General features: G+C 43.6%; 2 protein-coding genes across 3 annotated transcripts; one reads left to right on the forward strand and one right to left on the reverse strand.

The window, feature by feature from the left end:
* Positions 1 to 38,577: 38,577 nt before the first annotated feature.
* Positions 38,578 to 55,050, reverse strand: cdnf (cerebral dopamine neurotrophic factor). Its single transcript, XM_068059581.1, has 4 exons — positions 54,882 to 55,050; positions 46,475 to 46,602; positions 43,806 to 43,947; positions 38,578 to 38,875 (listed from the first exon to the last, which is right to left on the reverse strand). The coding sequence occupies exons 1-4, from the start codon at positions 54,964 to 54,966 to the stop codon at positions 38,697 to 38,699; spliced, it is 534 nt and encodes a 177-aa protein (XP_067915682.1). The 5' UTR covers positions 54,967 to 55,050; the 3' UTR covers positions 38,578 to 38,696.
* A 131-nt stretch (positions 55,051 to 55,181) lies between these two features.
* Positions 55,182 to 97,933, forward strand: hspa14 (heat shock protein 14). 2 transcript variants are annotated; one of them, XM_068059582.1, is made up of 14 exons: positions 55,182 to 55,264; positions 62,229 to 62,309; positions 62,390 to 62,472; positions 67,522 to 67,570; positions 76,093 to 76,201; positions 82,138 to 82,228; positions 82,532 to 82,636; positions 87,384 to 87,545; positions 87,639 to 87,794; positions 89,381 to 89,483; positions 91,388 to 91,603; positions 92,189 to 92,362; positions 94,876 to 94,946; positions 97,126 to 97,933. In XM_068059582.1, the coding sequence occupies exons 1-14, from the start codon at positions 55,208 to 55,210 to the stop codon at positions 97,196 to 97,198; spliced, it is 1,530 nt and encodes a 509-aa protein (XP_067915683.1). In that variant the 5' UTR covers positions 55,182 to 55,207; the 3' UTR covers positions 97,199 to 97,933. The 2 variants fall into 2 exon arrangements, with proteins under 2 accessions (XP_067915683.1, XP_067915684.1); XM_068059583.1 differs by having other exon boundaries at positions 76,096 to 76,201.
* Positions 97,934 to 114,460: the final 16,527 nt, after the last annotated feature.

Genomic DNA, 114,460 nt, shown 5'->3' on the forward strand with positions numbered 1-114,460 from the left:
GACACGCACTTTGATTGCCTAGCAACAAACAACGGGGAGGATACGGACTGGAAGCTGATTACTTTCATCATGAAAACCTGACTTCCATAATTTGAGATTAATAAATATGGTAGCTAACAACTGTAATAATTAACATTAGGGACAAGCTCACGTAGTGTTGCAGATTTGAATATTTCCTGGCAAATATAATCTTACTGTTCCTTTTTAAATTTTATTTTCAATAACATTTTTTTCTATGTTTCTATTTCCCCCTTTCATCTCTAACTTGCTGATGTGCATCATAGCTAAGTGTAAGGTTCAAGAAGGCGGCTCACCACCACCTTCTCAAGGACAATTAGGGATGCTGAGCCTGACCAGTGACGTCTACATCCTGTGAATGAATAATAAAAAATAGCCATATCCTGTACTCCGCACACACAGGGACATTAGATAATAATCCCATCTGGAACGCCCGACTCATTTTCCCATGTCTCTAGATGACGGAAACCCAGTCAATTCATAGATCATACGACTGCCCAACAGAGGGCAGCTAGTTTAGTGCAGATTAATAGTGGACTTTCTGCACAGTATGGTCTAGTATTACACTAGAAAGTAATTTCACCAAAAGAGCCACCAGGAGACCTTTATATTTTGTATATAACATTTATCTTAACCAGTTTTTTTATACAGTAAATGGAATATATATAAGACTCTGGATGTACGGGGACTTTCTATACATAAAGAAAAAAGGAACTTGCATTTATATCATCACACCTCATCACACAACGGAGACATTCCAAAGGGCTTCACATGCAATGATCATTTTAAATTGCAATGGCTATTAAACAAATGAACAGAGCATCTTTATACAGCAAGGTCCCATAAACAACTGTGAGATGATTGCAAGGTTAATCTGTTTTTGGTAGAGGGCAGAATTTTGGCCAAGACAACTCCATGCTGTTCATCAGTGTCATGGGATTGTTAATATCCAACCAACCATCAGACTGGGCTCTGTTTAAGTTCTCAGACAAAAGGCAGTACCTTTCACAATGTAACGCTCCCATATTTGTTCACCAATGTCAATCTAAGCTACATATTCAAATCTTGGCGTGGGATTTGTATCCACAGCTTTCTGATTCACAGGCAAATGCACAATCAACTGCGACAAACCAATACTATTTCCCCCATCAAACACTCCCAGGACAGGTACAGCATGGGGTTAGATACAGAGTAAATCTCCCTCTACACTGTCCCCATCAAAAAAGAAAAAAAAAAACAATACTATTTACACTAACAAATAATCTTATACATTTAATCTATTTTGACAACATGATAGGAAGCAACCAGAGATAAATCCAGTGCAGACAGGTGTCTCTTGAGTTTGGGTGAGGGGACCTAGAAAAACCTGGAGAAATGTGTATAGGGATAGCAACAGAAAAGCCAGTGATTACCTGTGAATCACACAGATGACAGCAAGATTCAGTCTGTGGTTAGGTTTAATATTTATTCCGTTGTACCAAGCTGGAGCAAAATCTCTTGCAGAAAAAAGAACAAAAATATTACACACAAAACCTCCCTTGATGTTGCTTTCACCCTTTCCCATTTGATTCTGACAATTACCCAGCCTTAGAAATATTGTGAAGATAGTAATCCCAACTAGGAGGCTAGTTAATATAGCACTCAAATGTAATTATTTATTTTTTTGCATCCCCTGTCCCTTACCTTATCCAATTGGCAGTTCTTCATGCATCAGCCTACATTTTGCGTGTTTTGACCATAAAGAGTATCACTGCCAAACTCAATCTTGCCCTCACCGAACACCCACATACACACCTTCCAAAGGAGGCTAGAGATTGAGTTTTTTCCCTCTCCCAAGTTCATGAACATAGAAACCAATTACAGATCTCTATCAGCTGAGGTCAGCTCACATAGCACAGACTACAATCATACCTGGGATCTTCAGGTCTACATAGCTTAGTATCAACACCATGTGGTACATTTGTCTACGACGTCATCAGGAAGCTAGACTAATTACTTATTTGAAAACATCAGATGTTGGTATTTATCTCCAGAATAAGGCCATTGTGGGGGATTTTATTAGCTCAGCATTTGAGGTTTATCTGGAACTGATTGCACCAGTTATAATTGTCAGCAATGTACTTAGTCATTCTGCTGCTCTTTTTGGGTTTCAGCAGGAGATATCATGAAGACTAAAGATAAACATCATGAAATTTTAGAGAACCCAAGTATTTCATATTGAATTCTACAGTCAGGCAGTCTTCACTTTCATATAAAATGTGTCCCATTTATATTTCTGATTAGGCCACAATGTTCTATTATCAAACTAGCTTCAATGCCTAGGGACCAAGAACTAATATTCAAATACAGGAAGTTTCGATTTAAAACCAAAAAAGTACTGGGTGGAGCAGTGTGTTTGGCTGTGGCCTTTAACCTTTGGATCTGGGTTTGAATCTAACCCAGAACAATGAAATGAAAGTCTCTTGTCTGCTTTCTGTAGGGGTTTGGATTGAAAATTGTTTCAGTGACCTCAATGCAGTTCTTGATGTCCCAAAACCAGCATTAATTGACTCGAAATTGGCAATTTCACCCAGAATGGCTGGTATTGGAAATGGAAAAAGTCACATTGGTAGATGATAGTAGGGGGTACACTTCTGAGATTGGGGTTGAGGTATACTGTTGGGGTAGAAGGAGCTTTATTTGGCATCAAATTGTTTTAAAGCTACCATGAAGAGCTTGATATATCACAGACTACAGTGGTTCAAGAAGGTGGCTCACCGCCGCCTTCTCCAGTGCAATTAGGGATGGCAATAAATGCTGGCCTAGCCAGCGATACCCACATCCCATAAACAAATGGATAAAAAAATTAACACTGAATACCCAAAACTGAACACTCACTCTGATAAGCGGCACAGTGGCGCAGTGGTTAGCACTCACAGCTCCAGGGACCCGGGTTTGATTCTGGGTACTGCCTGTGCGGAGTTTGCAAGTTCTTCCTGTGACCGCGTGGGTTTTCGTCGGGTGCTCCCGTTTCCTCCCACAGCCAAAGACTTGCAGGTGATAGGTAAATTGGCCATTGTAAATTGCCCCTAGTATAGGTAGGTGGTAGGGAATATGGGATTACTGCAGGGTTAGTATAAATGGGTGGTTGTTGGTCGACACAGACTCAGTGGGCCTAAGGGCCTGATTTAGTGCTGTATCTCTATAAAAAAAAACGACAAAAGTACAAAACTGAAGATTTTGGAAATGAACAGCAGGTGGAAGGAATAAAAGAAGTTAATGTTTTGGGTGGGATCCTGTATGAGAACAGTCTCTGGTTAACCTACTCTTTAGCTGATCAACCACCGACTCAAGCCTGTGTGAAATGGTTACATTACTCTTACTCCAAAATGTCTTCATTGAAAATACATAGGAAACAATCCTGAGAGATAAACCATTGTTAAATCATGAGAAGAAGAAATTTCATACGAATGCTTTAAGTATTTATACGCTTGGATACCAAGCTATTATTCAAGGCTGTAAGCTTTTAGGGGGTTTTGCATCTTTATGCTGAGATAACAATTTTATTTTTTATGCTTCAATGGATCAAGCATTAATGTTTTATTAAGGATGTGTGGGAATCATGTAACATCCTAAGGAAACTAGCAGCTGTTGTATTTTTCTTTTAAATCGTGACCACATTAAAAGAACGTGACGGCGTCTCTGAGAAGCACACTCTAATTATTATTCTCTTGGTTGTAGATTTGCATCATAAAAGGTACTGCCTTGTGGTTCCAGAGGCTCATTAAAGTCAGATGAACGTAGCTGAACAATATCGAGTGTGGTGTGTTTCCCCAATGCTTCGGGGAAGATCTGCCCAAGCAAACACAGCAGCAAAGCCCCACATTCTATCTCTGGTTTGTACTGCGTTACTTAATCTCAGGCAGAGAATTATGGTAGCCTGAGACCGAGTGGGGAGGGGGAATCTCACGCCTTTTCGCTATTCAATGCTCCACACTGGAAATGCTGTGTATGAGGATAGCAGGTGCAGAGAGGAATGGCCTTGACTGTGAGACTCCAGCCCCTCCATGGAATAACCTGCTGATGTTCACTGGTCAGACTCCGACAGGAAAGATGGCCATTTCATAGAATCATAGAATGGTTATGGCACAGAGGAGGCCATTCAGTCCATCGTGTCCATGCTATGCCGTGCGATTTAGATGAGCCTGCTCCAAAGGCTCAGGAAGATCATAAGTAGTTAAGCCACAAAGACCAGGAGAGGTTTGATCTACAGGTCTGCACAGTGAGTATTTCTCACCATGTGTGTGGCAGGTGAAGAGAGGATCCAGCTCGGGTACAACATTCATTCAATTACTGTCAGAATCACACATCACTCATAGCCACCTAGGGAAGCTGCAGCCAGTCAATGCCCCTGATGGAAACGCACACTAGCAAGGGGTCAGCAGCTTCCAAACGTGTGGGTAAGGGGAGAGCAGGCGAGAAAATTGGTGAGAAAAGAGGAAAATAACTATCACAAAGAAATACATTTTGTGCAAGACCTGCACTCTTCCTCACTCTTTTCAGCGTAATACATATTTGCACCAACAGTTTTCAGTACTTTGGGGCATTTAAAAATAGTTCAAAGGCACTGGTTTATCTTTCGTTCTCACATTTGAAAAGGAATTGCACCTTAAAAGATGACTTGCAGTAGAACACCAATAGAATCTATGGCCTGAGTCACATGTTGTAAAGAAATCCAGCTCGATTTCATTTTTTCATGTTAGGCCCCCACCTGCCAAGAATGAGGCACATTAATTTTGTCATGAACTTTGATTTTAAACTGTTACTGGGGTGAAGAAAGGACTTGTTAAACAGATCAGCCGTGGCTGGAAAAGACATTTGCATATTAACAGATGGTGATTGGAAAGACAAAGGACCATTCCCTGACACTGGTCAACCAGGTGAAGCTATAACACAGAACTATCTGCGTAAGCAGTATGCAATAGACAGAGCTGAGTGATCCCATAACCAACGGATCAGATCTAAGCTCTGCAGTCCTGCCACATCCAGCCGTGAATGGTGGTGGACAATTAAACAGCTAACTGGAGGAGGTGGCTCCATAAATATCCCCATCCTTAATGATGGGGGAGCCCAGCACATCAGTGCGAAAGATAAGGCTGAAGCATTTGCAACAATCTTCAGCCAGAAGTGCCGAGTTGATGATCCATCTCAGCCTCCTCCTGAAGTCCCCAGCATCACAGATGCCAGACTTCAGCCAATTCGATTCACTCCGCGTGATATCAAGAAACGACTGAAGGCACTGGATACTGCAAAGGCTATGGGCCCTGACAATATTCTGGCAATAGTACTGAAGACCTGTGCTCCAGAACTTGCTGTGCCCCCAGCCAAGCTGTTCCAGTACAGCTTCAACACTGGCATCTACCCTGCAATGTGGAAAATTGCCCAGGTATGTCCTGTACACAAAAAGCAGGACAAGTCCAACCCGGCCAATTACCACCCCATCAGTCTACTCTCAATCATCAGCAATGTGATGGAAAGTGTCATCAACAGTGCCATCAAGTGGCACTTGCTTAGCAATAACCTGCTCAGTTTGGGTTCCACCAGGGCCACTCAGCTCCTGACCTCATTACAGCCTTGGTTCAAACATGGACAAAAGAGCTGAACTCAAGAAGTGAGGTGAGAGTGACTGCCCTTGACATCAAGGCAGCATTTGACCGAGTATGGCATCAAGGAGCCCTAGCAAAACTGGAGTCAATGGGAATCAGGGGAAAACCCTCCGCTGGCTGGAGTCATACCAGGCGCAAAGGAAGATGTTTGTGGTTGTTGGAGGTCAATCATCTGAGCTCCAGGAGATCACTGCAGGAGTTCCTCAGGTTAGTGTCCTAGGCCCAACCATCTTCAGCTGCTTCATCAATGACCTTCCTTCAATCATAAGGTCAGAAGTGGGGATGTTCGCTGATGATTGCACAATGTTCAGCACCATTCGTGACTCCTCAGATACTGAAGCAGTCCGTATAGAAATGCAGCAAGACCTGGACAATATCCAGGCTTGGGCTGATAAGTGGCAAGTAACATTCGCGCCACACAAGTGCCAGGAAATGACCATCTCCAACAAGAGAGAATCTAACCATCTCCCCTTGACATTCAATGGCATTACCCTCGCTGAATCCCCCACTATAAACATCTTAGGGGCTACCATTGACCAGAAACTGAACTGGAGTAGCCATATAAATACTGTGGCTACAAGAGCAGGTCAGAGGCTAGGAATCCTGAGGCGAGTAACTCACCTCCTGACTCCCCAAAGCCTGTCCACCATCTACAAGGAACAAGTCAGGAGTGTGATGGAACACTCTCCAGTTGCCTGGATGGGTGCAGCTCCAACAATACTCAAGAAGCTCGACACCACCCAGGACAAAGCAGCCTGCTTGATTGGCACCCCATCTACAAACATTCACTCCCTCCACCACCGACGCACAGTGGCAGCAGTGTGTACCATCTACAAGAGGCACTGCAGCAATGCACCAAGGCTCCTTAGACAGCACCTTCCAAACCCACGACCTCTACTAACAGAAGGACAAGGGCAGCAAATGCATGGGAACACCACCATCTACAGGTTCCCCTCCAAGTCACACACCATCCTGACTTGGAACTATAAAGCTGTGCCTTCATTGTTGCTGGGTCAAAATCCTGGAACTCCCTTCCTAATAGCACTGTGGGTGTACCTCCCCCAAATGGACTGCAGCGGTTCAAGAAGGCAGCTCACCACCATCTTCTCAAGGGCACTTAGGGATGGGCAATAAATGCTGGTCTGGCCAGCGACGCCCAAATCCCATGAATGAATTAAAAAAACACATTCAACCCACAATGGACCTTGATCACCAGGTATTGTGTGTAAGAGGAGCATTCCAGAGACTGCTACCAGAGGTCAGTTGACAGTAAGGAGGTAGTAACAAAAGCCTGTAAAGAACTAGATAATGAAGTCAGTGTGACTAAGGGGAAGAGCAGGCAGGGAGCAGATGATGAATATAAAGGGACTGGTGGTCTGAGGTGCATTTGTTTTAATGCAAGAAGTGTAGTAGGTAAGGCAGATGAACTTAGGGCTTGGATTAGTACCTGGGAGTATGATGTTATTGCTATTACTGAGACTTGGTTGAGGGAAGGGCATGATTGGCAACTAAATATCCCAGGATATCGATGCTTCAGGCGGGATAGAGAGGGAGGTAAAAGGGGTGGAGGAGTTGCATTACTGGTCAAAGAGGATATCACAGCTGTGCTGAAGGAGGGCACTATGGAGGACTCGAGCAGTGAGGCAATATGGACAGAACTCAGAAATAGGAAGGGTGCGGTAACAATGTTGGGGCTGTACTACAGGCCTCCCAACAGCAAGCGTGAGATAGAGGTACAAATATGTAAACAGATTATGGAAAGATGTAGGAGCAACAGGGTGGTGGTGATAGGAGAATTTAATTTTCCCAACATTGACTGGGATTCACTTAGTGTTAGAGGTCTAGATGGAGCAGAATTTGTAAGGAGCATCCAGGAGGGTTTTCTGGAGCAGTATGTAAATAGTCCAACTCGGGAAGGGGCCATACTGGACCTGGTGTTGGGGAATGAGCCTGGCCAGGTGGTTGAAGTTTCAGTAGGGGACTACTTTGGGAATAGTGATCACAATTCCGTAAGCTTTAAAATACTCATGGACAAAGACGAGAGTGGTCCTAAAGGAAGAGTGCTAAATTGGGGGAAGGCCAACTATACCAAAATTCGGCAGGAGCTGGGGAATGTAGATTGGGAGCAGCTGTTTGAAGGTAAATCCACATGTGATATGTGGGAGGCTTTTAAAGAGAGGTTGATTAGCGTGCAGGAGAGACATGTTCCTGTGAAAATGAGGGATAGAAATGGCAAGATTAGGGAACCATGGATGACAGGTGAAATTGTGAGACTAGCTAAGAGGAAAAAGGAAGCATACATAAGGTCTAGGCGGCTGATGAAAGACGAAGCTTTGAAAGAATATCGGGAATGTAGGACCAATCTGAAACGAGGAATTAAGAGGGCTAAAAGGGGTCATGAAATATCTTTAGCAAACAGGGTTAAAGAAAATCCCAAAGCCTTTTATTCATATATAAGGAGAAAGAGGGTAACTAGAGAAAGGATTGGCCCACTAAAGGACAAAGGAGGAATGTTATGCTTGGACTCAGAGAAAATGGGTGAGATTCTAAACGAGTACTTTGCATCAGTATTCACCGAGGAGAGGGACATGACGGATGTTGAGGTTAGGAACAGATGTTTGATTACTCTAGGTCAAGTCGGCATAAGGAGGGAGGAAGTGTTGGGTATTCTAAAGGGCATTAAGGTGGACAAGTCCCCAGGTCCGGATGGGATCTATCCCAGGTTAATGAGGGAAGCGAGAGATGAAATAGCTGGGGCCTTAACAGATATCTTTGCAGCATCCTTAAACACGGGTGAGGTCCCAGAGGACTGGAGAATTGCTAATGTTGTCCCCTTGTTTAAGAAGGGTAGCAGGGATAATCCAGGTAATTATAGACCGGTGAGCCTGACGTCAGTGGTAGGGAAGCTGCTGGAGAAGATACTGAGGGATAGGATCTATTCCCATTTGGAAGAAAATGGGCTTATCAGTGATAGGCAACATGGTTTTGTGCAGGGAAGGTCATGTCTTACCAACTTAATAGAATTCTTTGAGGAAGTGACAAAGTTGATTGATGAGGGAGGGCTGTCGATGTCATATACATGGACTTCAGTAAGGCGTTTGATAAGGTTCCCCATGGCAGGCTGATGGAGAAAGTGAAGGCGCATGGGGTCCAAGGTGTACTAGCTAGATGGATAAAGAACTGGCTGGGCAACAGGAGACAGAGAGTAGCAGTAGAAGGGAGTTTCTCAAAATGGAGACGTGTGACCAGTGGTGTTCCACAGGGATCCGTGCTGGGACCACTGTTGTTTGTGATATACATTAATGATTTGGAGGAAAGTATAGGTGGACTGATTAGCAAGTTTGCAGACGACACTAAGATTGGTGGAGTAGCAGATAGTGAAGGGGACTGTCAGAGAATACAGCAGAATATAGATAGATTGGAGAGTTGGGCAGAGAAATGGCAGATGGAGTTCAATCAGGGCAAATGCGAGGTGATGCATTTTGGAAGATCCAATTCAAGAGTGAACTATACAGTAAATGGAAAAGTCCTGGGGAAAATTGATGTCCAGAGAGATTTGGGTGTTCAGGTCCACTGTTCCCTGAAGGTGGCAACGCAGGTAAATAGAGTGGTCAAGAAGGCATACGGCATGCTTTCCTTCATCGGACGGGGTATTGAGTACAAGAGTTGGCAGGTCATGTTACAGTTGTATAGGACTTTGGTTCGGCCACATTTGGAATACTGCGTACAGTTCTGGTCGCCACATTATCAAAAGGATGTGGATGCTTTGGAGAGGGTGCAGAGGAGGTTCACCAGGATGTTGCCTGGTATGGAGGGCGCTAGCTATGAAGAGAGGTTGAGTAGATTAGGATTATTTTCACTAGAAAGACGGAGGTTGAGGGGGGACCTGATTGAGGTGTACAAAATCATGAGAGGTATAGACAGGGTGGATAGCAAGAGGCTTTTTCCCAGAGTGGGGGATTCAATTACTAGAGGACACGAGTTCAAAGTGAAAGGGGAAAAGTTTAGGGGGGATATGCGTGGAAAATTCTTTACGCAGAGGGTGGTGGGTGCCTGGAACGCGTTGCCAGCGGAGGTGGTAGATGCGGGCACGATGGCGTCTTTTAAGATGTATCTAGACAGATACATGAATGGGCAGGAAGAAAAGAGATACAGAACCTTAGAAAATAGGCGACATGTTTAGAGAGAGGATCTGGATCGGCGCAGGCTTGGAGGGCCGAAGGGCCTGTTCCTGTGCTGTAATTTTCTTTGTTCTTTGTTCGTTGTTCTTTGTTCTTTGTTCTTTGCTAAGGTGATGTAATCCAAGACGTGGTCAGACCAATTAGTCACATGACTAATCTGCTTGGCAACCTGGGTTTTCTGAATCGTACAAACAGTTTGAACTCAGAGAGTCTGTTTGTTCCTGGACGAGAAGGTCTCCCTCCTGTCTGCCTGCTCCTCTCTCTTTCTCTGAATCCTCTGAGCCTCTGAATCCACTGAGGACAGATGAACCCCAAAAGAGAAAAGTCTCCTACAGCGAACAAGGTTTAAGAAGAATACTGGGCCCAAATGAAAAGCAAGATCTTCCTACCCTCAAGGACTCTACAGTGAGCTTGAAGAACTGTAACAAAAGCTTTTCAGATATTGCCTCAAATTCTTCCGCTTTATTTTTCTTCTGCTCTGTTCTGTCTCTATTTGCATGTGTGTATCGCGTATGCATGCTAGCATGGACGCATCATGTATCCGTAGGCGTTAACCGAATTCGAGTTTAAGTTTAATAAATTTCAACTTTTCTTCTTTAAACCTGAGAAAGTCTGTTTGTGCTGGTTTCTTTGCCTTATAATTGGAAAGTGGTGAACAAGGATTCACCAAGGGGGAGCTAAAAACAGTGTGATTAAAATTAAACCCTGCAATAGTCAGACCAGATGAAGGCTGAAAGGGAACCCTAGACCTCTTTCTCAGCAGGTCGTAACACTACTGTAATCACATTATTGTCCCATACTCAATTGCAGTATGAATTGAATGAGACCCTCTGTAAGACATAGACAGAATCATATCCTTGAATGCTAAACCACAGGGAGTAGGCCGAGTTTGGTGTATAAATGCTGGCATGGACTGGTTGGGTTGAATGGCCTGTTTCTGTGCTGTATATTCTGTGTAACTCTATGTAATTCTACATAGTCCATCCATGTAGATCAGATGAAAGGTCTTCTCTTGCTGGCTTGTACAGATCTTTCCCAGTCATTGCGGAAGGTACAGCAGCCAGAATCAGAGGCACATACCAGTATTGGCTCAGATCGACTGGCATTCAAGAGCCTGGTCTAAGAGTTTACATGAGTAAACCCAACTCCTTTCACCCAGCAGCAGATTCAGTTCATTGCCGATCAATAAGTCTGTCACTTGGGTTGCGACCAGGTGAGAAAGGTGTCTAGGTGTCTGTTACTATCTTCACCTGGTCTTATTGTAACAGGGTTTAATTTTTAAACACACTGTGTTTTGAGCTCCCCCTTTTTGGTGAATCCTTGTTCACAGCTTTCCAATTATAAGGCAAAGAGATGAGCACATCAGTTTGCTTAGGTTTAAAGAAGAAAAGTAAAATTTATTAAACATACTTAAACTCTAATTCAGTTAATGCCTACGTATACACGCCATGCCTCACGCTAGCATGCATACGTGATACGCACATGCAAATAGAAACAGAAAAGAGAAGAAAAATAAAATGGAGAGGTTTGAGGCAATCTCTGAAGAGGTTTTTTTTTTACTGTGCTTCGAGCTCGCTGTAGTCCTTGATTGTAGGTAGTCTTGCTTTTCGTTGGGGCCCAGTATTCTTCTTAAACCTTGTTCACTGTAGGAGACTTTTCTCTCTTGGGGTTCATATGTCTTCAATGGTTTCCAAAGCTGGTGAGAGCGAGATGAGAGCAGACAGGAGAGAGGTCTTTTCAGTCGAGGAACAAACAGCTTTCTGAGTTCAAAATTCTGCGGCTAGATCAAATTTAAACAACCAACAGCCAGTCAGTCATGTGACTAAACCGGTCTGACCACTTCTTCTGTGTAGTGGGGAAGCAAGGACTGGGTCCCTTGTTCCAACACTGTCTGCCAGCATGCAAATGTCTTTCCAGTCAGGGGCTTGGCAATTCCTTGTGATAGGCCCTCTTTTCTTCCCAGCCACAATTTTAAGTTTTAATGTTCATGTGGCGAAATAATGTGTGCCTCAGTCCTGGCAGGTGCGGGGCCTGCATGACACCTGCATGAGGAAGATTTAGAGCATAAATGCCAGGAGTTTGTTCAGAGATGCCAACCTCCTGCAACCTGAACTAGAACAGAACAATGTGAAAATATCTTCAACAGCCTGTGCACAAGCTGCTGTTGTGGTGGCCTTGGTCTCCACTCCACAATGGAAGTGGTGCAGTTTCAATAGCATCAGGAACTTGAGCCAATTTTGAAGAATTGGCTCCTAAAAGGATTCTGCGACATAAATGTGACATCATTCAGGAAGTCATACAGTTTCTCCAGCATAAAATGAATTCGGACTCACACTGTATAGGACGTTGTTGTTAGCTGTAACTCTATTGGAGAAGCCACAATTTCTAGGTCTTGGTCAGTGTCATAAACAAAACCCGAGGTCAAACCTATGGCATGGCCCTCATTACAAGTCGTCTCTTCCCCCGTGTGGTGATGGCATCTAATATACAGGGAAAAACGTGACCAAGATAAATTATGATGCTGACTCTCTTTCCTCAATTGAAGGAGACAAGATAAGGCAACAAAAACCTCCAACACGCATCAACTGGGAAAAATTAAAAACCTTAAGAAAATGAATTCTATCTGTGGTGAAGTGAACCTTTTTTTTTGTCAGGACTGTGGAAAACAATTAAAAATATTTACAGACACATTTTGCTCTAAACTGTAGGTAGGATGGCATCAGAGACAACCTCTGCCAGTTAAATGTATGTATTTTGTTTTGTTCCTGAGGTTGAATTTAGTTGTCTCACATAATTAATTGTGTGAAGTGCTTTGACATTGTGATAAAGTAATATATAAATGCTGGCATTTTATAAATAATGAAAATATTGTCCAACAGTAGAAACTATAATCAAATTTCCTGACAATAAGGGTAATTGAATTATAAAACAGCCGCACCATTACCAGCGGGGTGCCTGCAAATATATTAAAGTAACTGCCTGGCACACTTGGTGTTGCAGCTGTGTATCTTCATTGCTTCCGTGGATACTGTCATTTCCTACTCTAACTGAGATTAATCATTGACTGGGCACCGCCTTCTCCACACATTCTACACTACTGGGTGCTGGCTGCTTGTACAATCAAAGAATTATATGATCCTGAAATGAAAGAACGAGACCAATGATAATTTGGCTCTGTTTTTAACTCCAGGGACAGGTTCACACATGCCTATTTTTATGCCAATTGTGTATCAAATGTGGTGAAAATTTGATTATGACACACCCACTACAGGAAACCAGTGAACCTGAAACAGCAGCTTGCCTTATTTCGTATCCTGCAATAACAACTTTTACACAATTAGTTGCTTGTCAATGGTAAGGTCAATTTCATTTAGTCAAAATTATCCAACAGTGATGTGTGTACTTACACTGATTAAAAGTAAGACTCCTGTCAATAGATTGATATGATAAAATCAAAGAATGTCTGAGTCAACCAGAATGATGGAGAAGCAGTTAGACCATTAACAAGCCAGTGCCAATCTTCAATCCATAACCATCAACTCCTTCCCTTACATTAGGTGCCCTGCACAAAACCCTGTTTGGAGGTTTCAAAGATGGCTAAAATATCCTCTAAGCCACCTGCACATTCAGCTCATAAAGTAAAAGCTGAGTACTGGAATGATGATGTAACCTCCTGTCAAATCAATGGATGAGACTCAGTTGTATTGGAGAAGAGGCTGACCCTGTTCACACATTTACAGCCCCGCATGTCGCATTGAAAGACAGGAGAGGCTTGTTTGATCAAGTAAAACCAAAAAACATGAGGGACCAAAAGTCCTTTAACCCTCGCCAACAGTGCTTCTGTGGTGCTGGTTGAGTGCAAGAAGCCCAATGGAGGCAGTGTTTCTAGCAGACAGTGGGAATGCCAGGCCTCTGCTCAGAATCTCACATCATCCCAATTTGTGCAGAGGGCCCCGAAGTGCTTCATCCATCCCAAACGTGGATAAAGAAGTCTGAGGAAATAAGGAATAAGGAAAATTTCTGGTGTGTATTTTTCATAGGCAGTAATTACCAAAACTAACAGTTAAGGCTGTCAAGACATCACTGCAGGAGTTCCTCAGGGTAGTGTCCTAGCCCCAATCAGCTTCAGCTGCTTCATCAATGACCTTCCCTCCAACATAAGGTCAAAATTAGGGCTGTTCACTGATGATTGCACAATGTTCAGCACCATTCGCAACTTCACAAATAGTGAAGCAGTCCATACCTGCATGCAGCAAGACCTGGACAATATTCAGGCTTGGGCTGATAAGTAGCAAGTAACATTTACATCAGACAAGTACCAGGCATTAACCATCTCCATCAAGAGAGAATCTAACCATCTCCCCATGATGTTCAATGGCATTACCATCACTGAATCCCCCACCGTCAACATCCTGGGGGTTATCAATGACCAGAAACTGAACTAAAGTAGCCATATAAATACTTTGGCTACAAGAACAGGTCAAAGGCTGGGAATTCTACAGCAAGTAACTCACCTCTTGATTCCCCAAAGCCTGTCCACAATCTCCCAGGCACAAGTCAGGAGTGTGATGGAATACTCTCCAATTGCCTGGATGACTGCAGGTCCAACAACACTCAAGAAGTTCAGCACAATCCAGAACAAAGCAGCCCGCTTGATTGGCACCCCATCCACCATCTTAAACATTCACTCCCTCCACCACTGACGCACAGTGGCAGCAGTGTGTACCATCTACAAGATGCACTGCAGCAACGCACCAAGGCTCCTTAGACAGCACCTTCCAAACCTGCAACCTCTACCACCTAGAAGGCCAAGGGCAGCAGATGCATGGGAACACCACCACCTGCAAGTTCCCCTCCAAGCAACACACTATCCTGACTTGGAACTATATCGCTGTTCCTTCATTGTCGCTGGGTCAAAATCCTGGAACTCCCTCCCTAATAGCACTGTAGGTGTACCCACACCACACAGACTACAGCGGCTCAAGAAGGTGACTCACCAGCACCTTCTCAATTAGGGATGAACAAGAAATGCTGGCCTAGCCAGTGAGGTTCACATCCGAAGAACGAATAAAAAAAAGCATGTAAACAGTACTACTTCCAGTAAAACCAAACTGCTAATGAAGCAATTTTCAGAGATTGATGAGATGATAGAAACAAGCTGCATGTAACACCTTCTTGGAAAGCTCACCGGTTTGATTAACTATCCAGTTTCCTTTCAAAAATCAAAAGTATTTAAAGATTCTGTAATAGGAACTTGAGTTAAAAAAGTAGCCTGCCATCACCATATACTGAAGTTTGAGTTGACGCATGCAATCTAGAAGTATGCTGCAGTGTTGGCTTCAGAACAGTGGTGTTACATTAACCTCCCAGCATCGCACTCTTTAGTTTAGTTTAGTTTAGAGATACAGCACTGAAACAGGCCCTTCGGCCCACCGTGTCTGTGCCGACTATCAACCACCCATTTATACTAATCCTACACTAATCCCATATTCCTACCACATCCCCACCTGTCCCTATATTTCCCTACCACCTACCTATACTAGTGGCAATTTATAATGACCAATTTACCTATCAACCTGCAAGTCTTTTGGCTTGTGGGAGGAAACTGGAGCACCCGGAGAAAACCCACGCAGACACAGGGAGAACTTGCAAACTCCACACAGGCAGTACCCAAAATTGAACCCGGGTCCCTGGAGCTGTGAGGCTGCGGTGCTAACCACTGCGCCACTGTGCTGCCCCACCTGCTCCGTGCCGTTCTCCATCAAGGAAACAAAAAGCAGTAGAACTAGTGAATCTGGTGACAGCTTTGAAAATCAATAAGAGAAACAATAGGTCTCTGGCTGTTCTGCAATAGGATGAGTTGCTTGTTTTATATTGCTAACTACAGCTGACAACGAAAGACGCATTCATTTCCCATGAACCAGAGGTAGCTTGTCTGTGAGGCACTGCATATCTTGAACATCTCACACGGCGCAGGGAGTCAATGTCATTGTTGGCACACAGATGTGCAGAACCACCTTTTATACTGCACATTTGTTTGCCATTGACAAACCTGAGCCACGACGTTGGATTATAGTCAGTGAAACTGTAAGGAAAGGGTTAATCAGACTGTCTTCGAATTTACTGATGTTATACTGCTATAGATTTCTCTTGATATTGTAGTTTCGTTAACCTTTAGCCTTTGCTTGTTAAACAGGGAAATATAAGTCAATTGAAAGTACTGCTGGGCTATTAAGACAGAGCTGACCCTGCACCAATGGTCAGTTTGAGGATGAAGTAATAAGGGGTTTAATTAAAGCCTGCCATTGAATCACTAAGTAATAGGGTGAAAAAAAAAATCTGGATACACATCATCCTTTTTAATTGGGGTTTCTGTAGAAGCAGAAGATTGACTGTTACAGAATGGTATCCAATCAAATACAGATTTATAATTAAAGTTTCACTTGTTGGGATAGCAATTATATGTCACAAGAATTAAACTATTGATAAGAAAGTAAGGGAGTTGTACCAGTCTAAGCAAAAAAGAAACAAAAACAGAAAATGCTGGAAATGCTCAGCAGGTCAGGCAGCATCCATGTAGAAGGAAACCGAGTTAACGTTTCAGGTCGATGTCCAGGTTTCATGCCAGCTCTCTGCAAGACCTACTCATCTCGTCCCACTCCCCCTCTTTTTCCCTGTAGCCTTGCAAATTTTTTTTCCAGATAATTATCCAATTGCCTTTTGAAAGCCATGATTGAATCTGCCTACGTCACACTCGCTAAACATAGGGCAGTTCTTTCATTCATCCTTTGAGTAACTCACTTATTTGGGATTTTTCCAACATATTGTGTTACAATATGATGGCATCCGTCTGTCTTGGGAGATGATAGACTATGCTGGGGTATATGTCACTTCTGGATTGAACATTTTCTGTTGTGGCTGTAGTGACAGTCCCTTCCACAGCTGGCACAAATGAATAGTGTCAGCCCAAGGTTGACTGATGTTTTTTCCTTCCACCGGACTCTGTTTCTCACCGTCTGGTTGTTTCTTTTGCTCTCTGCTTTTCCACGCCTTCCTGACTGCTTGTCTCCAGGCACTCCGATCCGCAGCAAGGACTTCCCACACATTGACACTGATCCCACTGAACTTGAGGTCTCGCTTGCAGACATCCTTGTGTTGCAGGCGTGGAAGACCTGTTGGTCTCGTCCTGATAGCAAGTTTGACATAGAGCATGTATTTGGGGATGCAGCTGCCATTCATTCGGAGCAGATGACCTGGCCAACGCAGTTACCACTGATTCAAGAGGGCAAACATACTGAGAATCCCTGCACACTGGTGTACTTCTGTACTTGGCATTCTGTCCTGTCAGGAGATGCCCAATCTTCTCCGGAGGCAGTTACAAAGTAAATACAAATACAAAGTTCCGCGTGTACCAGGCTTATGTTGTCAGCACCCTCATTTACAGTAGCAAAGCAGGGAGAAGTTATGCAAGCCAAGCAAAGCAGCTGAACAGCTACCATCTCCGCTGCCTCAGATGAATATTGCCATAATTTTATTTATTTAGAGATACAGCACTGAAACAGGCCCTTCAGCCCACCAAGTCTGTGCCGACCAACAACCACCCATTTATACTAATCCTACATTAACCCCATATTCTCTACCACATCCCCACCATTCTCCTACCACCTACCTACACTAGGGGCAACTTTCAATGGCCAATTTACCTCTCAACCTGCAAGTCTTTGGCTGTGGGAGGAAACCGGAGCACCCGGCGGAAACCCATGCGGTCACAGGGAGAACTTGCAAACTCCACACAGGCAGTAACCAGAACTGAACCCGGGTCGCTGGAGCTGTGAGGCTGCGGTGCTAACCACTGCGCCACCCATAATATAAAGTTTTTTTTTAAAAAGGTGGTTGGATTCCGCAGGAAGGGTCCATTGCCATGGTTACATGCTGGACTGTGTGGCCTGTTTAGCTGTGCCTCACCTGTCCTAAACGTCAGCGCAGCCACTACTGCCATCAACTCACTCTTCACTCAAAGGGTTGTGAACCTTTGGAATTCTCTACCCCAGAGGGTTGTGGATTCTCCATCATTGAGTATATTTAAGGCTGAGATGGACAGATCTTTGGTCTGTCAGGGAATCGAGGGATATGGGGAGCAGGCAGGAAGGTGGAGTTGAAGCCCAAGATCAGCCATGATCATATTGAATGGCGGAGCAGACTCGAGGGGCTGTATGGTCTACTCCTGCTCCTATTTGTTATGATCTGATGTAACTGCAGTATCCAAAATGTTTTTGTGTTTATAGAGGTGAGAATCGAGTGATTATAGTGTACATATTACGTTCTGATCTTCTCACTGTCTCCTGATGGCTTATATGTCAAAGATCAGAAGCCTGAGAATGATGAAAACTTGCCCATAGACTTGCCAGAAGAAAATAACATGCAAATAAAACAATCCTTAAAGTATTACACATGTCGATCAGTATTGTTTCGTGACCTTTTCATGCTTTGCACTTTAGTGAGTACCTATGTTATGGGAAATAGGTATATGGATATATTCTAAATTATAATGTAAACAATAGAATGAAATGCAGTTAATTGGGAAAATAAGTTTAGGAGAAGTTATTTTTATTCAAATAAACACCCATTTTATAAATTAAAAGAATAATTAAAATTTTGTCTTATCTTTGGGAACATCAATTTTCTGGCCTCCCTAAGGAACGTCCCAGTTCAGCTCTACCTACTTGTGTACTTCTATAGCAATGTCTTGAGTAGGAAGTGACCAAGAACAGCATCATTCACAGCAATAGATACCATGACTCTAGAGCAGGTGGAGAGTAAATCTGGATTCTCCCAATCCAGAAAAGCCACAGATATTGTGTAATCAGCTGATAAGGCAGTTTCCTGGGGTTTGGGCAGTTCCTGATTGATATCATTGGAGCTGTCCTGGGAAACAGGTGGCTCACCCCAATCTCTAACTTGTGTAGTAGATAGTGCAGGAAGGTGTAGCTGAGGTAGAACAGCCATGATCGGATTGAATGGAGGAGCAGGCTCGAGGGGCTGAATGGCCTACTCCTCTTATTTCTTATGCCTATAAGTGAGGAGATCTACCATGACAGGCCTCCATGGAGCTCAGATAATTGGCTTTTTTTGGTGGGGGGGGGGGAAGTGAAACATATTTACTGGTGTTTTTTAAAATGTATGAAATAGGGAAACTTCAATCAAGAACAAGACTTTCCCCATTTATGGAGGCAAATTGTAAGTTTATTTCCCTAGATACAAAGGTTCTTTTCTTTCTGACTTTTGTCTCATAAGAATACCAAATTAACTGGCTGTGGACTAATTGGCTGCACTCTTGCATCTGAGCCTGAAGGTTGTGGGTTCAAATCCCACACCAAAAACTTAAGCACAAAAATCTAGACTGACTCTCCAGTGTAAAACTGAGGGAGTGCTGTGCTGTCTTTCAGATGTGATGATAAACTGAGGCCTCATCTGGCTCCAAGATAGATGTAAAAGATCCCATGGCACTATCTTCAAGAAGAGCAAGGTATTTCTTCCTGTCTTGGGGCCAATATTTATCCCTCAACCAAGACCTAAAAACAGATTACCTGATCATTATCACATGGCTGTTTGTGGGAACTTGCTGTGTGTGAATTGGCTGCTGTGTTTCCTACATTACTGCAGTATTACACTTCAAAAAGTATTTCATTGGCTGTAAAGCACTTTGAGATGTCTGGTGGTGCTTTGGAAATGCAAGTCTTTCTTTCAAATGTTCATTGCATGCTCACTCGTCACTGACAAAAACTCTACCCCTTGTTCATTAAAATTGTATAGTGTCTGTGTAATTTTAGCTGCTGCATCTTATTTCAATTATTAGTTTGTCTCATTGTTCAGTCATCAATGATGTGAAGCCAAAAGACAAGAGCTACTCCTAGGACTAAAAGTTATTTGATTTTACTTAAAAAAGGTTCCAGTTTTAAAAGTGACCTCCATGTGCCCGTGCTCCTCATTTACATTGGCACCAAGTACCAGCCTCAATAGGAATGCTGACTCCTACTGTTTATCCAGCCACTTACCATGCTGCGGCAGAAGGCCATAATCTAATGGGAAGGTAGATGCACACATTCATAAGGGTAGGCAGTGGCATAGTAGTATGATCACTGGACTAGTAACCCAGAGATCCAGGGTACTTCTCTGGGTACATGGGTTCAAATCCCACCACAGCAGAAGGTGGAATTTGAATTCAATTAATCAATCTGGAATTAAAAGCTAGTCTAATGATGGCCATGAAACCATTGTCAAACCATTGTCGATTGTTGTAAAAACCCATCTGGTTCACTAATGCCCTTTAGGGGAGGAAATCTGCTGTCCTTACCTGGTCTGGCCTACATGTGACTCCAGATCCACAACAATGTGGTTAACTCTTAACTGCCCTCTGAAATGACCTAGCAAGCCACTCAGTTGTACCTAACTGCTACGAAGTCAATAAAAAGGAATGAAACCGGACGGACCACGGAGCATCGACCTAGGCACCAGAAACGACACTGGCAAACCCAGCCCTGTCGACCCTGCAAAGTCCTCCTTACTGACAGCTGGGGGCTTGTGCCAAAGCGGAGAGAGCTGTCCCACAGACTAGTCAAGCACAAGCCTGACATAGTCATCCTCACGGAAACATACCTTACAGACAATGTCCCAGACACTGCCATCACCATCCCCGGGTATGTCCTGTCCCACCGGCAGGACAGACCCAGCAGAGGTGGTGGCACAGTGGTATATAGTAGGGAGGGAGTTGCCCTGGGACTCCTCAACATCAACTCTGGACCCATGAAGTCTCATGGCATCAGGTCAAACATGGGCAAGGTAACCTCCTACTGATTACCACCTACCGCCCTCCCTCAGCTGATGACTCAGTACTCCTCCATGTTGAACACCACTTGGAGGAAGCACTGAGGGTGGCAAGGGCACAAAATGTACTCTGGGTGGGGGACTTCAATGTCCATCACCAAGAGTGGCTCGGTAGCACCACTACTGACCGAGCAGGCCGAGTCCTAAAGGACATAGGTGCGTGGCTGGGTATGCGGCAGGTGGTGGGGGAACCAACATGAAGGAAAAACATACTTGACCTCGTCCTCACCAATCTGCCTGCCGCAGATGCTTCTGACCATGACTGTATTGGTAGGAGTGACCACCGTACAATCCTTGTGGAGACAAAGTCCCACCTTCACATTGAGGATACCGTCCATCGTGTTGTGTGGCACTATCACCGTGCTAAATGGGATAGATTTTGAACAGATCTAGCAATGCAAAATTGGGCATCCATGAGGCGCTGTGGGCCATCAGCAGCAGCACAATTGTACTCAACCACAATCTGAACCTCATGACCCAGCATACCACCAATGTACCATTACCATCCAGCCAGGAGACCAACCTGGTTCAATGAAGATTGCAGCAGGGCATGCCAGGAGCAGCACCAGGCAAACCTCAAAATGAGGTGTCAACCTGGTGAAGCTACATCACAGGACTATCTGCGTGCCAAACTGCTTAAGCAGCATGCGATAGACAGAGCTAAGTGATCCCATAACCAACGAATCAGATCTAAGCTCTGCAGTCCTGCCACATCCAGCCATGAATGGTGGTGGACAATTAAACAACTAACTGGAGGAGGTGGCTCCACAAATATCCCCATCCTCAATGATGGGGGAGCCCAGCACATCAGTGTGAAAGATAAGGCTGAAGCATTTACAACAATCTTCAGCCAGAAGTGCTGAGTTGATGATCCATCTCAGCCTCCTCCTGATGCCCACAGCATCACAGATGCCAGCCTTCAGCCAATTCGATTCACTCCGCGTGATATCAAGAAACGACTGAAGGCACTGAATACTGCAAAGGCTATGGGCCCTGACAATATTCCGGCAATAGTACTGAAGACCTGTGCTCCAGAACTTGCCGTGCCCCCAGCCAAGCTGTTCCAGTACAGCTTCAACACTGGCATCTACCCTGCAATGTGGAAAATTGCCCAGGTATGTCCTGTATGCAAAAAGCAGGACGAGTCCAACCCGGCCAATTACCACCCCATCAGTCTACTCTCAATCATCAGTAAAGTGATGGAAGGTGTCATCAACAGTGCCATCAAGCGGCACTTGCTTAGCAATAACCTGCTCAGTCAAGCTCAGTTTGTGTTCCACCAGGGCCACTCAGCTCCTGACCTCATTACAGCCTTGGTTCAAACATGGACAAAAGAGCTGAATTCAAGAGGTGAGGTGAGAGTGACTGCCCTTGACATCAAGGCCGAGTATGGCATCAAGGAGCCCTAGCAAAAATGAGGTCAATGGGAATCAGGAGGAAAATCCTCCGCTGGCTGGAGTCATACCTAGCGCAAAGGAAGATGGTTGTGGTTGTTGGAGGTCAATCGTCTGAGCTCCAGGACATCACTGCAGGAGTTCCTCAGGGTAGTGTCCTAGGCCCAACCACCTTCAGCTGCTTCGTCAATGACCTTCCTTCAATCATAAGGTCAGAAATGGGGATGTTCGCTGATGATTGCACGATGTTCAGCACCATTCGTGACTCCTCAGATACTGAAGCAGTCCGTGTAGAAATGCAGCAAGACCTGGACAATATCCAGGCTTGGGCTGATAAGTGGCAAGTAACATTCGCACCACACAAGTGCCAGGAAATGACCATCTCCAACAAGAGAGAATCTAACCATCTCCCCTTGACATTCAACAGCATTACCATTGCTGAATCCCCCATTATCAACATCCTAGGGGCTACCATTGACCAGAAACTGAACTGGGGTCGCCATATAAATACCGTGGCTACAAGAGCAGGTCAGAGGCTTGGAATCCTGAGGCGGGTAACTCACCTCCTGACTCCCCAAAGCCTGTCCACCATCTACAAGGCACAAGTCAGGAGTGTGATGGAATACTCTCCATTTACCTGGATCGGTGCAGCTCCAACAACACTCAAGAAGCTCAAAACCATCCAGAACAAAGCAGCTCACTTGATTGGCACCCCATCTACAAACATTCACTCCCTCCACCACCGACGCACAGTGGCAGCAGTGTGTACCATCTACAAGATGCACTGCAGCAATGCACCAAGGCTCCTTAGACGACACCTTCCAAACCTGCAACCTCTACCACCTAGAAAGACAAGGGCAGCAAATGGTTGGGAACACCACCACCTGCATGTTCCCCTCCAAGTCACACACCATCCTGACTTGGAACTATATCGCCGTTCCTTCACTGTCGCTGGGTCAAAATCCTGGAACTCCCTTCCTAACAGCACTGTGGGTCTACCTCCCCCAAATGGACTGCAGCGGTTCAAGAAGGCAGCTCACCACCACCTTCTCAAGGCAATTAGGGATGGGCAATAAATGCTGGCCTGGCCAGTGATGCCCACATCACATGAATGAATAAAAAAAAAAATTCATGGGTCTGCAATGTCATTGACTCCAGGCACATCTAGCCCTTTAACTTCAAGAGTGCAGTCAACAGTGGGGATTTCCATGTGCCTACAGTAGATTGCACTCCTCTAATAGAAATCACTGAGCTGAAACCACACCCTCCCCCCCCCCCCCAACCCCCCAGAGGCTATAGGCTGCTACAGATCCATATTGAGCTGCGAACATTTAAATGAGACTTTTTAGACATGCGTGGATACTTTTTAATCATTGCTAACTTCTTGCATTTCAATGATCACATTGATTATAGCCCACTCTCTGTAATCAATGGATTTTTTGTGACCATCACTTGCAAAGCCAGCATTTATTGCCCATCCCTAATTACCCTTTAGAAGGTGGTAGTGAGCTGCCTTCTTAAACCGCTGCAGTCTGTGCTTATTAAACTTCTTTACAGTAGTTTGAACATAACTGAGTGGCTTGCTAGGCCATTTCAGAGGGGAGAGTCAACCACATTGCTGTGGGTTTGGAGTCACATGTCGGCCACTCTGGGTAAGGATGGCAGATTTCCTTCCCCAAAGGACATTAGTGAACCAGATGGGATTTTAACAACAATCCAGTAGTTTTATGGTCATGATTATTGAGACTAGCTTTTTATTCCAAATTTATTTAACTAATTGAATTCTGGTTCCCCAACTGCTGTAGTGGGATTTGACCTCATATCGCCAGACCATTAGTCCAGTAACATAACCCCTATGCTAACATACCCATAAAATTATAAGCACTTCACATTCACTGTGATGTTTGACCAAATGCTAGAGGTAGTTTTCGACTCTGTGCAATAGTGTGAAATGGGTGATGGTGGGCCTGGAGCCTGTTTTACATCTCACCCAGATATTTTATTCCCACTAATTTCAAGATGCAGTCTCAATTGACTTTGTGGGACTTTGTGACTTGGCACAGTACCGGTTACTGACTTCTTAACTCTGAAAGTCTGTCAAGTATTACAACATTATAGCTACTGCAAATACAACAGTCATGTTGAAGTGAATGTCAGACTGTAACACAATCTCTGGGCTCAAATTAAACACAATTGTGGGTGTAGTACCCAACTCCAGTCAAAGAGGGCATTCTGCTACACACGATGGGTGCAAGCTGGGTCACCCCATTTGGCGCTCCAGTGTATTCCACCTACAAGGTGATAGTGCAGTTCGCTTAGCAAGAAATGGCAGCCAGGCTTAATACCATGTATACTACGTACAAGGTAGAAGGGGGGGGGGGGGGGGGGGAGGCGGGGCTGGGGGGAGTTGGAGTGGGAGGCAAAGATGACACAGTTTAAGAACCTTGGTGAGGTAAGATCTACCCAATCGTGCCCTATACCACACATACAAGACTGCAGGCCACAAACGTGTTGCCTATTGACATAGCCATAATTAATGCTTAGACATGCCAAGGCTTTATGCAACCTTGCAGCTCTTTCACATTACCTCATGCGTGCCCATACTTCAGCAGGGCATGTGTTCAAGCTGCGTATTAAAATTGAAAGCCTTGGCAAACTTCTAACTTTCCAGAAATTGAGACGTCAAAACATTGTAACAGAACATCGCTGCATGATCAATTACTCACATCCAAGTTGTTTGATATTTGCACACGTCCCTGTCACTGTGTAAGTGTTCATTTAACTTACATCTTTAGACTAATTCACCACTTGCACCAGATGATACGTAATACAAGGAAGTAAACCCAAACTGAAGGAAGGCTCAGGAATCACAACCTTTAATTCCCGTGGAGGAGACCAGCCCAGGAATCCTTACATAACAGCATGGAACAGTAAGGGGAGATGAAGCCATAGGCCTCCCACACAATTAGGGATATTGCTATCCTGCTCTAAGGAGCATGGGCACATGAATAGGCTATTTAACCCCTTCAGTTTGTACGACCATTCAATTGGATCATGACTGATCCATGTTTTTTAAATTCATTCATGCGGTGTGAACAGTGCTGGTAAGGCCAGCATTTGTTGCCCATCCCTAATTGCCCTCGCGAAGGTGGTGGTGAGCTGCCTTCTTGAACCGCTGCAGTTCATGTGGTGCAGGTACACCCACAGTGCTGTTAGGGAGGGAGTTCCAGGATTTTGACCCTGCAAGTGTGAAGGAACGGCGATATAGTTCCAAGTCAGGAAGGTGTGCGAATTGGAGGGGAGCTTGCAGGTGTTCCCATGTGTCTGCTGCCCTTGTCCTGACTTTGCTCCATATCCCTTGATATATTCATCCAACAAAAATCTATCGATCTCATTCTTGAAAATTTTACTTGATGCACTCCCGCCCCTCATCCCCAGCATCCACAACATTTTGGGGAGAGAAAGTTCCATTTTCCCACCTCGCTTTGTGTAGGAAAAGTGCTCCCCGAGTTCACTCCTCAATGACCTCGCTCTAATTTCTTGTCCCCCCTTCATACTCACATAAAGGCATATGCACAAACATAAACGTTCATTTCATGTGTCAGCATGAACTGAAGAGATTTTTTAAAAATAAACTATTGGAAAGTGGCAGCCACATTGTGGTAAAAGACAATGAAAGCAAGATAATTTCCTTATAGTGTTTCAGAGAGTGAGATCGGCCTGGAGTTGGAATAACAAAACATAGTCTCGGACATCAGGTTCCAAAATGGGTTAAGAGCCGTCTGTCATTCTCAGTGAACATTTATTTCAATCTATCAGTATTTAGGATTAAATTTAATTTGATACCAGGTAGATACATCCTGACATCTTTCACTAAATTAGGTTATAAGGACAGTAGGTACAGTGTAGTTTTAGTGTGACAGATTGACAGTGACATATTACAAATTTTAATACAGAGATGTTTTACAATTTGTTTTCAAATTGCATGAATCTGATACTGATTAAAGATCAGCTTACTGTTTAAAGCAATATGAAAGCTAAGGATCAGATAATTACATTCTGATGTAACAAGAGTACCATTAACTACCTTAACATACAAGACAGAAAATTTTCCAATTAACGCACCAAATTGCCCATGTAACATTGCTGCACACAAAAGGGAAATTGAAGGACCACTGACATCTTGCTATGTGCTAAAGAAATAGATTTCTCTGGTGAGAAGGCATTCCCTACATTATCATGTAAATATCCTGCTTCCTCCCCAACTAAAAGTGTTGTTCAGATTTCACTGTACAAATTAATTGTTATATAAAACCTGCAAAATGGTTGGGCTGGTGGTGCAGAGCTCAGAGAATATCAATGCGTACTGTCATGAAGTGGGATGGGAGTCCTGAGGCTGTATTTTCCCAGTCCCATGGAGACGGGTTTGAAAGCAGGACCGGGAGAAAAATTAGAGAATTGCGTGGCGGTGCAGGTCCCAGAGGCAGTGTCTGACTGGCGCTGGTTACTCGCCTGGCAGCAGGATGTGGGCAATTAGGATTCATTCAGTGCCCACTTGGGGGCAAATTGGTGATGGCGCTGGGATCTTCCCAGTCGTGGACAGGCTACCTGCTGAGGCTGGAGCCCAGCCATTGCCTACAGATGGCCTCCCAGTGGTAGGGCGGGTCCCAGTGAGGCTTCCTTTAAATTCCACCCCCCCCCACCCCCCCTCCTGGAGTCGCAAATGCCAGAAGGCCACAGCTGAGGCCCCAGGCCATCCTGTTGAGGGACTCCCCCTCTGCACTGATGGCCTGGCAACTGTGGCACACTTAAATTTTACAATTTTATAATTCTTCATGTTGAGGTGCCCTCGCGTTCTGCCAGCCGGACACTCCTGTGAGCCCCCTGATTGGGCCTTCCTGCTCCCTGGTCCACCCACCATCCTTAATTGGATAGGGGTCCAGGAGGCAGATTCTTAATTGGTAGGTTGTGTGTCTGGACTGCAGAATGTGGGAGTTTGTTTAGTTTAGTTTAGAGATACAGCACTGAAACAGGCCCTTCGGCCCACCGAGTCTGTGCCGACCATCAACCACCCATTTATACTAATCCTACACTAATCCCATATTCCTACCACATCCCCACCTGTCCCTATATATTTCCCTACCACCTACCTATACTAGGGGCAACTTATAATGGCCAATTAACCTATCAACCTGCAAGTCTTTGGCATGTGGGAGGAAACCGGAGCACCCGGAGGAAACCCACGCAGATACAGGGAGAACTTGCAAACTCCACACAGGCAGTACCCAGAATTAAACCCGGGTCGCTGGAGCTGTGAGGCTGCGGTGCTAACCACTGCGCCACTGTGCCGCTGTGGATGGCAAAACTGTCTCAAGTGAACACGTCTGAAGGAGATGTCTCCATCTCGAATCTCTCCAGCTCAGAGACATTGAACTGGAATGTGGGTTGGAGAGACTCCAACACATAAGGGAGGAGGAGGAATTTCTGGACAGTTTTATCCAGAACACAGTCACATCCCAGAGGAAAACATAGGTTCAGGAAAGGCAGGGTGTGACTGTTAGGGAGCCGGGAAGTGGGCATATAGGAGAGGTTGAGTAGGTGATCTCACAAATGCTAATCATGTCCAGCAGGTACAATATACTCACTACCTGTGAGGACAAGGAGTAAGACTGCAGGGAGGACAGCCACAATGCAGACCAAAGCACTGTGTGGCTCAGATGGCTGTCCAAGCCAGGGAAGAGAAGAATATAACTGTGGTATTTAAAATAAAAAAGGGGATGTATTGAATAAACTAATCAAACTCAAAGAGGACAAAGCCCCTGGTCCAGATGGATTGCATCTACGTATTTGAAAAGAATCTACGAAAGTTATAGCAGAGGCATTACTACACATAATTAATAATTCATTTGAAAAAGGTGTGGTGCCAGAAGACTGGCAGATAGCTAACATAATTCCTATATTTAGGAAGGAGACCAGTACATGCCCAGAGAATTAACTCAGATTAACATCGATGGTAAGAAAAATAATGAAATCCCTACAAAAGGAGAGAATAGAAGAACATCTAGAAATGAAATAGAATAATGAACAGTCAGCATGGATTTTAAAAGGGAAAACCTTGCTTGGCCAATCTTATTACATTTTTTAAGGTAACAGATAGACAATAGTAATGCAGTAGATGCAATTTATCTGGATCTTCAGAAGGCCTTCGATAAGCTGCCCCATAATAGAATAATAAATAAGGTCAGAGAATGTGGAACCAGGAGACAAGTATCAGAATGGATTACTAGCTAGCTTCAAGACAGAAAGCAGAGAGTGGTTGTAAAGGGTAGTTATTCACTGTGGCAGAAGGTGAGAAGTGGTTTCACAAGGATCAGTGCTGGGACCACTACTGTTCACAATTTACATTAGCAATTTGGACTTTGAAATCAAAAATACCATTTCTAAATTTGCAAATGACACCAAATTGGGGGATTGTCGATACTGAGGAGGACTGCAACAAATTACAGGAGGACATTAATAAACTTGCAGAATGGGCAAATAATTGACAAATGAAGTTCATCACGTATAAGTGTAGGAAGAGTAGGGAGGTCACTTATTTCTTGGAAGGTGTGAGTCTAGGTGGGGTAGAGGAACAAAGGAATTTCGGAGTAGAAATACACCAATCACTAAAAGTTGTACACTAAAATAAAAGCAAAATACTGCAGATGCTGGAAATCTGAAATAAAAACAAGAAATGCTGGAACCACTCAGCAGGTCTGGCAGGGTCACTGACCCGAAACGTTAACTCTGCTTCTCTTTCCACAGATGTTGCCAGACCTGCTGAGTGGTTCCAGCATTTCTTGTTTTTATTATACTAAAAGTTGTACAACAGGTTAGCAAAGCTATTAAAACAAACAAGCATGAAACTTCATTTCTAGAGGGATAGAACTGAAAAGTAGGGAGGTTATGCGAAAACTGTATTGAATCTTGGTTAGACCACACTTCAGAGCACTGCGTGCAGTTACGGTCACCATAAGGATAGTAAGGATTTAGAGGCAGAGGGTGCAGAGAAGATTTTCAAGGATGATACCAGAATACGTGCATATACATATCAGAAAAGGATGACCAGGCTGGGTCTCTTTTCTCTTGAAAAAAGAAGGCTGAGGGATGACCTAATGTTTGCTATTTATTTTTAAGCAAAAACAAACTAATTTCAAAATGTCAATGACTATAAACAAATTGAACCAGGTTAATCGAAGATATTAATTAGCACTCAGTGTGAAAGATGAGTAATTTTTAATTACTGGAATATAAGCATTACTATTCCCATTTTAAAGTTATTTATAACCATTCCATGATTGTTTTGTTCCGGTGGCAGCTTGCAAAAATTAATACTGTTGAAAATAAAAGTCAGGCAGTCTGGCCCACGGTCACTAACTTTGCACTTTGCTATTCACTAAATTTTGTTAAACATATGAGGTAATGTTGAGATTGCAGATGACCCGACATAGTCTAGTTACCAGAGCAACACTTGTACAATGTTTTATGGCAATCATCTGTGCAATACCATTTACATTACAAGATAGAGAACAAGACTGTCATTTTTCCCAATTCTTCTCCTGCTTTCCATCTCTCTTTTCCTCAGGGTGGATTTTCAGACTGGGAGTTGGCTCCACAGGTAATGAATGGCATCTCCTTGGTATCCAATTCATCATATGCATGTGTTGAGTATTCAAATTTGAATTTACAGTGAAAAGTGTTATTTTATGGGAATCCAAATAAGCAGTTGAAGAATAGCAGACTCAAATCCGTCTGGTTTGCTCTTTCCTTCTCCCGGCGTCCCCAACTCATCCCTCAGTCTTTGGTTTATTTGCTAAAGATTCCTCAATGTAAGGAGGCTACTGAAGTAAGGGGGCGGGTATCAGGCCTGACGAGGGCCATACAAGCACATTTTCTGCCAGGGGTCACCACACAGTCAGGCTGTCAGCCCTCCAGGATTAGAACATAGAACATAGAACAGTACAGCACAGTACAGGCCCTTCAGCCCACAATATTGTGCCGAACCTTTAACCTACTCTAAGATCAAACTACCTACATACCCTTCATTCTACTATCATCCATGTACCTATCTAAGAGTCGCTTAAATGTCCCTAATGTATCTGCTTCTACTACCACCGCTGGCAGTGCATTCCACGCACCCACCACTCTCTGTGTAAAGAACCTACCTCTGACATCTCCCCTAAACCTTCCTCCAATCACCTTAAAATTATGCCCCCTGGTGATAGCCCTTTCCACCCTGGGAAAAAGTCTCTGGCTATCCACTCTATCTATGCCTCTCATCATCTTGTACACCTTGATCAAGTCACCTCTCATCCTTCTTCGCTCCAATGAGAAAAGCCCGAGCTCCCTCAACCTTTCTTCAGTCCAGGCAGCATCCTGGTAAATCTCCTCTGCACCCTCTCTAAAGCTTCCACATCCTTCCTATAATGAGGCGACCAGAACTGAACACAATATTCCAAGTATGGTCTAACCAGGGCTTTATAGAGCTGCAGCATAACCTCGCGGCTCTTAAACTCAATCCCCTTGTTAATGAAAGCCAACACCCCATACGCCTTCTTAACAACCCTATCAACTTGGGTGGCAACTCTGAGGGATCTATGGACGTGGACCCTGAGATCCCTCTGTTCCTCCACACTGCCAAGAATCCTGTCTTTAAGCCTGTATTCTGCATTGAAATTCGACCTTCCAAAATGAATCACTTCACACTTTTCCAGGTTGAACTCCATCTGCCACTTCTCAGCCCAGCTCTGCATCCTGTCAATGTCCCGTTGCAACCTACAACAGCCCTCCACACTATCCACAACTCCAGCAACCTTTGTGTCATTGGCAAACTTACTAACCCAGCCTTCCACTTCCTCATCCAAGTCATTTATAAAAATCACAAAGAGCAGAGGTCCCAGAACAGATCCCTGCGGAACACCTCTGGTCACCGAGCTCCAGGCTGAATACTTTCCATCTACTACCACCCTCTGTCTTCTATGGGCCAGCCAATTCTGTATCCAGACAGCCAAATTTCCCTGTATCCCATGCCTCCTTACTTTCTGAATGAGCCTACCATGGGGAACCTTATTAAACGCCTTGCTAAAATCCATATACACCACATCCACTGCTCTTCCTTCATCAATGTGTTTTGTCACATCCTCAAGGAATTCAATAAGACTTGTGAGGCATGACCTGCCCCTCACAAAGCCATGCTGACTATCTCTAATCAAATTATGCTTTTCCAAATAATCATAAATCCTGTCTCTCAGAATCCTCTCCAATACTTTGCCCACCACCGACGTAAGACTGACTGGTCTGTAATTCCCAGGGTTATCCCTATTCCCTTTCTTGAACAAGGGAACAACATTTGCCACCCTCCAATCATCTGGTACTACTCCAGTGGACAGTGAGGACACAAAGATGATCGCCAAAGGCGCGGCAATCTCTTCCCTCGCTTCCCGTAATAACCTTGGGTATATCCCGTCTGGCCCCGGGGACTTATCTATCCTCATGTCTTTCAAAATTTCCAGCACATCCTCCTTCTTAACATCAACCTGTTCGAGCATATCAGCCTGTTCCACGCTGTCTTCACAAACGACCAGGTCCCTCTCACTAGTGAATACTGAAGCAAAGTATTCATTAAGGACCTCCCCTACCTCCTCCGACTCCAGGCACAAGTTCTCTCCACTATCCCTGATCGGCCCTACCCTCACTCTGGCCATCCTCTTGTTCCTCACATAAGTGTAGAACGCCTTGGGATTTTCCTTAATCCTACCCGCCAAGACTTTTTCATGTCCCCTTCTAGCTCTCCTAAGTCCATTCTTCAGTTCCTTCCTGGCTACCTTGTAACCCTCTAGAGCCCTGTCTGATCCTTGCTTCCTCAACCTCAAGTAAGCTTCCTTCTTCCTCTTGACTAGCTGTTCCACATCTCTTATCATCCGAGGTTTCTTCACCCTACCATCCCTTCCTTGCCTCATCGGGACAAACCTATCCAGCAGTCGCAGCAAGTGCTCCCTAAACAACCTCCACATTTCTGTCGTGCATTTCCCTGAGAACATCTGTTCCCAATTTAAGCTCCCCAGTTCCTGCCTAATAGCATTGTAATTCCCCCTCCCCCAATTAAATATTTTCCCATCCCGTCTGCTCCTATCCCTCTCCATGACTATAGTAAAGGTCAGGGAGTTGTGATCACTATCACCGAAATGCTCTCCCACCAAGAGATCTGCCACCTGGCCTGGTTCGTTGCCAAGCACCAAATCCAACATAGCCTCCCCTCTAGTCGGCCTATCTACATATTGAGTCAGGAAACCTTCCTGGACACACCTGATAAAATCTGCTCCATCCAAACTATTTGCACTAAGGAGGTTCCAATCAATATTAGGGAAGTTGAAGTCACCCATGACCACAACCCTGTTACTTCTGCACCTTTCCAAAATCTGCCTCCCAATTTGTTCCTTCGTGTCTCTGTTGCTATTGGGGGGTCTATAGAAAACTCCCAATAAAGTGACTGCTCCTTTCCTGTTTCTGACTTCCACCCATACTGACTCTGTAGACAAACCCTCCTCGACGACCTCCCTTTCTGCAGCTGTGATACTATCCCTGATTAGCAATGCCACTCCCCCACCTCTTTTACCTCCCTCCCTATTCCTTTTGAAACATCTAAACCCCGGAACATCCAACATCCATTCCTGCCCTGGAGTCTCCAGAGATTAAAGACTAAACTCCAGGGCACTGCTGCAAGCAACCCAGGAGAAAAATCATAGGGGTATTAAAACTTTCTTTGAACACGTGTTTACTAGTTATAAAAATATTGTACATGAGTACAAAAGCCTGTTTGACTTCATTACCAATACGTTAATGAAGAGTCTATTCCTTTTCCAATTGGCAGAGAAGGTAGTGCACTGTGAGGATAGACATGTCAGGTGACCAATAGCATGAGTGTGAAGGCGGGCTAGTTGGAGGCAGGTCATGTGATCATACATCCCAGAATCTATCCAACCAGAGTTGGCAACCTTACTACCAAGAGATCAAAATAGGAACCGAGGATTTCCTTTTCCCTTACACAGCTCAGGCTCAAAAGGTCAATTGGAGCAATCCACGGTTTGCTGAACACAAACCAGGAATTGAATCTTTCTGGTCTGTATAATGACTGATGCAGTGCTATCTAACTGTCAGTCCAACATCAATGAAACACAATGTCCTCCAGCAACACAATGGCAGGACCAAAGCTAACAGTTCAATTCCCACCACGAATTTCACATCTTGGCCTCTGACACACATAGCCATCAATTATGTGAGCAAGGAACATTTAAAAAGAGGAATTAACAGCCAAAGCAGAAAATCTTTGCAATGACATGGTTCTTACTAGGCACAAAAATAATATCAGTCAAATTCAGATAGATATCTGTGGCTCAGTCGGTAGCACATTTGCCTTTCAGTTTAGAAGGTTGTGGATTCAAGACCTGCTCCAGGACTTAAATTCAAAAACTTTCAGCTGATACTCCAGCGAGGGAGTGTAGCAGTAGCAGAGGTGTTCTTTTTTTCAGATGAGAGGTGAAACTGCCCTCCGATATCATTCACCACCATTTTGGTGTTCACTGCACACTCTGGGGGAAAGGTCAGGCCTCTTCCCAGTAAAAGGGATCTGGTGGCCCCTGTGTCCCTGAGAACCACAATGGGCTTGCTTGCCCCACGCGAGGGATAAGGGGGTTACTTTCCCTTCAAATACAAAATCCTGACAACCTTCAGGAATCCTATTAACTTTTCCTGCACTGGTTGTACAAAGCTTCCTGGGTTGCACTCTTATTGCAGTTAAAGCCACAGCTTGTTCTGTGTTTTCCATCAGGGTCCCCGTCTGCACTGCGCTGGTGCCCTGATTAACCCTACCAGTTTCCCCTTTAGTTTCCAGCAGACAGCTTTTAAAGGCCCTGCCTTATTACAATGCAGCACACAGGTCTCCGGGTCTCACTCTTGCTCACAGCACCTTCCTTTTTGGCTGGAGGAGGGACCCCAGTGTCTCCTGCTTTCCTTTCTCTTCCAGGACTGCCTGGGTGGATATCCCCTTCCTACCCTTTGTCCTTTTCGGATTTGTGGGGGTGATTAGGAAAGGTTTTCCCCTGGGAAACCGACCTATAAATTAAAGCAAACTCATCGGCCAGACAGCCGCCTGCCGGGCTCCCTGAACCCACTGCTTCTCCACATGGGTTTTTATTGAGAATGGGAGAGAGTTTTTAAATTCCTCTAACAGGATTACTTCTCTGAGAATCTCAGAGCTGAGTTGTATTTTTAAAGCCCTCACCCACTGGTCAAAAGCCAGCTGCTTGCTTCTTTCAAACTCCAGATATGTTTGATCAGCTTGCTTTTTGAGGGTTCTAAACTTTTGGCGATAGGCTTCCGGTACTAATTCATATGCCCCGAAGATAGCATTTTTGGTCAGTTCATAATCTGATGAACTCTCATCTGGCAACAAGGAATAAACCTCATGGACTTTTCGGCTTTGTTTGCTTTGCAGTAAAAGAGACCAGGTGTCAGCTGGCCATTTTAGCTGCCTTGCCAGTTTCTCGAAGGACATGAAAAACACTTCCACATCTTCCTCATTGAACTTTGGAATTAACTGAGTGAGTTTTAGCCCTGAATTATGTTTCTCCATACTTTCTCCATGCTTTCACTAGGGTTACTTCGTCACCCCCTAGTTAACTTAAGCTGCTTCAGCTCTCACTCTTCGGATTCTTTCCAGAATATTCTTTTTCTCTCTCTCTCGTTCTTTCTCCTGTCTTTCTTTCTTTTCACGTTCCTTTTGGAAGGCTCTGTCTCTCTTTCCTTAAATTCAAGTTTCCTTTGTTCCGATTGTATCCTTGCTAGCAGTACCCTGTCTGGGTCTACTTCTAACACTGCTTCTGCTTCTTCAGATTCGAAGGAAAAATAGTTGGCCACTTGCGTTAGGAGTTCAGACTTCCTAGCCTTGCCACGTACAGTGATCCCACACTGCTCAGCCATTTTTCTCAACTCCTCCATAGATAGTGCTTTTAACTTATCCCAAGTTACTTCACCCTGGCTTGGAGAGCTACTCACCTCAGTTGCACACATGTTAGTACTCAATCACACACAACCACAAGAAAATCTGCGTTGATATTTTGCTCTTTTTGATTGGGAACAATTTGGCTCCCCACTTCCAATTTCATTCATTTGTGGGTAAAATCCTGGACGCTAGCACCCAAATTCTGTTATGACCAGGTGCAAAAGGTGTCTAGGAGTCTGTTACTATCTTCACCTGGTCTTATAGAAACAGGGTTCAATTTTAAACACACTGTGTTTTGAGCTCCCATTTTTGTGAATCCTTGTTCACCGTTTCCAATTATAAGATGAAGAAACCAATTCGCACAGGATGAGGTTTAAAGATGATGAAATTTTATTAAAATGTAAAACTCTAATATAGTTCACTCTTACCATTATGTGACATGCCCGCACTAGCATGCATATGCAATACACATATGCAAATAGGGACAGAAAAAAGATAAGTAGAACAGTTTGAGGCAATATCTTGTTACTGTTCCTCAAGCTCACTGTAGTCCTTGATTGAAGATATGGTCTTGGGATTTGTTGGGGCCCACTGTCTTCCTAAAACCTTGTTCACGTAGGAAACTTTTCTCCCTTCGAGTTTCACCTATCTTCACAAGATTCAGTTCCGTGGGAAGGAGATGGAAGCAGGCAGACAGGAGAGGCTGTAATTCTTGCTTCAGTTCCAGGACAGATCTTTACTCCATGAACACACAGCTTTTTCTCAGTTCAAATCCTTTGTTGGAAGTTCAAATTTTTTTTTTTAAATCCAGCCTGCTAGTCATGTGACTAAAACTGGTTTGACCACTTTTTCTGTGTATTGAGGAAGCAAGGACTGTGTCCCTTTTGTTTCAACACTGCTAGTTACTTTCCAAAAATGTCTTTCCAGTCAGGGGCTTGCAATTTTAAGTTTTAATGTTCAGGTGGTGAAATAATGGGTGCCTCGGTCTTTGTAGGTGGGCGGTTTGCCTGACACTAGTGATGCCCATAACCTATGAAATAAAAAGTCATCCCGATCACATACCAACAGTTTTGGTGTTGGGGGGGGGGAATGGTGGCAGTACAGAAGGGAACAAAACAGTAGAAGGTAAGCACTCCGGTGAGGTGCCAGCTCTCTCTGGCCCCAGGGTACAGGGAGGTAAAAACAGCATGGGAAGGATAGAATGGGGATGATATGAGAAGGATGATGGGGATGGCAGTGGGAAGGATGAAATGGCATGGGAGAGGTGGATGGGATGATGGAATTGGTTAAATGTGGCAAAATGCCAGAGACAATTGTTATAGACAGAATTGAAAGAACTGAAACCACAGTTCCCTTCCCTTTGCCGTATGTAAACAGCTTGTTTTTGACAAGAGGTATGTGTTTCTTAAGCTGAGTGTATGGCCAATTTGAATAACCAGCAACACGCTTTTCATGGGTTTAAATAAAGAGGATTATTTCATTTACACGTTCACCCTGAAGGTCTAATGCTACATCACTCACTCACCACCAACACACACTCAAAAAAGAAAGCTGTTAAAGAGGATAGTACACTTTTACAAATTAGAAGCAAAGGAATAGTTTGTTAGTTGCATAATTTGGTTTATGTTGGGGAAAAGGCATGCGTCGCTGCCTGGTGAAGGAGGTGTTTTCACTCCTGAAGTGTAGTTAGGCTGATGCAATAGCCGGAGTCATATCGAAGTTGTTGCAGGATTCTCTCAAAGAAGTGGATTTGCAGCAGGTGTTGAAGTTAGTTGCTTGCAGTCTCATTAGCAGGTTGGTTTTCTGTATGTACTGGCAAACATGAAAAGGAACAGGTTTAGAGACCTTAAGATGTTGTAGTCTCCAGTTTTAAGGCACAGTGTCTTTGTTGCTGCCTCTGCAGCTGGTGGCTTGCCAACTGACCAAGTTTTCTCCCCGGTGCTTGGAGTAATAAGATGTTATCTGTGTTCAGTCTTAATCATGTGACCACCTAATCAATACTCCTATTGTCCACCCAGAATGATCTGAAGTCCAAAACCATGACTACAGAATAGGGGATGGATGGTGAGCATTCGCCCCTACTTCTGATTCAACTGTTTTTTATTTACAGTTCTCTTTGTTAAGTCTCAAGCTCGGAGACAGTGAGTCTCGGAGTCCATAATTAGTGAGTTTTGCGTAACCACAAATAGGGGGTGTGAATTCCATAAATGGTTTTGTCTTAGTTTGCCCATTCAAGGGAGGCTCTCCACCCATGGTCATTTAATTGCAAAAGTCACCTGGCCCTTGGCAGCCATCTTATTTCAGCATTTTAATGTCTATTGTGCTTCATTTTTAAAAAAAAGGAAATTTCAGTTCCATAAGATTCTACGCAGTCCATGTTTAAAGTTATGAAAGGGGCATGCCTTTTTTTGGCACGGCACAATTATCTGATAAAGCCTTTGGTGAAAGAATAACCAGAAACCCTGTGTTTAAAGTAGTACTATTGCAATAAAGATACTAATTTCACTGCAAAATGTTTTGCAGGTCTCTGCCTGTATAAAAGTGCAACATATTCATTTAAAACAATAAAAATGTGATTGCTTCAATTCACCAAAAGGATGAGGAAGGGCAATACAAAATAAAGAGTGCAATGCTAAAGGGGGTTCAGGAGCACAGGAATCTGGAGGTATAAGTGCTCAAATCATTGAAGGTGGCAGGGCAGGCTGAGAAAAAGTGGTTAAAAAGGCAAATAGGATCCTGGGGTTTATAAATCGAGTCATCCAGTACAAAACAAGCAAGTTATAAAACCTTTATAAAACACTGGTTCAGCCTCAACTGGAATATCGTGTCCAATTCTGGAACAACACTTTAGGAAGAATGGGTGATTGCTTTAGAAAGGGTGCAAAGATTTACAGGAATAGTCCCAGGGAAGAGGGACTTCACTGACGTTGACAGATTGGAGAAGCTAATTTTGTTGTCCTGAGGAGAATGTGGTTGAGAGGAGATTTGATGAGATGTTCAAAATCGTAAAGGGTCTAGACAAAGGAAATAAAGAGAAACTGTTTCCATTGGCACAAGAGTCGAGAACAAAAGGGCACAGATTTAAGGTGATTGGCAAAAGAAGCAAAGATGAAAAGGAAAACCTTCTCGACAGTGTGGGTTTAGGATTGCATGAGTGTGGCGGAGGCAGATTCAATCATGGCTTTCAAAAGGGAATTGGATAAGCACCTGAAGAGAAAGAATTTGCAAGGCTACGGGGAAAGGGCAGGAGAGCGGGACTAGCTAACTTGCTCCTGCAGAGAGCCGGCACAGACACAACAGGCCAAATGGCCTCCTTCTGTGCTGTAACCATTCTATTCTAATACATTGCCTAGGAGCTCCCTCTAGGGGCCAGTCAATCTCCTAACTGTGCAATAACACAAAACTGCAAAGACAACTTAAAGTGGAAAATTTCTCTTTATGGTATGCTCTGCATTGCATATACATACACATACTCAAAATAAATTATGACTGCAGAACAGTTCTCTTTTTAAAAATCTGAGTGATTCTTTATAGATCAAAAGTTTACATCTACTTCATCAGACCCATATTTTTTTGCTAATTCCAAGATTAAATTGACCAACTCGATTTTCTCCAAGCATGCTATGCATTTCTCCCCCCAGTCATCAAGAATCTTCTTCAGCTCTGCCACTCGCAGTTTTCGTAGTTCAGCTTTATTCAAATTCAATTTCTTATCTGTGACACAATAGGGAAAACAAAAGGGAAAACAATTTTAATGTTGTGATCGTAACATTACTGAAATTAGAGGCAGTCTAATACAATCTATTATTTTTGCTATCTCTATTGCATTGTCTGATGACACGTAATCAACAGATAAAACATGCAAACCATTCACTCCAGAAACTCCATCACTCACAAATATCTGTTCTATTCAACTATAAAACTGAACATTGGTCAAAAACTTCCCTGTGAAAATGATTAAAATTCACAGGCTATTGGTATCACAAAATTACTAAGCAGCATTTTAGCCCTGCCATATTCTTACCACTAATCACAGAATTGTTTCAGCGCAGGAGGCCATTTGGCCCATTGTGTCTACACCTGCTCTCCAAATGAGCAATACACTTAGTGCCATTCTCCCGCTTTCTCCCCGTAACCCTGCACATTCTTACTTTTCATATAAGTCGAATTCCCTTGTGAATGTTTCAATTGAACCTGCCTCTACCACAGAGAATGACCATCTCAAACAAGAGAGAATCTAACCATCTCTCCTTGACGTTCAATGGCATTACCATCGCTGAATCTGCCACTATCGACATCCTGGGGGTTACCATTGACCAGAAATTGAACTGACCAGCCACATAAATACTGTGGCTACAAGAGGTCAGAGGATGGGAACTGCAGTGAGTAACTCACCTTCTGACTCCCCAATGGCTGTCCACCATCTACAAGGCACAAGTCAGGAGTGTGATGGAATACTCTCTGCTTGCCTGAATGGGTGCAGCTCCAACAAAACTCAAAAGCTTGACACCATCCAGGACGAAGCAGGCCACTTGATTGGCACCACCTTCAACATTCACTCCCTCCACCAGTGATGCACAGTGGCAGTACTGTGTACCATCTACAAGATGCACTGCAGCAACTCACCAAGGCTCCTTCAACAGCACCTTCCAAACCCGCAAGCTCTACCACCTAGAAGGAAAAGGGCAGCAGATGCATGGTAACACCAACACCTGCAAATTCCCCTCCAAGCCACACTCCTGACTTGGAACTATATTGGCATTCCTTCACTGTCGCTGGGTCAAAATCCTGGAACTCCCTTCCTCACAGCACTGTGGTATACCAGCACCTTCTCAAGGGCAATTAGGGATGGGCAATAAATGCTGGCCTAGCCAGCAATACCCACATCCCACCAACGAATAAAAAAACTAAACTCAGGCAGTGCATCGAGACCTTAACCACTTGCTGCATGAAAAAGTTTTTCCTCATGTGACCATTGCTTTATTTGCCAATTACTTTATATCTTTGCCCTCTCATTCTAGATCCTTTCACGAGTGGGAACCGTTTCTCCCCATCTGCTCTGTCCTAACCCCTCATGATTTTGAATACCTCTATAATATCTCTTCTCAGCCTTCTTTTCTCCAAGGAAAACAGTCTTAACTTCTCCAATCTATCTTCATAACTGAAGCTCCTGATCCCTGGAACCATTTTCTCTGCACTCTCTCCAATACCTTCACATCCTTCCTAAAGTGCGGCGCCCAGAACTGGACGCAATATTCCGGCTGAGGCCGAACTCGTGTCTTATACAAGATCAATATAACCTCCTTTCTCCTTGTACTCTATGCCCCTATTAATAAAGCCCAGGATACTGTATGTTTTATTAATCGCACTCTCAATCTGTCCTGCTACATTCAATGATTTATGCACATATACATCTAGGTCCCTCTGCTCCTGCATCTCCTTTAGAATTGTACCCTTTATTCTATATTGTCGCTTCATGTTCTTCCTACCAAAATGAATCACTTCACATTTCTCCGCAATGAACTTCATCTGCCACTTGTCTGCCCATTTCACCAACTTGCCTATGTCCTTTTGAAGTTCTACACCAGCCTTCTCACAGTTCATATCAATCGGCCCCAAGGCCTCTTTCTACATTGCAACAATTCTGTGATTCGTGATAAGTGAAATATCAGTGTGTAGCACTCTTGATGCTATAGCAGAACGCTGTGGTTTCAAGTCCTATTCCAGAGCATGAGCACAAAAAAAAAAACTAGTTTAAACACTCCACTGCAGTACTGAGGGAATGCAGCACCTGTTGGGAGGTACCATCTGTCAGATGAAACATTAACCTGATGCCCTGTCTGCCCTCTTAGCTGGGTGCAAAAGATCCCATGATACTATTTCAAAGAAGAATAGGGGAGCTCGCCCCAGTATCCTGGCCAATATTTATCCCTCAAATCAACATCACAAAAACAGATTATCTGGTCATTGCATTTGTGGGAGCTTGCTGTGTGCAAATTAGCCGTCATGTTTCCTACATTACAACAGTGACTGTACTTCGAAAAAAAGTACTTATTAGACTGCAAGGCTCTTTGTGACATCCTCAGGTGTGAAAGGCACTACATAAATTTCTTTCAGTTAGGAACAAGTCAGTAAAAAGTTAGTTGCTGCTTACATTTCAATTCATGATCTTCACAAACAGCATCTATAATATATTAAACAGCTGTGTTCAGTGACACCCCCCGGTGTACTTAAGATTTGTAGTTCCAACATCAGGAAGTGGGAGTATAATAATCACACAACACTTTGGAATGAATAATTTGATGGGGCGAACTCTGGCGCCCTTCCATGACACTTCTGAGGGGTGCCAACCATATTGCACTCCGAGTGCATGGCAGCAGTGTCAATATTCACTCCGGATACTGAATTGGCTATGTATCTCACACACTCCTTATTTGGGCATCATCAGTCTGTCACTATTATGCCTGTATTTGCACACTTCTACTGCTAGATAGAGCATCAGAAGCTGCAGATTCTCTCAGCTTGAGGACAATGCCTGCATTTCTGAACCCTTGGATAGTTTACAACTATTCCTGAACATTTTCTTCTTCTGTGGCTTCAGTGTTGTGCCTTTGTATATTTAAGTAAGTGACTTGTTAAACATTTGAATATTTTGCTTAAGGATCAATTCCATAGGCTGCTCCTGCCAACATGACTGCTAAAATGTTTTTCCTGCCATGATTTTATATTTTAGACTTTGCATACTGTCTTTCCAGCTTCTGTTTTTGGGGATTTAGTGTCATTCTAGATTAATGAAGCAAATTTGGCCAAATGCATTATCCAATCCATCCATTTTAGTGAAATATGTAAAATATACAGTAAACCAATACTGCATATTGTTTCTAGGCCTATTTTATTTTCCTCTGTGTGCAGTTGTGTTTTTTTCTCCTACACAATGTTTTGCTTCTTTTTAAATGCTATTCATCTGTAACCTCTTCCAGTTCTGACAAGTCCATACCTGAAATGTTAACTGTTATCTGCATTGATGTAGTCTGGTCTGTGCGCTTCTAGCATTTTCTGTTTTTGTTACAGGGTATAGGAAATCAGAATGGCATTAGCTGACATCAATGTTTTAATCTCATTAGTTGCAGCCTGTTCATCACAGTTTACATATGTCACATGCAGTGAATAGTGCAAGGTGTGAAATTGCAGAGTATTAGAAGTGTTGTACGTTTGAGGATTAAAAATTTGACACGACATATCAGAACAACAGGAATTGATTCTAATGCAGTTACAATGGGGACACACAGAAGAAATACAAGGATGGAAAGGTAACTAGCGGGAGGCATTTCTGCAGCAACAGAACCCTAAGACAGACAGACTTGCATCTTTCATGTCCTCAGTCAGTCCCAAAGCACATCAGCCAATGAATGTCTTTTGAAGCGTGGTCAGTGTTTTGTAAATAAACACAGCAGCCAATGTACATTCAGCAAAATCCCATGAGAAGGTCTATTTTAGTGGGGTTGGTTGAGGGTTAAATTTTAGATCCAAAATTGGCTCAGTAACAGGAAACAAAGGGCAATGATCTATGGATGTTTTTGTGAATGGAAAGCAGTTTCCAGTGGTGTTCCACAGGGCTCAGAATTGGATCCCTTTCTGTTTGTGGTATACATTAATGATTTGGACTTAAATATGGGAGGCATCATTGGGAAATTTGCAGATGACATAAAAATTGGCCGTGTAATTGATAGTGAAGGATAGCTGTAGACTCCAGAATATCATTGTTTTGGGTGAGCGGGCAGAAAAGTGGCAAACGGAATTCAATCCAGAGAAGTGTGAGGTAATGCATTTGGGGAAGACAAACAAAGCAAGGGAATACACAGTAAACAGGAGGATAATGGGGGTGGGGGGGGGGTGGGGGTAGAAGAAGTGAGACACCTTGGAGTGAATGTCCACAGGTCCCTGAAGGTGGGAGGACAGCTAGATAAAGTGGTGAAGTGGTTCTAAATGTTAGCCTGACCACTGGAAGTAATCTCTTGTCTCCTTTGAAGAAGTGTCACGACCTTTTGCATCCACCTGAACAAGCAGATAGGAGTCTCAGTTTAATATGTCATCCAAAAGTTGGTACCTCCTGAGAATCAATCATTAGTACACTGAAGTGTTTGCTTGGATTACATGAAGTCCTGGGGTGAGGCTGAATTGTATCATCTTGTGGTTGACTGGCAAATATTTATCTACACTTGGTGTATGAGCCAATCCTTTACTTGTAAATTTGTCTGTGTTCTGAACCTTACGTATGTAGTTGTAAGTTCAATTTAGTGATAGTTCAAGCTGACAGCCAAAAATATTTGGTGCGATTTAATTGATTCTTCTTTTGAAAGATTACTAGCTTTTCCTGATTTCATACTTTTTAAAATTTGAAATATGCTAACTTTGTCTACTTCTGATTGGTACGCTCCTTCGCTGTTCCAATGCGATTTGTTGGTTTTACATCAATTTTGAACCAGTCACGTGCAAGTGATTACTTTGCACAGAGTATGCTGAGGGGTGACACTATACAGACACTGTGTATACTAACAGAGCAGTACGGCTGAAACAGATCCCAAAAAAATAAAAAATACATTCAGGATTATGTACACAGTAGAGAAAATGAGGTTGCTCATACCATATCTCAGCTCGCATATCTGCATATCTTTCATTTTTAGCTTTTCACAAATCTTAAGTACAGGTACATGTGCACTCATAGGACGGGCTATTTCATTGACAATTTTAGTTGCAGCATCACTTGTTGCTCCAACATAGTAGCACTATGTAAAAAAAAAATTAAATTACATACAGCACGCCATCACAATCGTATTTTGTAAATACGACACTCAGAAAACGTAGCAAACAATTACAACTGCTGCTTACAAACTTCCTCTTATGGAAAGTAGCAGTGGGACTGATTCACAGAAGTCTAAATATAATTTGGAAGAAAATGTGTTTTATGGGCAAGTTGCTGTTGTTTGTATTCAAACAGTGAGTCAGAAAAGAATTTTCAAAATATATACCAATATTCTAACATTAGCTTTCCAAGGCTTTAAAGTTTTTTTTATAAATCTAATTTTCCACCTCCCCTCTCCCCCCTTATTCTGCCCCTTCCTTGGTTACGTTTTCAAGTGTGTCGGGGGCATTCTTATATATGTAACCTACTCCATATCTTAAAGTGGCCTGCAGTGTAAATCCCCACCATAATCTCTGCCACATCCACACAGAAGGATGCTACTCTCCAGCAGTGTATGAACATAGACCCACAATTTGCTTGTTTTTTTTCCTGCAGCTGTAACAATATTTTAACATGCAGCAACTCAAGGTAGCTGCTACTTTGACTACAATTTCAATTCTTGCGTGATATTTCTACAATTTATTGAAGAGACTAGACAAAGCGTACTTGTAACTTCATTTATTTCCGTCATGTAGTCACTGTATTATCAATACCCAGAAATGTAGTGTTCATTTACCCAAACTCAATTCCACTGATTGATGTGTTTTTTTCCCCCTTCCTCTTTCACTTAGCTGAATATTTAATCCAATTGTAACTGCTGCAGGAACCAGCCATGGGTTTGTGTGGAGGAGTGGAGCTTGTCCTAATGTATGGTCATTTCATAAATCAAATTTTAGAAAAAAAGCAGCTAAACAGAAAAAACTAAACAAATTTAAGCACAAGATGTGCATGGTGGGAGTAGTAAATGTAAGAACATATCACCATTGTCATGAAGACCCCCACCTGCCAAGAATGAGGCATATTAATTTTGTCATATGAACATTAATATTAAACTGTTGCTGGAGTGAAGAAATGACTTGTTTCAAGAGAGCACCATACATTTGACAGGAGGATATTTGCATACTAAGAGATAGCGCTTGGAGAGACAAAGCAACTATTCCCTGGTCCAATTAACTCAAATGGATTCTGATCACCAGACATTGAAAGTGTAAGAAAGCTTGCATGCCAGCGTCTGCTAAGATGGAGAATCCACAAACAGGCGTGGTTAAACCAGCTGGTCACATGACTAACCAGCTGGTCCAGGCTTTTTGAATAACACAGGACAATCTGAAGACAGACTGTAGATTGCAACTGAACCTGGAACAAGAGAGCCTCTCTCCTGGTCGGCTCTCTCTCGCTTTCTCACAAACCTCCAGACCCACTGAAGTCACTTAAACCTCAAGATAGGAAAGACTCTGACATCGAAAGTCGAAGCATGCACTGGGTCCCAACGAATAGCAAGACTTAATATTGCCTCAAACTTTTCCCCTTTATTCTTTCCACTTTTTCTGTCTCTATCTGCGTGTTTATCACGTGTGCATGCTAGCGTTGTCGCATATTCGTAGTCGTTAACCAAATTAGAGTTTAAAATTAATAAACTTCCACCTTTGTTGTTTAAATCTAAGAAAACCGGCCTGATTTGATTTCTTAGCCTTGTAATTGGAAAGCAGTGAACAAGGATTCACTGAGGGGAGCTAAAAATACGGTTTTAAAATTAAACCCTGTTACAGTTAAACCAGGCAAAGGCGAAGATGGAAACCCTACACCCCTTTCTCACCTGGTCGTAACACCATAAATAGCCTTTAAAAAGTCAAATACAGAGTAGTACAATATTCCCTTGCTTCAATACAATATAAACCATCAAAAAAGCTAACATCACATTCTTTGCACGAAAGTAGCTCATGAGTATTGGACACAAATGCCCTTCTCACCTCCACGTGCCAAATTCTGTGCAGTATTGGTAACTGAGTGAGGCTCTAGAGCAGCTTCCCACTCCATAGCATTGTCCAATGATGGTTCAATACACAGCCACACTGCATGATTTTGTACTGAATAAAATCATACAAATTTCATCATAGGAGGAGACCAGCCATTGTGCCTGTGCCAAATACACATCAGAACTATCCCCTTTAATCCCATTTTCCTGCTGTATCCCTCTACTCCAATATTGTTCCCCGTCCATGTTTATCTAATTCCCTCTTAAATGCTACGATTGTTTCAGTTGTGATAATGTAATCCATATTCTAAAATTTCCTGAACCTTCTGCTTTGTTTTTAATTTTAAAAAGCTTATGCTGTGCCCCTTTGTTACCAATTCATCATCCAGTGGAACAATCTTTCACTGTTTACCTTCTTTGAAACTTTGGAGGCCACTAATAGGTTTTCCTTTAACCTTCGCTGCTCTACGAATGCAGTCTTAGGACTTAAAGGTTTTTCATGATGACAAATTCCTACCTTGCACCTCATCCTTTATCTTTGTAGGCAAATTAACAACCACACTTAAACACGTACTTTACATCACAACATACTTACCAGGCGGTTCTCCTTTCCTTTAGTGTGTTCACACATTAGCATCAGTTCGCTTGCTACCATTGCAGGTGTCAAGTCCACATCCTGTGCTTTCAAATACTTGTAAAATTTCTCCAGAAATCCAATGCATACTGAGAATTTTAAAAAGTGAAAAAAACTTCTCAAAAAGAAATATCAAATTGAAAACATAAGTTATAATGAATGGAACTTAAAAAAAAAAAGTTACCTTTAGGCATGTAATTATAAAATCTAGATATTTTAACCTTTAGTGACATTAGCCTCTTGACACTTTAACAGAAAGCTAATGGATGTGAGTTTGCTGCACTCTCTTCAACTGATGAAAGGTCACTGACCTGAAATGTTAACTGTTTCTCTCTCCACAGATGCTGCCAGACCTGCTGAGTATTTCCAGCACTTACTGATTTTATTTGAGCTTCACTAATAGCCTTTCATGTGGAACTGTGTCAAATGTTTTGGGGAGTCAAGGTACATCATGCCATATAGTGTTTTCAACAATTCACTCGAGATGTGCCCCAGAAACGTTAATGAATTTGGTTAGGTAGGATCGTCTCCTTCTGAATCACTCCCATTTCTTCTATACTTGATTATACATCCTCAATTTTACTCCTAATTATTCAACATTGAAATAACACTACATAATATTGGAGCTGCAGTCACCAGGGTCTGTTTTATTGCAATTCTTGAAACTGGGACTGCGTTAATCTGTTTCCAATGTGCCCGGACCTCCCTACTGTTCACCGACTTGCTGATTACAGTCAGTAAAGGCCAGCTACCCCGACCTGAACCAGATGGGACCCGATGACATGTGTCAGGTTCAGGTCGGGCTGGGTCGGACACACTCTATCACAACCTCCGGTAAGTGGCTCCAATGTTAATATACTTATTGAACTTGAAAGGTGGTTTTGTTACAGTTATTTTAAGCTTGTGCTGATAAGCAACAAAGTGAAAAATGGAAGCTAGGTTAACTGATGGTCGAGTCGGGTGCGGGCAAAAATGAAAGGACTCAGGCCGGGTCGGACTCTGATGTGGTTCTGTTGGGCTCGGGTTGAGTTTCATTTGCAGACCCAAGCCGGCCTTTAACAGTCAGTGTCTCAAAAATCTGTTCCCTTGTATCTCTTATGCGAAAATGCCTTCTTTCCCTGGAAATTTTGAGCTCTCGAAATCTGTCTAGAACTTTATTCACATTTATATCAAAGATATTCTTTAGAACACCAAAGGAAGTTCAAGGGATGATAAAATGGGGGAATGGGCTAAGAAGCAGCAGATTTTCAATGCATTCTGTTGAACAAAACAGCAGTAATTGTACTCTGAATGGAGGGAGACTCAGTGCTGTGGAAGTGCAGAGGGATTTGGAAGTATGCATTTGCAGGACATTAAATTGCTTTTTTGTTAAGAACTCAGATTAGAGGGCGATATGCTCGAGGTATTTTTTTTTTAAAAAAGAGTAAAAGATGGGACATAGTAGATAGAAGCCAACTAGGGCGGCACAGTGGCGCAGTGGTTAGCACCGTAGCCTCACAGCTCCAGGGACCCGGGTTCAATTCTGGGTACTGCCTGTGTGGAGTTTGCAAGTTCTCCCTGTGTCTGCGTGGGTTTTCTCCGGGTGCTCCGGTTTCCTCCCACAAGCCAAAAGACTTGCAGGTTGATAGGTAAATTGGCCATTATAAATTGTCACTAGTATAGGTAGGTGGTAGGGAAATATAGGGACAGGTGGGGATGTTTGGTAGGAATATGGGATTAGTGTAGGATTAGTATAAATGGGTGTTTGGTGTTCGGCACAGACTCGGTGGGCCGAAGGGCCTGTTTCAGTGCTGTTTCTCTAATCTAGATATGGTGGTCTAAAACAAGGAGTCACAGATACAAAATTAAATGCAAGAAATGTAAAAAAAAAGAGAGCAAGAGAAACTTCCTTACAGAGTTATGAAGCTGTGGAATTCACTTCAGGTAGAAACGAGGTCAACATTTAATATTGGATTGGATAAGAAGAGAATAGGGATAAAAGGATATGAGAACAAGAGGATAAATGTGATAAAACTGTTTGCTTACATGGAGGCTAAAAAGTGCTATGGGCTGGTTGGGCCAAATAGCCTGTTCTGTGCTGTAAATTCTTAATAAATTGTTACAAATAGAAATACAAAACAGAGATACTGGCTAAGTAAAATATATATTTTTTCACTGTAATGTCTCAGCTAATATGGCAATAGTTATGGTCATCCCAAACACATTGTAATCAGCTGTCCAAATATCTAATGAAAGTTATAAAAAGATGATATTTCAGGAATAAGTTAATAAACATGTTGAAGACTAAATTGGAGCACTGCCATTTTACTTCACAACCTGGATTTGAATCCTTATGAACTCCCTTCCTAACAGCACTGTGGGTGTACCTACCCCAAATGGACTGCAGCGGTTCAAGAAGGCAGCTCACCACCACCTTCTCAAGGGCAATTAGGGATGGGCAATAAATGCTGGCCTGGCCAGCGACGCCCACATCCCATGAATAAATTTTTAAAAATAACTCTGCTCTCTACCGACTATAAAAGGTAATGCATGATAAATGGAAGTTTCAAGATGTTTTCTAATGGGAATGGTGCCAGCATAAAAACAGCCATCCTTTAGCACAGATTAATACCGAATCAGCCAACATCATCAAAGAATCGGTAGGATTGCTATTGTAGGAAATGGGTGGGGGAAAAAAGAGAGTCACTGATACAGCCAAAGGGCATTCTTCTGAGCTTGGCAGCACAAGAACATTGTGGGAGCAGAGTAGCAGCAGCTTTACTATACTATCCTTGCTTTACCCAACCTAGAAAGTGCTCCATGCAGAAGATGGGTGCAGAAATGGAAGCATTCCAATCGCCAGCATGCATGTGCCTTATTTTGGCAAGCACAAAAAATAAAAAACTTTGCACAAACTGTTTTAACACAAACATTAAAGTACAGACTTTAAACAAGTCTCGAAACTTTAACACAAGTAATTAAGGTGGAATTCTGCCTTACTTTCTAAATGTAGGTAGTTGATATTTGACCCCACAATTTTATCTTCAACATTAAGCTTTGAACCAAAAACTATTTTATGTGCAACAATTGGTGGCATTGGCAATCTACATAGCAGAAAGCTAACTACCAAGAACACTCAATGATTGAATCGGCATAACATGACCGATGAAAAACAAAGATCAGAAACTGAAAAATCAAGAGAAACAGGGCTGTAGAATGATGCCACAAAAGGACATGCTTTGGTTAAGAGGAAAGCCGCTGTACTAAGAGGCAACTGAATCTACTGATAAATAATTAAGACTGCAAGCAGTTCCAAACAGAATATGAAGTCACACAATTTATAGCAACAATCTACTTTCTAGTTTAAAAAAAGTCAAGACTTCAGTCATACACACTCACCATGTACAAAAAAATGTTATAATGCACCACTTGCTGCATGCCAGTCTTTCTTCATGAATTTCATTACCTGTGTGCTAAGCATGCTTACATAAAGTCAAACAAGTTTAGAACAGTTATTTGCATGGTACAGCAACAAGTTAGCTCATACAACATAGTGTTAGCACTAGTTATTATTTGATGGGTACAATTTAATGTTGTGCAATACATTTTAATTTGTCACTTCAAGTTATTCACACCACTAGAGAGACTTGTAACAACTGATGTGTTTTTATATAGAGAGCTGTCTTTAGACACCGCCCAGCTTTGGAAGGACAAAAATGTATTATACTGTTAGATGTATTTAGCTGGTGGATATGCAGTACAAGAATTTTACATCACCACTATTAAGCCTTAACAAAAAAAGTATGACAATACTTCACTTTATAAATTATTGAAAACATATACCCCCAAGCATTAACACAACCAAAGCTCTATTTTCTGGATACCAACTGACTCTCATTGCCATATTTCAGATACCAGACTGGCTGCAGAAGTCCATGACCAGCATAATGTTGCTGAATGATCAGTTGACAGAACATGCCTTTCTGGTGGTGGTGGTGGTGGTGGTGGGGGGGGGGGGGGAGGAATACAAGGTCATGGCAATTTTTTTCTCAGCAGTAAAGAGAACAGGAATTAAAAGGTACAATTCCATCTCCACCCTAGATTTAGTAAAAACTGTGAAGGGTTAGAATCATAGAATGGTTGCAGACAGAAGGATGTCATTCAACCCATCAAGCCCATACCTGCTCTCGACAAGAGCAATTTAGCTCATCCCACTCCCCCACCCTTTCCCTATAATCCTGAAAATTCTTTCCCTTCAGGTGCATAGCCAATTCTCTTTTGAAAGCCACAATTGAATCTGTCTCCACCAAACTCTCAGGCTGTGCATTCCAGATCCTAACCACTTGCTGTGTAAAAAAGCTTTCCCTCATGTCACCTTCAGTTCTTTTACCAATGACCTTAAGTCAGTGCCCTCTGGTTCTCAACCCTTCTGCCAATGGGAACAGTTTCTCCCTACCTACTCTGTCTGGACCCCATATGATTTTGAACACCTCTATCAAATCTCCTCTCAACTTTCTCTTCTCCAAGAACAATCTCAGCTTCTCCAATCTACCCACGTAACTGAAGTCCCTCATCCCAGGAACCATCCTCATAAATTTTTTCCTCTTGAAAGCCTTCACTTCCTTTGGTTGGGGAGTAATGGCGAGGGAGGAGGGGTGAAGAAAGAGAAAGAAATTAATTCAAAAGCAAAATACTGCATATGCTGGAAAACTAAAATAAAAACAGAAAATACTGGAAATACTCAAGTCAGGCAACATCTGTGGAGCGAAACACAGAGTTAATGGCTGGGATTTTTCCCTCGGCGGACGGAAGCCATCCACCAACTGAAAAGTCAGTGGCGAACCCGCTTCCACCTGGCCTGGGGATCAGACCCGCATTTTGCAGTTCCCCGGCCTTTAACTGTTCTAAGGCGGGACTTACACCCGCTTGAGGCAGGAAGTCCCACCTAATAGAGCTGCCAGGCAATCAGCGGGCCGGCATCTCTTAGTCCCAGCAGCGGTGGCGACTGCAGCCAGCTTCATGAAGATGATGTTGGAGAACCCCGAATGAAGGTAAGTTTTTGTTGCCTCGCCGGAGCACGTTGAGTGTTATGGGTGGTTGGGACAGCCTTCCTTCAGGCACAGGGTGCCCAATCATGAGGGACTTCCAGGCCGTCAGAGAACCGCCTGTTTTTGTCAGGCGGCTTCTCTCAGACCGGGGCTGCCCACGTGCCAATGGCAAAATTTCTGTGGCGGCGCGCAGAGGCCCTTAAGTGGCCTGGAGCAGGCAGGCTGTTTTCCGCTGCTGCCCTGCGTAAAGAGGCGGTGGAGGTGGGAGTGGGTCGGGAAGGCCCTCCCACCCCTCACACCACCTTCCTGCTCTTTGGAGGGGGTGGTGGGGCGTAAAATTCCAGCCAATTACTTTCATCAGAACTGGGAAAAGTTGGAGAAGAGATAGGATATGGGGTATGGTTAGGTTACTGTACTACTGATCTGGAGACATGAGCTCAATTCTCATCATGGCAGCTGGGAATTAAAATTCAGTTAATTAAATAAATCTGGAATAAAAAGTTAAAATCAATAATGGTGAAACTACTAGATTGTCATTAAAAACCCATATGGTTTTTAGGGAAGGAAATCTGTCAACCTTACCCAGTCTGGCCTATCTGTGACTCCAGACCCACAGCAATGCGGTTGACTCTAAACGGTCCTCTGAAATGGCCTAATAAGCCACTTGGGTGTATTCAAGAAAGCAGCTCACCACCATTTTCTCAAGGGAAAATTAGTGATGGGCAATAAATACTGGCCTTGCCAGTGACACTCACATCCTGTGAATGAAGTGAAAAGTTAAGCAAGTAAAAGGGGAGAATGTGGAGAAAAGAGCAAAGGGAAAGTCTGACGAAAGGTCATTGACCTGAAACGTTAACTGTTTTCCTCTCTACACAGATGCTGCCTGACCTGCTGAGTATTTCCATCATTTTCTTTATGAGATTTTTTTCTTTATGGTAGTAACCATCTTCTGACGAGATGCTTCCCAGGTATTTAAGTTGTGATGCCTGTTCCAGCTGTTGACCATTTATCTTGACGTCTACTTCCCAATAGAATAGCAATGACAAAAGAATGCATTCTCCAAACATAAACAATTGTTCAGTACAGTGAAGATCTTAAGAAAAGAATTATCAAGTCTCATTTGGAGTGTCTTGTCGTATGGGGCTGAAACATGGACCTTGAGAAAAACAAACATCCAAAGACTAGAAAGTTGTAGAATGTGATCCTGGAGAAAGATGGAGTGGGTCACTTGGAGAGAACACAATAGCAATTAAGCAGTTCTCAGGATGGTGGAGAAGGATAGATCATTAGTGAATATCAAGACGACAAGGTTGGATTGGCCACATTATAAGCTATGAGAACTTGCTGAAGGAGGTGACTGAAGGAAGATTAGAGGGATGGGGAGCAAGAACGAGAAAGAGAATGATGATAAAAGCAAAATACTGCGGATGCTGGAAATCTGAAATAAAAACAAGAAATGCTGGAAATAGCATTTCATCCAGCATTTCTTGCTTTTATATAAGAGAATGATGATGTTAGACAACCTGAAATTGAAAATGGGAGACTCCTACGAATAACTGAGGAGGAAAACACAAGACCGTGAGGCATGGAGAAATGAGCAGAGGAGCTGCGCTAATGCAGATCACTATAACGAATATTTCAGATTTCCAGCAACCGCAGTGTTTTGCTTTTTTTCTCCTGTGTGAACAAAGAACAAAAAACAGTACAGCACAGGAACAGGCCATTTGGCCCTGCACCGATCTTGATGCCTGCCTAAACTAAAACCTTCTGCACTTCCGGGGACCATATCCCTCTATTCCCATCCTATTCATGTATTTGTCAAGATGCTTCTTAAACGTAGCTATCGTACCTGCTTCCACCACCTCCCCCGGCAGCAAGTTCCAGGCACTCACCACCCTCTGTGTAAAGAACTTGCCTCGCACATCCCCTCTAAACTTTGCACCTCGCACCTTAAACCTATGCCCCCTTGTAACTGACTCTTCCACCCTGGGAAAAAGCTTCTGACTATCCACTCTGACTATGCCGCTCATAACTTTGTAAACCTCTATCATGTCGCCCCCTCCACCTCCGTCGTTCCAGTGAAAACAATCGAGTTTATCCAACCTCTCCTCATAGCTAATGCCCTCCAGACCAGGCAACATCCTGGTAAACCTCTTCTGTACACTCTCCAAAGCCTCCACGTCCTTCTGGTAGTGTGGCGACAGAATATTGCATGCAATATTCTAAGTGTGGCCTAACTAAAGTTTTGTACAGCTGCAGCATGACTTGCCAATTTTTATACTCTATGCCCTGACCGATGAAGGCAAGCATGCCGTATGCCTTCTTGACTACCTTATCCACCTGCGTTGCCACTTTCAGTGACCTGTGGACCTGTATGCCCAGATCTCTCTGCCTGTCAATACTCCTAAGGGTTCTGCCATTTACTGTATACTTCCCACCTGCATTAGACCTTCCAAAATGCATTACCTCACATTTATTTATTTTATTTATTTAGAGATACAGCACCGAAACAGGTCCTTCGGCCCACCGAGTCTGTGCCGACCATCAACCACCCATTTATACTAATCCTACATTAATCCCATATTCCTATCACATCCCCACCTGTCCCTATATTCTCCTACCACCTACCTGTACTAGGGGCAATTTATAATGGCCAATTTACCTATCAACCTGCAGGTCTTTTGGTGGTGGGAAGAAAATAGAGCACCCGACGAAAACCCACGCAGACACAGGGAGACCAGACTCCACACAGGCAGTACCCAGAATCAAACCCGGGTCGCTGGAGCTGTGAGGCTACGGTGCTAACCACTGCGCCACTGTGCCGCCAGAATTTTTCCGGATTAAACTCCATCTGCCATTTCTCCGCCCAAGTCTCCAACCGATCTATATCCTGCTTTGTATCCTCTGACAATCCTCAACACTATCCGCAACTCCACCAACCTTTGTGTCGTCCGCAAACTTACTAATCAGACCAGCTAAATTTTCCTCCAAAGCATTTATATATACTACAAAGAGCACTGATCCCTGCGGAACACCACTAGTCACATCCCTCCATTCAGAAAAGTACCCTTCCACTGCTACCCTCTGTCTTCTATATGGATAAAAAAAACACAACAAAAATGGTCCATGTTAGGGTGAGAAAGACAAACAGCAACTGGGTTAGTTTGACAGCACCTCAGAAACAACTCAGCTAATGACACAGACACTGGATTAAAGTAGACAGTCAGCACTGGGAACAGAAATGACTTTCTCTCGCTGTTGGCAGAAGTGCTGCGGGCCTGAGGGGAGCCCTTCCTCCCGCTGACCCTAACTCGGCCCAGGAGACCAGACCCGCCGCTCACCTTCACATTCCCCCGGCTCCAAGGCTTCAATCCCCACAGCGTTCAGCAGCAAAGGCAGCAGAGCCCGGAACAATAGCGCCTTCATAGCCGGAGCCGCGACCCACTAAAAGCCTCAAAACCAAAGGTAAACAACGGTCGCCATTACCAACCGCCTCTAACACCCCCCACCAAATCCCAACCCTATTGGTCGGCCGATGCTCTAATCAGCACGCTCCTTTCATTGCTTTCTCCCACAGCGCTCCTTCCATTTCTCAAGCCCATTGGTCAGCGCCTGAGTCCTCCCACAGACTTCCCGTCGTGCGTGGCGGCCACCCCTAGTTACCAAGATGGCGGCGATCGGAGTTCACATTGGGGGAACGTGTAGCTGTGTGGCCGTCTACAAGGTGCGGCGCGGTAGGATAGACAGTGTGGGTGTTAGACGGTTCATTCAGCGGCCAGACTTTTTTCAGGGGCCGTCTCGCTGCCTGGAGTGGGGGAGCCGAGTTAATTCAGTGTCCACCCATTGTAACTGGTGTAACTTCACTGATTGCACATCATTGGCTGCTCTCACTAGAGCTCTGCATGGTGGGGGATGGGGGGTGGTTACGGACACTGGGGCTATTTTGTTGCACTTGTTTTTTTCTTCTTTTGTTTCTCATACCCACATCTCTGTCCTGGGATTGCTGCAGTGTTCCAGTGAACATCAACGCAAGCGCCAGGAACAGCATCTCATCTACCGGTTAGGCACACTACAGCCTGCCGGACTGAACATTGAGTTCAATAATTTGAGAGTATGACGGGACCCCCTTTTTATTTTCATTTTTAATTATTTTGTAGGTGTTTATTTAAGTTTGTTTAGAAAAATAGGAGCAGGAGTAGGTCATTCGGCCCTTCGAGCCTGCACCCCCATTCAATATGATCATGGCTGATCATCCAAACTCAGTAACCTATTCCTGCTTTCTCCCCATATTCCTTGATCCCTTTAGCCCTAAGAACGATAACTAACTCTTCCTTGAATATATTTAATGATTTGGCCTTAACTGCTTTCTGTGGTAGAGAATTCCACAGGTTCACCACTCTTTGGGTGAAGAAATCCCAGTCCTAAATGGCTTACCCCTTATCTTTAGACTGTTACCCCTGGTCCTGGACTGCCCCACCATCGGGAACATCCTTCCTGCATCTAGTCTGTCCAGTCCTGTTAGAATTTGAGATCCTCTCTCGTTCTTCTAAACTCTAGTGAATACAAGCCTAATCGACCCAGTCTCTCTTTGTAAGTCATTCCAGGAATCAGTCCGGTGAACCTTCGCTGCACACCCTCCATAGCAAGAACATTTTCCTCAGATAAGGAGACCAAAACTGCACACAATACTCCAGATGTGGTCTCACCAAGGCCTTGTATAATTGCAACAAGACATCCTTCCACTGTACTCGAATCCTCTCGCTATGAAGGCCAACATACCATTGCTGCTTTAACTGCCTGCTGCATCTGCATGCTTATTTTCAGCTTGGGGCCAGGCTGTTCAGTTTTCTGTCAATTCACACCCTCTCAGTGCGAATGCTTTGTCTTTCACTACACCGTTAACATACCGTTTGCCTGTGCTCCATGACCTTCTGGTCAGTTATTCTCTGTGACCTTGTCCCAACAACACCTCTTTTGTTATCTCTTGCCCCACCCCTGCTTTACTTGCTTAAAACCTATTACATTTCTGCCTCTGCTAGTTCTGATGAAGGGTCACTGACCTGAAACGTTATCTCTGCTTCTCTCTCCACAGATGCTGCCAGACCTGCTAAGTATTTCCAGCATTTCTTGTTTTTATTTGGGAGAGAGATTCTATCTTTTGTTTTTTCTAAAGGCATAGGCTTGACGGATTCAACGATTTTGAAAGGGGGCTTAGTGATGGGGTTGCTTTGCAAGTTAGTGACATAAGGGGAGGAAGATTATGATGGCAGTTTTGAAAGGGAAGGAAACAGTACACGAGGAAAAGAAAACATTTGTAATGTCAGCTAGTATGGGGTCAGGAAGGGAAGTTGGCTGGTCAGTAGTTGGAGAGAGCAGGGTCCTGGGAGCTGGCGATGAGTCTCATGGGCAAGATGTATTCAGAGAGGGACATGGGTTCGGGACTAGGGCAGGGGGAGTTGGGGACATTTGGCTTGATGGGAATGGGAGGAAGCACCAGATGCAGCTGGATGGATGTTCTCAATCTTAAGTAATGAAATAGCCCCTGATTATTGTTCTGAAGTCTGTGCCATGGTTGCGTACTCAAATCCTGGAGTGGGGGCATGGACCTAGTGATGGCGTGCAAGGTAGGTAAGATTAAATGACAGAAAGGATGATGGTGCATGGCAATGGGACAAGAAAAACAAAAGGTGGGTCTAGAGAAGGTGTAACTGGCAATAACAGAATCATTACCAACACTTGCTGTCCAAAAAATGGGAGCAGTGGTTATGATCTGAAATTCTTGAATTCAGTTTTGAGTCTGGAAGGCTGTATCCAAAGATGATGTTCCCTGAACTTCCGTTGAGCTGTAGGAGGCCAAGGATCAGGAGGTCAGAGTGGGAATGGGTCGGGTAATTAAAATGGCAGGCTGCCAGGAGCTCACAGCCCTGCTTCTAGACTGAATGTATGCGTTCCACAAAGCAGTTACCTAGTCTGTGTTTGGTCTGCTCAGTGTGTAGGAGATTACATCATGAGCAGCATACACAGTATACTAAATTGAAAGAAGTACAAGTAAATTAGTGTTTCACCTAGAAGGAGTTTTTGGGTGCTTGGATGGTCATAGAGTCATAGAGAGATACAGCACTGAAACAGGCCCTTTGGCCCACCGAGTCTGTGCTGACCATCAACCGCCCATTTATACTAATCCTACATTAATCCCATATTCCCTAACACATCCCCCACCTTCCCTCAATTCTCCTACCACCAACCTACACTAGAGGCAATTTACAATGGCCAATTTACCTATCAACCTGCAAGACTTTAGCTGTGGGAGGAAACCAGAGCACCCGGCGGAAACCCACGTGGTCACAGGGAGAACTTGCAAACTTCGCACGGGCAGTACCCGGAACCGAACCGGGGTCGCTGGAGCTGTGAGGCTGCGGTGCTAACCACTGTGCCACCCCATAGCGATGGTGGTGGTGGGGAGGGAAGAGATAAAAGGACAGGTGCTACATCTGCTGCGCTTGTGTGGGAAGGAGAGAGGGTGATTGAGGAGAACACGGGGGTGTCATGGAGGGAATGGTCCCTTTTGAATGCTGGGAAGATGTATTTGGTGGTGGCTTCAGGCTGGAGGTGGTAGAAATGGTCGTGGATGATCCATTGAATGTGGAGATTGGTGGGGTGGAAGCTGAGGACAAAAACCATATTGTAATTCTGGGGGAGGGGTGAGAGCAAAAGTGCGGGAAATGGAACAGATATTGTCGAGGGCCCTGTAAGCCACAGTGTGTGTGGTGTGGTGGTTCAGGGGAAACTCGGCTGAGGAAAAGGGAAGGTATATCGGAAGCATTAGTATGGAAGGTGGCATTCCTGGAACAGATGTGATGGAAACGGAGCAACTTGGAGAATGGAATAGGGTTGTTGAAAGAAGCAGGGTGGGAGGAAGTGTCAAGGTAGCTGTGGAGTCAGTGGGTTCCTTTCCTTGCCTCTGTACTTGCTTGAAGCCAGTTACATCTATAACTTTTTCCAGTTCTAATGAAAGATCATCGACCTGAAACATTAACTCTGTTTCTGAATCCACAGATGCTTCCTGACCTGTGTATTTCCAGTATTTTCTGTTTCTTGAGACTCCTTGATGCCTTAAGTTTTATCAGTCAACTTATCTCTTTGAATATCTCAAAATTCATCTAAAATGCTTTTCAGTCATCAAGGTGAAGAATGTTAGTGCTGGGTGGTGGAATACCTTTTTGAAATCCTATCTGTCAGCTCATGCACTCTTGGATCCAGATAGCACACAGCTGTAGCATCCCTACTGCCCTAGAGTAATAGCTTTCCCTGGCAATACTATGGCGTAATTAAAGAAACGGCTGTTTTGAACTGTGATTGCTTGCTACTGAAGAACTAGTTTCTTTTACGGGGAACTTTTGTACTCCGCAGAGAGGAGAGTTTCCATGACCATCAGTCCAGGCTGTATTTAAAATATGTCGTGGCATATTAAAAAAATTATCAGCAAGAGAGCATTCAGCCTATTGCATCAGTGTCATCAAATGAAAGAAAGACTTGCATTTATATCGCACCTTTCACAATGACAGGCTATGCCAAAACGCTTTACAGCCAACTAAGTACTTTTGAAATGTAATTACTGTTGTAATTTAGGAAATGCGCAGCCAATTTGCACACAGCAAGCTCCCACAATCAGAAAAGTAATAATGGCCAGATAATCAGTTCTGTGATGTTGCTGCTGCTGCTGCAGCTTGTAGCTACTCTTACCAGGAGATCAGTTGTCATGTTGTCATGGTATGTCACACTCGTCTATCTTGCACCATCCTCACACATCGACTGTAGCTTGTCTGCAACTGCTCTGTGATGTCCATCATCCAACTACGCCTAGGTCGACCCCTCTTTCTGCTGTCCTTCAGAAGAGATCTCTGCAGCATTTCAAGTCTGATGAAATGACCAAAATACTGATATTTTCTTTTCTGGATGTCACTTTTAAGAGTTCTTTTTGCTCTTGCAATTTCAAGCATCTCTTCATTTATCTTATGGTTTCTATTGAGAATTTTAAGCATACATCTTAGCATCCACATTTCAAAGGCCTCTAATTTCTTCCACGGATCTTTACTTATTGTCCAGGTTTCTGAGGCATACAGGAAAGTGGATAGAATGTAGCATCTTATGAGTTTTTTTTCCTTGTTAAAAACGTGAGCTTTCTTGTTGCTTACACATCCTTTATTTTCACAAAATTATTTCTGGCTATGTCTATCCTCCTTCTGACTTTGATATTGCATCTATCATCTGTTATCATTTGTCCTAAATAGACAAACTTATCTACTTGTTCCAGTGTGACATCGTCCACTTCAATCATCACTCTGTTTCTTCTAATGTATTCCTTCGAAGTACCATCGTTTTTGTCTTTTTGGTGTTCATTCTCAATCCAGATTCTAAATTTCCTGATGTTGATTGAGTGATAAATATTGGCCAGGGCATCGGGGTAAAACTTCCCTGCTTTCTTTCGAAATAGTGCATAGGATCTTTTACCTCCATCTGAGAGACAGACAGGGCCTCAGTTTAATGTCTCATCTGAAAGATGGCACCTCTGATAGTGAAGTGCTCCCTGAGTACTGCATTGGAGTGTCAACTTAGAAATTTGTGCTGTAGAACCATAGAAAAAGTACAGCACAGAAGGAGGCCATTCAGCCCATCATGTCTGCACTGGCTGAATAAACTATTCACCCAAACTAATTCCACCTTCCAGTACCTGGTCCATAACACTGCAGGTTACAGCACCTCAGGTACATGTCCAGGTACCTTTTAAAAGAATTGAGGGTCTCTGCCTCCATCACTATTCCTGGCAGCGAATTCCAGACACCCATCACCCTCTGGGTGTAAAAGTTTCCCTCGGGTCCCCTCTAATCCTTTTACCAGTCACCTTAAATCTGTGCCCCCTAGTAACTGACCTTCCCGCAAGGGGAAACAGATCCTTCCTGTCCACTGTATTTAGGCCCCTCATAATTTTGTCAACCTCAATCAAGTCACCCCTCAGCCTCCTCAGTTCCAGGGAAAACAACCTTAGCCTATCCAATCTTTCCTTATAGTTGCAACTTTCAAGCCCTGGCAACATTCTTGTAAATCTCCTCTGTACTCTCTCCAGAGCAATGATATCCTTTCTGTAATGTGACAAGAACTGCATGCAATACTCCAGCTATGGCCTAACCAACGCTTTATACAGTTCCAGCATCACATCCCTGCTTTTGTACTCTATACCTCGGCCAATAAAGGAAAGCAATCGATCTGCCGCCTTCACCACTCTATCCGCCTGTCCTGCCACCTTCAGGGACCTGTGGACATGCACTCCAAGGTCTCTCACCTCTTCTACCCCTCTCAATATCCTCCTGTTTATTGTATATTCCCTCGTTTAATTTGCCCTCCCCAAATGCAATACCTCACACTTCTCTGGATTGAATTCGATTTGCCACTTTTCTGCCCACTCAACCAAAACATTGATATTCTGGAGTCCACGACTTTCCTCCTCACTATTAACTACACGGCCAATTTTTGTGTCATCAGCAAATTTCCCAATCATGCCACCCACATTTAAATCCAAATCATTAATATATACCACAAACAGCAAGGACCCAACATTGACCCCTGTGGAACACCACTGGAAACCGCTTTCCATTCACAAAATCATCTGTTGACTACTACCCTTTGCTTCTTGTCATTGAGCCAATTCTGGATCCAATCTGCCACCTTTCCCTGTACCCATGGGCTTTCATTTTACTGACCAGTCTGCCATGCGGGACCTTGTCAAATGCCTTACTAAAATCCATGTAAATCGCATCCACTGCACTACCCTCATCAATTCTCCTTGTCACTTTCTCAAAAAACTGGAATCAAGTTTGTAAGACATGACCTTCCTATAACAAATCCATGCTGACTATCCCTGATTAATGCGTGCCTTTCTAAGTTACGGTTTACCCTGTCCCTCAGAATAGATTCTTAACAATTTACCCACCACTGAAGTCAGACTGACTGGCCTATAATTACCCGGCTTATCCCTCGCACTCTTTTTAAACAATGGTACAACGTTCGCAGACCTCCAATCATCTGGTACTTCGCCTGTATCTAGTGAGAATTTGAAGATGATCCTCAGCGCATTAGCTATTTCCTCCCTGGCTTCCTTTAGCAACCTGGGATGCAATCCATCTGGTCCTGGTGATTTATCCACTTTCAGGGATGTCAGACCCTCAAGCACTTCTCTTATTATGCTTATCGCAATATTTCACACTCCTTCTCTTCAACTACAATGTCTGCATCAACCCTCTCCTTTGTGAAGACAGAGGCAAAAAACTCATTAAGAACCCTGCCCTCATCTGCATTCACGCATAAGTTCCCCAGTACATCTCTGATCGGCCCTACCTTTCCTTCGTTATCCTCTTGCTCTTAATGGACTGATAAAACATCTTTGGGTTTTCAGCTGTAGTCTCTGGAGTGGGACCTGAATCTACAACCTTCTGACTCGGCGGCAGCTAACTGAGCCACAGCTAATGCACAAAGGTGGAAAGTTGGTTTGATAATTCACTGCGTCATCCAATTACTTGCATATTCTTTGAATACAGTTTTGCTCTTGCTTGTAGCAAATAGTATCAACATATTCTTAATGTATAGTATGGTATTTTTCTTGTAATGTAAAACTTGAATTTATTTCCACCTAGGATGGCCGAGCAGATGTTGTAGCAAATGATGCAGGTGACCGTGTTACCCCAGCAGTTGTAGCTTATAGAGCAAATGAGAAGGTAATTGAAACTGGTTTCTATCTTTGACATTGTACACATGGTTGAATTATGAGGGTCTCATTCTTTAATTTATTTATTAGATTGTTGGCTTGGCAGCAAAACAAGGTAGAATCAGAAATGCTTCAAACACTATTGTGAAAGTGAAACAGATTCTTGGCAGATGGTAAGTGCTTAAATGTTTGATGAAACCAGAACTATGTAAATATATCTTGGCTTGCCTCAGTAACAATTATTGTTCAGATGTTAGTCGTCCAAGTTGGACTGGGGGAAGATATGAAATATTTGATAATTTTATGGCTGCGTTTGCTGACAACGCCAACACTAGGTGGCGCTGCAGTGGCACATGCGCAAATGCAGCCTCTACTGCTAAAACATCACCGTCTGCAACGTCAGACTGCTGCCAGCACTAAAGATGGCGCTGCTCAAATAATCACACAAAGGCAACCTAAACACATGGTAAAACCTAAACACAATGGCCGGAGGGAGATAGCGAACGGCGGTGACGGGGAGGAGGAGAGCGCACCCATCACCACCAAGGTCTTCGGCTGCGCTCTCCCTGCTTCCCCCACCCCCGCTCTCTCCCTGCTTCCCCCACCCCCGCTCTCTCCCTGCTTCCCCCACCCCCGCTCTCTCCCTGTTTCCCCCACCCCCGCTCTCTCCCTGTTTCCCCCACCCCCGCACTCTCCCTGTTTCCCCCACCCCCGCTCTCTCCCTGTTTCCCCCACCCCCGCTCTCTCCCTGCTTCCCCCACCCCCGCTCTCTCCCTGCTTCCCCCACCCCCGCTCTCTCCCTGCTTCCCCCACCCCCGCTCTCTCCCTGCTTCCCCCACCCCCGCTCTCTCCCTGCTTCCCCCACCCCCGCTCTCTCCCTGCTTCCCCCACCCCCGCTCTCTCCCTGCTTCCCCCACCCCCGCTCTCTCCCTGCTTCCCCCACCCCCGCTCTCTCCCTGCTTCCCCCACCCCCGCTCTCTCCCTGCTTCCCCCACCCCCGCTCTCTCCCTGCTTCCCCCACCCCCGCTCTCTCCCTGCTTCCCCCACCCCCGCTCTCTCCCTGCTTCCCCCACCCCCGCTCTCTCCCTGCTTCCCCCACCCCCGCTCTCTCCCTGCTTCCCCCACCCCCGCTCTCTCCCTGCTTCCCCCACCCCCGCTCTCTCCCTGCTTCCCCCACCCCCGCTCTCTCCCTGCTTCCCCCACCCCCGCTCTCTCCCTGCTTCCCCCACCCCCGCTCTCTCCCTGCTTCCCCCACCCCCGCTCTCTCCCTGCTTCCCCCACCCCCGCTCTCTCCCTGCTTCCCCCACCCCCGCTCTCTCCCTGCTTCCCCCACCCCCGCTCTCTCCCTGCTTCCCCCACCCCCGCTCTCTCCCTGCTTCCCCCACCCCCGCTCTCTCCCTGCTTCCCCCACCCCCGCTCTCTCCCTGCTTCCCCCACCCCCGCTCTCTCCCTGCTTCCCCCACCCCCGCTCTCTCCCTGCTTCCCCCACCCCCGCTCTCTCCCTGCTTCCCCCACCCCCGCTCTCTCCCTGCTTCCCCCACCCCCGCTCTCTCCCTGCTTCCCCCACCCCCGCTCTCTCCCTGCTTCCCCCACCCCCGCTCTCTCCCTGCTTCCCCCACCCCCGCTCTCTCCCTGCTTCCCCCACCCCCGCTCTCTCCCTGCTTCCCCCACCCCCGCTCTCTCCCTGCTTCCCCCACCCCCGCTCTCTCCCTGCTTCCCCCACCCCCGCTCTCTCCCTGCTTCCCCCACCCCCGCTCTCTCCCTGCTTCCCCCACCCCCGCTCTCTCCCTGCTTCCCCCACCCCCGCTCTCTCCCTGCTTCCCCCACCCCCGCTCTCTCCCTGCTTCCCCCACCCCCGCTCTCTCCCTGCTTCCCCCACCCCCGCTCTCTCCCTGCTTCCCCCACCCCCGCTCTCTCCCTGCTTCCCCCACCCCCGCTCTCTCCCTGCTTCCCCCACCCCCGCTCTCTCCCTGCTTCCCCCACCCCCGCTCTCTCCCTGCTTCCCCCACCCCCGCTCTCTCCCTGCTTCCCCCACCCCCGCTCTCTCCCTGCTTCCCCCACCCCCGCTCTCTCCCTGCTTCCCCCACCCCCGCTCTCTCCCTGCTTCCCCCACCCCCGCTCTCTCCCTGCTTCCCCCACCCCCGCTCTCTCCCTGCTTCCCCCACCCCCGCTCTCTCCCTGCTTCCCCCACCCCCGCTCTCTCCCTGCTTCCCCCACCCCCGCTCTCTCCCTGCTTCCCCCACCCCCGCTCTCTCCCTGCTTCCCCCACCCCCGCTCTCTCCCTGCTTCCCCCACCCCCGCTCTCTCCCTGCTTCCCCCACCCCCGCTCTCTCCCTGCTTCCCCCACCCCCGCTCTCTCCCTGCTTCCCCCACCCCCGCTCTCTCCCTGCTTCCCCCACCCCCGCTCTCTCCCTGCTTCCCCCACCCCCGCTCTCTCCCTGCTTCCCCCACCCCCGCTCTCTCCCTGCTTCCCCCACCCCCGCTCTCTCCCTGCTTCCCCCACCCCCGCTCTCTCCCTGCTTCCCCCACCCCCGCTCTCTCCCTGCTTCCCCCACCCCCGCTCTCTCCCTGCTTCCCCCACCCCCGCTCTCTCCCTGCTTCCCCCACCCCCGCTCTCTCCCTGCTTCCCCCACCCCCGCTCTCTCCCTGCTTCCCCCAACCCCGCTCTCTCCCTGCTTCCCCCAACCCCGCTCTCTCCCTGCTTCCCCCAACCCCGCTCTCTCCCTGCTTCCCCCAACCCCGCTCTCTCCCTGCTTCCCCCAACCCCGCTCTCTCCCTGCTTCCCCCAACCCCGCTCTCTCCCTGCTTCCCCCAACCCCGCTCTCTCCCTGCTTCCCCCAACCCCGCTCTCTCCCTGCTTCCCCCAACCCCGCTCTCTCCCTGCTTCCCCCAACCCCGCTCTCTCCCTGCTTCCCCCAACCCCGCTCTCTCCCTGCTTCCCCCAACCCCGCTCTCTCCCTGCTTCCCCCAACCCCGCTCTCTCCCTGCTTCCCCCAACCCCGCTCTCTCCCTGCTTCCCCCAACCCCGCTCTCTCCCCGCTTCCCCCACCCCCGCTCTCCCCTCGTTATGCGATGCCATCATCTGCGCGTGCGTCAACCAGTCCTGGCAATGCGGAACGCAGCACATGCGCAGAGAGTAGGAGACAATCTGCGCATGCGCGCAGATTGGCGCAGTCTGATGACGTCAGCTGCTGGCTGCGTTGTCAATCACTTTGTAATCTTATATGCACTTTATAGAGAAGATCAAAGATTGTACATTGTGTCTTGTCTGAGGAGGTTAATTGTTTTGTAATGTGAAGCTGTGTTACACTGACTGAAGATAACATTTAATAACTGATTACAATTTTATAAATTAATATGCAATTCTCTAATTTTTCGCTAACACCTTTGAGATTTGCATAATTGGTGGGACAAACCTATGTGGGATTCCAGTAATTTATATTTGATGGATGTGTGTACTGGTAACAACCCCAAATAAATTCCCACAAAACTTTTAGTTAGCATTAATCTACATTATCTTTTTAAATGTTTAATTTGCAATTGCCATCAATTCAAAATGAAATAAATTTTTTATTGCCATTGTTTTTAAGGATAGGTATCTTGTGTACAAAGGGAAATTCAATTGGCCAGTAAAAGTAAATGGAATCTTGTTCTCTTGTTTTGATTTAAGGAGACAGTTATTTCTATTGAGCATGATAATCCGATATGTTTCTGTGAGCAGGCACAATGCATTCCATACCACAAATTGAATATTGGAATGTACCACTTTAGTTTTAATTTCTACTTTGAAAGTTTTTTTTAGTTAAGATGTGCACATCCACTTAACGTATTTGCTGCTTTCTCTTAAGTATCTGAAACGCAAGAACAGTCCGCTGTGGAATAAGTGAATTCTACAAGACTCAATTTTTTTTAAAATGCACTTATTCTCTAATTTTCTCCCTTGACTTTATTTTCTGACATCATTGACTCCTTGTTGGGTTGCAATTTCACAGGTTTCACAAACCTGAAGTGGTCAGTATTCATGTACGAGCACTTTTGGTGAGTATCAGGAGGCTATTTGAGTAGCAGGCTCTTAAGCCTAGTCCAGTACTATTTTCACCCAGTGGCCTGCAGGGTAATTGAGTGGGAGACCTGGCACATCTTAACTAAGAAAGTGTCAAATTATAAAGTGAAACCAAAATAATACATTCCGAAATGTGGTGTGGGAAGGAGGAGTTCCATTTTATGAGACAGTAGCATTAGTACTGGAGGGAGTTGTACCACTGGGATGGGCTGCATATGAACTGGACTGGGTCCAAGCTTCTAGCAGAAAGGATAAATAGGACAGGAGAAAGGATTTTAAAACCAGTAATGTTCAGGGAAAATGGGACAAGTGGAAATATTAGTAACCTAAAGAAAAGAAGGGATAAAATCAACGGGCAGAGTAGAAGTGAATAAAGAATAGAAAAAGTTATAGAACATAATAAAATAACTATTAAAAATAAAAGCTGTTGTGTTGAAAAATAATGTATTGCCTGTCTAGCAGTGTGCAGAGCATCGGCAACAAAAAGAGTGATAAATACACCATGGGAGCAGAGGTACAGGGTGGGGACAGTTACCCAAATAAAAATTCTGTCCATAGTTGCACTAGCATAAAAGATAAAACAAGTTAAGTTAGAAAAACAAATTCAGCTTAAAGGCTATGATGTAACTGTTACAGAGACGTGGCAACAAACTGGGCATGATATGGAGCTAAATATTCCAGACTCTGTGATCTTTAAAAAGATTGGGAAATTGAGAAAGCTGCGGGGGAATCTCAGTGGATAGAAAGGATTTTGGTGCAGATGAACAGAATGTGGAAACACTAGAGATAAATGTAAGGAACAGCAAAGGAGTCAAGTCTCTGCTGGGAGTTGTCTATAGACATAACAGTGCAGTGTGGGGATGTAAAATAGAAAAATAAAGGTGATATTGCTTCTTTTATTCTAGATAAATAAATCGTACTTGTATCTGGCCCTAGTTTCCGGTTTAGTCCTGTGCTGGATTCTTCTAGCTAGAAGTGGACTGAAATCCAATAAATTAATTATTTGTGCCTCATAAAATGTTTTGTGTACATGTTGTAATCAGGGAGCATATGTTAAAACGTTCAAAAGAGTGAAAGTATTTTGTAATTTTATGCATTGACATTCTTTCAATTAAATTGTACCCTCCCATTTTCAAATTTGTTTCTAACTTTTTGCTAGTTTTGATGATCCTCAAGTTCAGAGGCATGTGGCTAAAAGCAAATGTTCTGTAAGTATCAGCATGAAGGTGGCTATGGCCTGTTTTAAGCTCGCTTTCTTTAAAAAAACTGAATCATTGTAGCTCAGTATTAGATTACTGGCTAATTTTGAGGTCTTATTAGCTGGAACACTGATGAATAGAGATCAACAATGTGAGTCTAAAAATGCACTTCTGAAATTAACCTGCTCCATGATGACAAATAAAAGCAAAATACTGCGGATGCTGGAAATCTGAAATAAAAACAGAAAGTGCTGGAAAAATTCAGGTATGGCAACATCTGTGGAGAGGGAAGCAGAGTTAACATTTCAGGTCAGTCACCTTTTCAGTGTTCTGATGAAAGGTCACTGACCTGAAATGTTAATTCTGCTTCTGTCTCCACAGATGCTGCCAGACCTGCTGAGTTTTTCCAGCACTTTGTTTTTATTCCATGAAAACAGATGTCTGCATAACATCTAATACCAACGTTTTTAAAGATGCTTTTTTATAGCGGTTAACAGTAAGTCAGGAGAAGTTACAAGATAGTGGCTCTTTGAAAGCACGTTTTGGTCACTAAAAGGTGGCCTTGACTGTGTCTGAAATTAAAATGCATAAAGCATTGTTTAATAATAGCAAAATACTGTGGTTGCTGGAAATTTGAAATAAAACAGAAAATGCTGGAAATACTCAGCAGCTCCTGTGGAGAGAGAAACAGTTAACGTTTCAGGTCGATGACCTTTCATTTGAACAAATGAAGAAAGTTCACTAACCTGAAACGTTGAACTCGGTTTCTGTCTCCGCAGATGCTGCCAGACCTGCTGAGTATTTCCAGCATATTCTGTTTTATTTCAGCATTGTTTTATGTTTGTCACCTGGTGCAAAAACAGCGACATAGATAAGTTGCTGATTGAAAGAACACAAGTTAAGTAGGGAGTCCGATTTTTGTTTAGGGAGGCAGTATCATATTGTAAATGCTATCTCAGTTTGGCAATGGTTTGCATTTGCCACTCGCACAAGCAGAGGCTTTGATCTTGGTCTCTGCTATGCTGGCGGGTAAGTCAGTCCCTCCCACAGACAAAGGGATTTTAAACTGATGCTACCCACGTTGTTGGAATAGAAACGTAGAAAATAGGAGCAGGACTAGGGCATTCGGCCCTTCGGGCCTGCTCCGCCATTCAAAAAAGATCATTGTTGATCATCTAATTCAGTACCCTGTTCCCGCTTTTTCCCCATATCCCTTGATCCCTTTGGCATTAAGAAATATATCTATCTCCTTCTTGAAAATATTTAATGACTTGGCCTCCACTGCCTTCTGCGGTAGAGAATTCCACAGGTGCACCACCCTCTGAGTGAAGAAATTTCTCCTTATCTCGGTTCTAAATGGCATACCTCGTATCCTGAGACTGTGACCCCTGGTTCTGGACTCCCCAACCATCGGGAACATCCTCCCTGCATCTAGCCTGTCTAGTCCTGCTAGAATTTTATAGGTTTCTATGAGATCCCCTCTCATTCTTCTAAACTCTAGTGAATATAGGCCTCGTCGACCCAATCTCTCCTCATAAGTTAATCCTGCCATCCCAGGAATCAGCCTAGTAAATCTTCTTTGCACTCCCTCCATGGCAAGAACATCCTTCCTCAGATAAGGAGACCAAAACTGCACACAATACTCCAGATGTGGTCTGTGGTCTCACCCAAGTCACTCATATATATTATGAATAGCTGGGGCCCAAGCACTGAATGTTGTTTTACAAATTATTTTATTTTCTCCCTGGCCTGGTGAGACCCAGCTTTATCTCCTCCATCAACCCAAAGGCTGTTGCAACACAGTCCAACAGCCTGTCTAGCTGTATGAGCCAAAATATCTTCCATTTTAATGTCAGCAAAACTGAAGCATCTTTGGCTCCTCCCAACACCTATGTGGTTTAGGCTTCAACTCCATCAACCTCTCCATCAACTCTGGTCCTGTCTGGTTTCCTCTGCTTTGCTACCTCCACCTATTTTTCAAAAATTTTTTCTCAAAGCCAAAACTGAGTTGTGCGGCCGTGCAGCAGTCTTGAATGTTCTGCACAGTGCAATAAACAGGCCCCACACTACAAAGAAAACCTAAGGGGGAGCATTGCTCAAAGCTCGTCTCATCAACGTGTCATCAACTACACCGACTCCGTTACTTCCTCATAAATAGGGATTTCATTTGTAGTCAATTAGTTCTCTGTCTATGAGCACTTACCATCAATACCCACTTGTGATTTTAGTTTTAGAATGAGTGATTTATACCTAATCCATCAGTTTAGAATTGTAAAATGTTAAGGTTTTAAATGCTTTTCTAGTTGTAGTAGCAGTGTAAACATTTTCCCTGCAATGGCCCCATAAGTTTCAATGTTTTTCACTTTGACAAGTCGCAAACTCAAATTATATTACAAAGCTGCACTTTATTCCAAAGAACAAAGAACAAAGATAATTACAGCACAGGAACAGGCCCTTCGGCCCTCCAAGCCTGCACCGATCCAGATCCTCTCTCTAAACATGTCGCCTATTTTCTAAGGTTCTGTATCTCTTTTCTTCCTGCCCATTCATGTATCTGTCTAGATACATCTTAAAAGACTCCATCGTGCCCGCATCTACCACCTCCTCTGGCAATGCGTTCCAGGTGCCCACCACCCTCTGCGTAAAGAACTTTCCACGCATATCCCCCCTAAACTTTTCCCCTTTCACTTTGAACTCGTGTCCTCTAGTAATTGAAACCCCCACTCTGGGAAAAAGCCTCTTGCTATCCACCCTGTCTATACCTCTCATGATTTTGTACACCTCAATCAGGTCCCCCCTCAACCTCCGTCTTTCTAATGAAAATAATCCTAATCTGCTCAACCTCTCTTCATAGCTAGCGCCCTCCATACCAGGCAACATCCTGGTGAACCTCCTCTGCACCCTCTCCAAAGCATCCACATCCTTTTGATAATGTGGCGACCAGAACTGTACGCAGTATTCCAAATGTGGCCGAACCAAAGTCCTATACAACTGTAACATGACCTGCCAACTCTTGTACTCAATGCCCTGTCCGATGAAGGAAAGCATGCCGTATGCCTTCTTGACCACTCTATTTACCTGCGTTGCCACCTTCAGGGAACAGTGGACCTGAACACCCAAATCTCTCTGGACATCAATTTTCCCCAGGACTTTTCCATTTACTGTATAGTTCACTCTTGAATTGGATCTTCCAAAATGCATCACCTCGCATTTGCCCTGATTGAACTCCATCTGCCATTTCTCTGCCCAACTCTCCAATCTATCTATATTCTGCTGTATTCTCTGACAGTCCCCTTCACTATCTGCTACTCCACCAATCTTAGTGTCGTCTGCAAACTTGCTAATCAGTCCACCTATACTTTCCTCCAAATCATTAATGTATATCACAAACAACAGTGGTCCCAGCACGGATCCCTGTGGAACACCACTGGTCACACGTCTCCATTTTGAGAAACTCCCTTCTACTGCTACTCTCTGTCTCCTGTTGCCCAGCCAGTTCTTTATCCATCTAGCTAGTACACCTTGGACCCCAAGCGCCTTCACTTTCTCCATCAGCCTGCCATGGGGAACCTTATCAAACGCCTTACTGAAGTCCATGTATATGACATCGACAGCCCTTCCCTCATCAATCAACTTTGTCACTTCCTCAAAGAATTCTATTAAGTTGGTAAGACATGACCTTCCCTGCACAAAACCATGTTGCCTATCACTGATGAGCCCATTTTCTTCCAAATGGGAATAGATCCTATCCCTCAGTATCTTCTCCAGCAGCTTCCCTACCACTGACGTCAGGCTCACCGGTCTATAATTACCTGGATTATCCCTGCTACCCTTCTTAAACAAGGGGACAACATTAGCAATTCTCCAGTCCTCCGGGACCTCACCCGTGTTTAAGGATGCTGCAAAGATATCTGTTAAGGCCCCAGCTATTTCCTCTCTCGCTTCCCTCAGTAACCTGGGATAGATCCCATCCGGACCTGGGGACTTGTCCACCTTAATGCCCTTTAGAATACCCAACACTTCCTCCCTCCTTATGCCGACTTGACCTAGAGTAATCAAACATCTGTTCCTAACCTCAACATCCGTCATGTCCCTCTCCTCGGTGAATACCGATGCAAAGTACTCGTTTAGAATCTCACCCATTTTCTCTGAGTCCAAGCATAACATTCCTCCTTTGTCCTTTAGTGGGCCAATCCTTTCTCTAGTTACCCTCTTTCTCCTTATATATGAATAAAAGGCTTTGGGATTTTCCTTAACCCTGTTTGCTAAAGATATTTCATGACCCCTTTTAGCCCTCTTAATTCCTCGTTTCAGATTGGTCCTACATTCCCGATATTCTTTCAAAGCTTCGTCTTTCATCAGCCGCCTAGACCTTATGTATGCTTCCTTTTTCCTCTTAGCTAGTCTCACAATTTCACCTGTCATCCATGGTTCCCTAATCTTGCCATTTCTATCCCTCATTTTCACAGGAACATGTCTCTCCTGCACGCTAATCAACCTCTCTTTAAAAGCCTCCCACATATCACATGTGGATTTACCTTCAAACAGCTGCTCCCAATCTACATTTCCCAGCTCCTGCCGAATTTTGGTGTAGTTGGCCTTCCCCCAATTTGGCACTCTCCCTTTTGGACCACTCTCGTCTTTGTCCATGAGTATTTTAAAGCTTACGGAATTGTGATCACTATTCCCAAAGTAGTCCCCTACTGAAACTTCAACAACCTGGCCGGGCTCATTCCCCAACACCAGGTCCAGTATGGCCCCTTCCCGAGTTGGACTATTTACATACTGCTCTAGAAAACCCTCCTGGATGCTCCTTACAAATTCTGCTCCATCTGGACCTCTAACACTAAGCGAATCCCAGTCAATGTTGGGAAAAATTAAAATCTCCTATCACCACCACCCTGTTGCTCCTACATCTTTCCATAATCTGTTTACATATTTGTACCTCTATCTCACGCTCGCTGTTGGGAGGCCTGTAGTACAGCCACAACATTGTTACCGCACCCTTCCTATTTCTGAGTTCTGTCCATATTTCAGATCATAATTTCATCTCAACAAGGCAGTGTGGTTTGGACAGGTTTTGATACAACTTGTAACAGGATTTATGAATCCCACCAAGATTAGCAGTAGCTTGCTTTTCAAACAACGTTCAAGATTATTAGTATTCGAAATAAAGTTATTGATTTTTTAACCGCCAATAGGTATAATAATTATTGAATTATTAGTTTCAAATGCAAAATTTATCGTCATAATGGCACAGAAGGAGGCCATTTGGCCCATCTACTCTATGCCAGCTCTCTGCTGAGCGATCCACTCAGTCCCACTTCCCTGCTCTACCTCATAGCTCTGAAAGTTGATTCCCTCGAGTGCCATCCAATTTCCTTTTGAAATCATTCATTGTCTTTGCTTCCACCACCCTCGTAGGCAGCGAGTTTAATATTTAATATATTTAAAGTTTGATATATGTATTTTAATATTTTACAACAAAATACATTTCTATAGTGCTCACATACAAAAAGATGCCTCAGAGAACTTTGCATTAAGGAGGACAAAACAAGCAGTGGTAACAGAAAAATTGAGAGTGTTCACTGCGAGTGATTACTGCTTAGAACACAACCAGCGTAGCGTGTCGTTAGGTTCACGTTGCAGGTGCAGGGGAGTGATCTCTATGCATTTGACCGAGTATGGCATCAAGGAGCCCGAGCAAAACAGAGGTCAAGGGAATCGGGGAAAACTCTCCGCTGGTTGGAGTCATAACTAGCGCAAAGGAAGATGGTTGTGGTTGTTGGAGGTCAATCATCTGAGCTCCAGGACATCACTGCAGGAGTTCCTCAGGGTAGCGTCCTAGGCCCAACCATCTTCAGCTGCTTCATCAATGACCTTCCTTCAATCATAAGGTCAGAAGTGGGGATTATCGCTGATGATTGCACAATGTTCACCATTCGCAGCTCCTCAGATGTTGAAGCAGTCCGTGTAGAAATGCAGCAAGACTTGGACAATATCCAGGCTTGGGCTGATAAGTGGCAGGTAACATTCGCGCCACACAAGTGCCAGGCAATGACCATCTCCAACAAGAGAGAATCTAACCATCTCCCCTTGACATTCAATGGCATTACCATCGCTGAATCCCCCACTATCAGCATCCTAAGGGCTACCATTGACCAGAAACTGAACTGGAGTAGCCATATAAATACCGTGGCTACAAGAGCAGGTCAGAGGCTCGGAATCCTGCAGCAATTAACTCACCACCTCACTCTCCAAAGCCTGTCCACCATCTGCAAGGCACAAGTCAGGAATGTGATGGAATACTCCCTGATGGGTGCAGCTGCAACAACACTCAAGAAGCTCGACACCGTTCAGGACAAAGCAACCTGCTTGATTGGCACCCCATCGACAAATATACATTCTCTCCACCACCAATGCACAGTGGCAGCACAGTGTGCCATCTACAAGATGCACTGCAACATCGCACCAAGGCTCCTTGGAAAGCACCTTCCAAACCCGCGACCTCTACCAACTAGAAGGACAAGGGCAGCAAATGCATGGGAACACCACCACCCGTAAGTTCCCCTCCAAGTCACACACCATCCTGACTTGGAACTATATTGTTGTTCCTTCTCTGTCGCTGGGTCAAAATCCTGGAACTCCCTTCCTAACAACACTGTGGGTGTACCTACCCCACATGGACTACAGCGGTTCAAGAAGGTATCTAACTACCACCTTCTCAAGCGCAATTAGGGATGGGCAATAAATGCTGACCTGGTCAGTGACGTCCACATCCCATGAATGAATTTTTTAAAAATGCCTTCCCCCTTGCAGCACTATATGGTTCCCTGAGAGTTTATTCTGAAATGGAAACGTTCTGCTTTTTTAACAGTTGCGTTAAGTGTGATACTTGGAGGAAAGCTTGCAAAAACTGGAAATACATGCATAAGTCACCCACTGATGATGACCTTAATGTCAAAAGATTTTTTTCATACTGGTAGCTTATCAAAAGGGAAGAGTGAAAGTTTAGACTTTCAACCTCACATTACAAACCTGACCAATGTTATGATCCCATTGGAGAGCAGTAACTTTAAAAATAATTCGAACTCCCAGTTATTACTGAAAAAATTAAGCCACAAGATTTTCACTTGTTAAACAAAAAAAACTTTGCAAGAGTTAAATCCGTGGAGAGCCGGTATGGACTTGATGGGCCAAATGGTCGTCCTCTGTGCCGTTATTGACTATGACGATGTATCACGATGACTCTGATGAGGATCTCCTGGAATAAACCGATTGTTAAAAAGAAAATTTGGAGTTACAAGATGCTCTTCTTGCCAAACAAACAGCACCTTAGTACTTGAGAGATGCTGTTGCTCCATCTGATATTCTCTATCAAGTACCTACATTCTGATTTTACAGCATCATGCAAAGGCAATGTGATGTATCTAAATTGGCAATCTCAAATTTCACAGACGAGACTGTTTCTGGTCTTGGTATACTGGAACTATTTTTGAAAGCTATGTTTCAGGTTAGGGGAGAGGAGAATGAATAGGTGTGAACTAACAACACTACAGTTTGAAATCACTTATTTTTAAACTTAAATTCTTAACAGAACATGAAGACATATATTTCAAACTCTCCATCTCAACAGAACACCCCCGTTTGACTTTCACTACCATCAAAGAGGTCCCCTATACTTTATAGGATCTTGGCAGTTTGTTCACTTCTCCTGGGACCAATCCAAAGTGTACCACAGCTCTTCGGAATTCACTTCAATTTTCCTTAGTTTCTCAGCTATCTTTCGAGGTATGAGATTTCCTGCGGATTCTCCCTCCAGCATTCGGCTAGACAGCCCTCCAGCTCACTTTCAACACCTCACAGATCTGGGTTTCCCAGTTTGAGCATGGGTCCTACTCAAATCAGAAACACCACTAGTTCCTGAAGGCCTTACTGCTCCTGAGTCCAGCTGCTTTCAAAGTCAACTGCGTTCTTTGTCAGAGAACACAGAGATAAAACAGGCATCATCTGTCTCCATAGCAGGTGGTACACGTGGGAAGTCCCAGATAGAAATTTAAACTAATTAACTTCAACTTCAAAACATTTCTTTGTTTTGGATACCCACATGAATAATTAATGCTGTTAACAGTGATAGGACAATTCTCTCTAGACGTACTGACTATAGTTCCCCAACCAAATGAGTCCACCGGCTGTTTAATGGCTTTCAACTCTCTAACTCTGTGCCTTGTAAGTGCACATGGAAAGATATTTGAAATAAAATCTCTTATGTGGTGCTGCAACCTTTTAAAATTCCATTGCAATTATCTTATACCTACACATTTAATTTCCCCAAAACTTAGTGACCTCTAAAATATTAATACAAACCATTAACTAGATGATCATAACACCAGGAAAGTCATACTTGTCTTGTGGGCTGCGAGCTTTGTACAACGAATATTTACAGTTCACAGCTGTCACAAACATTTTGTTGCTATAGAATTAATTCTTTTGTAACTGGGGTCAAGCTGAGTTGTCTTTAAATGTTTAAGCAGGTTATTGATAAGGATGGCAAGCCCAGATATGAGATTGATATTGGGGAAGAGCTCAAGATTGTCCCTCCAGAGGAAGTAATGAAGTTGATTTTTGAGAAAATGAAGGGTGAGTATAACATTCCTTTCAGAGGGAAATTTGTCGATAAAGTTTTGATTCATATTAAGACAAAAGACATGGCTTCCATAGAAAATGCAATTATGGATCAAAGCCAGGGTCTAATTTGGCTAGGTAGAAGTTTACTTTGAAAAGCTCTTGCCAATCTTTCTCCTGCAGCTTACTTTGGAGATGTGTTATCTATATAATTTCGTGTTTGTGTGGGTGTGGGTTCAAGGTGATAAACATTGCTCCTAGGAAGTAGACTGTGTCCCCTAGTTGTAGACTCACCAGCCAGAGGATACATCCTATCCACATCTACCCTGTCACACCCTGTAAGAATTTTGTAAGTTTCAATGAAATCACCTCTCATTCTTCAAAACTCTGGAGAATACAGGCCCAGTTTTTGTAACCTCTCCTCAGAAACTTAGGAACAGATAGAATGTTTTAATGAACTAACCTGCAACTTGGCTAGAAAGCTAGACTGGCATCAGTATAGTGATAATTGTGATTTTTAATCTGAGAGTTGAGAGCAGCTGCCCATAACATCAAGGCAATATTCAACTGAATATGTCACCAAAGAGCCCTAGAAAAATTGAAGTCAATGAGGGTCATGGGGGAAAACTCTCCAATGGCCGGAGTCAAAGCTGACATAAAGGAAAGATGGATGTGGTTGTCAGAAACCCCTCACTATCTGACTTGGATATCTATTGCTATTCTTTCATTATCTCTGCGAGAATCCAGTAATTCCTTACCCATCACCATTGTGGGAGCATCATCACCACAAGGACTGCAGCGGTTCAAGGAGGAGATTCAACACCTTGGGGCAACTGAGGATGGGCAATAAATGCAGCCTTGTAAGCATTGTCCATGTCTCGGGGACAAATAAAACCCGCAAAATTCAGAAATCTGAACTATTGTCATAAGATCACAGGAAATAACAAGAGTAGGCCATTCGGCCCGTCGAGCCTCCTCCATTTTTCAGACAGATCATGGCTAATCATCTACCCCTATGCCATTTTTCCCCACTATCCCAATATTCCTTGATGATAGTGTTCAGAAATCTATTGATTTCTGTCTTGAACGTGCTCAGTGATTGAGCTTCCACAGCCTTTTGGGATAAAGAATTGCAAAGATTCACCACCCTCTGAGTAAAGAAATTCCTCCTTATCTCAGTTTTAAATGGCCTGCCCCTTACTCTTGAGACTGTGTTCCCTTGTTCTAGACTCACCAGCCAGAGAAAACATCTTAGCCCTGTCACGCCCTGTAAGAATTTTGTAAGTTTCAATGAGATCACCTGTCATTCTTCGAAACTCTAGAGAATACAGGCCCAGTTTCTGCAATCTCTCCTCATAAGACAATCCCACCATCCCAGGGATTAGTCAGCTGAACCTTCGTTGCTTGCTGCACCTGCATACTAGCTTTTAGTGACTCATGAACCCAGGTATCTTTGGACATCACCACTTCCCAACCTCTCACCATTTAAAAAATACTCTGCCTTTCTGCTTTGTCTGCCAAAGTGGATAACTTCAGACTTATTCACATTATATTCCATCTGCCATGTTCTTACCCATTCTCTTAGCCTGTCCAAATCCCCTTGAAGTCTCCTTGCATCCTCCTCATAACTTACATTCCTTCCTAGTTTTGTGTCATCCGCAAATTTGGAAATATTACAATTGGTCCCCATATCCAAATAATTTATATAGATTATAAATAGCTGTTGCCCGAGCACTGATCCTTGTGGTACCCCAATAGTAACAGCCTGCCATCCTGAGAATGATCCATTTATTCTGACTCTCTGCTTTCTGTCTGTTAACCAATTCTCAATCCATTACAATATATTTCCCCCAATCCCATGTGCTCTAATTTTGTTTACTAACCTCCTGTGTGCGACCTTATCAAAAGCCTTCTGAAAATCCAAATACACCATATCCACTGGTTCTCTTTTATCTATGCTGCAAGTAGCATCCTCAAAAAACTTCAACAAGTTTGTCAAAATATGATTTCCCTTTCACAAATCCATGTTGACTCTGCCTAATCATATTATTTTCCAAGTGTCCAGTTATCTAATCCTTTATAATAGATTCTAACATTTTCCCTGCTACTGACGCCAAACTAACAGGTCCATAGTTCTCAGCTTTCTCTCTCGCTTCCTTCTTAAAAAATGGGGTTACATTTGCTACTTTCCAGTCTGCAGGAACCCTTCCAGAATCTATAGAATTTTGAAAGATAACCACCAATGCATCCACTATCTCTGTAGTCACCTCCTTCAATACACTGGGATTTAGCTCATCTGGTCCAGGGGATTTATCAACCTTCAATCCAATTAATTTTTCTAGTGCTACCTCTTTATTGATGCTAATTACTTTCAGTTCCTCATTTTTACAAGTCCCTTGGTTCCTTAGTATTTCTGGGTGTCTTCTGTGTTTGCCTCCGTGAAGACAGACACAAAGTAATTGTTTAGTCTCTCCGCCATTTCCTCATTCTCCACCACAATTCCTCATTCTCTCTTGTCTCTGCCTGTAATGGTCCCACATGCGTCCTTGTAAATTGTTTCCCTTTTCATAAACCTTAAGCGTTTACAGTCTGCCTTTATGTTTCTAGCTAGCTTACATTCATAGTCTTTTTTTCCTTTCTTTATTAGTTTCTAGCTGATCCTTTGTTGGATTCTAAATTGCTCCCAATTCTCGGGCTTACCACTTTTTCTGGCGACCATGTAAGCCACTTCCTTTGATCTAATGCAATCTTTAACTTCTTTTGTTAGCTGCGGGTTGATTCACCTTTCCTGTTGCGTTTTTGTGTCTGAGAGGAATATATTTTTGTTGTAAACTGTCTTAATACTTCTTTAAATACTAGCCACTGCTTGTCTACTGTTGAATCTTTTAATGTATTTTTCCAATCCACCATAGCCAACTTGCCCCTCATACCTCCATAGTTTTCTTTGTTCAGATTTAAGACCCTAGTTTCAGAATGAACTTTACCACTTTCAAACTTAGTGTTGAATACTATCATATTGTGGTCACTTTCTCATTACATAATACTAAATCTAAAATAGCCCAATCCTAGTTGATTCTTCAATATACTGCTTCAGAAACCCATCTCGTACACACTCCAGGAATTCATCTTCCACAGCATTAGTGCTAATTATGTTTACCCATAATTACCCATAATATAATCTATATGTAATTTGAAGTTGCCCATTATTATTGCCCATGCTACATGCAGCTCTAATTTCCTGATTTATACCATGACCAACATTACCACATTAGTGTCCTGTAAACAACTTCCACCAATGTTTGCTGCCCCTTGCTGTTCCTTAGCTCCACCCAAACTGATTCTACATCTTGCTCCTTCAATCTGAGATCCCCTCTCACTAATGTACTGATCTCGTCCCTTATTAACAGTGCTACCCCACCTCCTTTACCCTTCCGTCTATCCCTCCTAAATGACGAATATCCCTGAATATTCAGTTCCCAGTCCTGGTCACCCTGTAACCATATCTCCGTAATGGCAATTAAATTAAGCTCATTTATTTCTATTTGTGCCTTCAAATCATCTACCTTGTTGCAAATGCTGCTTGCATTCAGATAGAGTGCCCTTAACTTTGTCTTAACATTATTCGCCATTCTGATCCTATTTGATTGCCTTCGTCTCATCTGCGTTCCAATTTCGCTTACTGCTTCTCTACTTTCTGTTACCAGTTTTGCTTCCCTCCAACCTGAGCTCCCTCTTAAGTTTCCCAACCCCCTGGCAATTTAGTTTAAACCCTCCCCAACAGCACCAGCAAATCTATGTGCGAGGATGTTTGTCCCGGTCCTGCTAAGGTGCAATTTTGTACAGGTCCCACCTACCCCAGAACAGATCCCAAAGCCTCAGAAATCTGATGCCCTCCCTCCTGCACCAATTCTCCTGCCATGTGTTAGATCGCTTAATCCTCCTATTCCTATGCTCACTAGCACATGGCACTGGCAGTAATCCTGAGATTACTGCTTTTGAGGTCCTGCTTTTTAATTTCTTTCCTAACCCCTTAAACTCTGCTTTCAGGACCTCATCCCTCTTCTTACCTATGTCGTTGGTACCAATATGGACCACAACCTCAGGCCACCCTCCCCCAGAAGAATGTCCTGCAGCCGTGCTGTGACATCCTTGACCCTGGCACCGGGGAGGCAACACACCATCCTGGTGTCACATCTGAGGCTGCAGAAATGCCTGTCTGATCCCCTGACTATCAAGTTCCATATCACTATTGCTCTTCCATTCTTCTCGCTCCCCTCCTGTGCAGTTGAGCCACCCATAGTGCCACAGACTTGGCCCTTGCTGCATTCCTCTGAGGAACCCTCGCCCTCACCAGTATCCAAAATGGAAAACCGGTTAGCAAGCGAGATTGACTCAGGGGACTCTTGCATTACCTGCCTGTTCTCTTAGACTGCCTGGCGGTCACACATTCCCTCTTTGCCTGCACGTTCTTAACCTGTGGTGTGACCACCAGCCTAAATGTGCTATCTACGTAGATCTGCCTCATGGATGGGACCCCAGTTCCGAAACCCGGAGCTCAAGCTTCTGCAGCTGGTGACACTTCCTGCAGATGTTTTTGTCAAGGACACACGGTGTGTCCACGACTTCCCACTTACCACAGGAGGCACATTCCACTCAGCCGAGCTGCCCTGCCATTTCTTAGCTTTACAAGCTAATTATTGTTAGTGTAATAAGTAGAATAACTTACCAGTCAGCTGCTTCCCCTGTACTGAAGTAAGAACCAAATAGTGGAGGCTGATAAGGCAGAAAGGTAAAGAGACAAAGGAGCATCTCCTTCCTGTTGTCACTGAGCTCCCTCTCACACCAACTCACAGCCTCACTCTGTCCAAGCAGCACTTTCTAATTAGTAATAAATTTAAACCAGCTAAAGTCTTAGGAATACTAACCTTACCATTTATAAGGTAGCTATTTAAAAAAGAACTACTTTTTTTTAGATTTTCCAGCTATTTACAAGCACACTCTAACAGCAGATACTCACCAACCAGTCAGCATACGCTGTCCTGTGATGTCACTGTTAGGTTTCTTTTCACACTCTCTTCAAAGTGGAACAGTGCCAGTGTTGATGATGACACCATAGTGGACATTCCAAAAGTAGTTGTTGTAATTTCCATGCTGGTGTGCTAAATTACTTCATTGGTTCTGGCATGATGAAAAAAAACTCAAAGTTGTCCATATGACATTATCAAAATTACTGGACAGCAAACCAAGCAAGTTGAGGTATGTGGATCTCCACATCCAAAAGTCTGTACCGTGTCCCATTGTGTAAAACTTGAAATTTATGCTTATGTTAAAAGAAAAAAAAAGACTTGCTGTTATATAGCGCCTTTCACAACCACAGGACATCACAAAGCACTTTACCATCACTGAAGTACTTTTGAAGTGTAATCGTCGTTGTAGGAATTGTGGCACACAGCAAGCTCCCACAAACAGCAATGTGATAATGACCAGATAATTTGTTTTTGTGATGCTGACTGAGTGATAAATATTGGCCAGGACTCTAGGGAGAACTGCTCTGCTCTTCGAAATAGTGTCATGGGATCTTTTACATCCACCTGTGAGGTCAGACAGGGCCTGGGTTTAATGGCGCAACGGAAAGACAATGTCCCCTCAGTACTCCACTGGAATGTTAGCCTTGATTTTTGTGCTCAAGTCCTGGAGTGGGATTTGAACCCGCAATGTTCTGACTTGGAGGTGAGAGTGCGACCTACTGAGCCACAGCTGACACAACTATTCGTATTCGAGGCTGGAGTAAAAGTATTTGAACAGAGGATGGGACCTGGGGAAGCCAGCATAATTATGATTATGGGATGCATCATTAATATTGGATATGTTTGGAGATTACATAACTTAGTTTTCAGCAATTTTAAGTTTTTATTTCATGTTGCTTATTGGATTTATTTTTGTTTTGACAGAAACTGCGCAATCAGCACTTGGCTCCGATGTAAATGATGTTGTTATAACTGTCCCACTGGACTTTGGGAAGAACCAGAAAAATGTTTTAAGGTAGGCTAGGCAGACCTTGCTTAAACTACCCAGTCATAAATGTTCAAACTGTCATTGGTCTGCGTTTAAACATGTGGCAGTTTTTCATTGGTTCCCACTTTTATATTTCATTCATTTCTAATTTTTTTGGTGACAGTCTAATGTGTTAAATGAGTGTTGTTTTCTCCCTGTGTACTCCAATTAATAGATGCTAACATTTAGGGCAGGAAAAAGATTTTCAGTACCTGCTCTCTTTCTATGATCATACATTTTCTTTCTTTAAATATTTTTGTCAAAATACTTACTATGTGCTCTGTTATGTAGGCAGGCAGCCCAAGCAGTTGGTTTCAATGTGTTGCGATTGATCCATGAACCTGCGGCAGCCCTTCTTGCATTTGGAGTTGGACAAGAGTCACCAACTGGGAAAAGGTAGTTTATTTTGCTATTTTAGTGGTTGCAACAGAGTGAGTATGATGGCATAAAACATTTGAAATTTGCTTGTCTACGCTATACCTTTGAGGTCAATATTCAAAGCATTTTAGTTTTTTTATTTGTTCATGGGATATGGGCGTCGCTGGCTAGGCCAGCACTTATTTCCCATGCCTAATTTCCCTTGAGAAGGTGGTGTTGTGCTGCCTTCTTGAACCGCTGCAGTCCTTGGGGTGTAGGAACGCCCACAGGATTTTGGCCCAACGACAGTGAAGGAACAGCAATATAGTTCCAGGTCAGGATGGTGTGTGGCTTGGAAAGGAATTTGTGGGTGGTGGTGTTCCCATGCATCTGCTGCCCATGTCCTTCTAGGTGGTGGAGATTGCAGGTTTGGAAGATGCTGTCGGAGGAGCCTTGGTGAGTTGCTGCAGTGGATCTTGTAGATGGTACACACTGTGCGTCGGTGGTGAAGGGAGTGAATGTTGAAGGTGGTGGATGGGGTGCCAATCAAACGGACTGCTTTGTCCTGGATGATGTCGAGCTTCTTGAGTGTTGTTGGAGCTGCACCCATCCAGGCAAGTGGCGAGTATTCCATCACACTCCTGACTTGTGCCTTGGAGATGGTGGACAGGCAGCCAAGGGGTGAGTTACTCGCCGCAGAATTCCCAGCTTCTGACCTCATGTAGCTGCGGTATTTATATGGCGGGTCCTGTTCAGTTTCTGGTCAATGGTAACCTCCAGGATGTTGATAGTGGGGATTCATAACATAAGAACATAAGAGCAGGAGTAGGCCATTCAGTCCCTCAACCCTGCCCCGCCATTCAGTAAGATCATGGCTGATCTGTCCCAGGCCTCAACTCCTCTTTCGGGCCTGCTCCGCCTAACCTCGACTCTTTGAGATTTCAAAAATCTATCTACCTCCTCCTCAAATACATTTAGTGATCTAGCCTCCACAACTCTCTGAGGCAGAGAATTCCAGACACTCACTACCCTCTGAGAGAAGAAATTCCTTCGCATCTCCGTTTTAAATGTGTGCCCCCTTATTCTGTAACCAGGTCCCCTAGTTCGAGATTCCCCCAGTAGTGGAAACATCTTCTCAACATCTACCCTGTCCAGCCCCCTTAAAATCTTATATGTTTCTGTAAGATCACCTCTCATTCTTCTAAACTCCAATGAATAAAGGTCGAACCTGTTTACAGTTTCTTAATAAGACAACCCCTTCATCCCAGGAATCAGCCTAGTGAACCTTTTCTGAACTGTATCCAATGCTAGTATTTCCTCCTTTAAATACGGGGAATACAACTGTATGCAGTACTCCAGGTGTGGTCACACCAACACCCTGTAATAAGACTTCCCTATTTCTAAACTCTAACTCCCTAGCAATAAAGGCCAAAATTCCATTTGCCTTCCTAATTCCTTGCTGTACCTGCATGCTAACCTTTTGTGTTTCATGCACAAGACCACCCAGATCCCTCTATACTGCAGTATTTTGTAGTCTTACTCCATCTAAATAATAATCTGCCTTTTTATTCTTCCTACCAAAGTGGATTACCTCACATTTGCCCACATTGAACACCATCTGCCAAGTTTTTGCCCACTCACTTAACCTATCTATATCCCTTTGCAGATTATTTGTGTCCTCATCACAACATGCCTTCCCACCTATTTTTGTATTGTCAGCAAATTTGGATACACTACACTCTGTCCCTTCCTCTAAGTCATTAATATAGATAGTAAATAGTTGAGGCCCTAGGACCGATCCTTGTGGCACCCCACTAGTTACGGTTTTCCAACCTGAAAAAGACCCATTGATCCCGACTCTTTGCCTTCTGTGTGTTAGCCAATTCTCAATCCATGCCAACACATTACCCCCAATACCCTGAGCTCTTCGGAACCAGTTCCGAAGAAGGGCCACTGACCCGAAATGTCACCTGGACATATCTGTAGAGCTACCTCAAAAGCTGTGTTGGAAGAGAGCAAGTTGCTCAACAAACTTGTTAGCCAGGGAATGTGTATTTCTTTGGGAAGATCTAAAAAAAAATGGGAAAAAAGTTTTAGAAATGTGAAGTAAAATATTTAGGCCTCTATAATATGTTGCCTGTGCTTGAATTGACAGTAGATTGATTTGGCATGCCTTGTGTTAAACATAAATTGATAATGAAGTCAATATGTTGGAAGCAAATAGGATATGATCTGGTGTCCAAAAGCAAAATACTGTGGATGCTGGAAACTTGAAATAAAATAGGAAGGGAATAGAAGGATATGGGCCCCGGAAGTGCAGAAGGTGTTAGTTTAGGCAGGCATCAAGATCGGCGCAGGCTTGGAGGGCCGAGTGGCCTGTTCCTGTGCTGTACTGTTCTTTGTTCTTTGTTAACTCTGCTTCTCTTTTCACAGATGCTGCCAGACCTGCTGAGTGGTTCCAGCATTTCTTGTTTTTATTTCAGATTTCCAGCATCTGCAGTATTTTGCTTTTATATTACCCTGAGCTGTTATTTTGTGCAATAACCTTTTATGTGGCACATTATCAAACACCTTCTGAAAATCCAAATGCACTACATCTACTGGTTCCCCTTTATCCACCCTGCTTGTTATATCCTCCAAGAACTCTAACAAATTTGTCAAACATGATTTCCCTTTCATAAAACCATGTTGACTCTGTTTGATGCCTATGCCAATTTGCACATGGCTCACGTAGTAATCCGGAGATTATTACCTTTGTGGTTCTGCTTTTTAATTTGGCCCTGAGCTGCCCATTGTTCCTCAGCAGAACCTCTTTCCTAGTCCTACCTATGTCGTTGGTACCTACGTGGACCACGACAACTGGATCTTTTCCCTCCCACTCCAAGTTCCTCTCCAGCCCAGAAGAGATGTCCTTAACCTGGGCAACAGGTAGGCAACACCTTGGGGACTCTATCTTTGCTGCAGAGAACAGTATCTACTCCCCTAACTATGCTGTCCCCTACTAAAACTACATTTCTCTTTTCTCCCCCCACTTGAATGGCGCTCTGAACCACGGTGCTTTGGTTAGTTCGCTCATCCTCCCTGCAGCCTGTGCCCTCGTCCACACAGGGAGCAAGAACCTCGTACCTATTGGGTAAGGGCACTGGCTGAGGCTGTTCCAAAGCTAAATTCTGGATCCCCATACCTGCCTCACTCGCAGTCACACCCTACTGTCCCTGACCACTGGCCGAATTCAAGGTAGTTAATCTAAGGGGTGTGACTGTCTCCTGAAACAGCATCCAGGTAAGTCTCCCCCTCCCTGATGTGTTGCAGTGTCCACAGCTCGGACTCCAGCTCATCAACTCTGAGCCGAAGTTCCCTGAGCAGCCAACACTTGCTGCAGGTGTGGTCACCTTGGATCACACCGGCGTCCACCAGCTCCCACATACTACAGCTGCAACACATCGTCTGCCCAGCCATCTCTATTCTATTTAATAATTAATTAATTGGGATCTCAGTAATTAAAAAAAAAACTATTTAAGTGTACTCTTAACCTGTAATGACGTCACCTGATTTAAATCACTGATTCAGCAATGGTCGTGCCATTGAACATTAAGGGAAGATAGTTAAATTCTATCTTGTTTGAGATGGCCCTTGCCTGGCACTTGTGTGGCACGAATGTTACTTGCCACTTATCAGCCCAAGCCTGGATGTTGTCCAGGTCTTGCTGCATCTGGACACAGACTGCTTCAGTATCTGAGGAGTTGCGAATGGTGCTGAACATTGTGTAATCATCAGCGAACATCCCCACTTCTGACCTTATGATGGAGGGAAAGTCATTGATGAAACAACTGAAGATGGTTGAGCCTAGGACACTACCCTGAGGAACTGTTGTAGTGATATCCTGGGGCTGAGGTGATTGACCTCCAACAACCACAGCAATCTTCCTTTGCGCTAGTTTTGACTCCAACCAGCAGAGTGTTTTCCCTCTGATTCCCATTGACTCCATTTTTGCAAGGGCCTGTTAATGCCATACTCTGTCAAATGCTGCCTTGATGTCATGGGCGGTCACTCTCACCTCACCTCTGGAGTTCAGCTCTTTTGTCCATGTTTGGACCAAGGCTGTAATGAGGTCAGGAGCTGAGTGGTCCTCGCGGAACCCAAACTGAGCATCACTGAGCAGGTTACTACTGACCAAGTGCCGCTTGATCACACTGTCAATGACCCCTTCCATCACTACTGATGATTAAGAGTAGGCTGATAGGGCGGTAATTGGCCAGGTTGATTTTGTCGTGCTCTTTGTGGACAGGACATACTTGGGCCATTTTCCATATTGTTGGTAGATGCCAGTGTTGTAGCTGTACTGGAACAGCTTGGCTCGGGGTGCAGCTAGTGCTGGAGCACAAGTCTTCAGTACTATTTAGTTCACTAGAATGGCAAAGAATCTTAATTTTGGTTTTGGTTATATTAATGTTTGCATTAGTAAATTTATTTCTAGTCTTGTGACTTGAGCTGGGACTTTAAGCACAAGAAGTATCTTTAAAGATGAACAGTCTTGCCAGATGATTCATTCACAAATCAAATCTGCTGGTGGGACCTAATGCACTTGTTCTGTTCAACCTTATTTGTTAGTATCCCATTCATTTTCCTAGTTAATATAGCACTACTGTATGTACTTATAAATTGAATATTGCTAATTACTCCTACTAATTGTGGTTTTCAGTTGTGTAAACTCATTTTGAATGAGCTAACAGTGAAATCTGACAGCTTTTGTTTACATGTAATTTTGTCTTTTCTCCATTTATAGTAATGCACTGGTTTACAAACTTGGTGGATCGTCACTCTCTGTTACAATAGTAGAGGTAAATAGTGGCATGTACAGAGTCCTTGCCACTCATACTGATGACAGCATAGGAGGAGAGTGTTTCACAGAGGCCTTGGCACAGTATTTAGCTTCAGAATTTCAGAGGTAAGAGTTTGCACAGCAGGAATACAGAACACGTTGGATCACTTTCGATACACCATTTATGCCAGATTATAAATGTCAACTTTTTTTTAATAGATCGTTTAGGCATGATGTAAAGAGCAATGTGAGAGCCATGATGAAGCTTGTTAATAGCGCTGAAGTTGCTAAGCATACTTTGTCAACTTTGGGAAGTTCAAACTGTTTTGTAGATTCACTTCATGAAGGCTTAGACTTCGACTGCAGTGTGTCCAGGTATGTAAATACTTAGTTGTTAGGCCAAGAGACATGTTGCTGTTGAATATTAGTAGGAGAGCTATGATGGTCGCATTAGAAACATAGAAAATAGGAGCAGGAGTAGGCCATTTGGCCCTTCGAGTCTGCTCCGCCATCCAACTCAGTAACCTTTTCCCACTTTCCCCCCATATCCTTTGATCCCTTTCGCCCCAAGAGCTATATCTAACTCCTTCTTGAAAACTTACAATGTTTTGCCTCAACTGCTTTCTGTGGTAGCAAATTCCACAGGTTCACCACTCTCTGGGTGAAGAAATTTCTCCTCATTTTAGTCCTGAAAGGTTTACCCCGTGTCCTTAGACTATGACCCCTGGTTCTGGACCCCCCCACCATCGGGAACATCCTTCCTGCATCTACCCTGTCAAGTCCTGTTAGAATTTTATAGGTATCTATGAGACCTCTGTCAAAGGCTGGCTTCTAGCCCAGTATCATCAGGCACAAGCATGATGGGCTGAATGGCCTCCTTCTGCACTATATCACTCTATGATTCTATATTCAAACTCCATTTACCTCGGTGCCTGCATTTAACTAGTTACATATTTCCGAGAGGGATTGCACCATTTGGAGGAGGTGATTGTGGAGTGGTATTGAGCTGGCTGCTTCAGATCATCCATTTAGTAGGATGAAGCAGGAAGCTTCATGCCAGGAGACAACAGAAAGCAAAAAGGATGGATGTTCAGATTCAAAGTAATTACCTTTTTTAAATGTCCATTTATTTTAGGAATCAGCTAGGTTAAAATGCGATAGGCTACATTCCATTAATGATCTGTCATCTGATCTCTTTAAAACTACTGTCTTTTTTTCAATGACTATAGAAATGTAGAAAATTTATGGCACAGGAAAAGGCCATTCGGCCCATCATTTCTGTGCCAGTTGAAAAGAACTGCCCAGCCTATTACCACTTTCCAGCTCTTGGTCCATAGCCCTATAGATTATAGTACTTGAGGTGCATTTCCAAGACTTTTTTAAATGCAATGAGAGTTTCTGCCTATACCACCCTTTCAGACAGTGAGTTCCAGATCCCCACCACCCTTGGTGAAAAATTTTCTCCTCGACTCCAATCCTCCTGTCAATTACTTTACATCTATGCCCCTGGTTATTGACCTCTACTAAGAAATAGGTCCTTCCTATCCACTCTATCTAGGCCCCTAATAATTTTATACACCTGAATTAAATTTCCATTCCGTTTTCTCTGTTCCAGTGGACCAATAGAAGAAGATGGCATTTTCTGCTCTTAATTTTATTGTGAATGTTCTGTTAGCTCTAGACTTTTTTTATTGAAACAGTTTCAATATTTCCTCATCTTGTATTGTTAAGCCATTTTGGAACTGTTTTAATGGTTAACATTAATAAATATGATATTAAAATAGAAACCCAGTTAACCTGGACTGAATTTGTCTGTTATACTGACTATTGCCTTCATGAGCAACAGATCCAGAAGCTTTCTAACCATTTGCAACTCCATAGGACTGCAGTGCACTTTAGAAATTGAAATCTTTTGCGGACAATAGACTGTCTTTTTATTTAAGCGTGCATCTTATTTTTAGGGCAAGATTTGAATCTGTATGTTCTGCGCTGTTCAGTCAAAGTGTCCAACCTATTCAGAAACTTGTGGAAGAAGCAGGCCTGTCTGGAAGTGAAATATCTAAGGTTTGTACAGACATGCAAAAGATAAATGTTGACCTCAGCCAGGAAACCATGTTAGACAAAAGTAACAACTTGATCTTATTTGGTGTGTTACATGTCAACATGGTGAAGGCAAGAAATAGACATCTGGAAATAGCAAAAATCCCTTTAAATGGACATAATCATAATTTTTTCAATTTCCAGTTTTTCTCCTAATTTTACTCTGTCAAGTTAGTGGATGGTAATGCTGTGAAATGGTTACAGCACAGGAAAAGGCCAGTCGGTTCGTCATGTCTGTGCTGGCTCTCTGCAAGAGCAGCTCACCTAGTCCCACCTCTCGACCTTTTCCCCGTAGCCTTGCAAATTTTTTTCCCTTCAGATAATTGTCCAATGGTGCACATTTCCATTCTAAGCACACTTTAACTACATAAAACACTCTTAACATAGCATATGATTAATTCAGAGTAACTCTTATTTACTTTGCTCCAACACAGGTCAGAAGGGCACACCCGCTGTCCCAGCACCATATTTTTCATTTACTTTGTCAGCTATTCTTGTGGCCTCTGTGTGAGATTGCCGTTGGATGTAGTTTTTTTTCAGATTGTCAGGTTATTTGGTTGCAGCAAGCGTCACAGCCAAGCCACTCCAGTCTGGCTCCCTCTCTGTTCGTTCCAATTTCACCAATAAAGACTGGCAACATATTTTCAATAGGAGATGGAGCAAAATGTCGCTTGGGTCTCAGTTTGCATCCTACTCTCTGACTGTGTAATAGACGGTATAAAAATGGCATAACAATTCTACACAAACTGAGTTTTGGTAGCTCAACTTGTGAGGTTCCCTCCTCTCTTTCCCTTACCTCTAAAATCAAAAATTGGGAGGATGGAGAGCAGACTGTCTCAGCCAGCAGACAAAGGAAGCTTTCATTCTCAGTCTGGGATGCAAATATATCCAGATCCCAGAAGTAAAAGGACTTGGCCTATTGTGTCAATTTGTTGAAACCAAGATTCCTTTGTGTGTGTATATTTTTAAAAGATTTGTTGACAAAGGAATGTATATGTTAATTGTAAAAATAGTATTTAACCTCTACCCTCTGAACAGATAAGGTATATGATTGGCAGATCAAATACAGGAGTAAGTACTTTAGGAAATCCTCTTACTTATGTCAATTTTAGCACTATCGAGGTTCTTCAGCTCAATGGATATCAAAAAGGTGAACTACCACTTGCCAGTTATTATGCCTGAGTTTAAAATAAGATTCAGCTTTATTTATAAACCTTCTGATTTTAGGGCTGATAATGACCCCTCCCTACTCCAAAAAAAAAAATTAAGGTTAAACCTGATTTAAAACCTAGGATTGTCATTGTTTTGCATGCTGCAGTTCTGATGTATAGGCTTTACCTTTTTCTTGCATCAACAGGCAGCATTACAGTATGTCCCGCATTTAATCATTCATGCTCAGGTAGCTGAGGAAAGTTTCTGGAGGGAGTGGGAAATGTACAGGGTGTAGCTAATTATATGCACCATCTCCACTTAGCATTATGATTTTGTGGATGAATTTATTTTTAAGTATTGCATTTATTTCTTCAAAATTTTGTTTTGCTGATTAAACTAGATTAAAGCTGATTTTCTGATCATAAATATTCTGTTTCATTTTGACCTGAAAAGCAGATATTTGACTGTGGGCAAGTTTACCCATGTTTTTGATATCTGATTTTGTTCGGAAAAGGCGAGACAGAATCAGCCAGTCTGCCTATTTGTTTCTGAAATTCAGTTTGGATTTGAATTAAATGATAGTCTAGTCTCCTATAATCCTGTTCTCTAATAAATCAGATGTTTCTGTGGAACTCTTGAGAACCAGAAACTTTATTTATTAGAATGAGTTATTCTGTTCTAATTCTTTCTGTTTAACATATTTTCATTCTTTATAGGTTGTTCTTTGTGGGGGCTCTGCTCGTATTCCAAAATTGCAGCAAATGATTCGAGATCTGTTCCCGGATGTTGATTTGTTTAACTCGATCCCCTCAGATGAAGTGATAGCTGTTGGTGCAGCTATTGAGGCTGCATTACTGCTGGGAAAGGAGAACAATACACTAGATGAAGATGCTGTCATTGTGGAGTGCTCGGCACGAGACATTGTTGCTAAGGTATTAAAATCTGATTTCTGATTCCAGGAAAACAAAAGAAAAACCTTATCCATCTAGAACATCTTGATATGTTTTCAGTGCCGCAGCTAATTTTCTAAACCATGTATTTGTGCAACCTATAGCTAGCAATTTATCTTTTACCAACAGCTTTTATTAAAGTTGGTGCATCGAAGAGTGCATTTATTTTTCAGTTGCCTCACTTGCTGCCCTTTAATTTATGAGCTGTTCTATCCTTCAAGTTATTGTTTCATTACAGTAATTAATATGATTTGTGTATATTTTCATCCAGTATGGGGTTTAATGCTATGTAGCAATCTGAAAGTTGTAAATAACTAAAATGCTGATTCATCAAAGTGGAATAAGATTGTGCTCAATGCTTTTAAGAATACTTTCCTGCATTGTTTTGATGGGGAAATTGAAAAATTGTTTTCGCTACCTGTTAATAAAAAATCAATATGTAAAGATACTTTGCCTTGTAAATGATTCGATTATAGCATCTTCATTTATGCAGTTGAATCTCCATTTACACATTATAGCCTGTCCCTTGCATATTAATTATTTATTTTACCCTGTATGTTTCTGTAGGAAAGTAATGAATCTGGAGCTGACTCGTACAAGGTAGTGTTTCCATCAGGTACTCCACTACCAGCAAGAAAACATCATGCATTTCAGGCACCAGGAAATGTTTCCTCTGTCTGCCTTGAACTGTATGAGTCTGGGGAAAAGGGATGTGAGCCAGAAAGAATCAAATTGGCGCAGGTCAGTTTATGTTTTTCAGTCTTGACTGCTATAATTCTCTACCCCAGAGGGCTGTGGATGCTCAGTTGTTGAGTATACTCGAGGCTGAGATTGATTGATTCTTGGAATGTAAGGATTTGGCCATCAGGCAGGTTGAAGATCAGGCCATGATGGTATCGAATGGTGGAGTAAGCTGAAGAGGCCATACTGCTTACTCCAGCTCCTATTTCTTATGTTTTAAAAAAAATTTTTTTTTTAGGGATACAGCACTGAAACAGGCCTTTCGGCCCACCGAGTCTGTGCCGACCAACAACCACCCATTTATACTAACCCTACAGTAATCCCATATTCCCTATCACCTACCTACACTAGGGGCAATTTACAACGGCCAATTTACCTATCACCTGCAAGTCTTTTGGCTGTGGGAGGAAACCGGAGCACCCGGGGAAAACCCACGCAGACACAGGGAGAACTTGCAAACTCCACACAGGCAGTATCCAGAATTGAACCTGGGTCCCTGGAGCTGTGAGGCTGCGGTGCTAACCACTGCGCCACTGTGCCGCCACTGTGCCGCCCCAGTTCTTATAACCGTCTGTCAGACTAGCCTTCTGAAAATCTGTTCGCATACATATGTATAGAAGTTAGAACTTAGAAGTGCAAGAGGAGGGATAGAAAATCTTCAGAACACTTTATATTAAAATTCTCTTCTAAAAGCTCTGTCTTGTGTTAGAGTATGTTTCCACAGGTGCTGACATGCCTCTACAAGTGACCATTCTTCTTGTATGACCCTAGGCAGTTGGTGTTGGCAAACTGTGATTTTGGATGGCATCATAACCAAGCCTGACCTTGTCCTCATCCTATTGTTCCTTTAAGCATTGTCCACAGGAGCCATTGGATAGTGAGTGGGGACACTAGCTTTTCTTCCCCTCGACCATTCCTCTCCATCTCTAGCCCAGTAATACTCATACCAGTTGGAGTGTCCCAAATGTTGACTCTTGTGATGAGCTGGTCTGTATAGCTCAGTGACACACTAGGATGGTGTACTTATCTAATAGGCCATCAAAGAGAACAGAGGTGTTTTTGTGAGAGGGTTTTGGGAAGTTTCTTCTTCCTGCAATTTCCCCTCCAGCCCCTTTTTGTTTGCCTTGAATACCTACCATGAGATTGTGAGCTTGCACCACAATGCTGCCAATAGCCTGTCTCTGTAGGTGCCAGCAACTATCCAAATCTGACTACCTTCAAGGCTAATAAAAAATAAACTCTTATTTTTATTAATTGTTATAAATATTCAATAATTTGCGGATTCATTTTGTGGAAGATTTCCTCTGCATTATGTCTAATTATTATGATTTTATTTATGAAAAATGGATTTATGATTTTTACACAGTGCACATAGGAAAGCTTTCCCCATGATTCAAGTACAAGGTTAACAACAGCTGGGTGGATTTTGGTGTCACTGTTGTGGCTAAAACTCTCAAAACATGACAAATGTATGGTTTTATGCCACTTGAGGATGGTGGTGCCGTTTTAGAACATTCAGCTTTTGATCACTTTATTTCTGTCATTCAGTTGATTCAGTATTTGGCATTTGTGACAAAACATTGTGTTTCCATACGTAGTTTACTCATGTTTATTGTTTTCTGTAACTTGTGATGTAGTGGTGAATTCTTGCTCTTAACTGGACCAGCAAAGGGAGGTGTGGAGCAAAGCTAACATGTTTCCGCGAAGGAAGTTATAATCTGCGTGTCCAGTGATTTGGTTAAAATACCAGCCCAATTGCAGTTCCTTATTGCCATGTAATGATACATGATACGACGACTTAAAAAAATAAGAAACCATAACTGAAAAAGTTTTGTTTGAAAACAAGTCTACTAGTGGACAAAGGCCCCTTTGTTCCCTGATCCAACTAAACTTAAAACGAAAACAAAGCTTCAATCTTCGAAACCCAATCCAAAAAAAAGTGATCAAAATATATTTATAATGGCATTAAAAAGATGTGTGGATGTTTAAAAAAAAAAAAAATCCAAAATGGATAAAACAAGCAAATAGGGAGAGACTGTTTTAAAAGCACTTTGAATATCAGAAGTTATAGAGTGGTGTCTGCGGATTGTATATTCCACAAATATTTTATTGGCAATTAATTCTTCCATTTGCATCTTGTTTCACAAGTTATTGGAGAGGAACTATTAGTGCTTCTGTTTTTCTCCTCTTCCCACCCCAATATTTGTTTATATCGCTATAATCCCCACTACCCCTGGGATATTCAAGCTCAGTACTCAAAGGGTGCAACATAGTGTAAGGAAATCTGAATGACTCTTGGCCGTGTTCAGGTCCTGTGTGTGGTGTTTCTGTTTGTGCTAAGTGTCAACCTTTGGATGCACTTGAGATAAAATAAGCTTTACACCTTGGAAGTTGGAATATAGAGAGCATGAATTGCAATGTGTGTAATTGTTTTACTTTTATAAGGTGAATGGTTAGGAACAGTCCTTTGTACCCACTCCATTGCTATTGCTTCATCTTGTTTTATTGACTAGATTGTACTTAAAGATTTACAACTGAAGGAAGGCAGCAACCATGACATTTTATCCGTTCTCACCATGAAAAGGTATGTGTTTTGAAGTATATTTTTGGGGAATGGATTTTTTAAACTAATTTTCTGCTTTCTGTCCTAAAGGTGTGTTTTGATCCTTAACTGGTGTGTGGTCCTTATTGCCACATAATGATGGATGATAGAGGAGGACTCCACAGCCATCAATTGCCTTTTGGTATCTTTTCTTTTTCCCCACCACCCCCCCCCCCAAACACCCCGGGGTTGTTTTTTAAACATGAAGTCTGATCCTGATTCTGTTATTTCTTTGTCCATGAATTCCAGAAAGATTCCCTGTTTAGCAATTTAGGAAAGAAAACCTTTGCTTTTTTTTTGCCTTTCCCTGTTGAGGGTGCCTTGTTCAGTTGTAGCTGCCTAAATGCTGCCTGGGCTGAGAATCGCTGAGAGTACGGACCAGTCAGCAAACCTGGGTATTTTCTGGTTACTATGACTTAAAGCCGCATCAGCCCTTAGCCACTTGGCCATTAGGAACACGTTGAACTGGGAGAAATGTTCTTGACTAATGTTTAAATAATGTTGTGATTTAGTAGTACAGAACTTGAGTATTGCTGACAATAGAGACATGTTGTCGAAGTTTTTTGTCTTGCACTCATCAGGACAATCGCAAGAATAACCAATGTAAGGGAAAACAACAAATTATGCTGCATGAGAAGAGAGTGCTGATTCGTTGGCAAGTGAACTCTGATTGGTAGAGGCTTTGCCATGGCGAATGCACCAGTTTACGGTGACTGACAGTTAACTGCCAAGCTTTGTTTAAAATTTAAACCAGGCAGCTTGACTCTGGTCAAGGCATTGTCCTGAGGAATGAACCAGCGAATGGCTGTCACTTATTTTGTTCAGCTGAAACCGGCGCAATGTTTGTACATATTCTTTCTGTCTGCAAAGAACAGGGCCCGGTGTATTAATATATGTAGCTTCCAGTACGCGCAAATGCGCCACACTGCAAGTCCTACTGACAATCTTAAATTGGTTGTCAGCATAATTCTTAGCACACTGAGGATTATTTAGCATAGATAGAGGATTGGTTAGCTAACAGAGAATAGGCATAAATGGGTTGTTTTCAGGTTGGCAAGCAATAACTAGTGGAGTGCCACAGGAATCGGTGCTGGGGCCTTGACTATTTACAATCTATATCAATGACTTGGATGAAGGGACAGAATGTATGGTTGCTAACTTTGCTGATGATACAAAGATAAGTAGGTGAGTAAGTTGTGAAGAGGGCATGAGTCTGCAAAAGGATATGGGTAGGTTAAGTGAGTGGGCAAAGATTTGGCGGATGCAGTATGATGATCTTGTCCACTTTCGCCGAAAAATAGAAAAGCAACATATTTAAATGGAGAGAGATTGCAGAACTCTGGGATGTGGGGAGATCTGTGTCATAGTACACGAAACACAAAAAGTTAGTATGCAGTTACAGCAAGTGATTACGAAGGCAAATGCAATGTTGTAGTTTATTGCAAGGGGAATGGAATATAAAAGAAGAGATGTTTTGCTACAGTACAGGGCATTGGTGAGACCACATCTAGAGTATTGTGTACAGTATTGGTCTCCTTATTTAGGATATCATTACATTGGAAGCAGTTCAGAGAAGGTTCATTTGACTGATTCCTGGGATGAGAGGGTTTCTTATGAGGAAAGTTGGACAGGTTGGTTCTGCTTTCATTGGAGTTTAGAAGGATGAGAGGTGATCTTATTGAAACATATAAGATCCTGAGGGGATTTGACAGGGTGGATGTTGAAAGGATGTTTCCCCTTGTCGGAGAGCCTAAAACTAAAGGGCATAGTTTAAAAATAGGGGGTCTCCCATTTAAGACAGAGATGAAGAGAAATGTTTTCTCTTGAGGGTCGTGAGTTTGTGCAACTCTCTTCCCTGGAGAGTGGTGGAGGCAGGGTCATTGAATATTTTTGAGGCAGAGGTAGACAGATTCTTGACCAGCAAGGGAGTCAAAGGGTATTGGGGTAGGCAGGAACGTGAAGTTCAGTCCACAAACCGATCAGCCGTGATCTTATAGAATGGCAGAGCAGGCTTGAGAGGCCGAAAAGCCGCCTCCTGCTCCTAGTTCGTATGTCTGTATGGTTATGAAAAGTAACTGGTTCGGGTTGGTAGTGTCTTTCAATATTCAGTCAGCTTGATATTCTACTTTGACACTCATGAAACAACTTTTCTTCTTTAAAGGGATGGATCGCTGCACGTCACTTGTACAGAGCAAGGAACAGGAATTTCAGAAGCAGTCACCATAGATAATTGATGAGAAAAGAACTTTTGTAAGCTCAAGATCCATATTGTTGAAAGATGCGCCTTATTAAAACCACTCCTCCAGACGAGTGCTCACTTGCCTTGAATAATGAGGAAATTCCACCAACAGTATAATTTGCTCCATCGGGCCTGATTAAGTGTTCGGTTTTCTGTTTATGTTTTATCAAAAGAAAATCTAGACTAAGGATCGAGCATTGATGCTACTTTGAAAGTACTGATACCGGTTTGATGTTGTAACATAAAATGAAAGCAAAATACTGCAGTTGCTGGAAATCTGAAATAAACAGAAAATGCTGGAAATACTCAACAGGTCTGGCAGCATCTGTGGAGAGAGAAAAAATTAATTTTTCAGGTTGATGTTTCATCTTGTTATTGTTAACAAGCTTATCTTGGCTGAATATTGGCCTAAATATCGACCCAGTCTTTTTTATTTTTAAAAGAAAAACATTTTTTCTTTAATTCAGGGGGTGTCTGATTTACTTTGGCACCCAGTATCTGTTAGGCCAGGAATAAATCCTAGATTCGTGTTATGCGAAGTGTTCAAACAAACTTGGCTATTCCCTTTATTCATTTAGTTGGAAATATGGCAAGAAATTTGAAAAGGACGAGTATAGGAGATGGGACATCTGAGCTTTTTTCAAACTTGTTTTATACTGTCAGATGACTCTGTATTTTTTGTTTCCATTATGTTTACAATAATAAACTGTACTGTGTAACTATCCAAAAAGCCTCCTGCATTTCTGGTATGAATTTGTAAAACTGGCATTAGTACATTTGTATATATCATAGGATATTATAAACAATAACAGACAGGAAAAGCCCCTGTGGTCCATCTAACCTTTCCCACGCAATTGTGATATGTATCACTATATACTCACTCTCTCCACCCCACCCCAAAACCATACGATCTCTTGGGAGAGATGAAAAAACAGATTAAAAATCCAGGCCAATTTGAGGAGTGAGGGGGTGGGAAACAGAAGAACCAGTTATGAACCTAATAACTGAGATGGATATACAGCCATGATACACAAATATGAGTGTTAGAAAAATGAATGCATTTACAATAAATATATAGATTCACAACTATAAACTGGAAGAGTTACTCTGCGGCATGCACATTTACAAATTGCACTGCTCTGGATATACAGTAATAGGAACCCTACGTGTATGGTGCACAGATATTTTTCCTGTTATGGTTGAAAGGTTCATGAGAGTGGGGCCACAAAGCTGATAGTTAAACGATTTACTCCAAATGGAATTCAAAATAAGTAGTTGTGTGTGAATTATTTTATTGTATGCTGTTTAAGCTTTAGCCCATTTGTAACTTAAAACGTTCAACAATAGTGATATTGGGCTTAATTTGCTGCTATGAAACACTTCCTCATATTTCAACAAACTAAACAGTGGTTCAAAATTTAGAACACCTGTATCAGAACAATCTTAAGACAGGATTCTGTTAAGGAGCAGTTTACTTACCCCACCAATCAAAACTGAATTGATAGTTAATCACCTTTTACAAACTCCTTGCTATTATGGGATAACTGGATATCCACACAACTGAACAGGTTGGGCGGACTACCGATATGTTATGGCCACGTGGTGTGACATGATTGGTTCCCACAGTTCAACTCCTCACCAGACGGCAGCAAGTGTACTTGTATTAGAATTTAGCCATTTGGTGTTTTACTTTTCAAATAAACACAGAGCGACAGGTTTTCTTGTAGGTTTTAGTAGGTTTTACAAAACATAAAATCAATTGTTTATTGATCAATATGCCTTATCCCAAAATTGTCGCAACTGCATCTGCTCACCCATTCGCTCGCATGCGCACACATAAGAAACAGAGAAGGGAAAAAGGAAGTTGGTTTTTAGTGGGGGGGGGGGGGGGGTGGGGAAGACAGGTTATGAAAACCCTGTTGAATTCTCTTGGCAATCAATTTCTAGATGGATGCAGGCCTATTAGTGTAGATTTCTCTCTTGATTGAAGGTTCAATTGAAGACAGTGGACTACTTCCAGCTCTTACTGCTGGATACTGTAGATGTCGGATTTTTCAGCAGGGCATGTGCTTGCTGGCTTGGCTGGAGTTCAAGCTGTTAGATGTTGCTGGCTTCTCTCCTGGGTGAGTCTCTCTCTCTCGCGCAACTATGTCACCTCTCACCTCCCAGTAGGAGACGTTCTCATCTCTTCCCCATGGTGATCGCACAATAGCCCAGGACGTGGCTACTTCACATCTGCTTTGTTTCAGAAGAAGATGTTCAATTCTGGAATGTTTTTAGGATGGGTGTAGGTAGGTTTCATTGACACCTTTTAACTTTGAAAATTTGTCCTTTTTCTTTCTCAGGCAGTTTGAATCTGCAAAAGGACAATCCTTTTTTTTTCTTCGGTGGCCATTTTTGACCATTGTTCACTTTTTAAAATAAAGGTTCATTCTTTAAAAGACAAAGTCCATTTTTCATATTTCTTCAGAGTTAGTCCATGGGCAGCGCAGTGTTTAGCACTGCAGCTTTACAGCTCCAGGGACCCCGGTTCGGTTCTGGGTACTGCCTGTGTGGAGTTTGCAAGTTCTCCCTGTGACCACGTGGGTTTCCGCCGGGTGCTCCAGTTTCCTCCCACAGCTAAAGACTTGCAGGTTGTTAGGTAAATTGGCCATTGTAAATTGCCCCGAGTGTATGTAGGAGAATGGTAGGGAATATGGGATTAATGTAGGAGGGGATGTGGTAGGGAATATGGGATTTATGTAGGATTAGTATAAATGGGTGGTTGATGGTCAGCACAGACTCGGTGGGCCGAAGGGCCTGTTTCAGTGCTGAATCTCTATCTCTCTCGCACTTCTGGTGTGCGTGACACCTCCCCCAAAAAGGAAAAAATTAAATTCCTCGGATTTCATGTTTATGTTTGTTTTTTGGATTTAGAATGGAAGAAAGGAAACCGACAGCTTCGGGTCACACCACTATACACATTCATTTAATTCACTCCTCCATCTTATAACTGCTGCAATTAACATCGTAGCAGCCATTTGAGGTTCAAGCTTAAGTTTTTTTTCATTCTTTCTTGGGATGAGGTACCATCACAAAATTGCATTTCTTTTGGTTACGTGTTGTCAAATGAGGTTTTAGTTTCTCTCACAGCGGTTTGTATTACTTTAGGAATGTTGATCTCCAGGTCCATGTAATTGTTGGCGAAGCTTGCAGTATACAAATTTCTGTTGCTGATGGTTGCAAGGTTCCCTGTTTGTACAAGCTTTAACCCCTTCACTAGTGATTTCACAATACATGGCATTAATCATTTAGGTTCTGGCACATTGTTCTTAATTCTAGAGTGATAGTGGGTGATACCTTTTTTGTTAGCCCCGTGAGGTGTCTGGAATTTCTTTCTGCTCCTTGTTCTTGCTGAATTCTGACTCTAAATTGTTGGGTTTGATTAGTCTTCGATTTGGAACCTGATCTTGTGATTCTTCTGTGGGTTAGTTTTCTTCTGATTTTCACAAGTGTGGTTCATTTAGCATACATTACCTTTCCTTTTACTTCAGAGATAGGTGTTTCCCTAATCTGTCCCCTGTGCTCTGTGACATTACTGCTCACAGGTGGTTGTCCTGCTTCCACTGCACTCCTCTGTGACACTTCAACCAGGTGAGGCATTTCGCTAACTCTTGGCTTTCCTGTTTAGGAACTTCCCTCGTCCCTATTTAAATCTTTAAAGAAGGTTTCAGCTGACCATATCTCGGTTGCTTTTCCTTCAACTTTTGCAGCTTTTTGCTTCCTTTTATTCTCAAAGCTTTTTGGTTCTATCTGGCCCTTATGGATTCTTCTGGCTCTATCGCTGCCTGTGGGATTTTTGGGACTTCCACAGCCCTCTGCTGTTGAACAGAGTTTTGTTTTCTGTCCTCAGTTTCTCCAGTCTCCGTAGGCTGCTCTGGACCCTCTGGGTACAGACTGGTTAGGTTTTCCTTCCCTGCTCTCCTTTTCTCTCAAGCCCATTTTTGCTTTCTCTTTCTAGCTTGTATGAGATCTTAGACCCAAACTTATTTGGAGTTTAGGGATTTGTGTATTAATTCATAGTTGGACCATTTTAGCTGCTTCCCTTACTCTTGTGACTCTTTGTTCTTCGATGTGGGTTCTTATGCTAATTGGGATGCTATTTTCAAACTCTTCTGGCAACATAATTTCTCTCAAAATTTCATAGGGTTCTAGCTTGAGAGATTGTATCCAGCAAACAAAAGCCAAATGTTTAATTCTTTCAAATTCAGTGTATGTCTGTGTGGGTCATCTCCGTGTGTGTCAGAGTCTCTGTCTAGATGCTTCCAATAGAAGTTCATACGCATTTAGAATTGCAGTTTTAGTTTGTTCATAATCAGAGGAACTTTCTTCTGAAAACAGGAAAAAAAAATCACGAGCCCTACCCACAAACTCGCCTTCTAAGAGGAGAGTCCAAACCTCTTTTGGCCATTTTAGCCTGGTAGCTATTTTCTCAAATGAGATAAAATATGGCTCAACCTCCTCCTCATTAAATTTTCAAAATGACTCCTCACAACGCAGCCCAGCACCACCGTCATCAGAGTACTCCCAGTTTCGCACATGTGCAGAATGGACTCTTGCTGTCATTATGGTGTTGCGCAGACGCAGCCTACGTCGGCACCCGGCTTGCCGGCACTAATTTGCACATGCGTGTGAAAACGCCATTCGTCGCTCATCGCCTTCCGGCCTCGCCCCTTCGCCCCACTCGGCTGCTTCCCACCCCCGTCCCCCACCACCTGTGGGCTCTCACTGGTGGTCTTGTCGATTCCTTCCCTCTACCTTGCCTCTGCTCGCCCCTCCCTCCCACCTGGTCCCTGCTCCCACCCGCTTCTGCTCTCCACACGGGAAGCGGGGAAGAGAGTGACAAGATAGGCAGGGGAGGGGAGGGAGATTGTGAGTGGGAGGGAGCGGGGATGAAGTGGCAAGGCCACAGATTCTGTTGAATTGCACTTATAATGCTGCATATGCAGCTGCTCTCTTGGTCTGGTAGATATTGGAGAGGTCCCAGTAGGTTTCACAGACACAGTAATGACCCAAGGATTCCATTTCCAGCCAGATCGCTTTAAAGTTCTCATATTAAAACAAAATGTCCATTGGATTTAGGTTTATGAAACAACAACTGGGCGAAAAACCAAACTCGTTGTTTTATATTGGCACAGGTCGAAACACAAAGCTCACTGAAGTGATGCTGGATCAAGTTGTGGATTTGGCTCTGATTACAACACAGACGCAGCTCTCTGCTGGTGTTCATGCTGAACACGAGCTCCCAGGATTTTGTGATCAATTGAGCAGTGCTATCTTTGCCACTGGCAGCTGCCAAAACCGTCACAGTAACGTTTCAGTGCGTGAGGCTGCATTTGTGCATGTGCAAGTACTGCGCCACCTAGTGGTTGCGTTGTCAACAAACGCAGCCTTACATTTTTGCACTAGTCTTGAGTGTCTCATCACATTGGGGATAAGGTTTGAGTGGCTGGCAGCATTTTCATTCAGGTTTGTAGTCTGTAACTCAAACCTTCTTACTGCTTCCTTTCTTTGCATTTCCCTTTCCTCTTTTTCCATCTGAAATTGCATCTCCTACCTTTTCAGCTACATCTCTCTTTCCTCTCTTTCCTTCTGAAACTCTCTCTCCACCTTTTTCATCTGTAATTGGATTCTAGCTAGTTATTTTTTCAGACTCTGATTCCAGACTTTCTTCTAGTTCAGGGGTACGTTTAAAATGGTTGGCGAGACTTTTCATCAGTTCAGGTTTCTTTGCTTTTTGTCTGAAAGTGATTCCCATCTCTGTAGCTAAGCGTTTTAAATCTTCAACACTTAATTTGTTTAACTTATCATGGGATATCTCTCCGTGCTCTACAAACTCCTTAGCATTAAATGTGACCATTTGTTTCTAGCACCATAGAGAAAAAAACAGAAGAATACGAGAAAACCTGTTTAGTTTTCCACAATTTTAGAGGTCAATTTTCCTCATGTTTTCTAAATCTCTTGTTTGTCTAGCGGTTCAGATCCTGGCTCCGAGCCCCCACTTTGTTACAGCCACGTGGTGTGATGTGTGTGGTTCCCACAGTTCAACTCCCCACCTGACCGCAGCAAGTGTATTTGCATTAAGAGTTTAACCCCTTGGTGTTTTATTTTTCAAATAAACAGACAAGCGACAGGTTTTCCTGTAGGTTTTGAAAAACAGAAAATCAATTGTTTATTGATCAATATGTTTTATCCTGAGATTGTTGCAACTGCATTTGCTCACGTGCACACAGACAGACACACAAACAACAAGAAACAGAAAGGGAAAGGGTAGGTGGTTTTTAGTGGGGGGAAAGGTTACAATAAACCGGTTGAATTCTCTTGGAAATCAAGTTCTAGATGGATGCAGGCCTGATATGAGTGTAGATTTCTCTCCTGATTGAAGGTTCAATTGAAGACGATGGGCTCCTTCTAGCTCTCACTGCTGGATACTATAGATGTGCATCCTGGCTTGGCTGGAGCTCAAGCTGTTAGATGCTGCTTCTCCTGGGCGAGTTTCGCTCTCTCTCTCTCTCTCTCTCTCGCTGTCTTTTTTAATGTACAACTATGTCACCTCTCGCCTCCTGGTAGGAGACGTGCTCATCTCTTCCCCATGGTGATCGTACAATGGCCCTGGACGTGGCTCCTTCACACCTGCTTTGTTTTAGAAGAAGACATTCAATTCTGGAATGTTTTTAGGATGGGTGTAGGATAGGTTCCATTAACACCTTTTAACCTTGAAGATTTGTCCTTTGTCTTTGTCAGACAGTTTGAATATGCAAAACGGCGATCCTTTTTTTTTCTTCGGTGGCCATTTTTGACCATTGTTCTCTTTTTAAAATAAAAGTTAATTTTTTAAAGACAAAGTCAATTTTTCATAATTGTTCAGAGTTAGTCCATGATTGTTATATCATTGCACTTGCAGTGTATGTGACAATGTTTAAAGTATAAACAGTGACCCAAACTTTAGTATCTGTCCAACTAGCAAGTGAATATTGCAAATCATAGTTTAGTACAGAACACAAGGAGGCCATTCACCCATCGAGTCCATGCTGGCACTTTCCAACAGCAATCAAGTTAGTTGCATTCCCTGGCTCTTTCCCCATATCCCTCCAACTTTTTTTTCTGTTTCAAGTCTTTATCCAACTCCATTTAGAAAGCTGTTATTGAATCTGAATCCACCACTCTATCAGGCAGTCTATTCCAGATCCTAACCACTAGTACCATAAAAAAAAAGTTTTTCCTCATGTCACCTCTGGTTCTTTTGTCAATAACCTTCAATCTGGGTTCTCAATAAGCCATTGGAAACAGTTTCTCGTCTACCCCCAATAATCTTTGATTCCCTTGCCTAACAAGAATGTATCTACCTCTGCCTTAAAAATATTCAATGACCTTGCCTACACAACCCTCTGAGAGAAAACATTTCTCCTCATCTCTGTCCTAAAAGAGCGACCCCTAATTTTAAAACAGTGCCCCCTAGTTCTGGACTCACCCACAAGAGGAAACATCCTTTCCACATCCACCTTGTCAAGACCATTCAGGATCTTATAAACTTCAATCAAGTCTCCCCTCACTCTTCTAAACTCCAGTGAAAACAAACCCAGTCTGTCCAACCTTTCCTCATAAAACCACCCGCTCATTCCAGGTATCAATCTAGAAAACCTCCTCTGAACCACCTCCAACACATTCACATCCTTCCTTAAATAAGGAGACCAAAACTGCACACAGTATGCGAGATGTGGTCTCACCAATGCCCTGTACAACTGAAGCATAACATCCTTACTTTTATTTTCAATTCCTCTCATAATAAAGGATAGCATTCCATTAGCTTTCTTTATTACTTGCTGTACTTGCATACTAACCTTTTGTGACTCATGCATAATGAGATAAGTGCCATGGAGGCTCGCCAGTCATTAATACAAGAAAGTTTCTCATGAACAATCCATAGATGCAAATGTAAAAAATTAAATCTTCTCCCTCCTCTAGCCCTTTGTTGGCCTTTCCTTTTTTAAATTCTTTTATGGGATGTGGGCGTTGCTGGTTAGGCCAGCATTTATTGCCCATCTTAATTGCCCTTGAGAAGGTGGTGGTGAGCTGCCTTCTTGAACCGCTGCGGTCCATCTGGTGCGGGTACACCCACAGTGCTGTTAAGAAGGAAGCTCCAGGATTTTGACCCAGCGACAGTGAAGGAACGGCGATATAGTTCCAAGTCAGGATGGTGTGTGACTTGGAGGGGAACTTGCAGGTGATGGTGTTCCCATGCATCTGCTGCCCTTTTACTTCCAGATGGTAGAAGTCACGGGTTTGGAAGGTGCTGTCGAAGGAGCCTTGGTGAGTTGCTGCAGTGCATCTTGTAGATGGTACACACTGCTGCCACTGTGTGTCGGTGGTGAAGAGAGTGACTGTTTAAGATGGTGGATGGGGAGCGAATCAAACAGACTGTTTTATCCTGGATGTTGTCGAGCTTCTGGAGTGTTATTGGAGCTGCACTCATCCAGGCAAGTGGCGAGTATTCCATCACACCCCTGACTTGTGCCTTGTAGATGGTGGACAATCTTTGGGGAGTCAGGAAGTGAGTTACTTGCTGCAGAATTCCCAGCCTCTGCCCTGCTCTTGTAGCCATAGTACTTATATGACTGGTCCAATTAAGTTTCTGGTCAATGGCAACCCCCAGGATGTTGATAGTGGAGGATTCAGCGACAGTAATGCCATTGAATGTCAAGGAGAGATGGTTGGATTCTGTCTTGTTGGAGATGGTCATTGCCTGGCACTTGTGTGGTGCAAATCTAACTTGCCACTTATTGGCCCAAGCCTGGATGTTGTCCAGGTCTTGCTGCATATGGACAAGGACTGCTTCAGTATATGAGGAGTCGCGAATGATGCTGAACATTGTGCAATTATCACAAACATTCCTACTTCTGACCTTATGATGGAGGGAAGGTCATTGATGAAGCAGTTGAAGATGGTTGGGCCGAGGAAACTACCCTGAGGAACTTCAGTGCTGGCACTGAGATGATTGCCCTCCAACAACCACAATCATCTTCCTTTGTGCCAGGTATGACTCCAACAAGTGGAGAGTTCTCCCTCTGATTCCCATTGACTTCAGTTTTGTGAGGGCTCCTTGATGCCACACAGTCAAATGCTGCCTCAATGACAAGGGCAGTCACTCTCACCTCACCTCTTGAATTCAGCTCTTTTGTCCATGTTTGGACCAAGGCTGTAATGAGGTCAGGAGCTGAGTGGCCCTGGCAGAACCCAAACTGAGCTTCAGTGAGCAGGTTATTGCTGAGTAAGTGCCGTTTGATAGCACTGTCAACAACATCTTCCATCACTTTGCCGATGATCGAGAGTAGACTGATGGAAGGTATTTGGATTTGTCCTGCTTTTTGTGCATAGGACATACCTGGGCAATTTTCCACTTTGTTGGATATATGCCAGTGTTGTAGTTGTACTGGAACAGCTTGGCTAGGGGCGCGGTCAGTTCCAGAGCACAAGTATTCAGTACTATTGCTGGAATGTTGTCAGGGCCCATAGCCTTTGCAGTATTCAGTGCCTTCAGTCGTTTCTTGATATCATGTGGAGTGAATGGAATTGGCTGAAGACTGGCATCTGTGATGCTGTGGACCTCAGGAGGAGGCTGAGATAGCTCATCCACCAGGTACTTCTGGCTGAAGATGGTTGCAAATAGTTCAGCCTTGTCTTTTGCACTGATGTGCTGGGCTCCACCATCGTTGAGGATGGGGATATTTGTGGAGCCACCTCCTCCAGTTAGTTGTTTAATTTTCCACCACCATTACACCTGGATGTGGCAGGACTGCAGAGCTTAGATCTGATTCAAGAACACAAGAAATGGGAGCAGATGTAGACCATATGGCCCATCGAGCCTGCTCCGCCATTCAATACGATCACGCTGATCTTGGGCTTCAATTCCACTTTCCTGCCTGCTTTCCATATCCCTTCGTTCCCTGCGAGACCAAAAATCTATCTATTCCAGCCTTAAATGTATTCAATCGTCGAGCATCCACAACCCTCTGGGGTAGAGATTTCCAAATATTCACAATCCTTTGTGTGCAGTAATTTCCCTTCATCACAGTCCTGAATGATTGACCCCTTATCCTGAGACTGTGTCCCCGTGTTTTAGATTCCTTGACCAGTGGCCACAGTCTCTCAGCTTCTACCCTATCAAGCCCTTTCAGAATTTTGTATGTCTCAATTAAATCGCCTCTCACTCTTCTAAACTCCAGAAAATATAAGCCCATTTACTCAGCCTCTTATCATTGGACAACCCCCTCATCCCAGGGACCAATTAAATAAATCTTTGCTGCACTGCCTCCAGTGCAAGTATATCCTCTTAAATGTGGAGACCAAAATTGTTCACAGTATTCCAGGTCCGGTCTCACCAAAGCCCTGTCCTGTACTCCAATTTCCTTGCAATAAAGGCCAACATGCCATTTGCCTTCCTAATAGCCTGCTGCACCTGCATGTTAACTTTGTGCGTTTTTTGTATGAGTACCCCCAAGTCTCTCTGAATATCAACACTTACCACTTTCACACCTTTTAAAAAATATTCTGCTTTATTATTTCTTACGAACAAAGTGAACAACTTCACACTTTCCTAATTATACTCCATTTGCAGTCTTATTTCCCACTCACTTAACCTGTCTATATCTCTTTGCATCCTCCCCCATAGCTTACCTTTCCACCGAGCTTTGTATCATCAGTAAACGTAGATACATTACTCTCTGTTTCTTCATCAACGTCATTAATACAGAGTGTAAATAGCTGAGGCCCCAGCACTGATCTTGCAGCTCTCCACTATTCACTGCCTGCCAACTTGAAAATGCCCCATTTATGCCCACTCTCTGCTTCCTGTCTGTTAACCAATCCTCAATCCATGCTAGTATATTACCCCCAACACCATGAGCCCTTATCTTGCTTATTAATCTTGTATGTGGCACCTTATCGAATGCCTTTTGAAAATCCAGGTATACTACATCTACTGGTTCCCCTTTATCTACCCTATCAGTTACATCTTCAAAAAATTCTAATAAATTTGTCAAATGGGATCTCCCTTTAGTAAAACCATGCTGACTTGTTCTAATCATACTATGCTTTTCCAAGTGCAATGTTAAGACTTCTTTAATAATAGTTTCCAGCATCTTCCCAATGACTGATATTAGGCTAACTGGCCTGGAGTTCTCTGTTTTCTCTCTCTCTCCTTTCTTGAAAAGCGATGTAACATTTGCCAACTTCCAATCTGATGGGATCATTCCTGAATATAAGGAATTCTGGAAAAACATAGCCAGTGCATCCACTATCTCTGCAGCTATCTCTTTTAGAACCCGAGGGTGTAGGCCATCTGGTCCCGGGGACTTGTCCGAATTTACTCCCTCAAGTTTCTCCAATACTTTTTCATGGCTGATTTCAATATCCTTAATTTTCTCACTCTTTTAAGCCTATTTTTGGTATGGAACCTATGTCTCCTACTGTGAAGACAGACACAAAATATTTCAATGCCTCTGCCATTTCCTCATTCACCGTGATGATTTCTCCTGTCTCTGTCTCTAAGGCACCAACATCTACTTAAGCTACTCTTTTCCTTTTTATGTACTTATAAAAGCTCTTACAATCTGTTTTTATATTGCTGGCTAGTTTACTCTCATTCTATTTTTTACCTTTTTGTCAACTTTTTGGTGGCCTTTTGCTAGTTTCTAAAACACTCCCAGTCCTCAAACTTGCTACTATTTTTTGCAACATTGTAAGCCTCTTCTTTTAGTCCAATACACTCCTTAACTTTCTGAGCAATCCGTTGGTTGTGGGATTGCTTAGCCCTGTCTAACGTATGCTGCTTCCTCTGTTTTGCACACAAGAAGTCCTGTGTTGTAGCTTCACCAGGTTGACACCTCATTTTCAGGTATGCCTGATGCTGCTCTTGGCATGCCCTCCTGCACTCTTCATTGAACCAGGGTTGATCCCCTGACTTGATGGTAATGGTAGAGTGAGGTATATGCCGGGCCATGAGGTTACAGATTGTGGTTGAGTACAATTCTGCTGCTGCTGATGGCCCACAGCGCCTCATGGATGCCCAGCTTTGCATTGCTAGATCTGTTCGAAATCTATTCCATTTAGCACGGTGATAGTGCCACACAACACAATGGAGGTTATCGTCAATATGAAGACAGGACTTTGTCTCCACAAGGACTGTGTGGTGGTCACTCCTAGCAATGTTGTCATAGCCAGATGCATCTGTGACAGGTAGATTGGTGAGGTCAAGGTCAAGTAGGTTTTTCCCTCTTGGCTCCCTCACCACCTGTGGCAGACCCAGTCGAGCAGTTATGTCTTATAGGACATGGCCAGCTCAGTCAGCAGTGGCACTACCAAGCCACTCTTGTGATGGACATTGATGTCCCTCATCCAGAGTACATTCTGTGCCCTCCCTTGCCCCCTCAGTGCTTCTTTGAATGCCCTCATTGGGCCCATCATGACATTCGGTCAAGGCATGGATAATGCTTTAACTTCATGCGGTCTGGACCTTTACATTACATTCTTATCAAGAGCACCCCAGCTGTTAAGGGCCCATGAGTGCAGAAATGAGTACAGGAATCATTTTGTACTGCACAGATTACATTTAATTTCACTCATCTAGGCAACGATGTGACATTAGACAATAAACTATCACCCAGTGACACCCAAGTGCGGCTAGGTGGATTTACACGTGCACTTGTGGGTGCTCCTAGGTTGTACTCCTCCTGTGCAAGCAGCCTTTGTGGAGGCAGGCTCCTTACTTTTCTCCTCCATTGGTTTCGATGACTGTGGCGGTCATCCTCTGGTTTCCTGAGGACTAGAGGGCCCCGGCAAATGGGATGCCTGCTGTCTGGGCAGGAGCTGCCTAGTTGCATCGCCTCCTCTTCCATCGGGGCCAGCACTGTGAGATATGGCATGCCTTTCTCTGGCATTGTGAGCTCTCTTCTGCAAATAGACGTTGTAACCTACCCAGCATAGCCGCGCGATGTGCCTATGTTGGTGGCAGCCTCAATGTTCATCATTGCACCACAGGGATCTCTGCTACATTTGACCAGTTGGTATTGGCAGTGCAGTGGTGAACTCTGACTGACCAGGGTGCTTCACTGAGAGGCTGCTGCGTATGTGACAGTGAACGCTGGTACCTGGTCATGGCTGACAACATGGCTCTTCTCACATTTCATATGCACCTTTTGTGACATTCAAGGCTGCGAGCTTAATGTTATGATCTCCACTCGCCTTTCCTGACCACATCAGGTCATTGATTCTCTTCTGGCACTGCAACCACGTCTGTGGGACCACCCAGGCGGTTAACCTCCTTGGTGATCTCCAGCAATGCCCTCTTGGTCTGCACCTCCAGGGATGCGTTGCTGAATCTGGGCGCCAGCCTTCTACTAGATGCTGCTCTTTCACTGCCACCACATTTGTCAGGCCTCCCTTCACTCTCCTCTACTTACCACAGAGTGCTGTCTCCCCTCTAAATATGGCACCTACTTGTTTGATGCCAGTACTTAACCCCAGCCTGCACAACATTATTGGTCAGCTGCCATGCCCGCTGGCCGTTAATTGGATGGCCCAGATAAATTAACATTTCCTCTTCTGGAGCCCGCCCGCGTAGCCACGCCACCCTCTTTGCATCCCGATACTGCGACCTCTTAATGGCTGCAAAATTTTGCCCACTGTTTTTGTTTAGATTATCTTTTTGATATGTTAATCAAGATTCTGGATGCAGGTGTCAGCCTTGGCTCAGTGAAAGCACTCTTACTCTGAGTCAGAGAGATGCTGCATTCAAGTCCCCCTCCAGAGACATGAGCACATAAGCCTAGGAGGTGCTGCGTTGTTGGAGGTGCTGCGTTGTTGGAGGTGCTGCACTGTTGGAAATGCTGTATTTCTGATGAGATTTGAACCTAGGCTCTGGCTGTCCTCTCAGGTGGATGTAAAAGATCCCACAGTACTATTTAAAGAAGAGCAGGGGAGTTCTTTCTGGTGTCCTGACCAATGTTTGTTCGCCAACCAACACCTGAAAGCAAATGATCTGGTCATGTATTTCAGTAAATAGGGAGAAACTGTTCGGCAAAAAAAGCAATGGTGACGTGAGGAAAACCTTTTCACGCAGCGAGTGGTTCGGATCTGGAATGCACTGCCTGAGAGTGTGGTGGAGGCAGGTTCAATCGAGGTTTTCAAGAGGGAATTGGATTGTTATCTTGCATGAAAAGGAAGAATGTGCAGGGCTACAGGGAGAAGGCAGGAGAGTGGCACTAGGTAAATAGGTCTTTTGGAGAGACAGTGCAGACACGATGGGCCGAATGGCCTCCTTCTGCACTGTAACAATTCTGTGATTCTGTGGGTGGGTTCAGGACTCAGAAATATCCCAAATCCTGTTTCCCATCCCCAGGGGGAAAATCCAGCCCTTTCTTTCTTTTACCTGTGCTCCGTATAAGCCTGTTCCCAGGCAGCATGTACACAACAACAAATGCAACAAACTCACTATTGTATCTGTCAATTTAGATAGTCAGGAGGGAGCTGTTGCCAGCTGGGTTAGAGATGACTAGATAAACTATTTTGTTTAACTCAGTACCTTTGGGGAGTTAATGGTGCACTGTAGTCCCATAGGAGATGTAATTACAAGACAATAATGTAATTAAAGTGTTGAAATGACAAAAAAAATCAGTCAGAGCAAAGCTTAAGTTATTTACAATTATACATGCTAATGTAAACAAATGTGAGGGATTCATATTTTAACAATGAAAGAGAAAGGGAAAGGATTTGGGTTTGGTCACTGATCATTTCCAAACAATAAAAAGCTGTTATCAACATAACTAACCGAACATTTTGGGATATGAGGATTTTGAACCAAAAATCAAAAGAAGGTATTCTAATCTGTACAGGTTATTATGTGGAATATTGTACACGATTTAGGCACTTCACCTTCAAAAAGACATTGATGTCAGGCTTGGCTCAATGGTAGCACTTTTCCTCTCCTCTGAGTCAGAAGCTTGTGGGTTCAAGCCCCACTCCAGAGAAAGTAGCACATAATCTAGGCTGGCACTTCAGTGCAACCATAAGGGAGTGCTGCACTGTCAGAGGTGCGTCTTTCAGATGAGAACAAAGAACAAAGAAAGTTACAGCACAGGAACAGGCCCTTCGGCCCTCCAAGCCTGCGCTGATCCAGATCCTCTATCTAAACCTGTCGCCTATTTTCTAAGGGTCTGTATCTCTTTGCTTCCTGCCCATTCATGTATCTGTCTAGATACATCTTAAAAGACGCTATCGTGCCTGCGTCTACCACCTCCGCTGGCAACGCGTTCCAGGCACCCACCACCCTCTGCGTAAAGAAATTTCCACGCATATCCCCCCTAAACTTTCCCCCTCTCACTTTGAACTCGTGACCCCTAGTAATTGAATCCCCCACTCTGGGAAAAAGCTTCTTGCTATCCACCCTGTCTATACCTCTCATGATTTTGTACACCTCATTATGATTTTGTACACCTCATGTTAAACCGAGGCCCTGTTTGACTGCTCGGGTGTATGTAAAAAATCCCAGTATTTGAAGAAGATTAGGGGAGGTCTCCCTATGTCCTGATCATCATTTATCCCTCAGTCAACATCTAAAAGCAGACACAAAAACAAAATACTGCAGATACTCTACCTGCCTTATAACATTGCTCTCTTTCAAAGTATTCAAACCAACAGACTGGCAATAATAGTTAGCAGCATCAACTTCCTGTTTCTAATTATCTCATTTTATAAAAGCAAAATACTGCGGATGCTGGAAATCTGAAATAAAAACAGAAAGTGCTGGAAATAACCACCAGTTCTGGCAGCATCTGTGGAGCGAGAAACACAGTTAACGTTTCAGGCCGATTACCTTTATCAGAACTGGAAGAAGTTAGAGATGTAACACAGTGGCGCAGTGGTTAGCACCGCAGCCTCACAGCTCCAGGGACCCGGGTTCGATTCTGGGTACTGCCTGTGTGGAGTTTGCAAGTTCTCCCTGTGTCTGCGTGGGTTTCCTCCGGGTGCTCCGGTTTCCTCCCACATGCCAAAGACTTGCAGGTTGATAGGTTAATTGGCCATTATAAATTGCCCCTAGTATAGGTAGGTGGTAGGGAAATATATAGGGACAGGTGGGGATGTGATAGGAATACGGGATTAGTGTAGGATTAGTATAAATGGGTGGTTGATGGTCGGCACAGACTCGGTGGGCCGAAGGGCCTGTTAAAGTGCTGTATCTCTAAACTAAACTAACAGATTTTAAGCAAGTACAGAGGCAGTGAAAGAGGGGAGGGGGAAGAACACAAAGGAAGGTCTGTGATAGGGTGGAAAGCAGGAGTGATTAAATGATGAAAGGGATGATGGTGCAAGGCAAAAGGAGATGGTAATGAGACAAGAAAAGAAACAAACAATGTATTTAGAGGGGGTGAGGAGAAATGTTTTCTCTCAGAGGGCCGTGAGTCTTTGGAATTCTCTTCCTCAAAAGGTAGTGGAAGCAGAGTCTTTGAATATTTTTAAGGCAGAGGTAGATAAATTCTTGATAAGCAAGGGGGTGAAAGGTTATTGGGGGTAGATGGAAATGTGGAGAAATCAGTTCAGCCATGAGCTTACTGAATGGCGGAGCAGGCTGGAAGGACCGAGTGGAAGTAAAAAGTGGAAATAGGAAGTAAAAGGGCAAGTGTAGCACCTTGTGCACTGCATGGGAAGGTGCCGTGGGAAGGGGAGGGGGTATGATAGAGGAATGAACCAGGGTGGTGTAGAGAGAACACTCCCTTTGGAATGCTATCTTAAAACAGATGATCTGGCCATTTATTTCATTGCTGCTTCTGAAATCTTCCTGTGTCCAAGTTGGCTGCTGCCTTTCCTCTGTAGCTATACTTTCATTGGCTATAAACCGTTTTGGGACTTCCTGAGGTCATGATGGGCGCTAAATAAATGCAAGTCTTTTATATTCTTTCTTTCTGATGTATTGGAAGATGATTCCAAGAGGGCCAAGTACAATTCTGGATTTTAAGCTTCTACCTCACAGAGCTGGACTCATTTCTACTGGAGTAAAGGAGATTGAAGAGATTAATACCCAGACCTTAAAACGCTGAGAGACACGGGTGCTGTTTATGTAAATTAACTATTTGACATAGACTATAAACACAGCATTAGAAGCCATTTGATATAAAACAAACAAACATCAAGCAAGAGTAGAGACTGGAAGAAAGTTTTTTTCTCG

This window comes from Heterodontus francisci, chromosome 27, assembly GCF_036365525.1.
Source record: "Heterodontus francisci isolate sHetFra1 chromosome 27, sHetFra1.hap1, whole genome shotgun sequence".
Taxonomy (NCBI): domain Eukaryota; kingdom Metazoa; phylum Chordata; class Chondrichthyes; order Heterodontiformes; family Heterodontidae; genus Heterodontus; species Heterodontus francisci.

Coding starts and splice junctions, on each gene's coding strand:
- cdnf (XM_068059581.1), bottom strand. CDS start 54,966: ATGAAGGCGCTATTGTTCCGGGCTCTGCTGCCTTTGCTGCTGAACGCT. Junction 46,603..54,881: donor GGAGCCGGGGGAATGTGAAG/GTGAGCGGCGGG, acceptor TAAAATTCTCAG/TATGCATTGGATTTCTGGAG. Junction 43,948..46,474: donor AAGGAAAGGAGAACCGCCTG/GTAAGTATGTTG, acceptor TTTTTTACATAG/TGCTACTATGTTGGAGCAAC.
- hspa14 (XM_068059582.1), top strand. CDS start 55,208: ATGGCGGCGATCGGAGTTCACATTGGGGGAACGTGTAGCTGTGTGGCC. Junction 76,202..82,137: donor GATTTTTGAGAAAATGAAGG/GTGAGTATAACA, acceptor TTGTTTTGACAG/AAACTGCGCAATCAGCACTT. Junction 82,229..82,531: donor AACCAGAAAAATGTTTTAAG/GTAGGCTAGGCA, acceptor TCTGTTATGTAG/GCAGGCAGCCCAAGCAGTTG.